General features: G+C 45.5%; 4 protein-coding genes across 5 annotated transcripts; 2 read left to right on the top strand and 2 right to left on the bottom strand.

Annotated features, from left to right (window-relative positions):
- Window positions 1–7,732: 7,732 nt before the first annotated feature.
- Window positions 7,733–65,678, bottom strand: LOC117746458 (adhesion G protein-coupled receptor L2-like). Of its 2 annotated transcripts, XM_034555597.1 has the most exons (22): window positions 65,571–65,678; window positions 51,088–51,301; window positions 47,354–47,463; window positions 44,948–44,962; window positions 42,949–43,749; window positions 34,201–34,497; window positions 32,663–32,763; window positions 30,884–31,069; window positions 29,466–29,504; window positions 26,274–26,457; window positions 24,607–24,729; window positions 23,637–23,842; window positions 22,912–23,085; window positions 21,519–21,728; window positions 20,179–20,399; window positions 19,328–19,394; window positions 16,833–16,924; window positions 15,405–15,573; window positions 14,610–14,738; window positions 13,401–13,497; window positions 12,259–12,384; window positions 7,733–8,610 (listed from the first exon to the last, which is right to left on the bottom strand). In XM_034555597.1, the coding sequence occupies exons 1-22, from the start codon at window positions 65,644–65,646 to the stop codon at window positions 7,733–7,735; spliced, it is 4,515 nt and encodes a 1,504-aa protein (XP_034411488.1). In that variant the 5' UTR covers window positions 65,647–65,678. The 2 variants fall into 2 exon arrangements, with proteins under 2 accessions (XP_034411488.1, XP_034411487.1); XM_034555596.1 differs by lacking the exons at window positions 29,466–29,504; window positions 44,948–44,962.
- A 63,063-nt stretch (window positions 65,679–128,741) lies between these two features.
- efcab14 (EF-hand calcium binding domain 14) lies at window positions 128,742–134,304 on the top strand. The gene is made up of 9 exons (XM_034554767.1): window positions 128,742–129,283; window positions 129,940–130,088; window positions 130,241–130,386; window positions 130,539–130,637; window positions 130,753–130,860; window positions 132,052–132,204; window positions 132,310–132,415; window positions 132,544–132,681; window positions 132,824–134,304. Exons 1-9 carry the CDS (start codon window positions 129,108–129,110, stop codon window positions 133,000–133,002), a joined length of 1,254 nt encoding a protein of 417 aa, XP_034410658.1. The 5' UTR covers window positions 128,742–129,107; the 3' UTR covers window positions 133,003–134,304.
- Window positions 133,932–135,655, bottom strand: znf830 (zinc finger protein 830). Its single transcript, XM_034554768.1, has one exon. It carries the CDS (start codon window positions 135,549–135,551, stop codon window positions 134,514–134,516), a length of 1,038 nt encoding a protein of 345 aa, XP_034410659.1. The 5' UTR covers window positions 135,552–135,655; the 3' UTR covers window positions 133,932–134,513.
- A 49-nt stretch (window positions 135,656–135,704) lies between these two features.
- LOC117746019 (ankyrin repeat domain-containing protein 13C-like) lies at window positions 135,705–144,014 on the top strand. Its single transcript, XM_034554765.1, has 13 exons — window positions 135,705–136,573; window positions 136,704–136,745; window positions 137,583–137,687; window positions 138,949–139,034; window positions 139,194–139,239; window positions 139,406–139,472; window positions 139,651–139,795; window positions 139,879–140,010; window positions 140,439–140,600; window positions 140,684–140,763; window positions 140,892–140,990; window positions 142,285–142,385; window positions 142,820–144,014. The coding sequence occupies exons 1-13, from the start codon at window positions 136,189–136,191 to the stop codon at window positions 142,948–142,950; spliced, it is 1,581 nt and encodes a 526-aa protein (XP_034410656.1). The 5' UTR covers window positions 135,705–136,188; the 3' UTR covers window positions 142,951–144,014.
- The last annotated feature ends 165 nt before the right edge of the window (window positions 144,015–144,179 follow it).

Here is a 144,179-nt window from a genome sequence, read left to right on the forward strand (position 1 = left end):
ATGAAGTGAAATTCTGTGCAGGGTTTCCTCACACGTTTGCATCCACCCTTACAGCACAAGGCTGTACGTGCTTGTCTGTATCTGTTATGCGCCAAAGAGCCTGATTTTTCGACTTGTTTTTTCGCCATTTTTTTCTGCAGCCGGGAATTCTCCTTCACGCGGAGAAGCCGAGTCAGCGGCGTCGTTCAGATGTTTCTTTATCTTCCCGCTGCAGAGTGAAACGTAAGAGGAATGTGAGCTGTACATTTACAGAGGCCCGCGAGGAAACAGAACACTCCGTCCCCATTGTGGCTGTAATAATTTAATTATGCACAGTCCCCCCCCCGTCGCAACAGCCAAAGAAAAGATTGCTGTCCGGGGGAATACAAATATTTTTCTGCAAAGAAGGCCTTTTTTTTTTTCTCTTCTTCTTCTTTCTGATAACTCGTGCAAAAACATACCTGTTCAGAAGGCCGTGGGCTTTCATACGGACGTCACAGTAAACGCGGAGCTTCTCTGGGAGCAGCAAGAAACAGCCGTGAAATACACTCGTGGTTCAGGGGAAAGAAAACGCCACGGTCCTACTTAACCTGCGCCAGCTTTAGAGTTATTATGGTGTTTACATATGAAACAGTGTGACATTTTGACGCTCGCCGTACCACAAAATAACTTACAAAAAGGCCGCCCAGAGCACGTAGAAATATGCAACTTAGCTGTGTACTATATTAACTAAATGTTACAGCTTCAATTGCAGATTCAAGATTTGACACTCAAAATACAAATGATTAAATTATGATGCATTATTATTCATCAAACTTTGCAGCATTACATAAAAAAAGCTCCACTTGAACAGCGTCGAGTCATTTGAAGTACATTGTGCTTCTTTAACGGTTCACTTGAAGTATAAATATAAATGCGGGATTATACTCTGCCGTTTAGTAGTTTGACTTTTTATGGTTAATAGTTTTCATTGAAAATGTTGTATTAGAAAGTGAATAGCTGCCTTCTTCTTCTTCTTCTTCTTCTTCTTCTTCTTCTTCTTCTTCTTCTTCTTCTTCTTCTTCTTCTTCCTACTGCCAATACCAACATTCCCAGTAAGTAAAAAGGGTGAAAAGTAAAGAAAGATGGCGGTTGCCCGGGGGCCCCCGCAAATCACTGATTTCCAAAGGGGGAAACATAAGTCGCATGCTTTGACATAACCGCCGTAAGAAAGCGGCGCATGGAGTTAATTAGCGGAGGTATTCTGCTGGCGGTAACGCTATTTGTGTAATAAGTTCTCAATCCGGTGTCACTCGGCTTCCAGTTGAAGTGAAGAAGAGTTCGCAAAGTGCACCGCGGTCAAAGGAGAGCGGTCAGCCGACATGCTGCAGAGGCCCGAAGCTCCGCCCCCTCCCCGCTCGTTTATTAAGAATGTAATACTATTGAATGTGTCGCATTTCCAAATTGCACAAAATTGACGAGTGACAGATGCTTTTATGTTTAAATATGATTGGGAAAAAACGGATTCAGTAAACAAATCAATATCCATACCAGCTTTGAGCGAAGTTTAGGAAAGAAGAAAACATATCTATACCTCAAGCACACGTACAAATATATAGGCTCCATTTAGTCAGCACACACACACACACACACACACACACACACACACACACACACACACACACACACACACACACACACACACACACACACACACGCACACTGTACGTTTTTGGCTCTCTGATCTGATTTTGAATTGCAGCATCTTGTTTGATGTCTTTTTGATGATGGACATGAAATAATGTCCAAATCACCAGAGGCCGGAAACATCAAACAGATTAAAATGAGAAGAAAAAAAAAACACGCTGACGTCTTCTCGGACTGAACCCTTCATTGGCGCTCGTGGAAGCTGGGATATAAAAGACGAGTTGATAAACGAAGGCGCTTTTCATCTCCAAACAAACTTTTGACAACTTCTCCGCTCGCTGCGTAAAAAACACTAATACGCGCCTCGACAATGTAATGGGACGTAATCTCAGATGAGAACGTCAGCGACTCGGCGGAGAGTCAAAAGGTGGAGGGAGGATCTTTTGAAGAGGATGAAGAGCCGGAAAAATCATCACAGCAGGATGAGGAGAGCCCAGATGGACCGGGTTGTGTGGATCAAACAGGCGGAAACCTCCGGGGGTCTGAAGGGTGAAGCCGCCGCTGATGTGGCACGAACTCGCATTCTTTATGACGGCCACCAGGGGGCGAACAAAAAGTTAGGTTGTATAGAAGTCTACGAGGCAATTAAACTACTTCTCAGTTGGTTTACAACCTCAGTAAACATTGAGAACACGAGTTTATGGTCTCAATTTATCCCCGATGCCACCAACATAACATCTATAACCTCTATTTCTGGAAAGTTATTCTAAAATGTTGGTCATCGGTGGATTATGTGCAAAATCTGAAGAAATCATAAAAGTTAACCAGAAGCTCCTTCAGCCCAGATCCAGCAGAGATCAGTCCACCGTGGACAGACCCAGATCCTGCAGTAGGAGCTCCAGGGGGGAGGAGACGCTCAACGCACCCCCCCCCCCCCCCCCTGCTGGAGGCCCAGGCCGTATTGCTGGGCTCGCTGGAGGGAAGGGAGGCAAAGGAAAACCAGAACCAGGACTGCGTGTAGCAGACTGTCAGAATCTGGGTGCTTTAACAACACCACCACCTCCCTTCCTACGGCCGGCCAACACGTCTACACAAAATGAAAGTTCCTCGTAGTACCGTTAAAGTAAATGACTGTTGATCGAAACACATTTTGGGTCGCATCGACATTGTTTTTTTTTCTTTTCCGTTCAACATTCTCAGCATCCACCCTCTTGCGTCACACTTCTGGTTGGAAGATAAAAAACAAACCAAGATGGCGCCGGGCGACTGGCGACAATGCTAAACTCTAGGTTTCAAAACAGCAGTCCGCAAAGACCTCGAAGACACGCCCGGTAGAGTCGGCGACCGCGTGCGAAAGGACGAGTCCTCGCCGCAAACAAACAACCTTATAAAGATTATCCCATTATTGAGGGAAAGGACAGGATCATCTATATATCGTTCAATTTCAGAATCCAATGTTCTTAAGATAATAGGGTGAGGGAGCGAGTACAGAGCACAGGTGACTTAGTGGTAATGAACCAATATATATGCACCATGCAAAACCGATCCTTATGCTTCACAAAGGGAGCTCAGCACATTCACTCATCACCATTTTGACTGTTATGATAACGCAGACAGGAGGAGGGGGGGGGGAACTTCCCCTTCCTCGCAGTGACATCACACCCCCCCCCCCACCCCGAAGGGGATATTCTCATGTGAAGCCGATTGCGAGCCTCCAAGTCGATTCTCCCTGTGTTTATAATAAAGAAAGAAGCCTTTCACAAGACAACGCCATGGCTCGTTCCCGATGGGGGTCATCGACGTTGCATTAAATCTGATTTATATCTGAACGGAAGCCAAGTTTCCGTGTAATTCACAGAGCCGTGTTTCGTCTCTCTCCGACCTCTTTGGATGGGGGGGGGGGGGGCGGCTTTGTGTAAACCGAGAGGCCGATGTTCAAACAACGAGGCAGGGAGCCACGCCGGATTCAGAGCTTTGCTTTGGCCTCCTCGTTGAGGTTCCTGACAGCGAACTGGCACACCGAGCCTCCGGCTAATAAAGTGCACCACCCAGTGTGTGTGTGTGTGTGTGTGTGTGTGTGGAAAAGTCACGGATAACAGAAACATCGAGCACTAAATCTTCTGAATCCACTCCGGATTTAACAAAATCTTGTTAAACGTCAAAAGTGTATTTCTTACCGTGGCGGGTTAAAAAAAACAAAAATAAAAATCCACACGTATTTGAGCCGACTGTCACAACTTTTCAAAACACACAAGGAAAAAAAAGCCTGGATGTTTTGGGATGTTTCATTGATTTGGCGTTGTCATATTTGATGACAGATGAATCTATAAATTTATTTTATTTATTCTTACTGTGATTCATCACACGCTGTCAAATTTGGTTTTACAGGTGTAACTCAGCTATTATATTTCAAAACACATATTGAGTTCCTCCACAGGGGACGTCCTTATTTATACTAATATATTATATTTTGACATTTTGTCACCTGCTCACAAACTTTGTGATGTCACGAGTTCATCCGTCAGCCGAAGAGACGGTTTGACTTCCCGATCGGGTTAAAATCTCATCAATAAATGACAGGAAGGAAACTCTTATTTTTAGCATCTTGCTTTGACATTTAAAAGCCTCGTTTTTTAAACAACGATAAAGGGCCGTTTTTACTTTGGCAGCAGCGATGAAGCTATTGTTTTATTTATTATTTTGACGCGCAAGTTCAAATGTTTTTGAGTCGATTTTGAAAATGAAGTGTCGTGCTGCTCAGTTTAAAAATGTTGAGGCTACAAAAGCATCCGTGTTACCATTGACGATGTTTTAAGTATCGCATTAGAAAAGTTTTAATGAAAAGGGCACAAACAAAACTTTATTAACCCTCCTGTTACCTTTAAAATGTACTTTTAAACTTCCAGAAAATGATTATAATTCAAATGATTTCCCAAGTTTGTGCCGGGTACTTTATGTGTGTTTGTTGACTACCTAAATACATCAAGAATAATCTTTTAATGGCTTTATATTATTTATTTTATATTTTTATTAAGTACATGTGTTTTGTTATCTATAACATTTGGAATGAAAAACAATTTCTGTTATGAAGAATAGTCACATCTGTCAATTTGACCCCCAATGGGAAAAACCAACACAATTGCAAAAATGTCGAAGGATTTTTTTATAGGTAACTTTAAGTTTCATCTCTGAACCACATCTTACATCCCATAAGAGGGAGAACACATGGACTGTGTTTAGAGACACGGAGGCTGGAATGCAGCGTCTCCGGTGGGCCCGGCCACCATCCTGATGACATTAGCAGCACCGAGTCGACCCCGTCGTTCGAGTTGGGGGGGGTGGGGGGGGGGGGGAGACAGACCATAATAACGGTCCAGTTTTTGGAAGAGTGGTGTGTTTGCTGGTGGTGGAGGGTCAACGCTGAGGGTCTCATCCTCTCTTGTCTCTGTCATGGTCAAAGAGATGTGACGCCACCTGATTGACAGAATAAACCTGAGAGAGAGAGAGAGAGAGAGAGAGAGAGAGAGAGAGAGAGAGACAAAGAGAGAGAGAGAGAGACAGAGAGCTAGAGAGAGAGAGAGAGAGAGAGAGACACATGGTTTAGCTGTGCAAACGTTTACATGTTTGCTCCACCCCTATATGTTGTGTGGATTATCAATATGTTCACGGGAACCATATTTCCCCCTCCCCTATGCCGTGTACCACAGCTATGGTTATGTTATGTTATGTTAGGGCCCTCAAGCTTTTTGAAGATTATAAAACTGCATGTTATAGTGACCTCAATATCATCCAAAACAACCAAAATGTTGATATTTTCTTATATGTTTTAAACGGCTAAAACAGCCCGGGGGTCAATTTGACCCCCAAAGAACATCGATGCGTACAAGTCGTGTACATTGAAAACATATCATCATGCTCATTTTATGTTTACCCAGTTGTCCCCATTAAATTAGGGCAAAGTCATGAAATATGAAGCAAAAAGAATGATGCCGATCATATATTTTGAGTAAAAAAATAAATAAATATATATTCAAAATGTTATACGTAATAAGAGAGTTAATGCTCGAACATTTAACTCCCATGACTGCTGATGAGTTGTTTACGCTGGCGTCTTCTCACATATTCCGTGATATTCCCATAACGTGCAAATTCAGACAGGAAAAACAGTAAAGTTTAAAACACATTCTTAAAAGACCTCCGGCATTCTTCTCTCTTGTAGGTTTCTTCTTGTTCTTCTCTTAATAATAATAATTCTTTATTCAACAATTGCGCATGTCAAATTTCACAAATTGTTAAATAAGAAACGACAACATGCATTTAAATGTAATTTGCAGTTTCTCATTGACGATGTACGTATTTTGTACATGTGCATTTGTTCGAATAAACAATTTGAATTATTTTTAACGTTGGATTCACATGCCGAGTCTCTAGAAACTGTAGTCGAGTTTATTCGCTTCAAACAAACCAGTTTGCTTCAGTTTCTTTTATTTAAATGCGCTGGGCGTGTCCCTCCATTGTGTCCACAGCTGAAAATAATAATCCCCAATAAAAACAACCAATTATTCCCATTTGAATGACGTTTGATGGAAAGTATTGGCCTGGTTTTTAAAGACGAACATCTTCATCAGGGACCGGTTGGTTTTCTACGACTATAAAATCTAGCATCACTCTGGTTCCCTCAGCAACAATATTTTACTTTTTGGATTTTGGATTATTAAACGCTGAGTCATTCCCGTGTTTCAGGGGGAAATCCCCCGGTCGTGAAACCAATCGCAGCCATTTTGTTTCAATGCAAAAAAAAAAAAAAAAAAACGACATGAATAAGCAGCCAAACTTCTGAGAACAAGAAAAGAATTTCACATTTATTTGATATCAAACAGGAGTTGAATTAAATATCAGCTGATGATGGACTCTTACAAAAGAAATAAAATGAACCTAATCAGTGCTGCAGCAACTTTTTCACACTTTCCCAACCATGTTCTTTTTTTCTTCTATTTATTATTTGTTTCTTCTTCCTCTGAATAGTTCAGTTAATAAATTAATTAGTGTCAAAGGAATGAAATATGTCTGCAAAAATCTGCAATATCGCATTAGGTCGTTGAACATAAGTCTTTAAAACTTGACATTTTTCTTTTCAAGTAAAATAAATTACACAAGTTTCCAAATTTACTCCAAATCTGTGTGCATGGCCCCCGGTGTTAAACAAATATACTAAATGGCAAAAACAAACAAACAACCTCATCATTCATGAAAGCAAAAAAGCACTTCACAAGCAGAGACGTGAGCATGATTTCGTATGGATCTCTTGATCTTTTTTTTTTTTTTCATATATATATTTTTTTTTCATATTCAAAACATAATACAACGAGTCAAGTGTGAGAGGAGAAAAAGCACATTTCCACCAAATTTTTTGATTAACCTTGTCTGAAGAATCCTATTAACAATGACACGGAAAAACTACTGAATGGTTGCCGTTGCTGTTTTTTTTCTCTTTTTTCTTCTTCTTCTTTCTGTTTTTATCTTAATTCTTAATTTTTTACACTAGTGGTACAGCAAAATATATTTTCTTTAGCTGTTACTTTGACAACAGTTAAATGTGCAATAGAGAAAATATAAGGCCTGAGTCTGAATTAGTGGTTTCTTAAACTCTACAGTCCCGACTGTGCAGTGGAGCCGCACTAGTTCTACTTCTGGACTTCATGACTAAAAAGACCCTGGTTCTGCAAAGCCCCCCCAAGAATATGTCCAGAGTTTCAAAAGTTCCTTTGCTTAAAGTTTTTTTTAAAAGTTTATTTTATGAATCCCTTATTCTTCCACAGAAAAGCCAGACTTGTCTCCTGTGTGTGTTATTCTCTGCGCCTCCTTCCCTCCAACAGCAGAGCGTTTCACAGTCCACGTTTGGACGTGTTTTTGCGTGTTAATGGGATCTGTGTGTTTTTTTTTTCTTCTCCATGACAACATTTCACTTCCTGTCCTAACAGGAAGTGGGGGCATGTGGAGAGAGAGACAGACGTCGCCGGCCTCTCTCTTGACATCGACCGAAAAAAGCAGCCATCTGTTGAAACCTGTGCAAAACAGAAAAAAAAGGTGTGTGTGTGTGGGGGACGGGGAGGGGGGGGGGGACGGCTCAGAGGCTGGTAATGAGCTGCATTTGTCCGTCGCTCGGCGCCTCCCCTTCCTGCGCGCAGTCTTCGTCGTTGGGCGGGATGATGCAGCCGTCGCTGGTGCCTCGGTTTATGTGGTAGTAGGACAGGGGCTGCGGCGCGTCGCCGAGCTCCGGCATGCTTTTGTGATACGCGTCCTCGCTCTCGCTTCGAGGCGAGGAGGAGAGCTCCTCCTCTTCCTGCTCCTCCTCCTCCTCCGGGGTGTACGGCGAAGCCGAGGGCGAGGGCGAGTCCCTCAAGTTCGGCATGCTCGTGTAAAGGGAGTCTCTGTTGTTGTTGGGCGACTGGGAGCCCGTGTCCTCCGCTGCAGTAACAGTCTCAGAGCCGTGGCCGCCCTGCCCCTCCAGGCGCCTGGGGGCCTTCTGGGCGCTGTAGAGCAGGGAGTGAGTCCTCTGGGGCAGGAGGGGGGCCTCCAGCACCTCCTTGTGGTGGGGGTGCAGGAGCAGCTCCAGGGTGGCGTGGCCTCCTCTTCCGCTCCCTCTCTGGGGGGACGCGGCATCGGCGTGATCCGCCACGATGGCGTCGTCCTCGCTGCCGCTGCCGCCCCCGACCCGGTCCACGGTCACTCTGGTCTGCGGAGGCGCGGCCCGGTCCGGCTCCCTCGGGTGGTCGCGGCCTTTGGGGGCCCCGCGGGGCCGCAGGTTGTTGTGGACGATCTCGGATATGATCATCTTCTCGAAGGCGACGTCGTCCAGGTGGAGGCCCCCCAGGTCGCCCGGGGCTCGGACGCCCACGCTCTCATAGTTGTCGTCTCGCAGGGAGTAGCTGTTGTTGAAATTGCCATTGAGGGGGAGGGTGTCCATGGCACTGATGTCCCTGCTGTTGCTCAGAGAGTGCTGTCCTGCAACAAGAGGCGAGAAGGGCGCGTGAGATATGATTATTTCATTTTTTTTGGAGGGGGGGGCTTTTGTGTAGAACAAAACAGTGTCCACTACACCATCCACATCCAACTTGATACTGCTCAGGACACGGCACTCTTTGATCTCTGGGTTGGTTAATTTCAATTTTATGCAAATATACAAAGTTTTTAAAAATTCAAAAGGAGAACCCAATCTGCTCTCCACCATGTCCATCCTCATTATGGCTGAATATCATTAAAGCCAATCTAAGAGATTATCCTGAACAATATTGGAGAAATGAGAAATGAGAACAAAGGATGACGCACGCACGCACACACGCACACACACACACACACACACATAGCACGGCGACACGCCACGACGTAGCCGATGGACGGACGGACGGACGGACGGGGGGGGGGGGTGGGGGGAACAACACGAGCAGCACACAAATTAATAAATGAATTCAAGCTGATGAGGAAGTGATGCGACGCAAAACAATGAATAAAACATTCCACCTGTTTAAAAAAAGAAAGAAAGGAGGCAAGACAATAAAAAAGAGTAACGTCGAACACAGATGGCTACCGCTCTGCACCGGGGCCCCCCCTCGCCCCCCCACGAGCACAGCAACAAACCCCCACACAGCACGACAGACAGGCACGGTGCAATGACTCACTTTGCCAACACTCACATCAAGTGTGTCTGCTCAGGCTATCTGGCCTAAGAACAGCTGATGTGCAACAAAAAACAAACAAAAACAACAAAAAAAAGTAAAAAATTGCAGCAGAAACAACGTAAATCAGAGAAATAAGAGCGACGTGGAGAAGCTTCGACATCCGGCCCCCACCCCACCGGGATTCAGTCCGTCCGACTCGTCGCGTCCTTGCCGTTAAACTGTAATTTAGCCCCAACCTGACGCAATCGTTTTCAAATTGGATGTTGGAGGAAGTGACGTTCGTGGGCGCCAAAGGACGAACCGAAGGACGACTGAATCCTGGACTCAGCGGGGTGAGAGAGAGGGTTCAGCGGCAAGCACAGAGTCTACAGCAAGAGAAGGAACATTTCCTAATCTGTCGTTCACTTTTGGAACATTGAACACACACACACACACACACACACACACACGCGCGCACTGTGAGTGGAGTACTTGGTTTGAGTAGCAGGATGACAGTGAAGTGGCGTATTTTATTTATTGGGTATACCGAGAGCGTGCGAGGCTGACATTCTACAGAGGGCGGGCGAGGTCGACACGGGCGGAGAAGTAAAAAGAAAAATGAAATGAAAGAAGAAGAAAAAAAGAAGAAAAGAAAACACTCTCTGTGTAGTCTCAGGTTTCAAATGAAGGTGTACAAATAAGAAGAAGAAGCATGACAGCAACTGAGGAAGCAAAAGCTCTGAAACAACATCAAAGAAATTCCCAAAAAAAGAGTGAAAAGAGGGGCATAGGAGGGGGGGGGGGGGGTTATTAGCCACCTCTCTAAATAGACCCCTACTTCCTAATTTGCATTTGTTTATGCGCAGGCGGTGATTATATCGCAGCCAGGTACTGTCTACCGGCAGCAAGAGGGGAGGGGGGGGGGGGGGGGGGGGGGGGTGTGAACAGAATTCAAGTGGACAGCTGCACTCTGGGAAGCGTTCCAGCGGAGATTCATCCAAGATGTCCTCCCCCCCCCCCCCACCCCCACACCCCCACACCCCCACAGCCCCTTTACCCGTTTTCCCTGCATCGGTCCAACATCTGCAGAGCGTTACTCAGTATTAATACACGTATAACAGAGGACGCGCTCATCCTTTTCCAGGAGCTCAATGTAACGACTATAGCAGGCGAGTATTTAGAAGAGGACTTTGACTTTAGAAGACTGCGTTGAGGGACTGTCTCTCGGCTCGCATGTCACACTCGGGTCGGTGATCTTCACGCGGGGTTTTGACATGTTGTGTGTCGTGCCGCGGCCGCCGCTGCCTGGTATCCTCAAAACTACTTTCCATATGTTCAAATCTTTTTTTTTCTCCTCCTCCCATTTCTTTCCTCCTTGTCACTGCTTCCTGTTCCTCCCGTGTAGGAACTCAGCTAATGCAGCGGTTCGCCTCAGGGGACAGATGGCGCGTGTGCGTGTGTGTGTGTGTGTGTGTGTGTGTGTGTGTGTTTATTTACGCCGACGTGCAAAAACGGCGTGCTCATTAAATATCGCCACCAATGCTAACATGTAATTACTACAATGATTAAAGCAGGTAAACATTTTGAGGGCGATGAAGCTCCAGCTGTCGGGAGGGGAAGCGCACGCCGACTTCTGCATCCGAGCTGCTCGACCTGCTGCCGAGAAAGAAAGAAAGAAAGAAAGAAAAAAAAAAAAGAAAAGTCTTTTTGATTTCCCTTCCGCAGACATCGCTCGGTCCCCGAGCCCCGCTTCGTTATCGCCGGGTGTGAAGTGCTCTCATTGCGCCGGGGAGCCGCAAAAACCAGACGGCGGTGGCTGCAGCTGGTTAACGCTCCTCCGTGCGCTCCCGCACATCCTCCGCTCCTCACGCACACTTTTGCCACACTGCTGCTTTTTGTATATTCTCTTTTATCATCAAATAAGCCCGAGAATATCCGAGGGCTATGATTCTGCCCGCATTGCGTCACGAGCTTCTGTTTTTTTTTGGGGGTGTTTTTTTTCTTCTTCTTCCTTCTTCTTTTGATTGGGTTTCTTATGCTCTGCCAGGGAGGAACTAGGTCACCACGAATCTAATTGGAAGTAAACTTAAGAACAATGCGACGAAACGCGTTGTCTAGATGTCACCCCGCGATGAACGGATGTGATATAACCGTACATGATCCGGACCGAGTGGAGCTCATGTGAAGAGATGAGTGAGTTTATCGCCTTACGCAGGAGGCGGAATGAAGAGGAAGAAGAGACGGTAAATCTGTGTGTGGTTATTCTCCACGGTTTTTTTTTTTTTTTTTTTTTGAGGCGTGTTGTTGTGTCAGAGCCCCCTCAAGAGTGTTTGTGTTTTCAATAAATCTAACACGCTTAAAAGGAGCGTGATTAATGAGGTGATTAACATCGCTCTCATTTCTGTTTGTTTTTACTGGGTTAGCTTAGCACAAAGACTGGAAACGGGTAGAAACACCTAGCCTAGCCACGGGGATCGTCCTTTAATCTGGTTTTGTTCAATCACTGACAACAACAAACAACAACAACAAAGAGTGAAAAAACAATATTTTGCTATTTTACATGGCTTTCATGGGCTTGGCCCGGCTTTTCTTTGAGTGGCCGTCGGTTGCCGAGCAACTACTCAGAGCCAAGAAAGAGTCCTTTGCAAACTGGCGAATTCCCCGTTTCTGCATGCATCAAATCCAACGAGACGTAACATGTCAATCGGTCCGCTTTTATTTAATTAATTTTCTTAGATGCAGGTGGTGCAGATCTCGTGACCTTTGGACACCGCCAGGCTAGCTGTATCCCCTTGTTTCCAGTCTTTGTGCTAAGCTACGCTAACTGGCTGCCGGCTGAAGCCTTGAATTGACCAGACAGACATGAGAGTGGCATCTATCGGCTGGTCTTACTCAACCCCAAAAAGAGAATAAGTGTACCACACAGACACACACACACACACACACACACACACACAGATCAATGCAAGAATAAAAGCGGAGGGTGGGTGTGCACCTGGGGAGTGAAAGGCGGGTGGAGAGGGGGTGTTGCACACCACGGTTTCTGCCAGGAGGTTGTTATAAGGGTTAGTGTCGTGGGTTCGGAGGAGGGGGTTAGTTAGGAGGTAGTTGCCAGTCATCCCTGGAATAAAAAAGGAATAGAGAGAGAGAGAGAGAGAAAGGGGAAACAAACAGTTGAGGAAAACAGAGCTTGAGGTACTGTACTTTACGGTCTGCGGCGGTCCTCTTAAACAAACACTGACATTTCGCCGTCCAACGCCCGACACCGCGGAAAAAGATTTACGACCCGACGATCCGTCTGCCTTCTATTACCACAAAGCGGCCATAGAAAACGCGGGTCGAAAGCACGGCGTTATCCAAACAGTCAGCCGACGTGGCTGACAAACAATATTTATCGCGACAAGCGCGGACCGGAGCGCGGCGGCACAATCAAGCTGCAGTGTTTACACGAAACAAACTCCATCCAAACAAAACCCCGTACAGTCGGGACACGAGACATAACATGTCTTAAGTGGCCCTACCATGAATAATACAGCATCCCTATCATCCTGAGCGCGCTTGTGTAAATCCTCGAGAGTGTAATAACAGTCCTCGGTCATTTGGATGGATCGTTGAGAAAAAACGTTGTGCTGGCAAGAAGAAAAATCAGACTAATTCAGAACTCCAGCCAAATCTACGCTGGCAGTCTGCAGCCCGCTGGGGGGGGCTCTTAAAAAAACTTGCTCTGACCTCCGGAGGCCCGACTTTGCTCGTCTCCTCCACCTTTACCTTCCTCCCCGACGATCACGCGGGTGAGTTCGTGGGGGCTGCGATCTGAACTCGAGACCTCCTCCGTAACATGCTGTGTTACGACTAAACATCTCACCTCGATCTGTCTGCTGCTCCTCGCCTTTTAAGACGCGAGCAGGGAAGGAAAGAAACCGCTGTGAACTTTGGCACGCAGGCTGCATTTAACACTGTTTTTTTTTTTTAAACATAAAGAGAAATGCAATATTAAATCGGGCCTTATCTCGCTGGTTTTTTTCTTCTTCCCCGAGCCGCCACAGAGCACATTGAAGTGTTTATTATGAATTCGGAGCGGCATCACAAAGCACGCGTTCTCTCCTGGTGGCGGCACAAAGAAACGGGTTTGCTTACCCTGGTTGAGCGTGGAGGTGCTGTTTATGTCTCCCGAGATGAAGGACGACTCCGACTGCTTCCTCACGGTGTCGTTCCACATGCGCCTGATGCGGCTCTGGGTGGAGAGAAGAGCAGCCGTCGATCAGAGCTCGACGCGGTGTCATTCCAGGCTTCTTCTGGCCTGGATCGAGGAGCTACGTGGGCTTCGTGACGCTACCCCTTTGCAATACGAGATTTAATGAACCTGCACCCTGCTGATGATGACACGGTCCTGCTCCGGTGAAACTAAGGCTTTGCACGGAAACTGCCGAGACTCTCCCGGCTTGTAGTTTGAAGTATCGGCCCACGCAAGCTCTTTTTTTTATTTATTTCTTCTCTTCAGGAGAGTTGGAGCAAGAAGCCGCTAGCAAATTCCCAAAAGTGCTCCTGAGAACGATCTCGTAGCGAGATCATAGAGATCAGAATTCAACATTATGTTTTTCCACAATACTCTCGGGTTTCTTTCTGGAAACAGGTATAAAAAGACTAATTAAAAAAAAAAAAAGGAACATTAAATACGTTAATGCTGTCTGTCTGTACTGTATTGTAAAGTCGGTTGCTAACAAAGCCAAACATCCTAAAGTGGAAGCCTGAAATGTGACACGAAGTACTGCCGTGACATTTCAATTGAAAGGTTTAAGCTGTGTATCTGTATGAAAAGCGTCGAGCGTCTCGGCTTTGGAGTCTTTACAAAAGGATGATACCCTCGGTGTTTCTTATTGTCCACAAATCATGTGCAGAGACCGGAATCATCAATACGGTCCAGCTTCCCCAGCCTCTCTGTGGCTCTCAGCCCCATTTGTGTGTGTGAGGACATAAATCCTTAAAGACGGGTTACCAATAAAAAATCATCCTCATCATTAAAAAAAAAAAAAAAGGCTGAGTAATTTCCTTAAACATCATAGTTTTTAACACACGCTGCATAAACAGTAGTAAATAGTGACTTTTTAATTGGGGGGGGGAGGGGGCTATTTTCAGCCGGTGCTCTCGTGAGTATTTACACAGTTTATCAGGTTTCATCGGATCGGTTCATTTTTTTGGGGTTTAATGAGATTTTTAATTTTAAAAAATGAACAACATCACCGTCGACAGAAGTCAAAGTGATCCCACTGACATGAATGCACTGGAATGCAACACGTTCCTAAACCCACCCCGACCTATCGGATCTCTCCCCCCCGTCCCACGCACCTGGGTCGCAGACGAGTAGCGGGCCGTGGACCGGGACGTGGCCGTCTTGGCGCCGCCGTGCGGTCCCTCCGACGGCAGCGCGCCGCAGCACCGGGACTGGCGGAAACATTTGCTGTACTCCTTGCGGACCTGCAGAGGAACAAAAAGATCAGGGATGGGGCTGAGCCACTCGACGGACCGCCTCGCACATCCATAATCTTTATCAAATGCCATCCGGGCTGACAGCTGTTTAAATGCCGGATCTGTGAGGACGGGGGATAATAAACTCGGATGTTCATGTGCGCGGAGAGATGCTCGTGAAAAAGCAAGAATGTATCCAGAGCTGCAGCGCGGTGATTCGATTTGGAAAGAAATAGGAAGCGCCAGGGTTGAGTTTTATGACGGCAAGGCTTCAAACCGACGAGGATTTCCATGAATGATTATTTTCCTGATTTAAAATCAACTCATTTTCTAAAAGTTTCCTGTTTTGTCAGACTGAACGATATCTGAGACAAAGAAAAGCTAAAAAGTGTCTTTCATGATTAAATGTTTCCTGAATGCCTTTCCGTCAATTGAATATGTGATTAATTTACCCCATTATACTGTAGTTTAATCAGTATAATTAATTAATTATTAACTCATTATTTGATTGGTCAATCAAATTAAAAGCATTTCCAAAGTGATGTATTTTTCACCCCGAAGACTATTTAATTAAACCAAAAAAAAACAACAAAAAAAACGCTTTAGAAGCTTTTAAACCGGTCGTTCGACTAATGGATTAAAAAAAAAAACGAGCCGTCGTTTCAGAACTCGCACCTTCTTCTGGAGGAGGCAGTGGAAGATGAAGATGAACATCCCCTGCAGAGTGTTGAAGATGGTGAAGAGGTACGCCATCACGATGGAGGATTCATTGAGGAAGAACAAGCCGAAGGTCCACGTGAGCGCCAACAGACACAGGAGGGCGAACGCTCCCGACACCCACGACCTGCACGGGAACAAGAGAGATGCAGCCGGTTACAAAAAAAAGAACATTTAAAAAAAAAAAGAAGCTCTTTTGCATATTGCCGTATAAACTTTGCTGATACAAAGACTTGGAATGAATGTGCATTCGGTATTTGACACCGAGTCTAAAAACCCATTTCCCCCGCTGCCTCCTCGGCGTTGTTGGCTTTAACAGCGTTGCAAACGCAGCAGGTTTTTTCTCTCGGCGGCTTCCAGGAAAGCCGAGAGAGAAAAAAATAAGATAACGTCACAGTCGATGGCGAAGGCTATTCCTTTACGGGCTTTGGGGGAGCGAGCGAGGAGCGAGGAGCGAGGAGGGAGGAGACGGGACGAGGAGGGAGGAGGGAGGAGGGAGGAGACGAGCCGCGGGGGAAATAAAGGTGATTGGCCGATTAGACTTGCCGTCCAGTTTTTTGGGTGATTTAAAAAAAAAACTAAAAAAAACAGGAATGCATTTGTTGGGTTCTGAATAATCACACGAAATGCGCCCAATTATTTCGCTTCTTATTCTTCTTTCTTTTTCTTTTTTTTACCACATTTGACACAGAAACTAATTACACAGCTGATTTGAGCTGGACCCTAATTAATGACAGTTAATGAGTTTTTGACTTCTGAATGCGATGCTGTGGATATCCAGCGCCCCCAAAATGTGGGCTTTCTGCGGCCCAAAAACAGACCTGAAAGAGCCGAGTCAACGGCGTCGTCTAAAAAGTCGTGCGCGCCCTCATAACACGTATGTTGGCGTGCTCTCAGACGCATTGTTGAACGGGAACCCGGGCACAGAAATGGACGGGGGACATTTTTATCGAGCGCACGCAGCTCACAAGAAGCGGAAAGATGGTGGAATGGGGGCTTTTCTTTAAATCTATAAATGCATGTGGTGGAATACGTCTTCCCGAGGGATGCCTGTAAAATATGCCAGCGCATAGGAGCGAATAGATACCGAGAGGCCAGGAATGCAGTTATGAAGAAATAATAAAACAATTTTAAAAAAAAAGCAATATAACCCCGTCGTCGTGCAAATAGTGAAATCATAAAAAATCTGGAAAGGAAGAAATATGAATATTGGTTCAGTCGGGTTTAAGAGAAAAGCAAATCAAATAATTGAGTTTGTCCGGAGGGGAAGCAAAAAGCAGTAATGGTGCATATTACCTCCCACGCCCCCCCACACACACACACACACACGCCCCCACACAAACCGCAGATCGGCCACCCGATCCGCCAGAGTTACCCCCCCCTCACCTGATGCCCCCCAGCCTGGACGAGTCGGGTTTCATGGAGGTGGAGTGCTTCACCATCTTGAACATCGTCACCACCAGGAAGATGACGTTGACCTGTCAAAACAGACGCGCATCACGGGGTTAAACAGGCTGCACTTAGCGCGGCATCCGGTTCCTGTTGCCGACAGCAACGCACTCATTTACTTCAGTTGGGAGTACACGGAATTAAATACTCCTGCATGGGAATGTGTGTCATCGTCAACATAGAAAAACATCATGATATTACACATTATAGCAATAGATTTATTAATGAAGTGTTTTTACAGTTTAGGTTGGTTGAGGTGGAACTCATTTTAAATCTTTTTTTAATGTTTTTTTTCTCAAATAATTGATCGTGAGTTAATGATTAATCTTTCGTTTTGTAAAGTGAGAATCACAGTTGCGCAATGTTTATTTTTGTCCAACAAACAGTTCAAACCTTAAATTCTTTTATATATTTCACATATAAAACGGATCAGACTCAGGAACCCGTGAAAGACGACTATTATCATAACGGTTGTTAATTGATTTTGTGTCAAGCATTGATTAATCAACTCCGCCATTTTCCAATCAGTAACAAATTATCATCTGTGAGATCTTCATCTGTTCTTAATTTGTCATCTTTTAAATAACCAGAGTGGAGCACAACATGTAAAATATTAGAGTATAAGTATAATAATAAGTACAATAACATCTGCACTAAAGTAAATGTATTTGGTTATATTCCTCCGCTGGTTGCAGTAGTTATGTTTAATCTACAGCATAGTGGTTTTTGGCTCTATGGTTAGCATGAACACCAGCATTCCTTTACTGGGAGGAATATGATAATTGAACGGCTCGGTGCAGATGATAAAGCGCGACCAGTGAGAGGTCGAACTCCTCCGGTCCACGAGCTGCCTCGTCTTGTTTGACGTTAACGTCAATGCCAAAGAGCGAACGGCTCATCGGATACAAGAATGTATATCTGATGGAGTCCAAACGGAGCCATACAAAAAAAAACACCCAAAAAAACGGAGCTCGGTGCCATATTCCAGAGAGGCTTTCGGGGAGAGGGGGAGGGAGGAGGTAACGACTCCATATTAAAACCTTTGAAAATGCACTTTTGTAAATATAAATGAGAAGCAACTTCATGTCTGGTGTTTTTTTTTTTTTTTTTTTTGAAAGGTGTGCACAATCGACAAAAACAAACAAACGGCGAAAAGGAGTTGGCGAGAAAGCGGTTTATCAAACGGCGACAACGTTTTCTATTCATGAATAAGCAAAGAAAAAAAAAGAAAGAAGATTTGCATTGTTACGTACGACATATGGGACGAGTTTAGAAGCGGGGGAACAAAAGTGTGTGTGGGGGGGTCTTTAAATAGAAACAAAGAGCGGATGGAAACCAACAACATCAGAGGGAAAAGATGGAGAGTACAAAAACCCCAACAACAACAACAACAACAAGGAGTGGCTAAGAAGACAGAAAGAGGCTTTCAGATCACAGCTTAGAAATGCCGACTTTCGTCTCCCGGCCACCGGGCGACTTACGTACGCATGAGTCGAGTGGCTGGAGATGCATTTAACACAGCCGCGAGTGATGACACAGATCCAATGAGACAGACAGACAGGCAGGCAGACAGGCACTCCCCCCCCCCCCCCCCCCCCTCCACATCCCCCCCCATGCCCGGTCTCCAAGGGGCCGTCCTCTACAATATTCAGGTCTCTCACTTCTCTGCCAAAAAAAACTGTGCGGCAAAAAAAAAGAAAGCGCCGACGCAGCACTTATTTACAGCCTATGGACAGATTTACACGTGTGTCACCATAGGCGCCTGTATGGATACGCATGTATGATGTTGTTCAGGGGGGGGGGGGGGTTCTGAGTGCATGCATGAGCGTGTTGTTGTGTGTGCACTGTGAACCCCCCCCCCCCACACACACACACACACACACACACACACACACACTGCACCGCATCAAATATTAAAAGGTGAAGATGGAGACATCCGTGCGCCGGGACGTGTCATGATCCTCAGCGGGGCTATGAGCTGTGATAATGGTTGTCTGGCCCACCCACTCATTACTTCCATGTTCAAACCCCCCCCCCCCCCCCCCTCCCCCCTCCCATGCCCACGACCACAACCAGCACCACCGTCGCCCTTGTTTTTCACCACTGAGCGAATGACCTTCACGCCTGAGCCGAATGCGGGAGGGGGAGTATTCTCTAGATGTACGGCGAGGACCCAAACAGCTTCGAGTTGCTGCTGCTCACCGAGTCTGATTTCAGAGGATTTCATAGCTGAATGGACACTGATGTCCTCGTGTCAGCTGTAATGGGACCACTTTACTTTCATGCAAATTGATCGGAGAAAACAGAGCTAAGAGGCTGCCGGTACGGAGAAAGAGAGAGAGAGAGAGAGAGAGCGAGAGGGGAAAATCTATAGACTCTTCTTTGACAAGGAAAGAAGAGAAGAAGAATTTAAACACAACGTTACACCTTACCACAATTATGAAGGTTACGGGTCCGATGAAGCTCCAGATGAAATGGTTATCAACCCTCAGCCAGCATCTGCACAGTGGGCAAAGAAAAAAGAGTGGTATTCAGTTCATTAAATCATCTGGTTGCCAAAACAAAGTTGTGCCTCATTGATCAGGAGAGAGACTCCGCCGACCACAGAGAAGGGAAAAAAAAAAAAACCCTGCGACCTTGAGGGAAGCGCTGGCCCCGTGCCACGAGGAGCTGCAGTCTAAAAAAAAAGGGGGCTACTGGACTCATGACTTCACGGTCTACGCATGTGGGATGTCAAGACTGTGTATACCCAGGGACCCCTGAACAGTAAACATCGGGGGTTGCAGACGGCCCGGGGAAGGAATTGCACCTCGATCCGTGTTTTATCGCCAGGAAAAAAAAAGAAAAAAAAAAAAGAAAGAGGATTTAAGCCCGAAGACTACAGCGATAAAAAATAATAAGCATTTGCTTGAATTCCGTATATTAAAGAGGATTGCAGGCTTACAAATCACAAAGCTTGCCGCTTGGAAGAAGACCAGCCGGAGAAGAGCATAACTTTTTATCTGACAACGGCGGCAATTATCTACACGCAAAGAATAAAAAGCCAGCAGGCCGGCGCAGCTCGCCGGCGCATTCATTAAAAGCCGCAGCTTTGCTCACCGCCTCCTGAAAATGTACACCCTGGCACCGCTGTGTAAATGTAACATAGGGGGGGGGGGGGGGGGTGTAGAGGTGTACTCCTCTTTGTGATATCATTAGCACATATATGCATGCTGATTGGGAGGAGGGATGACTAATGCGTCTCATTGTTATCCCGCAGAGAGCACAACGACGCGCCACTTACGCCCTCTGCGTGCCGTAGCTCCGGTAGTCGATGGCGGCCGAGATGCCCACCACCACCGCCGGGATGAGGTACCCGGAGACGTAGTAGTACTTCCTGCGCGAGAACTCGCTCTCGAACACCTCGACCAGCATGAGGTAGAGCTGCACGCCCTCCAGACACATCCAGGCGAACGCGGCCAGGAAGCAGAAGTGGAGGACGCCGGCGATGATGGAGCACACCAGCTGACGGGAAGACACACGCACACACACAAAAAAAGGTAAGGGGGCTTCGGAGGGACATTTTGGGGTTAAAATTGGGACTTCCCCACCCCCCCCCCGCCCCGAGCCACGCTTTTGTTTTTGAGTTTAAAGGTTTTAGGTGATCGAGTTCAGTTGGATCACGATGTCTATGGAATCAAACGATGCTCAAATCAATATTTCGTTTCGGTATATTTATGGGGGAAAGGTTTTTTTTCTCTTTTCGCCAGCTCAATATTTTTGCTGCAGCAGCAAGCAGCTAATCCTTTGATAAACCCACTGTGCACGACCCGCATGGAACACAGAGGAACTTAGTTACTAGACGGGGGGAACACTGCGCAGCATTTAGCTGCCAGAGAGCCAAATCCCCCCCCCCCCAGGAATCCTCAGAGACGAAATCTGTGCTAAAACCAGAGCGAACGTTTATCAGGTGGACAGAAATACTGCTCCCGATGAATGCTAATGTCGCTCTGCTGGATGGGGTTCAGAAAACACCTTTATGAGGCGATGAGCAATGTTTTATAATCTAAAATAATAGTACATATTTGAGAATTTGACTGTTTATATTTCTATCCTATATGGCACTGATTCAATAAATGAGCTCAGCGAACATCACCAGCCCCAAAAAAAACCGAATGATGCCATATAAAGACGTCCGTAAGTCATTCTGGGGAAGTGGAAGAGAACAAAATGTACAATTTGCACATTGTGCAACCGAGCTTGGTTCAAAGCCGGAGAGTTTTATTTTCACTTTTTACGGAAGATGCCAAAGATAGAACTGAGGTTGGAGAACGACGTATGAATTCACGCGTGCATGGAATCTTTCGAGCCGATAAAATGGTAAATAAAATAAAACCCCTTCCTCTTGAGTTTGAATATTTCACTCAAGGACGGCATCAAAGATCTTCAAGTGTTGAAACGAGCACATGCAGAATATATATTTGGTATTTTAATAATTCTTTTGGCTAACATTACACCCACTTTACAGCCGATTGAAAGAGAAAAACGTATGAGTTTAAAAGGTTATTCACAGCAGATGAGCTTAATAAATCAGGGCCGTGAACGTTGAAAACCCCTCTGAAGTGTAATTCCCCCGGGGGGTACCTTCGGTTCCGTCAAGTTGATGCCCACGAGGTAGACGAGCTCGCCGATGAAGAGGTTGAGGCAGAGGTTCTTGTGGATGGTGTTGCGGTCGCTTTGCAGACCTCTGAAGAAGCAGAAGGTGAAGAGGCTGATGGCGAGGCAGACGAGGGACACGGCGATGCCCATCCGCGTGATGACGGTGAGGAGGAGCTCGTGGACGCTCCCCGCCCCCTGCAGAGAAGAAACAGAGAAGAAACTTAAAAACTCCACGCTGTGATCAGTCCTCCGGTTCAAACGTTAAAAAAAACGTCCCTTATTAATGCTCGCTCGGCGGAAGAGACAGAGTTTATTTGAGTTAGGCAGATCAAGTAGATATCTTCCAAAGGCTCCGTCTTTTTAGGATTAAAATCCCCCTGCGTTTCCCTTGGAAGATATCCATTTGACCTCTGACCAGCTTCCTTTGACCCGATGGTACCCGATTTAGCGTTATTTTATTAGCACATTATGGCGCCCGTGTTTGCAGAAAGCAACAGTCAGTTCCACACGTGGATTCTCTCGTCTTTGAGGTCAAACATCTAAAACTGAGCGCGTTTCAAGATGGAAACCAGGTAAATGTGGAAAAACAGCAGACTCGACCAATGCAAAAATATCCCCCGGTGCCCCCCCCCCCCCCCCCCCCCCCAGTGAGGCAATTCCTGCTGTGATATTTGTAATTTTCTCGAGGGCATGAGCTGCAGTTGAGGTGATGTGCAGGGGGAATTGGTGTGAGGCTGAGCCCGGCCCCCGGGGCTCTGGTTTCGAGCTGTGGTCGAAGGTTGAGGTTAAGACAGATGACGGGGGACAGAGTTCATGAAACGGGACGTGTTATTAAACAAACCACAAACGTATCCTTCCACATTTATTACTGGCTAGAGGTCCTTCGCTACACATGCTATTTATCATGTAATTGGATTGTAATTGCATTTCGCGACCGAACGGATCGTGCGCCACTTCAAAAGGGAACACAAGTTAAGGCTGAGGATATACTGTTTCCCATGATTCTCAGGGACGTACGCACGGAGGGGTATTAGACACGTTCCATAGGTAAAATATAATTACCTCTGATAACGGTAACGCACCTCCTACCCTGATCCACAATCTCGCTCTTTTAAAGTGACAGCCCACTTCCTTATCTCCTCCCCCCCCCCCTCCCCACCCCTTTACCTTCTCCTCCAGCAATAATCTAATTATCTCCACTGAAATGCCATTCTTGTTCGTGCCGTGTGTGCACAGATCCGTCAGCGAGACGGCATTAAAAAAAAAAAAAAAAAAAAAAAAAAAGGACAACTGAATGAGACGGAGAGAAAGAGGAGAAAGAAAAGAAAACGGAGGCGCGTGCAAACACCCCCCGGCGAGGAGCGCGTCGGGCGCTCACCACGTTTCCCCGGTGAGCCATGAGGATGGCGAAGTTGGTCAAGTGACTGCAGGAGCACGTGGTGTGGCTCTTGTTGGTCTCCAGCAGTTTGCAGCCCTGAGTGGACCAGTATCCCATCATGCTCCGCTCCGAGTAATTCCAGAAGGAACAGTTCGGATTGTAGTAGTGCTCCTTCTGGAAAAGACGAACGCGGAGAGGGAAAAGATTATAAAACATATATGAATATACACTGCAATATGCATGGCTGCACACACACACACACACACACACACACACACACACACACACACACACACACACACACACACACACACACACACACACACACACACACACAGAGACAGACCATCTCTAGCTGTAAGAAACAGGATGTCAGTGCACCCGGTGTGCAGACTGTGCTTTGCCAAACAAGCATTTGGACAATTTAAGTGTTTATGTTATTACAATTGATTGTTTGAAAGAAAAGGGATGAAAGAATAATAACATAAAAAGGTTACTCTGGCAGTTTTCCAAGCTCGTCTCGCTCCTTTAACTCAACTAGTCCCACCACTCATAACACACTGGCAGAAAGAAATGGATGCCTTCTCTTTACTCCATATATATAGATTTTTTTTTTTTCTCTACATTTCGCCTGCACAGCAAAAGCCCGTGCAGCTGCTCCAGTGTCTTGGCAGAGCCCGGCTCTGGCGCGTGTGGTCTGGCCCGAGTCTCAGGAGGAAGCTTACATCCAGGTGCTCCAGCGTGAAGATGACGGGGTCGGCCACGAACACCCGGCTGGACTCCTTGGTGATGGAAGCCGACAGGATGTGGGAGTTGACGGTGAGGGAGAGGTTGCGTCTGTTCGGGTCCCCCATGCCCCTCAGAGTGGCGTTCTCGGTGCTGAGGAACTGACCCAGGTGTTTGTAGAGCACGAACACCAGCTTGGCAACACCTGCGTACGGGCAATAAAGCAATCATGAGACATGCAGAGGGAGCAGAAAACAAGTGGATTACAAACGATCTCTTTGGCGAAAACAGATGTATTCATTCGCTGTATGAATGCGCCCAACCTTAAAGGGACAGTACCACATTTTAGGAACATCGCTCGATACCACTCTCCTCAAACTATTCCTTTGAGGGGGCTCTTTGCTGTCACGTTGGGGGCATTGGGAGCGGCATCGAGCCCATTTTGAGTTAGAACCATGAGAGCTGGTTACACTTCCTGAGAGGGGTATTTACTGACAGATTTGACATCTTAGCACGTTAAAATCTCTTCACCAAAGACCTTTTTTTTCGCCAGGCATCAAGCAATCAGAAACCTATTAAAAAAAAAACAACCTTTTGACTTAGAGACGAAGGAACCGGATGTGCCATGATGCCGACTCACTGCCGGGTTTCAGTACTCCTTCGGCACTCTTTGGGGTGTTTACCGGGTCCGGCTACGATCAGCAGTGATGGAATACATCACAGCCGGGTGGGCTCAAAATTATTTGGATAAATATTACAATACAGTCTTTCCACTGTTCCGACGATCATCAACTCTGGTTATTTTCACTAACTCAACAACCCGGAAGGAAACACAGAAAGCCACACTGGCATAAAGCTCGGTGGGAAAAAAAGGTATTAGCGAAACGGTCAACGCCTGGAGCAAAGAAAAAGAAAAGCAGAAAATGAACCACGATTACAACGTTTCTGCAGCAACTGCATGTTTCTCACCGTTTTTGCTGTTGACTTTGACCGTGTTGGAGGAGAGCTGAAGAGACGCTCCGCCCTTGCTTGTCTGAGGGAACCTGAAGTCTTGCACCTGCCCGTCGGTGCTCAACACGTACACATCCAACACTGGGAGGTGGTACGGGGTGAGGGGAATGAGAGAGAGAGAGAGAGAGAGAGAGAGATGTATTAAACCCTGGCAACACCTCACAAGCAGCACACAGTGTTTAATAGAGCTCTGCCTCTAAGGCCCGGCAGGGTGTGTGTAAAGACTTGAGGTTCATTGTACCAGTAACAGAATCTAATCTTATTGGTAAGACCCTGTAGAATGTCATTTACTTACATTTCTTTTATTAAAAACACGTCACTAAGCTGCTGCTTGGCATTGTGAAAGCCTCGGAGGCAAATAAAAAAATTAAAAAAAACAACAACGAGGGCGGCGATAGAGGATGAGCAAATGCGGAGCGTGCAGCCTACTGCCGCATGAATGTCAAATATTCATAGGATCAAAAATACCATTGAGCTTTTTACTTTTCTACTTTTCTTCCCCTATCCCCTGTGGGTTCAGATAACTCTGGGCTCGACGAGCAAATCTCTGAAAATCCTCCTCTCTCTCTCTCTCTCTCTCTCTCTCTCCATCTCTCCGGCATGCCGGCTGCCGGGTGGTGCTCCCTTTGATGTGTGAAATTACCGAAGGGTCAGGCGGACACACGTATCAGCACACTCCCTCCCATCAGAAACGGCCTCACTTCCTCAGATAGATGGCTTCTGACAGTCAGAGATGAGGAATTGTTCTCTGGTCCCCCCCCCCCCCCCCCCCCCCCCCCCCCCCCCCCCTCTTCTTCTTCTTGCCCTTGTTGCGTACCTAGAGGCGCCGTTATTGCCGTTGACAAACTGCTTATTAGGAGCAATAATCATGTTCACATTTTCTGGTCAGGTAAGCCGTTACTGGGAGGTTGTGTGTTCCTTCACACGGCTGTTTTTATTTTATGTTTCTCTGCTGGAAATATATATATATCTCCGTTGACAGATAATCCCGGATTATTTATTTTTTTTATGAGCTTGACGAGCTCATAAAAAAAAAAAACTGCCTGTATGCCGTGATTAAGTGGCCAAATATACAGCGTATTACTCAATGTATTATTCAGTGCTTTTGGTAGATACACAGCAACTAGTCCTTATCAGCTTAGCTAACTACCACTTAATGGGAAAAGCTCAGAGAGAAGCGATAGAGTGCCGTGTGAATGGAAGAATGCCATTCAACCGGCTTCCCCCCCCCACCCCCAGAGGTCTGCCCAGTTCATCGTGTAGCACACACTCAATGAGGTGACTTTAGTGTGCAAGAAAAAGATTAAAAACCAATGAGGTATGAGACAAAAAGAGGTGAGTAGGAGTTCATAACCATAGCAACAAAGAGCGATGAGAAAATATCTGAGTTTATTGCACAAATTTGACTTAAATGAATGAAACCACGTTGCTAAAAAAACTGCCTGGAGGACACATTTGCCTCTTTTTTCTTCTCCTTCTTCTTCTTTCAGCAAGTTGTGGCCATTTTAAAAAAAACAACAACAAAAAAAACAAACATATTCTCATTTTAAAGCTAAAAAAAGATAGTAATTTGCCGGTTTCTCTAGGTTTTTTTTTTTTTTTTTTTTTTTCGGAGAGGAACTTACTGATGTTCTCCGCGGGCACTTTCACGATCGCCGGCTCGATCAGGTTTTCCGCGAGGACGAACGCCCCTTCCTCCAGGGTGTCCAGCAGCATGGTGGCGGCGTGCGTTTGCTCCGTGGAATTCATGTCTTTCCAGGATTTCAGAGCTTCCGGTCTCAGGAGGTTGTCAACGGTGTCCACAATTGCCTGTATCCATGGAGACAAAGTGAAATGTCAGCTGGTTGTTTCCTCCCATCATAACTTCAGTGTGATGACAAAGAGCGGGGGGTGGCGGGGGGGAGGGGAGGGGGGGGGAGACCGAGCAGCAAATGACTAAAAGAAATAAAACATTTAAATTTAAATAATAATAATTAAAAAAAAGGGGCATGCATGGTCAACAGTGACAGCAGCGACAACGACTGACACTTCAATATCGAGATCGCTCCGACTGGACACACGAGGGTTTTTCGAGAAAGTCAAGGGTAGCTAAAATAATCATGATCATAAAAAATGCAGTATGTATTACTTATTATTCTGTTTACGAAAAGAAGCTTCTATTGGACCAATTTCTTTTTTTGAAAAGTGCTTTAGAGGAAGATGAAATACAAACCAAATGTGTTTTCCCTTTTCCCTTCACTGATGTCTACAATGACGCTTTCTCAATTCCCCGGTTTTTTTAAAGCTGCTATTTTTCCCACAAGAACAATTACCAGCATGAAACAAAAACTATTATTTCCCTGACGGGATCCGCCCATTATGGCCTCCGACTCTACTCTCCTGCAGGAAAGTGGGCATTATCCTGGAAATCCACGTCCAGAGTGGCAGTTTTGAGTCAAGACGGGGGAACATTTCAGCTCGTTTTCAATGGAAATCCTTTCATTTCCTGCTTTCTGATAAGCAGTAAGTAAGCAAAACATTCCACAAAACTCAACGCAAGTATCATATGTCGATAAAAAACAAGTTTCCCTTTCGACCTCGGGGGAAGAGTTCGTGACCCCTGCCCGACACCGGCGTCGACCGGGTTCAGAGATTCCGAATCCAGCTCGAGAACTCGCTGCGCTAAATCAAGAGTGACAATTTAACCATAGGTGCCATTAACCACGGCGAAGGCCCACCACCGCAACGGTAATTAGCGACAACAAGCCCTTGCTCACTGTACCAATTAGTCACAGCTGCGATTATCCAAAACACTAATTGACCACAGACAGGATTATCCGTTTGCCTGGAATAACAAGAGAGGGGATGAACCGAAGTCGGCACCGATGTATGATTGACGGGCCGACGCTTAAAACCGCCGCGCTCACATCGGTGACGACTGTGTTCCAGACGCGGCAGCTCTCGCCGGGTCTTTTGGAGCATCGGCCCTGAGCACAGAAAATCAATCTCCGTTGCCCCGACCTTGCAGGCAGGTGGAAGCTCGTGAGCTGCGACTATGATGGGAGTTAAGTCGCTCCGTGTGTGTGTGTGTGTGTGTGTGTGTGTGTGTGTGTGTGTGTGTGTGTGTGTGAGCAGCAGAGAGAGAGAGAGAGCAGTGGCCATTACAGAGTCCAGAGACATTACAACTAGACAGATACTAAATGTCGCCCCCCCCCCCCCCTTCCCCCTCTAATTTGTGTCTCGCGGAAAAGAAGTCGTGTTCGGGCTGGATCCTGTTTAATTCTCGCCCGGTTGGAGGTCGCTTTACAAATCACCGGGGGGGGGGGGGGTTGCATTTTTACGTCTGCGAGAATCAACCCAAAGATCTGAAAACTATATGATGACGCTGTTAAACACAGCACACAATGATCGCACCGGTGTGACGTCAATATTGATTGTCAGACATCTTTTAAAGCCAAACACACGGCCACTGGAGACAAATTGCAATTAAGTCCCGCCCACAACGGTCTTGTGAGTGGAGCGAGGTCTGATTGGAGTACCTTGACACGACCCCCACCCAAATCTCCGCCTGAACTGTTGCAGGTGAGTTGCATTTTGGGTAAAGTAGTTGCCGGGTTTTGACAAGGAAGAAGAATACAAGGATACATTTTTTTTTAAAAGCACGTTTCTGTTTCCGCTGCATCAATTTTGCTACTTTTCTCAATGTCGGCGCACTCTTCTAAAACCACAAATGTCAACCTCATAGTGGAGTTGCGATAAAAGTCTTTAATATGGGCACCGTGAATGTCTGATGCAGACATATCTCAGCAACTGTAGCATGGACCGCCATGACAGTCTGTGCTTTGAACAAAGTGTTGTGCTGACGGTTATAAAGAAACACAAGACATAAAAAAACATCCTTGGATGCTTTAAGTCAACCCAGAGGTCAGCGCATGAAAGCATAAATGAACCACTCTTTTTAAACCATTACCCAGAAAGCCATGCTTGCGAGCGCGGCCAGAAAGACATCTCGACGTCAGCTGAGGGAACTGTATCGCCTTTTTATCGCTCAGGAAAATGAGACCTCAAGTAAAAACAACTCAAAGGCCCCCCCCACGAGCCACCGAAAAACACTGAATCTGTTCATTGGTATTAAGCCATGCAATACATGACCTCCCCAGTGTTTACACCATGCCCTTGTCTTTCAGCAGAACCTACCCGAGGACACAGCAAAGGAAAAGCAAAATGTCTGGGGGGGGGGGGAGAGAGGAAAGACTGGAAAATCAGAATGGAACACAAACATATTAATGGGCTCAGACATTAATCTCACGGATAAAACACAACTGCAATGGGAGAGGAGACTTTCTTCTTCTTCTTGCCAAGGGGACGAGGGAGACGAGAAATCGTACAATGTAAGCAAGTGAAAATTGAGCGCGCTGCCACTTTGATCACACTTCTGGCTGACAGGGAGGGGCAATTATGACCGTGGGAAGGCAATTATTCACACAGTGTACGAAGAGCCGACAAGAGAGACGGAGAAAAGAGAGAAGGAGTGAGGGGGGGGGGGGGGGAGAGAGAGACGAAAAGATGTACAAGTGATAGCACGCGAAGAAGGAGGAGGAGGAGGAGGAGGAGGAGGAGGAGGGTGGGGAGCAGGACAAAGACGGAGTGATATTGACGGTGGACAGACAGCCGAGTCAGAGGGGGGAAGCAGCCACATCTTGTACAAGCAGCAGGTCACCGGGCGACACGCCGCAACAGGACAGCCAAGGACAGAGGAGACAAGACAGTGCTGCATGCTGCCGGTTAGGAACACGGGGTACAAAAGCAACACAGAAAGCCTACAGTAGGAGTTATACCTTCATGTACGCCCTGCATGTCTTCTCTCGTTTTTGAAGCTTTTCCACACAATAAAGAGGATCAAGCACAAAACAGACAAGATTGTAGAAAGAGGTGGTAAGAACACAGGACGCATTAAATTCATGCCACTTACCATTACAGAATTAATGAAATAGAAAGAAAAAGAAGAAGAAGAAGAAGAAGAAGAAAGGCACCGGACTATAAAGCACAACCTTGAAATGCTTCGACAACTCTTAAGATGCTATTCGGGGGGGGGGGGGGGTCATTCTAAATGTGAATATGGATACACGTTATAGTGAGGGGATGCACAGTGGCGTTGAGGTTGAAAAGATGCTGAGACTAGATTCTGATGCTGCCCATTAGTGATGCTTTAAAATACACCGAGGGGGCTGAACAGTGTGGGATGAGGTCATTTTGTATTTCACGGCACGAAGAGAGAAATCGAGTTAAAGAAGAAGAAAAAAAACTGAACAACGACCTTTGGCGTCTTTGGCATTAACCGCGTGGCCTTCTCCTACCTGATTAAAGTCAAACCGGAGACAAACACACATCGTGGCTTTTCACGCAGAAGGAGAAAACAAAGCGTTAAAATGTTCTTTCTATCCAGATTGCAAAACCCTCTAAATCATAAACACCTCCTGCGTTTTGAAACCCACACGCAGGAAAAAAAATGTTTTTCTCTGCAACCGCGACACGGTTTCCTGCTGTGGACGCTTTGTGGGATGAAACTTAGAAGAACCACACCAGCGTTTTAGGCTCCGTGAATACAAATCACGTGGGTGTGATTTCTAGAAAAGGACGATAAAAGCCACCGGTTTGATCCTTTGAGCTTCCGCCATCGTTGCTTATCGTCAGCCAATCACGCGCAGAAGCTCTTATATTCAATTGCCTCACAGCGAAGTAGCTGTCTTGAGCATAAAAAGCGCGAGCAATGGGCGTCATTTTGGTGCAAATAACCTTTTTACCTTTGTTTGCACAGCAACTGCTGTCTAGGAAATCTGAATAACAATGTTATTCAAGCTGTCACTCATCTCCGCATGGGCCCGCCTCCAGCTGGGAGACGTAGGTAAGTCTCCTGGGCCTACTCTTTTCTTGAGTGCCGGCAGAGGCAGTTCCACACTTGTCAGCAATGAAGTTTTTCTTTGTGCTGGTGAGGGGGGGGGGGGGGGGGGGGGGGGGGCTCGTGGCCATTAGCTCCTTTAAGAACTGCCAGGTGGGCCCGTGTCACCCGGTAATTACCAAGGGTGCCGTGGAGGAATGAGCTTCCCCCCCCTCGGGGCTGGACCCGCCTCCCTAACCCCCTCACCTGAGGCCGTGCGTGCCCATTAATGTGGCCCAGTGCGTATCGGTGTGCGTCCCCGCTAATGAATGTCCCGAGTCGTGCTGACACAGAGTCGAGGCAGGATTTTCACAGTACCTTGTTGAAGCTGCGTCCGGCTGAGTCCTTCTCGCTGGGCCTGAGCTCCTGCAGCTGAGCGTCCAGGATATCCACGAGCTGCTCCATCAGGCGCACCGAGGAGCTCACGTCACCGGCGAACACCGGGCCCTGTGTGTGGCGCGCCAGCTCGTTGGCTAAATTAGCAGCATTTTCGCCACTTCGGATCTAAAAAAAAAATGGGGAGAACGAGGGGTAAATGGGGGGAGGGGGTCAGTGACGCGTCGGTTCCGCGAGCCGAAGCTGAAATAACGTTTATTCCCACACACACCTCCGGAGTCGTCGTCCCTCGCAACATTGCTCGTTGAGAAAGAAAGGAAGTGATTGTGTGCAGAAATGAATACAAACAAAGGCACTGCTTGTTTAGCGGGGAACATAATAACCAGAACCATGAACAATAATAAGCTGTCAGCATTTGTCTTCTCGTCTGTGATCAGTGAATTCCAAAAGTTATTTTGTGATTACAGTGTTTCCCTTTCTCTCACAGCCGTCCTCCCTCAACCAGCCTCAACTGAGCTGTGGCCCTAATTTCATCCTCTTATATATTACATACGTTATACAGTGTATTTATCTAGCATATGCTAATCTTCACGGTGTGAGCCTTTTGGGGGGTACTTGCCCATTTTGCACAAAGAGGAAATGAAGCGACGCATGCACACACATGAATCACAAATGTGACTTTGGAATCGCACTGCCAATTAAACTTCACAGAGGAGAGAGAAAGCCAATGCAGCGTTCATGTCATATCACGCGGGCCGTAATTACGAGTGACTGAGTGGGAACAACATGCATACCATTCAGATTCCGAGGTGCGATTCTGAGTCAGACATATCAGACATTTCTGACAGCTGTGTTATCTACGATGTTGGCAGAAAGAGCTAAAGACATGTCAACAAAATGTGTTGGCGTCGCGGCTGCAAAATAAAAACTCCTCGTCGCTGGCAAAATACATCTAAATGAAATAGAATATCAATGCAATCAACTCTGGTTCCACAAGTTGGTGGGAAAATATGTAGAAATCTCCCTTGGACTCATATTGGTTACGTGAAATTAGAGATATGGGTGTCACCATCTTGGAATCATAAACTCTGCATTCCTGAATTGGAATAACTGGTTTTTTTTCTATTCTTCCCGTTGCGCCAACATGCCACGAACAAAGAATAAACTGTTCTTCATCATCACCGTTCACAATTCATTTTAATAGGGTTTTTTTGGCACACGTGAGTTGCTTCTATATGACAATAGCGTCCAACCATCACGCTCAGACGTCAAGCTGATTAATTGTGGATATTCTTGGGTGTATTTTTAAAAGCCTGCGTACAGTGTGCTAGCGTAGCGGGTCACAGCTCTTCAGTTGGTCCACATTTCCCAAAAAATGCAGCCCAGAGAAAGCCCTCTCTGAACCTGCTGCGTGTGCGTGTTTTTTCAGGTCGGGGAGGAATCCCTTCCCCAGAATGCAACAGGTTGCGCGTTTGTGCCGCATTACGATCCGCTCCGGCTACTGAAAACTGTTATCTGCGCCCGTCTCCATTAAGACTTCTACCTGCATGACTGCAGCTCATCAAAGCACCGAGAGGCAGCGAATGAAAGAAGCTCTGGCTCTTTTGATTCTCGCCGACCGATTACTCGGCGCTTCGTCCTGTAACCCCCCCCCCCCCCCCACACACACGTGTATGATATTTTACCCACGACCACGTCTATGCCCGTTATAAAACAGGCAAAAAGGACCACGGCGTGTTTGTTTGCTGCCATATTTCTCACCTTTTGCGCCACTTGAGTCACCCAGTGGGAGGTGCAGTTGCTGAGGTCCGGGCCTTTGGCGAGCCAGCTCCCGGCCACGGTGCAGAGGAAGGAGGCGATGCCTGCAGTTCCACAGAATAAACACAACAGTTGGAGGGAAGCCAGAACCTTGCTCACATACAGTCGCTTCCCTGCTGATCCCCCATTCACACAGACCCTCCGTGGACAGGAAGCTGAAGGAACGAACCATTTTTGAAAAAGGGCTGCAGGCTTTGGGGAACAAAGGAAACGTAGACGGCACACTCAAAACATCGGGGTGCTAACACAGCTTGGACGAAATGACAGGGAATAACAATGGACTCCGGGTTTTGTTTATTTTCCTGGAAGCATTTTCAGAATCGTAAACATTCGGAGACGCCGGCAGCGCGCGTGGAGTTGACAATGACTCCTAATGAACGACGCTTCACTCACAACGTACGGTATGTAATCCACGACCCCGGCTCCCTTTTTCACCCCCGCAGTCAAAAACATTGTCTCTGTCTCGCTTTTTCATCCTCCCGATAGCCGAGCTTTGTGTATTGTGACAGGTCTTGTCAGTCTCCTTGATGAGGTGTTAAGGTAACCGGTGAGAGACTTCCTGTGCGAGTATCGCTGTCAACTGAAGCGGTGTACCGGCATCGCGTACGCCTCACTGCTGACAACCAAAACACTTCCAAAACAGGTTGATTCTCGAAGTGAGAAACGACTGTGGATGTCGTTAAGACAATAAGTCGGGATCGAGATATTAGATACGAGATATTGTCCGTCGTCTTCATTGCTCTCGATGCTGCGCTGGCATGGAAACGGGCCGCGGCATTTTTTCTCTTAAAGAGAAATGGGTTTCAAAATGACACACAAACAGGAGCAATGTTGCCAATTTTCAAGGGGGGGGGGGGGCGAGGCCACAGGCTCTAATCATGTTGTATTACAGTTTTAAGTTTGACATGCTCCCGAGCTCAAATGTCACAGACTTAGTAGATGGAAACGGCAAATACGCTAAATAAATGAGCACGAATAAAGTGACAGGGCCATTTTTTATTCATTTTTTACCATATTTTTGGTCAGGATCTTTGAAGCTCTGTTGCTATTCATTTGTATGCTGAGCGTGTGACTAGTTTTGAAACCCTTAAATGTTAATTGAAAAAGCGAGAACAAATAAAACACAGAATCCCATTAACCCCGTTTTCCTTCTACAGAGTTCTAGTAGCAGCGAATAATGAAGATAATAAAAAAAAATGTAAAAATTGCTGGACAAGATGGAAAAACAGCCAAAACTAAATGTGAACACTTATACAATCTAATACTATTGACCTTACGCTTTCCCGTTTCCTTGGAAAAGCATGAGCATGCATCTGGAGTGATACGTGAGTAATAGTCGTGTGAGCAGTTCTATATTATGTGAGCATCCTGCAGGCAGAATGATGGCTGGATCAGAAAGGTTTAGAAAATCTAAGATTATGAATAGAATATCCTACATAAAGTCATTAGATGTCATCAGCACACACAGTCGGTGGGCCTACCTCTGGTCCCTTTGGGGCAGGGCCTCTCCACACTGTTCCCAGTGTGGGTCTGGGGCCAGTCGATGGCTCTCCTCCTGGTCTCCTCGCAGAAGCGCCTGGGTGTCGGCGGCAGCTCGGGGGCGGTGGGCTCCACCGTACCCGGGCCCCGGTTCTCCTCAAACGGGTCCCTCCCATCGCGTGGATCTGCGCCCGCCGCGGTGGTCTCCACCTGCCCCTTCGCGGTGGACGCCGCCGTGGTGGCGACGACCGTGGTCCTGGGCGCCGACGGCGAGGCCGAGAAGCCCTCGCCAGTTGGCACTAAGAGGGAGAGAAGAAGAGGGGTGGAGCTGTTAGAGTCATACATGTCCCTGCCTTTAACTCCCATCGTTTCTAGCAACTGTCTGGAGTCCTGTGGCTTGTTGGCATCGCCAGAGAGTTACTGCTGCCCATGATTCTTGGAAATAAAATAAAAAAAAGCTTTGTGCGGCTTTCAAATCGGAACTCCGCCTCTTTGTTGCCCCCTTCGCGAGAAAAACAAAAAATCAAGTCAACGCTGGCGACGTGACACGTCTTTCTCTTGCTATTCTTAGTGTGCTTGAGCCCATAAATAGTGATAGCAGCGGCGGCGGGGCATCCTTTGACAGGTGATTTCAGTACCTAGGGCTGATTAAATGTCAACAATGAAGACAAAGCCTGTCTGCGTTTCACTTTTGTTCTGCCTGGTTCATCTCGCTCACGTTGATAAAGCTGGTGAGCGGAGGGAGAGAACTGCGGCGCTCGGGGGGGAAAAACATACATCAGCAATAATGCGATTCCAATGTATTCCAATCCACGCCAAGCAAATCGGTGTGTGTGTGGGTGTGTGTGAACGCGCCGCACGCACACACACGCTCGTGTTTGCTGCTTAAAACGACGGATCGCTGCTGCAGAGAGCCGCGAGATAACTGGGGAATGAGAGCAGGAATAGGGAATCTATACATCGTCCATACAGTATGAATAGTCAATATGTAAGGGAGGAGAACCCAGTGAATGTTAATGTGCATGTACATATATACTCCTTCCCTGTATGAATGATCATACATCTTTTACCCACGACCACCGGATCATATTTATTTGTCTTCACGTTCCCCGGGTGCTTTTTGGGAAAATGCAATATCATGCTATCCGACACTCCATCATCAGACACATATCTCCATTTCCTGAGCGAGAAGGGTGACAAAGCCCACGTTTCACGTTTCACACTAATCAGCCAGTCGGGGGAAATCTTTGCTTCTTCTTTTCATTGCAGTGAAATATATCAGAGTTTATTACAAAAGCTGATATCCTGGCGACGTGCTCAGGAGGACACAGGAGGTTGAAGACGGTGTTCCTGCGATGCTAACTAGAAGAAAAAATAACCACCCGACGGCGTTGGCCGAGGGCTGACATTTTACTCCGTGACCTTCTTCCCCTGGCAGGAGCCCTCGCTAATGACCTTTTTTTTTTTTTTAACGCTTTCACACATTGTGTGTTTCGTCAGCTGCAAAAAGCAACAGCTGACATGCTCCTATAAAATGATAACGTCTTCCTTTAGCACCCACGGGCTACGAAAGCAACAAAAAAGGACCAACGGTGGGTGGAAATGGGAAAAAAAAATGGATCGCCATATACAGTATATAAAGTTTAGTTTCACCAAAACGGACGAATAACTCAACAAGAAGAGTTTCAAATACATGTACTGCCAGGAAAAGTGAGATGATTCATCGGCTGCCGCTTTTGATTCAATCTACGCATATAATGCAATACAAGGGCAAGTGTAATTGGGTTTGAACATATTAAACCTCCCCATACCTGATCAAACTTCTGCTCTTCCAAAGGCTGATGATACCCGCCCCAATATGCATTTTCCTGTAACTTGCTGTCATCACCTGATTAACCGGTTCCAGCTCGCTCCAAGTCATGGCTCCAAAGCCCCCTCTACCACCCACACTGCATCACACATTAGTATATTATTATACAGGACAAAGACGTATTCGGTTTGGCCTTGGTTTTTTTTTTTTTTTTTAATGTAACTCTGTCATCTCAGGCAAATGCTTTTAGCACATATTATCATTAGGGATTCAATAAATTCAGAGGCGACGCATTCAACGGGGAATACTGAGTGTGCAACCTAAAGAAGCATAATTAATTTGCCCACATCGACATGCGAGGGCTGCGACTCGTTTCTATTTTCATTATTATTTATTCATTTGGTCTACAACATGTCACACGTGGTGGTGGAACACGTTGACCACAGTTTCCATTGACATCGTTGAACCAACAAAAACCTTTGGGTTTTCAGGCCATTTTGAAGATATCACCTTTTTGGGATATTTTTAATGGGGATTTTATTTAATTTGTTCTATTTTCTGTCATTTTACATAGAGATCAAACGACGAATCTATTAAGAGAGCATAATTTGTCAGATTAAACCAAAAATTAAAATAACAGTAAATGGCCGCCCTAATCCCCTTAATCACTCACAGAATCCAGTGGAGATAAAAATCCTAATGAATTATACGTTATATGCTCTATTACCGTGTCGTTTCATGCTGCCAGACAGCGGGTCATTGTCTCTCTCATGTTCAGTCTCTCAGGCAGAATCGTAAAAAAAAACATATCGCATTCATTAATCCGACTGAGTGATTCTTTTTTGATTTTTTGATTCTTTTTTTTAAATCAAAGACAAGATGCGTGGATATTTGTGGCTGTTTACAGTCGGCGTGCCTTCGGGGGTTATCGGAGTGTGATGTCGAAGGACGCTCGACAACACAGAATAAACCACATTATTCATTTAATAGGACATCAAGCGACGCGCTCGTCAGAAGTCTCAGCTTATCTCGATGTCTCTGTACATTTTCTTTTGATTCCCAGAGCCGCGTGTCCTCAGCCAAGAGAGGGCCGCACCAATTAGCTGCCGATTCTCTCAAGAGGCAGTTAAGTCACTCTTTAGGGGCAATCTGACACCAAAAGGCATACCGTTGCCGAATAACACCTCTTGTAAATAATGAAAGAGTTTGAGATCGAAACACTTGAAAAAATGGCTTACGGAGGAGTCTAAACCGGAGTGTGTCAATTAAAACGGAGAGCGGGGAGAAAAGGGGGGAAAACCATTAATGCGAGAGCGTCAGTCGAGACATCAGAGATGAAGCAGAATTAGTTTTTTATCACTTTATGGCCCCCGGGAGTCATTTAAGTATCTGTGGGGAAGATGACACCGCATATAGATGTTAGGAGATGGATAATGCGCGTGTCTTTGCGCTCGCCGCTGCACAAAAAGAGCATTTTTTTATCCCGAGTTACACATATGCAGTCGGAATAATAAAAATGATCTACATGCCCGGGATGAATGGATCACGAGTCGCCTAATACCTGCCATTAGGGAAACGCAATGGCAACTCACGGCCAACTCAAGCTGTTTTCAATTGGTTTACATTCTGAAGAATCCCTCACAAGGCGAATCCTCCCCAGTACAATGACAAACAGACAAAAGGAAAATATCGAACCGGCAGAGCTCAGTTTAGAAATCATCTCTACTTCTAGCGGGCTCTGCTGAAGGCTGAAAAACCAAATCAATGTGTGCTCCGGGTCTCCTTTCTCTCCCTTTGGAAGTTAGCTGTCCTCGAACTGAAAAGCACCAGTTTCACCAGCACACATTGCTAAAGCCTGTAAGAAGGTAAGCAACCCTTCTGGAGGCTGGCGCCGGAAAGAAAGAAACGCCTTGACTGCCTTTTTTGTCGCCTCGAGCGGTTTCACTGATTCCTCAACTGTCCGTCAGGTGAACAAGAAAAACATTTATATTAATGAAGCCACCATTCAAATGTGGATTGTTGTTGTCGTCGTTGTTACATTAAGTTATTTGGGACCGATTAGACATTTATTTGCAGCATTGGGTTTGACTTATTACCAATAAACCGCTCATTATATACTACTCATTGAAAAATAATTGGTACTAAATACCCAACAGCTAAATAACTGAGTTACTCATTACTGCATTTAACGTGTAGAAATAAGAGAACAGCTTCTTCACTGGAAGAGACCAGACTAAAATCATTCTCAAATGAGGGTTCACAAAGTGCAACTGTAATGGAAAAAAAAAAGAATTCACACATCATTATAACACATTACTAAATTACGCAACGCTGCCCAACACTGTTGTTTTATGAGCTTTAGGTTCTGGTTGGTGGATTGTGTTACCTTTCCAGAGCGAGAAGCGAGCTGCCCCCCCCCCCCCCGCCCCCCTTACCCTTCTCTTTCCAGGCGTTATGCTAAGCTAAGCCAAACTTAACCGGCTGCTGTGATATTGATCTCCGAGAAAAGCCCCAAACGTTTGCTTAAAGCCGACCGATCGGCACGTCGAGGCCACAATCAGTAAGACACGGAGCGACCCATGGGTGTGTGCGGGTCTTCATATATCTTTATTCATCTTGCATTCAAGCTTGACTCAATAACAAGACCGCGTCGGAGGATAAGGACTGCGTGAGAGCTACAGTTGGTGTTTTTGCCTCTTTTACCGAGAGCCAGTGCTGGTAATTAATGACAGAGAAACAAGTCCCAGAAGACATGAATTTTACATTAGGCTGTTTATGTGCGCTCATGCTGTTCGGCTTCATCCGACCCTTCTAGACGTGGAGCACACAGCTTGGCGTGGAAGGTGCACGGCCACGAGACAATTAATCTGCAGTTTCTTACTTAACGCCGTTAAAATATGTCTTCATCTTTACTTCCCGGACATTAAAACAACTCAAGTCGTTAAAAAACTGTTGAGTGGCCTTTTATTGACTTTGTTGTTCTTTAAAAATTCTTTGGCACTTACGTATGGTATTTCGTAGTTTGGCTTTCTTGAAGAAATATTACTTTCTTGATTCTTGTTGTTCTGAGTTTGTACGTTTTGGATAAAATGCTTGTTTTTTCTGATCCACTACTATATATATATATATATATATATAATATATAATATATATAATAGTTTGGATACAAAAGCCACCCAATAACACAAACAAAGTAACCAATCGGTGGAGTCTAGTTGCTTTGAAGAGAGCTTCAATTACCCATCAGAAAGGGCATTCTGTTGACAACGTAATGAAACATCTTTCATTGTTTCGGTGACTTGTTTCCGCCCACAGACGCTGTTACAACGTTCTCTTCAACGCCACCGGACTCCTTTGATCTTGCAGCATGTGGGGGGGGGGGGAGTATGTAAACACAACATCCCTTCCAAAGAATCCCTACCGAACCCTTTCAGCCATTTCCAAAAAGTAGCACAGCGACCGTTAACATGACCCACAACATTATCGATCGACTTACTTCGACGTCACCGCAGTCGTCGTTTCCCTTTTTAGAAGAAAAAAAAACCGAACGCAGATGGCGTTGACCTTTAAAGAGCAGCAGACAGAAAAAGCTCTGCCGGGCATATCCCGTGCTCTGCGACGGGGGTAATTTATGAGGCCTGAAACTGAGCCGTGTGGAGCAGCAGACATTGGCACGGTCACAACGAGACGGTCTGAGTCAGACGGATGTGGCCCACAATAAAGACGCATAAAGACAGAAATACACTCGGAGCGCACGTCTCGTACGGCCATCACGTACACTACAAACCGTGAAAAGTGTTGATCCTCGCTCGCCGAAAGGCGGAACAATTAGAGCTCTTGCGAATCTCCCGACTCCGTCGCCTCAGCCTCTATTCCTGTTGCCGAGCATCATGCTTCAGAGGGTGGAACACGGGCTTAGTGCACGATACATCTATAAATGTCCTCTGTCTTGTCGGCTCACCTGGAGGCGTCGTTCAGGGATATAAAAGCAGCGCAAAAGTGCACCAGCTGAGGTTTAGCAACAAAATGGCTGAGCTAAAAAAGAAAGAAAGAAAAAAAGAAGGAGAAGAAGGAGAAACGCCAGCTTTGTGAATATAGATATCTATCATGCAGGATATGAAATAGTGCTTTTGCTTGACATTGCGATTGGGCGGATAGCCCACTTGTGCTCACTGCTTCCAGATTACACCGAGTGGCTAAGCCTTTTGGACAAAGCCATTCATTTAATGGCTCTCGTCTCGTCTTTAAGGCCTCAGATCAATGCTACCTCAAATACTAATTCATTTTCTCCTTTCTCTCCTTGTTAGTTGGAAACGCTCTCAGTAATTGCTTGCTCCTCTTGATTGTTTTTGCTTTTTTAAATTATTTTTTTTTTAATTCTTTGGACGGAAACCAGTTAATTTCTTTGCACATCACATTACCGCCGTCCCTCTAAATGTAACGGCGGGGCGTTTTTGGAGTGCTCTTTATCGGCATGCACCTCTTTCAGAGAGACCCCCGAGGAGGACGACTCTCTCGGTATCGATCATCGCTGGTTTGCAGAATCACAATGCATTAGCGGAGGGAAGGCATTTTCTTTAAATGTGTGCGAATTGTTTGGAACAATAAGCTGAAAGATCAATACGGCGATAGATCTCACCTAATGACTTCAACCATGGCCGCAATTAAGCAAACCTGCAGTGTTAGAAAACCCTCTGCACAAGGTAAAGGGAAATGCAGACGAGTCGCTGAGGTCAATTATTTTTCTGCTTTGATCACTTTTGCTCAAACTCCCTTATTATAAACCTCTAATCCTGCAGACACTTCAGCAGCGCTCTAGGATGAGCACGACAGTCAAGGTTGACGCCTTTGACAGAAAAGGACACGGACGCTTTCATCGCGTTACGCGAGCGCTCTCCGACGAAGAGAAACACACTTGGTTTTTTGGTGTAACTTCACTCCGTGGTCGATGAATCTTAATGGGCACAATTAATTTCCTTTACGCCTCGAGTGCCCCTCAGTTTCAGAGAGAGACAGAGAGAGAGAGAGAGGGCGAGACATTATTTCAGCACCATTAGATTACCCTGCAGAATAGGTTGTTTAATTCAAAGCCATATCATGGGCAGCAATAAATCCTAATAGCTTCGCAGTAAAGAAGTTAAAGGTGTAGATCGGGAAGAAGAATGAAAACCTAATAAACAAGAACCAATTATTTTTCAAGTGCCATTCAGAAAAAGCCCGGCGTGCGGCTGCCGCTGCTGGCCGAGGCATCTTGAGATGCCTCCTCTCTCCTTCTTGAGCTCGCAACATTTTCAAATTTTTTTCCATAAAGCACACTTAATGACCCACGGTGACACGTTTCGCTGGCAGGGACGCACTTTTGATTGGATCCCAATAACGGAAACGGGTGTTTAGAATAATGAGTGAAATCAACAACTGCGTTCCGTCGGGCCATCCCGTGATTAAACGCACTGTTCCCGAAGTAAGTGGCAACGCTGAGCCCGTGTGGCATTTGTGTTTAGCGAGGCATCGCAGTAGCTGAGAGAGCACATTAAACCCTTCGTTGGGAATGCTCTGCGATGGCCACTTTCCTCCTCTCCGAGCCTTATTCGAAACAAGGAGGGTGATTATGATAATTCAGCTGTTAATCACATTTACATGCATCGGGACGTGAACAGTCGAGCAGGCGGTTTGCACGCATGGAGAACTCATTAAAGTTTGGACTATTTTCTCACATGTCCTCCAACATACTCTTAATTGAGGCAGAAAGGACGCTCCCCCCCCCCCCCCCCCCCCCCCCCCCCCCCCCTCGGAGTGTCGAGTTATCATGCCCGGGGGGGATTCAAGGGAATGGCAGGAAAACAAACAGACTTGTTGACAAGAGGCCAGATATCAGGAGCACACAGCCGCCATTGAGACATCAACACTACCCTCCCCCCTTCCTCCCTCCCCCGCTGCATTCAGCAGCTCAGGTCAAGAATCAGATTTCCCCCAGGAAACCCCCTTCCCGAATATCCAGAAGTTAAAAATCATAACTTAATCCAGACCAGTGCTCGGGGGGCAACCTGAGCTTCTAACGTAACTAGAAGTCAGGTCAAGACCCCTTACACCCCCCCCCCCCGCCGCCCCTCCCCCCTTCCCTACTTCACGCAAGAGACTCAGCCCCGCTCTGCAGGATAAGGTGACTACAGCCCATTATCATCTTAATGTAAGGTCCCTGTCTGATGACACGTATGTCACCTCTCAGCACTTCACAGATTAATTTAAGCCCTCGAACCGCCTGACAAGATTCTTCACTGTAATTGATCTCTTTCCATCTCCTCCGCGGGGCTGAATCACCATGTGGTACACAGCTCACACACACTTCAGCCCGGTAAAATATCATGGTACAATAGGACAGCTATTATCTCCTGATCTATTGTAAAAAAAAAAAAAAAAAAAGAAAGGTAGCCATGGCAACACAACCTGAAATCCTAAGGTACGGTGAAGAGGATAACCTCTGTGTTACAGTGCACAATACTTCTAAAATCTATTCCCAGTATATATACTGGGAATATATATATATATATATATATATATATATATATATATATATATATATATATATATATTCATAATGGTTTTGGATAAACCGGAGATTAAAGAATTTGATAGGGTGCAAGATCCTGCTGGAGTGAGTGCCTCAGCTTGCCTCATGGTAATAAAGAAGCAGGTTTCTGAAGAGGCCCCATCCCACCGGGGGGGGGGGGGGGCTCTGCCTCATTCCGAAGTGAATCTGTAATTTCTGTCTGCAAATGAGCTCTTTCCCCAAAGACCAACGCAGCAGCCCTCTTCTCTTTATCACACCTGAGCTGCATCCCCAAATTAAAAGGCTGCCATCTGTGCGATGCCTACGCCGCGAAACAAACAGTGGAGCGCTCAACCCCCAAAAAATAAATAAAAAACCCGGACAGGCGCTCACCTTCAGCGGGATCCGGCGGCCCGAAGTCCAGGTCGTAGCGCAGGATGTAAAAGTTATTCCACACGTACAGCTGGTTGTCTCGGGGGTTGTAATCCACAGCGGTGATGTACTGGTACTGGTTGGGGAAGAGGAAGTCGGTGTACTCGCCCTGGCTCAGCTTGGTGTTGTAGATGTAATCAATCTGGCTCCGGGTGGCCTCGCTCTCGCTCTCCTCGTAGGTGGAGCGCACCACGTGGAGCACGCCGCACACCATGAAGGCGTTGGAGGCCGAGCGCTTGTCGTACGCCGTCTCCCACGTGGCCTCGAAGCGCAGCGTGTACGGGTTGAGCTGGCTCACCACGATGCGCCCGTTGTTCTGCTCCGTGGCGTAGATCACCCACAGGCCCCTCTCGTCCACCGCCAGGTCGATGTCGGTCTTGCCGCCCCAGCGGTACGGCGACGTGTCGTGGTAGTTGGCGTTGTTGACGATGGCCTCGCCGCTCTTGATGCGCGTGCGCAGGTCGAACTTGACGATGTTGCGGGTGCGCTCCTTGTTGAAGAAGATGGCGCCGTCGTAGGCCACGAAGCCCGTGCCGTCGACGCGGTGCGGCAGTTTGTAGGTGGTCGTCTGCCGGACGTTTTTGAAGTCCTCCAGCGAGGCGTACTCGATGAGGGTGTCGGTGCGGTACGGCGTCCAGGGCATGAAGAAGACCTTGTCCCCGGCCTGCAGCGGGTCTCTGCACCACGACCCCGCTTGCTGCTCGGCCTCGAACAGGAAGGTGGCGTCGCCTACGCCCTTCAGAGTCCCGGGACAAATGAAGACTAGTGACAAGAGAAGAGAGTGGAGGAGAAAACACGGTGAGGCGACTCGTTTCCAAAAACAGACGGCAACACATTTGACACGCGCATCAGTCTTGCTGCTGTACAACTGAAGTGCGGGATAAAAGAGATCAGGGATGGGGAATTTGGGAGGAAACTAATGCTTTTGTTCTAGCGCTAATGAAAATAAATGAAGGCGTCGTAGAATGAGAAAGGATCTCAAGGGTCTGCCGCTACATCCTAACAGGGGACCAAAGAAAGTAAAGAACAAAAAAGGGCACAAAATCCTGCAAATGAAAGACATGTGGAGTTGACTTTTTTTGACTTTTTTAAAATACCAGCACGTCTCCGTCGTCAAATGCCACATGAACAGCTGGATACGTGGACACACACTGCACATGCATACTGACATGACTGAGGTCGCCAACCGGAATGAAAAGGGAACGGACTTCACATCTTGTGGTAAGAGTGAACAACAGGTTGCTGATGGAGGGGCAGCAAAGCAAGAGGTAGGATGAGAGTGGAGGTCGGGGGGGGGGGGGGGTAAAGGAGTTCTACTACTTCTGGGGCAGAAGACGGGAGTAACCACTGATGGGTGAGAGAGGCCATGGCAAGGTTCCCATTTGGACGCTTTTTTTAAAAATTCATTGGTTCTGGATTTAAAAGGGGACACACCGTGAAATCTTTTTCTTTCTTTTTTTCTTTGCAAAAGTTTTTTGGGGTTTGTTGTTGTTTTAATTTGTCCGTGCCAATCTCACTCAGCCATCACTGCGAATCCACATCACGTGCAGCAGAAGTTGGTCCAAGCAAACCAAGACTACGCCAAATAAAGACTACACACACACACACACACACACACACACACACACACACGCACACAACTACTCATTCTTCAAGGGTTCACACAGAGCGAGACAAGAGTCCCTGGAACAAATCAACACCCAACAGTTGGCTGTTTTCTTTCACATTGCGAGAGAGAAAAAAAAACTATGTTTCGATGACCGTGGATGTCATTTTTAAATTGTGTTTAGGACTCCATGGGTGCAAACAATCCTCCTATGGGTTTAGCATTTGACAGGAGAGGCAATCAGGAAAGGGAGGACGGGGGACGGGGGGGGGGGAGCTGGACTCAACACCACAGAACAAGGAGCCAGAGGGGAGGGTGTGGGAGGGGGGGGGGGGACCAAGACCACTCATTTACCTTTTTGCTCCACTTCTATTTCAGGCATTGGAAAAGAAAGCAACAAAAAAAAAAAGTGCAAGAGGGAGAGAAAGGTTATCGTGAGTCAACTACCAGGTACAAAAGAGAAGAATTAGCTGGAGGATATGACCATGAGGTGATCTGCAGCGCTGCTTTGGGAAGAAGAGCTCAAGGCGGGGGGGAGGGAGGGGGGGGGGGGGGGGTCAGGGGTTGGAGAAAAGTGTTTGTCAGTGCACAACGTCTTCTCATCCTAGGATATAAAAAACAGACAAGTTATGGCTGGAGACGAGCTACGTGCCAACGCTTTCCAGAGCATTTAAACCTTTCATTCCTTCGCCGTCTTTAACTGCCAACAGAAAAAGAAAACGTGCATTGGCCGACGTATAAGCAAGAATAAATCCCCGTAAAAAAGAAATGTGCCTCCTAAGTGGCAGGAGGAGGGGAAGAAAACTCTGCCGGTCATATTTAGATGGATAGCATTCTTAGAGAAACATCACAGGAGTTATTCTTGGCACGTGTTGACTGAGGGTGTGGAATTTGGTCAAACTTTACAAAAAACACAAATCAAAACTCGACTCGCCCCGCGCGACGTAAAACACGGCGCGGCGCTGGGCGTTACACGGCGAAGCTCCTCCGAGAGCCAAAGACGTGACCGATGAGCAGTCGGCCTAAATATGGAGTTTCTGTAGTGGACTGTTGGAAGTCGCTTGAGATTCTGTGGGTGGAGGAGAAGTGGGCGGGGAAGGGGGGGAGGAAGGGGGGGAGGGGGTGTACAATATGTGAAAGATTAGAAGTTTTTTTTGTTTTTTTTTAAATGAGAGCACAGAGGTTAGTTGGGGAGAGAGAGAGAGAGAAAGAGAGAGCGCACGGGAAAGGAGGTGAAAGGGAGGTCTGTTTGAAAGAAGAGAGAGAAGAAGAAGAAGAAGAAAAAAAAAGGGTGAATATTTTCTGAAGATGTTTACAATTCATCAATTTGAATACTAAGTACTTTCACGGGGAGGGATGAAGCCCGGAGCTGCACTTATAAACTGCTCTACAACACCCCGTTTCAGGTAGATTAACTCAAATCAGATACTATAGACAGAGGTTAGAATGGGGCCCGGATTTAACCAACTCTATGGCACATTTAATTAAATCATGTTCACTCCGAAACACTAAAGCCGATCCGTGACCGACGACAGGAATCTGGTTAAACTTTCTTTTCTTTTTTCTTTTTTTACTTATACTGTTTCTTTATAGTTTGTTTCCACAGGATTTCACATCAGTGAATGTAATGTGCCTAATGTGAGACCTATAATGTGCCCATTTCTGTGTAAATCTCTCCGTTATTATCCCAGCAACACTGTTATTGAAGCTATTTCAAGCCCCAGTTCACCCCTTTTTCCTCAGTCCCCCCCCCCCCCGACTGGTATCCAGTAATGCAGATAGTTTTGGTTGTATTTTTGCCATAGTTTGGAAATATTTTGCCTCCAAAAAAAAAGCAGGTGAATGGAATTTTTGTTTGTGCCGACTCACAGCAACGGAGGGACTATTTCTATTTATTTGAAGTAGAAAGGTGCTCCAATCAAACGTTTTCTGTGGATTATCCAGAGCAACGGGAAACACTGTTTGCGGAAAAAATGAAATATTTGTTATAAATGTCATGTTTCGTTGTCGTGAGCGCAGCTACAAAACCACGACGTCCGTTTACTTGTGTTGCCCTGCGAGACGGAGTTCGACGACATTGCGTTTGAAACCCAAAAATCCAGTGTCCTCGAACCTTTCATAGCGCTTTTCAAAATGTTATAGTTTCATTTAATGAGTTTTCCACATTTGCATGAAAGCAAACTTTGTGCATCGCTAGAGCTGCTTGCTCTTAACACTGGAGGCGGGGCTTAACACGTCGATATGATATGTAAAGACGTTGTCGAACTACAAAAACACAAAAGGTGAGGATTTCTCTCCCTTCGCAAACACTCTTTGGCTGAGTTGAGACTCTGGCTTGCAGCGTGCATATTAACCAGACAACAACCAGCCGTTTCATTGAAGCCATTACAGGGTTAACATTAATTTACATAAACAACAATAAGGTCCAATGAGGGGGTCTTCAGCCTTTGAGCCTAACAAATCTGGGTATTTTGCCCAACCTGAAGATGGATATTAAAAAAAAACTAAAAAAAACTGCACAAATCAAAAACCAAAACTATCTGCATTGGCTGGATACCACTGGAGGAAAATGAGAAAATATAAATTAATTTGAAAATCTCATGAACTGACCCCGTCGAACCACTTAAATTAAATGATCATGATCAAAGCTAGTTCCTCCAGCTGAAGATACCGTCTACAGACACTTTGAAAAAAATAAAAAATAAATAAAAAAAGCACACAGTAAGAGTTCAGTGTGAGATTTTGGATGGCGATACTTACTATAGGGAACACACTCATACTGGACCTCTAAGTACTTGTAGGTGCCAGGGCATGGATCAGGAAAGACATCAGAGCCAGTGACAACCACACACTGCGTACGGTTGTTGCACCTAGAAAAAAAAAAGATTGACCAGAGATTTCATCATGACTGCTCATCAAAAGACACGTTTTTTTTTAAATAACAAGACGGGCGGAGCCGCAAAAGGGAATCGAAGAAATCCCGGGCCTGGGGGGAGGGGGGGGGGGAGGGGCTGTCACATGTGCATTCTAGCTTACACCTTGGCAAACAGAGAGAGAGGGAATGAAGGCATTAAGGAAGTGTGAATGAATGTAAATGAATACGTGATAATGAATGAAGAGAGGGAGAGAGAGAGAGAGAGAGAGAGAGCAGCTAAAGGCCTGTTAGGAGTTTTTGCAAAGGCATTTCCTTTAACCGCGTCTTCATGCCGCTATTGAAAAGGGGAAGACGTTCATTAAAAACACACAGGACAGGTGGTGGCGCTGACGTGCAGGTGGACTGGAATGGTTGCTCCTCTGTCTGCGTGCGACGAAACGACACGGCGACGTCTTTTATCTTTTTCATTTTTTTTTTTAAATTTGCCCCCGAGAATGAAATAATGGAAATGGGGGAGTTTGAAAGTCTGATGAGTGGATTGCAGAGTTAGTGTGTGTGTTTGCAGATGTTTCTGGGTGGTAAAGAAGTTCAAGTATAGAGGGAGAAGGAGGGGGGTGGGGGGGGGGGGGGGGCAGTGTGTGTGTAAATACTGTATCGGGTGGAATTGGCCCCACTTGATAACAACGGTAGCAGATGCAAACGAGAAGAAAATCGGCACCAAAATAGACAATTCATTGCAAGCAAGCCTCCGATTAATATTTCAGAGGAGGGTCAGCGGCAGCCATGCAAGTCGGACATTGTACATTTCAACACTGGACATGACTTTCAAAGAAACATTAGTAATTCAAGAGGCTTTTCTTTCTGTCGCTGCAAAATGGGATTGTGCAGCGCAAACAACCTCACAAACAACCTCACAAACAACCTCACAAACAACCTCACAAACAACCTCACAAACAACCTCACAAACAACCTCACAAAGCCTCGACTCGGCACTTACAGCGATGCGCGGTGTTAGTCATATGTATTTGAATATAAAGGTGCAAAGTCCATTATGAAGTTAACAAATAGCATCGGCTCAAACGTCACCGGTGCCAGCTGCACTTATGAGATTCACTTTTCTGGCTTCACGGCATCAACATGTGAACCGACTGACGATTCAACAAACAGAAAGATAGCATTAGCTCATTTAATATAATGAGTTATTATGTATTATTGTAATTAAATTAACATGCGTAATGCTATTTACTCCACACCCGTTAGCTACAATATTAACATGCTGCTTACGTGTTGACGCATGAATAATAAAATGCATATAATAATATAGAGCCATTCGGCACGATAGCTTCTTTGATACTTCAGTGCATCGTTAATACTTGTGGTGTTTTTTTTCTTTTTTTGCGACATGACACTGACAAATTATGACTTTTTAAGTCAATATGGCAAATGTGTTTGTAAGAAGGACCTTTTCTTAGATACGGTGCAACAATAACGCTCATTTGGAGTCCTGTTTCTGGCCTACTGGTGAATGCACATCCAATATTTTCTCTCTTTTTAGCTCCGTTTTGGCCTCCGCCACCTCCTGGGGAAATGCTGCCCCTGCTGGTGCTGAGCGGGTAGCGCCAGCGTCGCTTTAACAGAGCTTTTTCTTTTGGTTGAGTCCAATGAGAGCCAAAAAAACCCGATGAGCTGACAGATCGCAGCTGCTAATTTCCTTCACACGGTGAGATTTCACTGCGGTGTCTATTTGTTCTGCGGTCGTGAGATGCTTCGGAGCAAAAGGGAGGCGTCGCCGCTCAGCATTTAACCCGCTTACGGAAAGTTGCCGCACGTAATAGCAACGTGTTTGCTTTCCATCTAAGAGCTGCACCTCTGACCAGAGGAAACATTCATTCTGTTGTGCGTGAGGCCGTCGAAATGAGGAAAGGTAAGTCGGCGAAACAGCTTTATTTAGATGATCCTCTTACGAGTGGATAGTTGAAGCTACGCGAGCGGGGAAACCGGAGAGGCGGCGGGAACGAGGTCGGCAGGGAGAGAGAGAGAGAGAGAGAGAGAGAGAGAGAGAGAAAGAGAGAGAGAGAGATGCATCGTCCATCAACAGTATACATCTCTGATGGAGCCGTCTCCTGAATATTAAACAGCACCGGTAACCAGAGTTTCCATCACTTCCTTTGTACATTTTTCACTTTTTTTTAACTCGACCAAAACGCATCGACGTGGATGTCGAGAAAATCGAGCCGTTCGATTTCCCCGTTGAGCCCCCCCCCCACCCCCCCACCCCGCGCTGTTCCCATCACCTCAATCTGGTTTAACATGTTTGTTTATCTAGCTCTCGCCTTTTGTTAATCCTCCCACGACATTGGCAGAGAATTGTGTCGTTTTTTTTAAAAACGTCCCCCAGGTTTTTATCGGTTTGCTCGGGACTGAAGGAGGACTCATTAAGGTCTCCCAAAAGCTTTGCATCCCTGGTTATCTCATCAACCTTAATTACGGTCAGGAGCACATTTTCTCTGAGCTGAAGAATCATTAGAATACTTCAGGCTTGTGGTGCACAAGTCTTCGCTCGCCTCCAGGGAATCTTGAAGTGAGGTGTGTGTGTGTGTGTGTGTGTGTGTGTGTGTGTGTGTGTGTGTGTGTGTGTGTGTGTGTGGGGGGGGGGGGGGGCGCAAACCAAAAAGGGTCAGGTGTGTGTTACCGTATGAGAGCGTCGGGACTCGGCTGTAAACATATGGAGACAGGAGTGAGAGGTCTGTTTCCGAGCTATTCTGCAGTTCTTCATCATGAGGGTAAATACAGGAGTGAGTGAGGGAAGAAAAGAAAAAAACCAGAGGAGTGAGATGGTGGGCGATGATGCTCAGACGTTAGCCTAAGGGGGGGGGGGGGCAGGTTAGGGCAGAGCAGAGCATCAGAAGACGAGCTGCGCTGGTTACCATCTATGAATAGTTCATCCCGGTGCCCTTTAAAAATACACACGCCTCTAGGGGGCGAGCTGAAGTGTTGCCGTGCTGTCGTTTGACAGCGAAGCAGCACCCTGCGAGAGGGTAGCCGGGATAAAAGGCACGCCGACGGGCGCCGCTCGCTACCTGAGGCACCGCCACTTCAATGCGATACAAGTGTTTGAACAAAGCGAGCTCAATGTTCCAGATAGGGAGTTAAGAGGGTGTTTCGCGTGACTCTCTCTCTCCGTCTCACCGAGCTGCACTGATTGTGACTCGAAACAGCAGCAAACGCGCAGCTGGTGTGAAGAGCTCCGCCGCGCCGCGCGGATGTCAATTCCTGCCAGTCAAGAATTAATCTGCGCCCCAGTTTTTCTGATTTCAAAATGCCACCTACATACAATCTAGTTCAATGAGGGAATAAAGACACATAATAAATAAATTTAAAAAAAGGTGCGAGATGTTGATTAATTGTCCCGTACGTAGGCGGCTGCACGAACAGGGTGATAATTTAAACGCTTTCTTTTGTGTGCAGCAAATGTGAGGCGGCAGAAGGAGAGAGAGAGAGAGAGAGAGAGAGAGAGAGAGAGAGAGAGAGAGAGAGAGAGAGAGAGAGAGGTCCGTACGTTGCCAGCTCTGGGTTATGTTTGTGAAATGAGATCCCTCCTTCTCCCCCAGCGTTTTACCTTTGCGATATGATCTTGTAGGCGTCGGGGAGATAGCAGTTGACGTTCTCCATCTGGAACGGGTCGGCGTCACAGATCTTGTCGTCGGTCCGTCCGTAGTTGGCCGTCTCGATCATAATGACATCACTCCCCGGGCAGCGGAGATCAATAGCGTATCCTTCACACGAGAGCTCCCTCCTGACCAGCCCGAAAGGCAGGGCCGCACGGCTGAACCCTGACGGGGAGGAACAAAGACCACACTTTAGGGAGAATATGACGATTAATGAGGATGAGGATCCCCCGTCGCCCCCCCAGCCCGTTTCAGTCGGACCACACACACATCGCGGCGGTGAAAAATCCCCAGGCGCAAAAAATAAATAGGCAACAGCAGTCCAATGTTTACCACGGTTTTTAAACAGTTGGGCCATTACACGCGATACAGGAATGGAGAACGGCGAAACAATTCATCTCTCCATCCCTCTGTGGTCTTGGATGTTGGCTAAGACATCACATCTTAAGTTATTGGAGACCGATGGTAACCTCATAAATTCCTGAGCAAACACAGAGGCTGCGGAGCATCAGCAGGGCCTCCAACTAGAGAACATCCACCGCGGAGCCAATCCTATCTGGACCCGAGAATAGTTTGCTTTGCACCCCCCCACCCACACACCCCTCATTTATTTATTTTTGCTTTACTTGCCCTGCAAAGACAGATAGAGGAAAAGGGCAAAATCCCGGCAGAACGGAGCGTAATATAATCTATTTTACGGTGTCGGGGATCGAAGATACTGGAGTCCACACGGGAGGAAAAATCTATACATGGAACACAGCAGCCAAATAGCTCTACTTTCGGGAACATTTAACTCAAATATGCCCCCCCCCCCCCCTTTCAGCAAGTTCCTCTTTATTTCCTTTTTTTTCTTCTTCTCCAAAGTTAATAGAATGTCATGTCACCAATAGGGTTAAACAAAAAAATGTACAAAGAGAGAGAGTGAGAGAGAGAGAGAGGGGGAGGAAAAAAGCAAAAGGGTGGAGAAAAAAAAACAAAGAAATCCATTATCTGAAGTTAAAATGAAAAAGAAATGGTCTGCAATTATGAGAAAACAATTATGTAAAATCTAAGTAGAACATGCAAATGTGTTCCATTTAAGAAGTGCGCGCGGAGCACTGCATGAACTGTCAATAATCGGCCGTTGTTTGCAGCAATCGTGGTTCCCAGAGGGGGCAGCTACCATTTGTATGCTCTCTCTCCTAATTAGCCCTTCTCTCAGCCCGTTGCCTTCGCCGTGCTCCCACCGGCTCCCCGAGCATTGTCGTGTACTCACACTTACCACCTCGGGTTCACTTTGCACCCTCACTCTAATTATCCTCACACTTCTGACAGTCGGGGCCTGACGCAATTAGCATTGTTTGAACTGCTCAGAGTTGAAGTGGTTCCGGCTTGAAATTCCTGCCCTGAAACCCCTACCCACCCCCACCCCTACCCCGGACCCACATTTCTTGACGGTCCCTCCAGCCGGCAGTTTCCCGGCTCACTTCTAATGATATTCTGTGTCGCAAACACAACATCTGTGAGACGTTGTTGAGAATATAATGTTGGAGTCGTCCCATATTAGGTAGTGGTCTTGGTATAACAAAATATGAAACTAATGGTATAGATTCTCTGGCTTTCGGCCACTAGACATTTCATTACAGCGCCATGATCTGTCTAATGGCCAGTAGATTCTGCTTAGCTAGACTGTTTATCACCTCATTAGGAGACGTCAGTGTAGTCGAACCATAAGTGGAGGGCTATGGGGGGGGGGGATCACTCGATCTATTCCAATAACCACGACAATTACCCAAACCTCTCAGAAAAGCCTGTCTAGGATGGCGGATGATAAAACACGAGAGTGAAGTCGCCGGCTTTCATGGCGAAGACTAATGATCGCCCCCGCCTGCCATTCCTCACGGGGAGGAGTGACGGGTTTATCACGGCAGCCGCAGACGGCGGACAGAAAGAATGCATTTCACGGGGTTTAGAAATTCTGTAGCGGAGGGTGAGTCGTGGTTTGGGCCAAAAAACACCCTCGCGGACACTCGCGTGCACACGCCATCTGCCTGCGTAACTTCCTTCCTTTTTTTTTTCTCGGCTGGCTGTCCGCTGACTCTGTCCATCTATCAGGCCGGCGTTGGCGTAACGGCAGGCTGCTGTCAACGGAGGCCGAGCGATTGATTGGGCTTGTGCCCCGCCGGCCTCCTCCTCCTCCATCCTCCGTCGGCCATACGGATCTCCGTGGTCAGAGGCCTCGCACTGCATCAAATAGGGGGAGTATCTGGACCGGACTGGTGACCCGGAGGACAAATTGCCTCTTCTCCAAACTGCGGATAGTCTCGGTCTCATTGATGACTGTCTTCACGACTTGTCACCGAGCAAGTGATGACAAATCTATGTAAAAAAAGTAAAAAAATATATTGCAGAACGAGAGCTGAATTCAAGCGAATATATTTTTGGTCGACTTCACTGAATGCTGCTTAAGATCTTAGGGATGAAGCTCAGAAAGAAAGAAGAAAAAAAGCCTGAGACAACAAAGGTTTCTGGATGAAGGTAGTCTTTCTGTGTTGATTTTCTGGGTTTAAACTAGTTTTGCAAGATCTTCTTTTCTTTTCTTTTTTCGGAAAGAGAGGCGGATTTGTTTGTGTACACAAATGTCAATGTCTTTGGGAGGTACGAAAAGCTTTTCATCTCTCATTCTCTGCTTTGTTTGACTGCTCAACTCAGTTGAAGACTGCGACAGAAGGGCACCAGCTTCGGGGAAAACGGTGTCGAGAAAACTGCAGGAAAAAATCCATTACACGATCCTCGCTTGTGTGTGTAAAAAAAAAAAAAGAAAAAAAAAAGAAGGACGAGAAAGACCACCTCTCTCCGTGTCGGTACCTTAGATCAACGTTGAATTGCACAATCAGAGAGGGAATTGAATAGTGCTTTCATATGACCACTTAGTCAAATTGCCACGGTAGCCCCTTTGACTTCGCCATAATTGGCTGTAATCCCTGTTCCTGGCCTTGTTGACACGAAGCCTTATCATGCATTCTGGTCAGGGAGTGACTGTGAGGAAAGTAGCTTTTCAGATTCCTCCCCCTGAGCTGCCTGCTAAGCCGTCTATTGAGCTCAGGAGAGCAAAGCAAGGGGCCAAGGACTGCTTCACAATATGTTGGATGCTAGGAGTTTCTCTTCTTCTCCAGCCGACAGCTGATAATTCACTGGCGACACAATCCCCCCCCCCCCCCCCTCCTTCCCTCATAATACATATTTTGTTTTCTATCAACACCCTTGAAATTGGAAGTGGTGCCGTGGCTCAGATGGGTGCATTCTGAAACCATCCACAGAGTTATACTCTGTGGCTTTTAAAAAACCCCGGAGATGAAGCGAAAAGATAATAGCGGTTTTGGTGTCGAGATATTGCCATTTGGCGAACTGCGAGCGCCGGACCGTAACGCACATGTGGAGGTTCATCTTTGCTGCTCTGTGCGTTAGCAGTCCCGATTAACCTCTAACCCTACAAAGTCCACCGCCTCCGGACTTCAGACGGTGGGAGGGAGAGAGAGAGAGAGAGAGAGCTGGAGGATTGTTTGATGAGTCCAAAAGAAGAAAAAGAAAAGAAAATGCGGACCTTTTTTTTGGAGGGTAGACAGAGTGGCGTGGGCTGGCACAGACAGAGAGAGCAAAGGCGTTGGTTGACGCTTGTCATCCTCCATTAAGGTTCCTTTGATTGGCCTTTGTGGTCCTGGAAACGGCAAACAGCTGCATGCAAATGGCCCTGTTTCCCCATGGCTGGCCCCCATTGTTCTGGGCTTGGGTTTGACAGAGACGCTTTCTCTGCAGCATAAAGGAGGGTGTAGCCTATAGTCAAATAAAAGTGCCCCCACCGTGGTCGCAGCAGGAGTACTTCAAGTTTGTTTGTCTTTTTATGTTGTTTTATACCCCATGTTACTGGTAGCCAACATCTTTGGAAGAAAGCGAGGCTCCTAGAGTCAAGCTTTTCCTCCAACAGCGGGGGATGCCTCCGTAATCCAATATCCGGAGTGACTGAGTGGTCTTACAGCATGTTTTGCTCTGGTGGAGATTTTCAATTGTAATTCATAAAGTAGGATAAGGGAGAGAAAAAAATATGTAATTCTTAATAATAGGGAACAAAGCATCATCACAGTTGTGACTCTTCTTTCCAGCTCCTTTGTTCTTTACTGCAGAGTTTCTAATCGGTCCAGTGGAACTTTTTCTTTTTGATTGCTGGCCAAGGAATAAAATTATCTTTGAAAAAAATAAATAATTCCACAAGGCCATTGCAGATGAACCTTTTTACGTATTAAATAACATGTAAGTGCACTTCACTATCCACGCACGTGCCTCTGAACTGACAAACTAAAACTCTCAAACTAATTCAGCTTGCACAGTACAAAAGACAAACTCTCAAAACGTCCATTGCCACATCCCTTAACTCTGTCAGGCCTCCAGCGTCGCTGCTCGAAATGTGTGACACGTCGCACAAATGCAGTACATGACCGCCCATCAGAAGTGAGAGGCTCGAAGGGGCCGAGGTGGGAGATGAGAAGGGAGATTTGGGATTCACAAAATAACACCTGCCTTTCAAATGCAGACAACAAGCCCGAGAACGCGTCTCGCATTTCATTTCAACCCCTTCGCAATGCGGCGAAACACTGACAATCTAGTTGGACATATGGCACCATTTCCCATGACACTTTAGTCCACCTTGCTGGGAATCGTCTCAAAAGACTGTCAGACAAGACCACAAACCCCGGGGCTACTCCCGCCTTTCCCAGACAACTGCTATCAGACACTCCTGATTCCGATATGAGTATTCTAAAATAGAAACTGGCAACATTGGAGTCCATTTGTGGTGAGATGAAGCACTCTGAGTCGTATCTCTTCCCTCCTTCTGGTGATAGCCTCCATGAATCCAGCTAAAGCCACTTCCCATTCCAAAGCCGCCCCCTTTGTATTCATCGCCACGGCCTTTCCTTTGCTAATTCATCTCCTGAACGTTTTACGAAGAAAAAAAAAAAGAAGAAGCAAAAAAAACAAGAAGGAAAAAACCAGCAGGTGGGAAGAGAGAATCACAAGCTCCATGTTGACACATGTCTCGTTGAAAGGATTTGAGAGTTTTTCATATTGCCGAGGATGAGAGTGACAGACCCCGCTGCTTCCTCTTAACTCCTCAGGTGGGACGTATTTAGAGAAAGCTTGATCACAAGCAAGCATTTAGAGATAAAAATCCGGTCTTTACAGCCTGGGTCTAATTGGCATTATTGTGGCCATTTTGATGACTGCGTCATGCTAACGTCAAATATTGTAGAAGTTGCATGAGCCTCCGAAGCTTAAACGTACATTTTACCTAAATCATATGACATGAATACATACAACATTGTTGTCTCTTTCTGAAAGTAAACACATTGCGTAACCTCCTGGAGTAGCTTTGGCAGGTAGCTACAACAGCTGTCAATCTATCAGCACACTGGTTTATCTGCATCGCCGAGCTGGAGACTGTTAACGGGAAGAAGAGAGAAATACGCTGAAGGAACCGACATACTGTTTCCCCTCAAGATATACACTACGATACAATAAGTAATAAACGCAGACAAAAAGGCAAGTTGCCGGCTGGCTAACCAAACAGTTAGCAGGACTAACCTGGCTAATCCAAAAGGCTAAAGTCTGTGTTTTAGCTGGACTGAAGGATAAGCGTCTGAAATGATTCATGTGGTAACTATTATATTTTAGGGAGGCCCGTGCTGCTTGTTCCCCGGCATACATTGTTTTGCCAGAGTCACATTTCCTGAATTTCTACAGCGGCGGTGGGGAGTGTAAAGTTACCGTAAAAAAATTTTTTTTAAAAAGAGCCACAATCGTAAGAACAAGGCCCAGAACGCCCCTTTAAAAACATGCAGACCCCCTTGATGAAGCGTCTAACAGTGTACACAGAATATTTTTTTAAAACGCACACACTGTTCTATTTTGATGTCTGGAATTAAGACAACTCGCAGACATTTTTTTTTTTTTTTTGAAGTTTTGCCACAACCGATGCGCAGTCGACACGGTGGATTACTTTTGGTTCAGACGGCTCAGCTGCCGAGAAGACTGCCGATGAAGAATCCCCCCCCCCCCCCCCCCGAGGGAGAGAGGGAACTAAAGGAGAGGAAGAAGAAAAAAAGCCTGGCTATAATGTTTGTGTCTTAATTTGGTGGCAAGAATCAAGGTTTTCTCCGATTGGTTGCATGTATCGCTGTGAGCGCACATGAAAGAGAAACAGGGGTAGGAAGTAGGGGCGAGTCATTACACGACTAATACATACCGCGTAATCCTTTAAATGTAAAGAGGGTCAGTGCTCGATATAAGTCAGAGTGACAAGACATAAGCAGATAAATAGGCGCGAAGTCTCGGAATGAAGCAAAGTATAATTTGACACCTTGTGTAGTCTACTGAGAAAACAATCCTGTCATAAATAACTGCCACGGAGGCTAAACACTTGGGAGAAGAGAAACGGTTCGACTGGGAAGATGAAAACACCTATATGCTCCTGGGGGAGATCCACTTTGACAGAATTAGTCCATTGCTTGTTACAATATATAACATATTGTTGCATCCCCTTTTTGAAGTTGATGAAACATGCCTGAAAGAGGTGAGTTAAAGAAAAACCCTCCCAAGTGCGGCAGGGGTGTAGATTCACAGGTTTGATCCGCCCTGAGTGATGCTTAACTCCCCTTAAAGCCCACATTTTACCCTGTGCACTTGAACGCCCCCCCCCCCCCCACTGGATTTTCCGCTCAAGAAATTGTCTCAGAATAAGTCAGGTGCTTCCCTCAGGGTGCGGATGAAGTGGATGAAAGAGGAGGAGGAGGAGGATGTGGGTTTGTCTCCATCACATGCTTCGTGTCTCTGTTCTTGTTTGCTGGGGCAGAGTCCTAATCAACCCTCCTCGGCACGGACCTGCCTGATCAGAGCCTGAGGCCCAGGAGGCTTTTTACCCAAAACGTCACGCAGACGGGCCCGTCGGGAGAAGCTACCAGCTGGAACACGGCTCACATGAATAATGAACCGCGGACTACCAGGATGACTAGAAACCTAGATCAGGGGCCTTCGAGACGAGACAGTTCCGATGAGGTTGACTGCGGTCTTTATTCTTTACGCGGAGCCTGAAGTAGCCTTTTTAACGCAGCGGTGCTATCACTTCCACGGCACGGGAGTCCATTTCGGTGAATTTCTCCCGTCTCCAAATTGAACCCACTTGTACCAAAGTGGATGGAGTGGCGTCGTAGAGGTTGTGTTTACGCAGATCAAGTGGGGCACTGCAATTTTGCTATTCATTTCGGGAATACAATGGCGTTTGTGGCTTTAGCTGGTGCACACACACACACACACACAAATTAAATAAAAAGCCTTTTAAAAAAAAAAATCTTTTATCTCAAATGAAACTTTTTAATGAAATGAGGCGTCTGTGCTGGCTGAAATTAATATGGATCCTGAGCACCTGCTAACCAGGCTTATCTTGCTTTGGAAACTTTAACACATTGCATACGCTGCACCAGAATCTGGACTAGTGGGCAACACAATATGAAAAATGTGCTGGTCAAACCCACTTGGGCTCGCTCTCCAGTTTCAGGAAAATAGAGTAGCTACGTGCGTACGACAGGGAGAGAGTCACTCCGACCTGCAAAGAGAGGGTCCACGCAGTGGTAGCGCAGCTAGCATCACCGCTAGCAGGCTGTGGGTGTGTTGACATAGAGGTCGAAGTGAACTCCTCCCAGCAGTGCTCATACAAATATAAATAAGAAGATTATAAGAATGAAAGAATGTAAAATATCATTTGAATCTTAGACAAAAGGACATTATGTGTTTATGGTTGGTTTTGGAGGGGGGTTGCCTTGCTTAAAAACAATTGTTTGCTACTACTGTCATCATCATACGTCTAAATTTAGCATCACAATTTCTCCAAAAAAAAGAATTAAGAAATGCGGGATGTTGCTCAACAAACTTTTGTGCACCGTTTCTTAACTAAATTGTCAAAAAAACAAAAGAAATCAAGCTCGCTTAGACCGCTTAACGGTGACGTCGTAGCGTGACTTCCACGCAGGTGCGCCATTAGCCAAGCTAGCGAGGGCTCCTAAGTATGTTCCTAAATATTTGCCTTGTGTTTTTGGCCGTCTCCATTGAAGCATGTGACTCTTTGCTTTTTTGCCCCTTCGAGAGTCTCCCATGCATACAAAGACGTTGCTAGGCCACTGTGAGTGCATCGTGCACACACTCCCCCATGTGACTGTACATACGGTGCAACGGGGGAAATCTTTTACACGGCTCTTGTTTTGGAAGTCTCTCGCAGATCTACCGGGAGGAGAGAAAAAAATTTAAAAAATCATCCAGGCAACATTCCTTGGCAATAACCCCCGCTGCTATCCCTGGAACACTGACCACTTTGATTGGCTTGAGCGTGGTGACCTTGGCTCCCCCCCACCCCCTCATTCCCTTTTCCAATGCTGATAAGAGATGCCCAGACGGGGAGATCTTGATGACGGACAGCTTCCTGCCCCTCGTTGTGCCTCGCGCACTCAACGGGGGGCTCTGCGCTACAAGGGGGTCAATACCGATAGCACGAGGCAAACAAAAACGCTCTTTGTGCTTTGCTGGGGGGGGGGTTTCTCTCCCTGCTGCGCACTTATTCAATTTCCTGCACGGCAGGAGAGTGCTTTCCTTATCTTTGACTGTTTATACCTGTAAACCCGGCTGGTGGCCTTTTGTTTGCAGGTGACCCACCCTTAGGTGACATTTAATTCCTGGACACAAAAAAAAAACCCCGGTGTGGTCATGCTCTACGGCACCGCCTCTCAGCCTGAGGAGATTACTAATACAGTGAAGGCAACAGAGCTGCATTCATGGCCCGTGAGATGTAGCGCACACACACACACACACACACACACAGAGAGAGAGAGAGAGAGACCCAACCCACACTATTAAACCGGTTTGAAATCATACGCAAAAGTGATCCTCTTATCTTTTTTTTCCCTCCTTCTTGAGAAGGCGCATGTGAGGAGATCTCTGCGCACATTTGAAAACACACACACACACACACACACACACACCTGTGACACAGAAAGCCCATTTACTGAATCCATCATCATTTCCTTCATTGATTGCCATCCTTTTCACTCTGTCAACATTAGTTTTACCACATTGTGGAAATCAGAACCAGAAAAAAACGAATAAGAAAATGTGGGGACCTGAGCCGTTGTGACATTTTTCTGATATGGAACGAGGAAGACAGGTTGAGGCAAATGCATCATTTCTTTTTTTTTAAAACGATTTTCACAGCGAGTGAATATAATTGAGGTGTCCCCCCCCCCCCCCCCCCCCCCCCCCCCCCCCCTGCTCCCTTGCAACAGCAGGGGTCTTTTTTGTTCAAATGGCCTTCATGTTCTTTTGCGCATAAATCTGTCTCCAAAGTCCAGTTTTCTTTAACAAATGAATGCTCAACATGTATGTCACGATTAGGAGGGGGGGGGGGGGGGAATACACATCTGGAGTGGTGCTGTGGTGGAAAAAGAGAATTAGCTGCCGCAGGTATTTAGCGAGAGCAACAATCTGCTTTGATTGCCAGAGCACAATGTCCCTTTGGTGTTAAATGTTATACCGCATCCTTTTGTTTGTGCACGTGTGTGTTTAGCTCTCGTGCTTTTTGTTCAAATGAAATTAGTTCCGACGTGCCTCCCGGCTATTTTCGCGAACGTTGAACCGCACTGAGATCCGACAGGTTCTCGTTGCCTCCGTAAATACTTCTGCGTCTGTTCCCGAACCTGATTTATATTGTTGGCGAACACCTCCCCACGCACACAAAAGGAAAGGGGGGAAAGAAGGAGAAGAAGAAGAAGAAGAAGAAAAAACAATCTACAGCTTTCTATATTGTAGACTTGATTTTATTTATTTTTTTTTAAATCCTTCTGCTTCCACTCAAGATTAACTGCGTGACTTTGTTGTGACAGCTGAAGCCTCCTGTGAAGCAGACGGCCCGCCGAGCAAATCCAAAAAGTTGAGATTCAGAGGGAAAAACTACTTTGTGGCGTGTAAGCGGGACTCATCTATTATTTGAATTAGGCCGCCTGGAGTAAAGAAGAAAAAAAACACACGCAAAAAAAAAACAAGCGCGGACAGCATTTAAGAGAGGAGAGAGTGAGGGAGGCATCTGCTCCAGTGTTTATACAACGTGTTACCATAAGGGGTGTGAATGGAGCCGCTCCGGGACGAGAGATTTAAGGCATGCTTAACAAATGAAATCAAACTGTCAGAAAACGGTTGCCCCGAGCTCATGTAATTAAGTGTTTGTTCATCAGCTGGCTATAAAACAACAACTTTTACAAGCGCGTCTTGAACACACCATAAAACACAATCTTCTCCCCTTAAGGGAAGAAGAGCTTTCGCTCTCACATTCTCATATCGGATGGAACATTTCTTGCTCCTGTTGCTTCGCCCCCCCCCCCCCGCCGGAAAAAATAATATATATATATACAAAAATAACGCACTCAGGAAATCGCTGTTCCAATAAATCCAGGATGACCCTATCGAGGGCGATATTGCATTTCATTTCCTCCGAGTGCAATGCTGATCCTGGAGATTCATGCGACTCGTGCCTCATTTCCATCTCGTGCTTTTTCTCGCGCGATCCAACAAACTTCTCCAGGTGCGCGCCCGTTATTAAAGCGCGCGGGGGGGGGGGGGTATTGTTGCGCAACACAGGGAGGGGAATACACACATCCGGCGCTCTTAAGGGGAGCTGCACGGTGGGGATTGTGGCAAACGCTGACATCCATTCAATCCAGATGATGAACCCCTGCGCTTTTTTCTTGAAACGCTTCCAGTTGGGCAGAACTTTCATGCACGACTGATATATCGCTCTTCTTCTTCTTCTTCTTCTTCTTCTTCTTCTTCTTCTTCTTCTTCTTCTTCTTCTTCTTCTTCTTCTTCTTCTTCTTCTTCTTCTTCTTCTTCTTCTTCTTCTTCTTCTGCTTGCTCTCACCCCACAGATTGGCCAGTCATCTGTGAATCTCCCATGGGGTTTAAGCTGATAATTCATGATCGCCCTGCCACGGAAACCACCACCCCCCCCCCCCCCCCCCGCCCCCCCCCTCCCCGCAGCATTCAATATGAATTATAAAATGATGAGCCAAGCATATCAATGGATGACAGACAGGATGTGTATGGCCCGGAGCCAGAGAGGAGTTAGAGAGCACAATAGCTTCCCCCATTCAGTCCAACCCCCCCCCCCCCCCCCCCCCCACCCCCACCCCCCGGGGCTGGAAATGCCAGTGTGGCACGAGGGAGGGTCCTCCATCAGCACAATGTACGGCACTGCCCGGGACCAAATGTTGCACTGAGACGTATCGTTAACCTCTACGACCTTTTTTTTGTGGGGGGGGGAGAGAAACACAAACACGCTGGTATGTTTAACCAAAGGAATATTTCACAATCCTCCTTCGAGAGAAATGAAGTGTGTTTCTCCAGAGCCTCAAAACTAGCGCAGGAAGAAAAGAAGAAAAAAAATCTTTGTCTGGAAATCTATTAATGGGGGGGGGGGGGCATTATTCTTGTTTATTCTCGATGATTAAAAAAAAAAAGAACTGCATGTAAAGCCTGTCGTTCGGTGGGACCTCGACAAACACTGCCTCTTCCCTCTGATCCCCGTCTCTGCAGATATGACACAATCCACTTTCATCTTCTTCTCTTTTTATTTTATTCATTTTTTTTCTCTCTCTTTTTTTTTTTTTTGCCGCAATATTTAGATACGAAGGCCCGCTCTCAAAGCGTTGACACTAGACTTTACAACATAATCCCCCTCTACATCTGTCTTTCTTTACTTTAAAGACTCCGATAACAGCTCCGGTTCAGATATGCGTCTGTGCACTTGCCCCACCTTTGTGCGCTGCTCCCCTTTGAAACGGGGTCGTCTTCTTTCACATCGGCAGACGGGGCGGGCGGAAAAAAAACAAACATCTGAAACTAATCTTGATACCTGCGTGACCTAGTTTGCCGGCGCGGCGGCGTCATTTCGTAGATACGTTACATGAAACGCCACGAATGATGAAGAAGAAGAAAAAAACTGGCACATATGGAGAATAAAAAAATTAAAAAAAGTCTGTATATATTTATATTCCATTTTACATATTAAAAAGGCAAACCTTTTCCTGCCTTACTACACATTAAAAGCACCGAACTGGCACAGGGGCGACAACAGTGTCATCACGTCTTAAGTTGAAATGACGAACTTGTTCGCAAACAGTTGCATATTTAGACTTCCAGCAGCCACAGAGCCGCATTAGCATTCCTTTGGAGTCGTATGTCTGGCAGCCGGGTGTATTTAAGGCCAATAGTCACTCTTTGTCTTGGTCTCCGCCCACTCCTGAGGGAGATATCTGTCTCTCCGGCTCCTAAACGTTCCCCACGTCGTCTGTCTGCGGGTGCTGTGCAAACCTGCTGCAACAATAAAGTTGCTAAACAATGAGCTGAAACTTGCACACAAAAAAGGCTCCATAAAACCAGGGGGGGGGGGGTGGGGGGGGTACAGATTTAGATAATTCACCATGGAGGTTCATCACTATGACATTATTCAAGTTACTACAAGGAAGTGAACTGAAGTCACTCGGTTTAATGCAGATGCCTCTGTGAGACCTTCACACGTAATCCTTCTATTGAGTTGTTCTTAATGCTTTCGCTGAAAATGAAGATAAAATCATGCAGGTTTAGCCTTCAGCTCAGACTCCAGCAGTTACACTGAGAAAGATGTTAACGTTGTAAGTCGGAAAACACGGAAAACTGGGAGCAACCCGCCAATCACCGTGTAGCCCCGCCCTAAAGCATGCCCTGCTTTATGGTCTGTTTGACTCTAAATGGACCATGATTTACTAAATGAACGTCACGCTGTATTGAAGAAGAAACTAGAGATTGAGACCATAAACTAATGTTTACAATGTGTATACTGAGGGAATAAATCAAGAGGGAAGTAGAGTCATCTTCTCATAGACTTCTATACAACCGGAGGAGTCGCCCCCCTGGTGGACAGTTGAGAGAATGCAAGTTTAAAAGGCATTTACGCACTGGCTCCACTTTTCAGACCCGGGAAGGTCGGCGTCCGAAAGCCCAGCGGAGGGAAGGTGAAAGAAAAGGAGAACCCGAAGTTCAAGTTCAATATTTGTATTTATTTATTATAGCCGCTTTTTTTACGGATTATAACATGAACTGAAAGCCCGATAGCAGTCGATTTCATTTCGATCTCGCACAAATTGTTAAGAGTTTGTCTCAACCGAGGGCTGACTGGTGCTCGTTCAGCCCGGGCCGGGGTGGGAAGTCAATACCAGGAGGAGAAAAACACGCCTTTCCATTCAGCCATGTCAATGAGTTATTTCAAAGCGCCAGGAATGTTTTTGGATGAAAGCGATAACCTGATTATACTCTCTCTCCTGGTGAGGGACAGGAGGTAATTACCGAGTAGAGTTTTTTTTTTTTTTTTTTGTGTGTGTGGCTGGCACTACTACGGTGGAAGCGTAGATCATAAGCGGCGGGGATGCGGGCCCTCAGGGCCGGGACGGGCTGAAGGTGAGTGGCATGTGGATAGAATCAGATATTGTTTTCAGAGGGAAAGACACACACACACACACACACACACACACACACACACACACACACACACACACACATTCCTTTATTGATGTATGGGCAAATATGCATTCTAGGGCCTGAGAGCCCTCGCATCAACTGAAACCCAAAACCTGAACTTTCTGCATACCAAAGCAGGATTCCTCTCTAAAAAAATCCAACAGGGCCATTCAACTCGAGGCCAAAATCATAGGGCAATTGTTCCAATGCCAGAGTAAGACTCTTTTATATGATTGCTAATCCACACCAAAAAAGGCTGCTGGTATAGCCTGCTCCGTGGCAAATGTGTCTTTGTTAACAAATTGCACACCACCGGGCAGACCCCCAAATTAAACTGGAGGCAAGAAGGGAGAAAGGAGAATCCAAATTGAAAAAAGGAAGACCCCCAAAATAATGTGCTTCAACGATCTATCTTGTAATCAATGCTCGGCGGACGAGTGTGTGATTTTGGGTTCCTTTGTTTCCCGGGACAACGGGGAATGAAAAGAGGGGGCTGTAATGATCATCATTAAAGCAGACATACCAACATCGGTGCTTTTGATGAGGCAGACGGGAGTGTTTTGTGACAATACTTGTAATTACAGACAAATGTACTAATCCAAGGAGTGAGGGAAGGAACTCGAGGAGCCTCGCACGACAATTAAAAGCATTGACGCAGATTTCCCCCCCCCCCTCACCCTCCCCCGGTTCCCGAGTCTGACGCTAAAATCACGCTTTTGATGCTTTCAGGGTACAGAATGATCTGTTTGAGGTCAAAAATAAAAATCTCTTCTCATGGGTACAAAATGTGTGAAGCTCCCCGTCGGTCACTCACCTTGAGAACAGTGGAAGCAGAGGAGGAGCAGCGAGAGGCAGCGGAACATCGGACGCCTCCACGGTGCGGACGCCATGTTGGGCGGCGGCGTTGCAGACGATCCGGGGAGCCTTTTTTTTAGGGGTAACGACGGCGGTTCGGCGCGTTGCCGCGGCCGAGCGGGAAGACGGAGTGGCGGCGGTGGCGGCGGCGGTGCTGGGTAGCTCACGGAGAAGTTTCACCGGTCGTCATCTCATCTGGAGGAAGAAGAAAGAGCATAAAAATGGAGGAAACGGACGGTTATCTTCAGCGTCATGGCAACCGCGGGTGCTAATATTATTTTTTATTTTTTTTGTGTGCTTGAATTGAAATTGAATGAAAGGGGAAAGTGAGAATTCCCGCTGTTCGACTGAATAAACAAAAGCATTTTTTTCTTTTTATTCCCCCTTGAACCTTCGAGAGCAATATTCAAACTTTACCCTCAATTGTTTATGCCGGCGTGAAAACAACGCCGGTTCTCGGCACTCATCCGGCATTGCAACACGATGTGTACACGGCCTCGTTCTCCCACTCTTCCCCGTTCCACCGGTCCTCGTTTACTCCCGGGAACCCCCCCCCCCCCCCCCCCCGCCCGCTGGAGGCCCGTCGCCGCGGCAACCCCGTCCTTATCAAGGGGTAGGCGGAAAAAAAACCAGCCCCGTTGTCTGCAGCGTAAAGGTTACAGCCTGAGACGGACTAACACGCCAGAAAGATAAGCTGCTTACCAAAGTCAAACACCGAGGACGGATGTGTTGTGTCACATGTGAAATGCCACACACACACACACACACATATATATAACCAATGGCATGCACACCGCTGACACACATAGCAGAGACGGGATCCACACACCCACGCACGCCAAAATATTGTATCTTGTTTATTCCCATGCGGTTGCCATCCAGCATCTCTCTGATGCACACACACACACACACACACACACACACACACACGAGCATCCACACTGTAAACAAGACCGGCCACTTGACAGCCGCCGCTATGCAGAGGAGAGCGAGCACCCCCCCCCCCCTTCTCTGAAGCCGCTCCTCCAGAGCCACTCGTCTACTAGCCTGATTATTTTATAATGAACTACGTTTCGGGGTCTCACTAATGTTTCACAACACGAGAAAAAGAAACCATGAAACATGAGGGGAGAGCTCTCTCGTCAGCAACACCGGGTAATAGTTCGATCCACCGCGAGATCCGCTCTACACGTGACCGACACCTGGTGCGAAAGGATAAAAGCTGAAGAAAAGAAACAACACAATAAAAAAAGAAAAAAGGGCCCCCGCGGCGTTTATTCCCATTTGAGGTCAGCAGTCTGTGCCAGGAAAACTCACACACAGCTAACCTATGATTTATTAGCTAAACTTGGGTGGTTTTTTATCGCGATTGTTTGTTTTATTTGTCTTCCAGTTGTTTATCTGGCAGTGGCGGCGGACCAGATCAGATAAGACCGAAAAATGCTCTCACCCCCCCCCCAATGCGGGAAGAGTCTCGCTCCACGTCTAACGAGACCGCCACCAGTTCAGCGGTGGGCAGAGCACCAAACTTCTTCCTCCGCCATTTATCTTCTGCGAATATGAGGCCCGGGGGGGGGGGGGGGGGGGGGGGGGGGGGTCACAGGGGTTAACTGTAACGATGGTTGACAGGTGGAGATTGGAAACGGTTGGGGGAGGGACGCCCCCCCCCCCCCCCCGCTGAGCCACTCGGCCCATCCAGACACCAGGGGGCGAGAGCCCCGCCAGGCCTTCGCGGATGCAGACTTTACTCCCTCCACCCGTTGGGGTTCCCTGTTCTCCCTGATCGGGCGTCACCCCCGCTGGGCGACACGTCTCCTTTCTCCCTTAAGCTGCTGGAGGACACGGCCGTGCTCATCTTCCTTTAAAATAAACAAAACACTGTTTTGTTTTGTGGGGGGGTGGGGGGGGGGGGGTTCTGCCACTGAATCGGTCCAGACTTGAGATAAAAGGATTAGGCGATTAACATTAAAATGCTTTACACGAGCACTGACAGACTTATCATAATTTCACATCAGGGGACAGGGAGCTGATGATTGTGTGTGTGGGGGGGGGGGGGGAGGTGGGGGGTGGGTGTTGAGATGTTCTCAAGCAGAAAATGATTTAAAGAGGTAAGTGAGGCGTCGTTAACTCCTCAGAGATTGTGCAACGAAAAATCTGGGAATTGAGGTTACTTGTTTCTTGGCCAACTTTTTATTTCTGCATAATGACCCTCATGTTTCTAAAAAAAAAAGAAAAAAAAGTGCACAGCTATGACTAACTGTCAGCACCACCAACACTACATCTAATTAATACAAACCACCAGATCTAGCTCCACCAGGTTGGAGAGAGGGCAGACTTCTCTACAGCGATGTCTCCACTGGTGCCAGGACCGTCCAGATGGATGAGTCTTCGGGGAGGAGGGGAAATATGTACTCTTGATTTTCTTTTAGGGTGAACTGTCCCTTTAATTGCTTTTCGTGCCAAATTCACAAGAAGCCACGAAAAACAAATCCCATTTATAGTTGATCGTTTCTAAACTATACCTATTAACTTATTAACTTATTCTAATGTATGTTTGTGTTGCTGCCTGAGAAAATATAGTGGAGCGGAGAAAAGAAAAATATGAATATATATATATATATATATATATATATATATATATATATATATATATATATATATATATGCACCGGAAGACTCACTAAATAAAAGTTGTGCACCTTCACCTCCTCCTCCTAAAAAAAAAGACCTATATTCCCTTAGGTCTTTGCTCTATTAACAGTATGTCTTTCTGGAAACGAGCCCCCTCCCCACCCCCCCCAAAAAAAAAAACACCAATGAAATGAAAAATGATACGCAAACATTGGCGACATCTGTTTTTCTTTTGCCGGCCATACATACACAGTGGAAACCCAAGGAGAGAAATCTATCATCAGTTAAGATAATGGAGAGAATCACAGTCCACAGCCAATTTTTCCACATCAGCCTGATAGAAATAATAAGCAAGCATTTAAAAAGAGGACGGCGGGCAATTAAAACGTAATTAAAATAAATGGATGGAAGGAGGCGGCCCGCATGTCTTCACATGAAAATACAAGGCCGTGTGCAACAGCCGGCTGGATGAATGCGAGTCTCCTTTGACAAAGCTTGTGTCTGCCTCACTCAAGCTGGAGAGGCGTCCAGTGAAAGAGCGAGTGGGAGACGGTGGGGAGGGGAGTTTGGGGAGTTTCTAAGCCGGGAGGGACTAAATGGATGGGAGAGGAGGAGAAGAATGGAAGGGGGAGAAAGAAAAGGGGCGGCGGGGTCACCGCAGAGGATTGACAGCCCGCGAGTATACGGCCTGACCTCCCCGGGTTTCGCCTCAAAGTTTTTTTTTTCCTCCGCGGGCTTAGAGGGAAGACAAAAATAAAAAAGCCCAGGAATGTTAATTTATTTTCAATTGTCTGCGGCGAGAAGCGAGAGAGATAAAGAGCGCATACATACATATCAAGTAAGACGGGGGGGGGGGGGGGGGGGGTCGGGGGGGGGGGGGGGGGGGGGGGGGGGGGGGGGGGGGGGGGGGGGGGGGTCAAGTCCAAGTGTAAGCCTGAAAACAACACAAAGAAAACCTGCAGATGAAATAGAGATGTTGAGCTGGATCTCGATTCCAATGGTCTTCCACTCTTTGAATAACTGCTAATTTTGGAGAACTTTTTGTTGCCCCGCCCCCATGCCCTACATTCAGGGCACAAAGAACACACACACACACATGTGGAAGGGGATTTTCAAACGGCAGAAAATAGTTTAGTTGATGGGATAGAAGTGGGAACTAAGAAAACAGCCTCCAGACGCTCTCTCTCTCTTTTTTTTGTTCTTCCTCTCCCAGTCCTCGCCTCTACGTGACGTTCCCAAGGAACTCTTTTGTCATGACGGTCCTGTCAGGGCTGCGCTTTCAACCCCTACAGGGACACGATGTCATTTCCTCGGCTCCACCGGAGACGGAGAGGAACTCGCCATCAACTGCCAGAACCAGAGACGGGCTTGACAGTCTGCAGAGCGTGGTTTTTCCTCTGTTCGGGATAAACAGCTCTCAAGTTGTTGGTCTTACAGCCGCACGACGACGATTCCCCCGAACCGAGCGTCGCAAAGTCATTTTGAGAAGCACGACGACACGTTGTTGATCGACGATGATGCATTGTGGGTCAAATGAATAGCGTACACTGAGAAAAGCAACAGAATATCCTAAATAAACTTTTTTTTTTGGGGTGGGGGGACCAGATGTGATTAGATTACATTAGTTAATTGGAGAAGTCATAATGTGGCTTTGTTATATTTTTATGTAGTTTCTTGCATGGTTTGTTTTAGGCATGTAACAAACTAATTATTGTCATAATTGGTTAATCTACCAATTATTTTCTCAATTAATTGTTAATTGTTTGGACTGTGGAGTTGTGAAAAATGCCCTAAAAATGGCTCCGAACGACATCTTCAAAAGTTGTGTTCTGTCTAATTAACTCCAGTGTTATTAAAGAAAGACTGAGAAATATTCACAATTGGAACCAGAGATTTGATTAAAGAAATGACAGTAAGATGGGTTTATCAAATATATCTATTTTTAATCGGTATTGTGATATGAGTGTTGTCTTTTCCTGCTTTTAAAGGCCGCGTTACAGTGATGTCATCGTCTAAACGTGCTGTTCCAGTTGCTCTATTATTAGTTTTTACCCCCTCTATGTCATCACATCCACACTACTGATGATTATTTATTAAAAAATCCCATTGTGTGCACCAGTGGTCAACCCAGCGATAGCCTCATGGCGTCGAGGTATTTGTTTAATACTGTGATATTTGATGTTCTCCATATCACCCAGCCTTAAGCGGATGGGTTTTTTGGGGCTGTAAATTAATCAGCTTATGGTTTTAGCTCCAGTTTTTGCTTTGATTCATTTTCAGGAAAAATGTATTTTCGGGATTACTTCTCATGAGCCCGAGTGTGTTATTTATTCCATCATAATCAAAGCTCGGTTCAGTGCCTATAAATAATGAACGCGTCAACAGATGTTTAGAAGACGGTTAATAGATCGCAGACGCTCTTCTGTCGAGGTGTGAGGGTCACGGTGATTTCACTGGAACGTCGAAATGTGTAAAAACTCTGACTCCCAGGCACTTAAATGGCATCTTCCTGTTCTCAAGATTAATGACTCGGAAAATTAATGGAAATAAATGAAAGCAGACCTGTGGAAAGCTAAATATGCTTCTGAGTGTAAATGTTCTCCAGTGCATGAAGCTCAAAAAGCACAAACAGAAGCCTCCTGAAGGGGAGGGGGAGGGGGGGGTGGAGGGAGAGGGAGAGAGAGAGAGGGCGAGAGAAGAGGAAGAGAGGGAGAGAGAGAGGGAGGGAGGAGAGAGAGAGGGAGGGAGGAGAGAGAGGGGGAGAGAAGAGGGGGAGAGGGAGAGAGAGAGAGAGGGAGGGAGGAGAGAGAGTGGGAGAGAAGAGGAAGAGAGGGAGAGAGAGAGGGGGAGAGAAGAGGGGGAGAGGGAGAGAGGGCGAGAAGAGGGAGAGAGAGAGGGGGAGAGAGAGGGAGGGAGGAGAGAGAGTGGGAGAGAAGAGGGAAAGAGAAAGGGGGAGAGAAGAGGGGGAGAGGGAGAGAGGGAGGGAGAAGAGAGAGAGGGGGAGAGAGAGGGAGGGAGGAGAGAGTGGGAGAGGGAGGAAGAGAGAGTAGGAGAGGGAGAGGGAGGAGAGAGAGTGGGAGAGGGAGAGAGAGTAGGGGAGGGAGAGGGAGAGGATGAGAGAGTAGGAGAGGGAGAGAGAGATTGAGGAGGAAAGAGAGAGAGAGAGGAAGCGAGGTGGAAAGAGAGAGATGGGGAGAGGGAGAGAGGAGGAAAGAGAGAGGGAGAGACAGAGAGGGAGAGACAGAGAGGGAGAGACAGAGAGACAGAGAGGTAGAGAGGTAGAGAGAGCACAACAGTTGGTTGTTCAGCAGCTCTCGGCCAAACGATTGAAGAGATAAGACGCCAGCGGGCAGATGGACGTCGTGAAACCGAGAGGAGCGAAGGAGGAGCGAAGGAGGAGCGAAGGAGGAGTGAAGGAGGAGCGAAGGAGAAGAGTGAACAGACAGGTTAGTGTCGAGCAACGAGGAGAGAGGAGAGAGGAGAGAGGAGACGCCTTCAAAGGAGCTCGTCAAAGGAAAGGATGAAAGAGAACATTGAAATCCCCCGTCAACCAAATAATGCAACTCTGTTTCATCCAGAAGAAATGGCGACTTATTGTTATTTACATTGTTGTGTAAACCGCCGTCAATGTGTACAATGCATCGTAGAGCTGTACGGTCAATATCAACTACTGGATTGATCATAACAAGCACATACTAACTCAAACCTACAAGAGATATTAGAGAGAAATATCCTATATTGTATTTAAAGTATTTAATTCACACACGAGCATCAGAAAACATGCAATATCGTTATATGTCGATATGAAGCCACAACGCAAGTAATTTCTCAGTGTATAAAATGTCAATAATTGAGAAAAATGCACGTCATGGACCGACATGATGTCTTCAAATCATCCAACACACCAAAATATTCACTTTAGTTACAGTGATTTTCTTAAAAATAATATGTTCACTTCAAAACTGTTGCAGTTGGGTTTTTTCGGGAGGATTAATGGACACATTGTTTCAGCTCCGGGAGACGACCATGAATATAACATTGTTTCTGGTATTCTTAACATACTTTTAACAACTGCTTGCTCTAGAACAGTTTTTATGGTAAAACATTCTCCGCCTCTTTTGCAACGGTTGCTCGAGCTTATTAAGACCATATGTATTCTGCAGAAAAACTGAACTACGTATTTTAAAAATGTATGTAGGTCGCTCTGAGCTCAGTAGCCAATCCTGCTTGGCATCCAAAATGAATGAGCTGACCTCAGAGCAGTTGGTTAAGCAGTGGGGTCACCGGAGAGGGCCAGAGATCAGTAAACACCGGTTTCTCTTCTTCCATAAGTCTGGAAGACTTATAAACTAACATCACACTCGCAACACATTCATTCATCCTTGCAGATGTGTTCAGGTGTGTGTGTGTGTGTGTGGGGGGGGGGGGGGGGGGGGGGGGGGGGGGTTTACACGCCCGTTCACAAGATTTGGATTATCTTGGGGGCAAAATGCACGTGAAGTAGCTGCTAACCCGCAACATGTGTGGCGTTAATGAACAACAGGCGAGAGGGAAAGCGTGCAATCAGTCTCTCTCCCCCGTGTGCGCTGCCATGGCAACAACGACAACAACAACACAAGAAGATGATGTATCGGCGTAAATCAAACACAGTTTACGCAAGAAAAAAAAAGGAGGAGAGGGTGTGGCCTCCGGACCGGAGTGCTGTCACTTTTGGTTCCTCCCCCTCCAAAAAAAACCATTATTTTTGTAGGAATAAATGAAAAATGCTATGTAAATTCCTGCATTGTTAATATAAAAACGTCACCTTTAGTTTCCGCTGAGCTGAAACGATAAATCGATATTAATCAGCAACTATATTAATAATTGATCATTAATCAGTCAGCCGGATTACAGCTCTCAAAATTGAGGATTTACAGTTTTTTCAGAGGTTTAATGGGCCAAGTTATTAAAAAATGAAGACGATGAATCGATAACGATAAAACAGTCTTTAGGTGCAGCCTCTCACTTCTCGAGAGTTAAGTTCATTCCTGGCATTTCTTTTTTTCGAAGAATAACTGGAGGGCTGAATAGAAATATACTGTACACATGTTTTTGTTTCGTTTTTTTTTTTTAAACCCAAATAAAAATGTGCAGAGGAGTTTTGCGGAATCATTTCTTCCAGCCTCGGGGTGCAGATACACCTTCCACCAATCGATATCTAAAAAATGGTAACACTCACGCTATCTTCGTGTAGCAGATGTACGAAGCGTCTCCAATCACACAGCTGACATGCCTCTGACATTTGACATCTTCCTCACATGTTATGTCACAGTTATACGTTTTCCCATTCCGCTGGAAACCATTGAACGCGGCGAACAACTTGCCGTGCGCCGGTTTTCATCGCCTTTCAACTTTTTGTCCAACTTAAAGCACATTCGGGGGTCCTGAATAATGCCGCCTGCTCCGCATTACGTATGCGTGGTCAGCACACGGGCTGCGTCCGAACCGTAGGGACGGTGGCGTCCGTGTGGTCTCTATTCATTCAGTGTGTCCCGGTGACTGACGTGCATTAATTCGCCTTAATTCAAGACCATAATGTGCACTCGAGGAGCCTCGGGACGGGGCATTGAATTGCTGCCTGTGAGTGTTACGCTGATGTCATCAAGTGTGTGTGTGTGTGTGTGGGGGGTGTAAGTGTGATGTATGCAGTTAAAACACACACAGAAATCTCTGTCACAATATTAATACGAATCCTTTTTTTCTGATGTCAAAACACGTCCAACGATCTCACAACAGCCTCGGAAATGGCCACGCAGTTGAATTAGCGTCACAACTGTCACGAAGTTCGGACATAAAGTCGTATCAATTAGCTCAGCGTACCAAACAAACCGGCAACTCAGAGCCGATTACGACAATAAGACAATAAATTAGAATGATTAGAATGGATTAGTCAATCTATAGAGCATTAAATCATCAACCATTGTTGCTATTTCACGTCGTTGTAAACTGCGCGGGAAACGTGGGTACTTTGAACAACATTGGATTCTGGGGAGAAAAAAAAGCATTTAACAGACTCCCACAACACATACCGACCACATTAAGATAGTCAATAAAAAAAAAGGGTTAATTATGCCTGGGAAAAAAAGAAGCAGAAGCCTTAAAAAATGTGGAAAATATTAAGATCTTAACCGGAGGTACTTGTGACTACAGTACCCACAAGCCCTGAAGTGAAGTCCGCTTGTGTGAGAGCCAAAAGGAAATTAACTTCACACTCTGCTCTGCAGGGTTTCCCTTGATGTTAAAGCCTGTTTAGATCGGAGGAAAAAAAACCATACCACGAATTGGATTCTTTCATTCATGAAAACCAAAACCGCAAAACACACGGCGCCGCTCCAGTGGTCCTGTAAAATAGTCGGATACACCTCGGCCATTACGCAACCGTGTGGAGTAATCGTCAGGCCTAATGAGACCCAGGAGACGGCTGCCAACGCCGGCACGCCGGACCCACCGCCGCGCTCAGCGGTCCGCGGCGGACATCTTTTCTGTTTCCTCATAAACCCAGTGCATGTTTGTGTGTGTGTGTGTGTGTGTGTGTGTGTGCGTTTTCTAAAGGGCACCTTCCTCATCAATACGTGCTCTCCGTAATGGCCGCGATATTCAGCTGTATTGTGTTTACCGGTGTGCCCACTAAGTGTCTGTCAGAGTGTAATCCGCAAACCAGTTGCGTAACGGGTAAAAAGATAAATAAACACTAATATATATTTATTCGCGCATGTACAAATTAACTATATGAGGGCATGCAGGGGGCTGAGAACAACTATACGAGTGTATGTACAGTATATGGTGGGAAATGAAAATGATTGGGCAGTATTTTAACGTCTAAATTCATTAATATTATGAGACATTATCAGTCGCCTGGATTGTTTTTAAAGGGAAAACCTTGCACTGATTATGTAGAATGGAGGAAAACACACACAAAAATGTGGCAAAGTATGCAGGAAATAGACTCCAAGTCGTTGCATTAGACATTTCATACAATATTGCCCGGACAGCAGCTGTTTTTTGACTTTTTTTAAACATTTTTTTACAAAGTTGTTAGTTTGGCTGCTTGTGGTTTGACAACATTTCACATTTGTTTGGTACTTTTTAGGCTTTTTCCAATGAAAGACGAAAAAAAGAAGACATTTCTCCAAATTAGCCTCTTTTGAAGCGGAAACATATCTGATAATTCAACTTGATAATAGTGAAACGTTACATTTCAATAACGAACCGAGTAACGTCTCTCCCTCTAAACTCTGATTTGGGACATTCAAATATCTTATGAACGTTTCAGAAGAACAAACGTTCGTATTTGTGCTCCGTGTTCTCGTTCGTTTGGCCTTGACGCAGAACTTCCTTCAAGCTTCTAATTGTAATATTATTTGGTCAAAACATTATTTAAAAGCTTTATAATCTTGAATAAAAACATGTTTGTACTCTATTCTTATCTAATGTCCTTTATTAGAGGCGGATTATTCTGAATCGCAGTATTTCACTGAGGCTTAAAATATCAAGCACATATCTCTGTACTTGAACTCAGCTCGGCCGTATGGAGTTGGAAATTAACTCTTAATAATATGCGCCGTACACCTGGATAGGTTTTCATGCCTGTTTTGAATTTAAAGTAGTTTTTTTTGTGGTTTCTATTCATTTGTCCAACCCACTCCGTCCGCCACCAAGACACGGGCATCAGATCGGACGCCTTTTTTTTCCCAGAGGGAAAACGGGAACTGGATGGACTTGTTTTTCTTGTTTCTTATAATTACTCTCTTGTTCTCCTCCTTTCTTCGCGCTGACAGTCTGGTGGATATTATTTAGGACTCGCTCCTCCCGATTCAGCTGTAAAGCTCTTCGTTTATTCATTTAGAAAAGATGGACCGGTGCTCGTTTTTTCGCCGCCTCTGTTCTTCATCAGTGGGACTCATCCCACTGTTAAAAGAAAAGAAAAAAAGTCTGATTGAACAAAAACACAACGTGATTACACAACGTGATTACACAACGTGATTACACAACGTGATTACACAACTAGATAAGTGTCCGTACAAATGTGTGTTCCAATCTTTCGGAGTGCAAACTTTTGGCCAGACTCCGTGTCTTTAAATGCACCAAATCTGTTCTTTTTGACGAGGTCAAATGTAGCGCTTCGTCAAAGAAAAAGTGTCTTTAAAAAAAAAAAAAAAAAAAAGGACAATACCGCTGAATTAGAGCATGCCAAATTATACGCTTTACCAGCATTTCCACCACGTTTTTTTTTTTTTCCCTTCCTCTGCTCGCCCCCATTGTGATGCAAACCGGAGGGCCATGAGAGTGCAGAGAGACTGAATTGGAACAATGATGAAAGTGTCGTCGCTAAAGGAATCAGGACAGCTGTCAGGGTGTACGGGCGTACACTGACTTGTGAAGGACGCATGTGTGTGTGTGTGTGTGTGTGTGTGTGTTTGTGTGTTACAAAGACAAAGCATGTTCCACCGTTAGTCACTCAGGGTCAAACCTCCATTTCACTGTTTAAGATAAGACTTACCGCTATTCCCATTAGTCATTCAAATTGTTTCCTTGAATCTTTTAACTGTACGAAACTTCAGAAAACGAGAGATTTACGGTGATTCAAAACAAGAAATGAAATGAATCAAAATAGCAGAAATGAATCAACTAATCAACCAACGAGCTCATCTCTAGTGGCGACTCAAACGCCGTCGGAGCAATTCTGTGTTAACAAACGTACCAAACTTTAAACATTTGTCCGCACATAAAGAGAAGCGGGGGCCAGAGAGCGCCGTGTGTACTCCCGATTTAAACCAACAAATATAAGCACACAAACAAACACACAGCCACCATACCACACTCAATGCTTCTGTAGATGCTTCTTTCTCCTGCTGCCAAGTTCCCCTTGTGCTGGCAGGCTTAGCCCAACAGTATAGTGTAAAGGATGCATGCTTCTTTTATTTCATTTCCAGCCCCCCGGCCCTCCGCCTCCGGTTCTTTTCTCCTCCTCCTCCCTCCTCCAGTACATCATTCCTTTGGGTGTTTGCACGGTGTCCCTTAGTTACCGGATAAGAGACCCGGCAGCTCGGAGAGTTAAAAGCCTGCCCCTGTCCCACTCGTACGAAACATGACCATCAATAATTCACCCTCATCGGGAAGCATTATCTAAGAGCCTTATGAAAATTTTAAGTGTACCCCGGTGACAACACGGAAAAGTGCTCCGTAAGAGGACGCTCCAGGTGGCGACGACGTTCGGGCAACAGATATGTGAAAGTGGAGGCCGAGGGGAGACGGCGGTGTCAGCCGGGCCCTCAACAAGAAGACACAGTGTGTGTGTGTGTGTGTGTGTGTGTGTGTGTGTGTGTGTGTGGAAGCATTTGCTGGGCCGTATTAACGCCCAGGCTCATTCTCATTGACAGTGAAATCCCTCTAAGCCTAGATCAATTACATCCAGCTCTGCTGTAATTAAAATGTCCTAACAAAGGTCTTAGGAGCACAGGACAGAAACCTGCCCGTTGGAAATAAGCCGCGTCCAATCCATAGCACCATCTCACCGAGAGAGCAGGCCAAAGATTAGATTCAGGCTTCCACTGGAAGGGGAAGAATTGGCCGCTGTGCTCAAAATAAAGTCTTTTTTTGTGTATCCCTTAATAGGGTCGAGATATGGTTTAAGATAGTGGAAGCACGCAACTTCAAACCATTCCATGAGTCCATAAAATGAGACCGAATTCTCATTGATCTATATAGCGGCGGACGCAAAAACAAAAAAAAAACACACACACACACACAATCCCCTGTCCTTGTTTTTTGTAGCCCTCGCTGGCAATAAAGCTTATTATTTGTTCTCTTAAGTACATCTGATGCTCGGCTGAGAAATGGCATAACGGCTCACGAGCCTCCTAATTAAAACTCAGCAGTGGAGTGATTAGCAATCACAAATCAACTCTTCAAATATCAAGATCTGATCTGCTCGGCTGATCAACAACAAGCCTCCTTCTCTCACGGAGCCGGCAGTCTCTCGGTGTATTAAAGAGGCTTTTTTTTTTTTTTTTTTTTAAATGGAGGAAAATCAGAAGAACTATTCCAGAAAGGGCTTCTTCTTCTTTTTTTTTTTTTTTTTACTTTTTCTTCTTTTCCTCCCGTTGCCCAGGACGCCGTTTACGTGGAATATTTAGCTTCTTTTTTTAATGTCGACTGCCAGCAGATTTCACACCGCTGCTGCCGAAACTTATCTTACATGATAATTCATCACAGTATGAAAATTAAAAAAAAAAAAAAAAACCAAAAGTATCATCAATAAAATGACAGCCACCAAAATTAAACTTGAAAGCTGTTCCCTTCGCTGCGTCGAGGAGGGACGAGACTGCAGACGGAGAGAGAGAGAGAGAGAGAGAGAGAGAGAGAGCAAGATGGCTGACTGCACTGACACGTTGTGAAAGCCATCCGAGGTAATAGATTCTCTTTGCCGCCGCGACTTCCCACCGCTTCTCGTCTTCTGCGGCGGCGGCGGCTGCCAATCAGGGCCCGGGGAACGTTCCAGGTTCCCTGACAATACATCCTCACCTTGATCACACACATCGGTTGTCCCGTCACGAGACGCCAAAGTGACACCAAGTGGGCATCGAGCCGCCATTTAGACACGGAGGGCGAAGACCAGCGGCTGAACACGGGGGGAGGGGGGGGAATGGGTATTAAAAAGCCTTCTCTCTCTCTCTCTCTCTCTCTCTCTCTCTCTCTCTGTCTCGCTCTACCGAAAAGGCAGCCGACACGAATGTGGCGCCGCAGTCGGATGTGACTCTTCAGATGCACTAGAGGAGGCATTTTTATGACCGTTTTGGAGAATCTGCTTTATAAAAAATAAATTAAAAAAAAAACGTTAAACATTATTAAATTTAGCCCACGGGGGAAAAAGAATTTGACTTTTTAATATAATAATTCGAGCCCCCCCCCCCCCTCCGCGTCCACGTGCACGGGACCTGCAGATTACTCATTTTGGTAAATAAAACACCAGGTTTGAGTGCATAGCTGATACCATTTCTCTCTTTTTTCTATTCGAAATGAGGAATAACAATGTTACACCACATCAGCGGGGTCATTTGCATTTTTATATGATTCATGAATACGGCGGAGAGATTTCTTTTTCCCGCAGTGAAGCATGGGGCCTCCAACCCTCAATTTTCTGGGATAATTATATGAGACTATTTAGGAATTTGAGGAAGAGAGGAGCATTTCCTCAGTTGACAGATGACCTGTCAAGATACACCTCACGCCAACACAAAGGCCTCTAATCTGCACACTTCCTGTGACCCCCCCCCCCCCCCCTCCCCTGCTATGGCTGAACCAAATAAAAGCACACTATCTTTGTATCCCCCTGAGACAGAGCAGTGTCCTCCTCGTATGCTAATGCCAGTCAAGTGTTGGGGAAGAAGCTCCGAGGGCGGCCCGGACAACTCGCAGGTCAGTGCTAATCTTCTGATATATGGAGCCTAAAAGGACCCCGGGACCCATCCATCACACGCAGCCAACGGCTCCCAACCGAGAGAGATCCGCGCACACACACCAGAAGGGTTAACGCGCACCCCAAAGAGACCTCCGCTGATCCATCACTCAGGAGTCTCTTTAGAGAGGAGAGCGTCCTTTAACAACGCGGAGAGGGGGGGGGCTGCTAGACCTATAAGCTCTGAGCCCTCTGTTGATCATTAAACATCCATTTTGAACCAGTGGGGGAAAGTTAACTGTCATTTTAAAACACAGGAGGTGGTAGATTCCACTACTCTACCCCTCACCCCCCCCCCCCCCCCCCCGGCCTCCCTCAGATGTATTTTCTCGGTCAAAAGGAGCAAGACCGTAAATCCATCCATCGGGTTAACTACCCGTACGCATAATCATTCGTTCCAGTCATATGTCTCTTTATTTTTGAGGTAAGCCGCAAAAATGGCCACGATGGGGATTTTTTTTGCAGTTGAAATGAGAAATTTAGCCCAAAGCACTTAGTTAAATAAACAAAATGCCCTTAGCCCCCACCCCACCCCACCCAGCTATGTATGTTTCTTCTTTCTCTTTAAAGCCAATGTGAACAGCTTCGATGTCGTTGAAAATATATATTTTTGGAAGGGGAGGAAGAGGGGGGGGGGGGGGGCATCACCAGTAATCACCAGTAAATGTCCGGGTTGGCATCGGCTCCTCAGAATCAGAGACTACTTTCTCAACTCTGGGACCCATTTTTGGAACACTCACCCCAAGAGGAGCCCCCGATGCCAATTTCCCCTCCGATAGCCTCGACCGAGCACAACGCGAGCACCTCTCTCTCCCCTTCTGCAGCTTTGTTTAAATTTATTAATAATTTGAACAACCACAGGGAGTCCTGTTCTCTGGGATTTGTCAAAAGCCGTCGTAGGAGAGAAGTCACTCCCGGGGGGGGGGGGGGGGGAAAGAAGGCTGGTTTACAGTCAGCAGAAATAAAAAAATAAATAAAATAATTACACAATCCCATCAGGTAAAAAAGTGCTGAACGTCGCATACGTTGGCGTGAAGAGAGAAATCCTCCCCGAAGACAATCACAAGCGTCTCCCTCTACACGACCATTTGTTTGTCCAACTTTTCACAGCGAGGAGCCGAACAAGACAGCTGTCAAACCCAACCAGCCGTGAGTGAAGACGGCAGGTGAAGTCCCCCCCCCCCCCCCCACCCCCCCACACCTTCCTGCTCCCTGCATTCAAAACTCCCACCGTCGGCTCTTCTTCTGGGGTTTCTGTGGCGTTACTTGGTCAAAAAGAAGGAGCAAAGCTGCTCTTCTCCAGCCGGTTGGGCAGCAGTTATTACCCAGCAGCCGGGACGACCATGAAGGGGGTTTGGGGGGAGGGAGGGGGCCCCCGAACCCCTACTGCGCTCTCAATGGCATTGGCATTCCCGGTCCCCGCGTAATAACCTCTCACACGCTGCACTTTCTTTCACTATTAACCTACGCTGAACCTCCTCCCAAAGCAAAGGCGTGCACAAAGGGCGCCGCTTTGTGTCTCGTGGGTCAACAAGTGCAGAAGGAACGTCAGCGAGCCGGAGACGACACGTCCATCACAAACCCAAAAAAAAAAAAAAAAAAACACAGAGTCTTGACGCATTCTTTCACCGACAAACAGCAGCTGCACAGAATGGGAAATGAATATTATCTCTGCGACAGAAAAGAAAACAATCAGACGCCGAGTGGCTCACCGAGCTCCAACCGCTAGCTGCCTCTTACGAGCCTACACTCCCCTGAACGTGGAGTTACGCCATTTATTACGCAGCCGAAAACAAATTAATTTTTTGGGAAAAATACCAGTAAAAAAAAAAAATAATAAAAAAAAAGGCTAACCAGTTTTTTTGGAATCGTAAAGCGCCTTCTTTGGATGCAGTGGGTTGAAAATAAAATATAGGGATCTTTTCTTTGTTGGGTGTCTTGTGCTCTTGTGGAGGAATACTGGGGGTTAAATGTTGTAACAGTAGGGGGGGGGGAATCTTCTTCTCAGCGGCGTCCAACGTTTTTCACTAAATACACGACTTCTGGTGTTAAATTATGGCCAACAAATTCTCCCTATCCACACTCAATCTGCTTCCAACACAAACACTTGCTTCTCACACACACACACACACACACACACACACACATGCAGTGTCCAAGCAAGCCTGTCAGAAGCCTCCTCCTCCACCACCTCCACCACCACCACCAGCAGCAGCAGCAGCAGCACTCTATAAGAACAAAACTGCTCAGAGGAAGGGGGCTGGTAGCTCGAGTTCTCCCTATTGAAATGCAGACACTTTGATATGGAAATTGGCAGTTACAAAAACCCGCTAGAATTCACACTAGCATGCATTGAAACCATTTGCGCAATGTGAGATGAGATGGCACTTCCTCCCAAGACAACACAGACAAATGGACCAAACCAGCACGTCTGGGGCGGGGGTGTGAGAGATGGAGGGGTGGAAGTGGGTGGAGGAAGGGAGAACATTTGCTCTCTCTCCCCCCCCCACCCTCTTTCCTATTCCCCTCTTTTGGAATTCCTACCATCTCAGCATTTGTTTCAAGTAATATACTTAGTCTGAGCTGAAATGCAGAGGAGGATTTTCTAAAAGTGCAACATCTCCATTGGCCAGTAAAGCCGGCAGTTCAGATGACCTTTTCCACCGATGGGGGAAATGTCAGCCACATCGTCCCACTCTTTCTGTTTAAAATCGAGGTCCCCCAAAATGGCTGTGCACGAGAGGAAAACTTCTCCGCCGCCCCCCCCCCCCCCAAAAAAAAAGAGCCTGGATTTTGCCTGGTTGGCGGGTCGATTTCTCACGCCGTGCATATACGCCTTATGTAACGTTGCAGCTCTCAGAGAGATCAAAACCCAATCGCCGAATGTGTTTTTTGGGGGTTTGCTTTCATGTACGAAAAACCACTGGATTTGGAAGGAGTCTTCGTATATATATATATATACATATATATATATATACTGTATATATATATATATACACTTCCCCTGCAGGACAGCTGTTATATAAGTATATGCAGAGCTCTCAGTTTCCTAACTTGTCAGTTATATAAGGTTGCACCACGATCCTGATTTGGCATTGACAGTATGGATTATGGGTAAATGTTATTTAACCTTGGTATTCCAGTCTGCCACCTCTGCTCTCTTAGGGGTTTCTTACTGAAGTCTATGCGGCCCTATTTCTAAAAGCTTCTCGTGAGAATGAGATATGGTTCCCTTCGCCTGTGAAAACTCTACGTGTGTGTGTGTGTGTGCCTGTCTGTGTGTGTGTGTGTGTGTGTGTGTATCCCATCATCACACATGGCTGGCTCAGGTCTGTGAATTATACATGCGCTGTGAAATGATCTTATTTTATAGCCGCAAAATGGAGAAGTAAATGGAGACAGTAACTGACATCCAACTACTTAGATCCCGGTGTCCTGGAACTGGGTGGAGATGTTTATGTGAGCTCTTCCTTTCTTTTCTCCTCCTCCTTCATGTTATCACGCTGAATATCTTTATAAATCAACTCCCAATTGGCTTTTGACTCATATCCAGTGCCACTGTTATCTTACATGCAAAATAATCCCATGTGCTCCTTGAATATAAAAGCATTTTCACAAATTGTCATGAATCACTACATATGCATCCTCCAGTGGGTTATTACTGTAAATTATATTAATATATGTATATGCATACACGTTGGGTTGACCCTAATAGCCAAGCTAAACTTCATAATAATACACACACTACAGAATAGCATCACACGCTCTGTATGGACCACGTATTGATCTCATCACAACAGTTTTTTAAACTGCTGGAGGAGCCCGTGGGCCCGTGACTGACATGTGATTGATAAATGGGAGCGTAAATAAACGGTATCGATTGGGCAGATGCATAACCCCGGCATCATAACCCCGGCATCATAACCCCGACATCTCCCTTGAAAGACATCAAAACAATCCGCTTTAAAAAAAAAAATGTTTTTGAAAAAGGCTACTTACTGTGGGGTCGCACCGCCGACATATGGATCCCGGCATGGGGTGTGAATTTCGGATAAACACCAGGAGCAACCCTCCCTCCTCTCTTTTCTGCCTCTTTTTTTTTTCTTCTTCTTCTTCTTCTTGTTTTTTTGTGTTCCCTCCACGAGAGGGCCCCCAGAAAACTATCGGCGGCGGCGGGGTCTCACAAAGACGGCCGGGGCTCGGCTGCGTGCTTCACGGCGCTTCCTGCGGCAGGTATCGGCTCCTCTTCGAGCCGACGCGTCCGCGGCCGGACGAATAGCTCCATGACGAGGGGGGGCTCTGTTCAAAAGTAATGCTCGTTACCACCACCACCGACACCCCCCACACACACGCACTTCAAGGAGACGAGATGCGCCGCGCTCTCGCTGTGCAAAAAAAAAAAAGCACCACCAAAAAAAAAAAAAAAAAAACGCAAACTCCCGAGTCTGTCTGGAGGTCTCCACCGGGCACACACCCCCCCTCCCCGGGTTCACGGTTACAGCCCGAGCAGCGAGAATGTGACCTGTTCCGTCTCCCGGTGGTTCCCACTGCGCCTCATCCAACACGCCGCGCAGACGGTCGGAGCTTCAGCCGGACTGGAGGCAGACGAGGCGAGGAGAAAGAGAGAAGAGAAGCGGCGCACCGGTCCCCCACACACACACACACACACCCCCCCCTACCCTCTCCGCTCTGCAGCAGCTGGCTGCGGAGGGCGGAGCGCAAAACCCGGAGCGGAGTCCGCGCGGCGGGGGCCCCCGGGAGCGGATCCCCCCCCCCCCCCTCTTTCAACGCTCACCGTGACACGATGACACGATTAAGGGCGAATGTTTTTTTAACCCTTATCTCGCGTGCTCAGATATGTTCAGATATGTTCGTCCACGAGCTTAAAAAACACACACACAAATAAACACCTTACTGATAATTTAAATGATATAAAAACGCAAAAAATAATGAGGCCGAAAAGCTTGTTTTTAATGGCGAAGCAGAAGGTAAAGCAGAATGCATCAAGAAATCGCTTTTTTCCATCTGTCACGAGGAACTCCTGCTCCAGGGGTCACGTTATCACAGAAGGTCAAATCCTTCTATACGAGCTTATAAGCATCAAATCGGACGTGGCGCGCAGCAGAGAGGTGTATAAAGTTATGTAAAGATGAGTGAATACGGAGCCGAGTGAGTAAGTCGGGCTGATAAGTAGAAACAAAACGACAGAATATGAATCCGCGACTGTTCCGATTCTGATTAATCCCTTAAATCAAACATTCTGTTGTTGCAGCTTTTCCGCTGTTGGATCAGACAAAGCGAACTATTTGGAGATGTCAACGGGGGCTTTAGGGGGGTTTTAATAGACCCGTTTCATTATTTTTCTGTGATTCCATTGATCAAACGACAGCTCGGGAAATATTGGCAGATTGAGAGAAAATGAAAGCGTTCGTTTTTTTTGCAACCGGCCTGTGATGTACGACGTAAACAATCAACCAAAGAAGGATTGTGACTTGTGCACAGGTCACAATATGAACAATAACCGACATACAAAGTGTTTGTCAGTGCGATGTGTATACATATGGCATAGCAAGTAAGGAAGAATCCAGCTTTGTTATGTGTGACATAACCAGCAGGCAAGTATTACAAAAGAGGTGAATATAAAAAATGTTTTTTTTAAAAACCTTGAATATGCCTTCTGAAGGACAACGGCAATAAACAACTTTGCAGACTTCACCCTGAACCTTCACCTCGCGCAACATAAATCAAAACGTACGCATCTGAACTATTAAATCACGCCGGCATTTTGGACCCAGAAAAAGCTTTCGATAGAGACTTTGTATTTCTGCATCAAATTCAAAGTGCATTAGGGATTTATGCATATCATTTTCCTTACTACACCCTTCCCCTCCATTATGTGGCGCTTGTACACTGCCACTAAAAGGTTTTGAATCGCCTGGTACAAAAAAAAAAATTTGGGAACAGTGAGAAAGCTGAAAGGACTACTCTCTTTCTTGATTTTAGTTTGTTCACAGTCCTCTTTACAAATAGATGTTATTGTCTGTGATGGAAATGAGCCTTTCCAATCTCCCTTAGAGGAAACAAGTGTAATGTCGAAACACTTAAATATCTTTTAAGTATTTATTCAAACAGAAACTTGGAATAATTAAATTGAATGACCAGAGCTCAACCCCACAAATGGTTAGGAGATCTGACACAGAAAATATAGTGCGACATAGTCTCATACAGTCATAATTATTGATGGTCTTTCATGATTTTAGTTCCTTCAAAGTCCTCTTTACAAATAGATGTTATCGTCTATGACGTTTTTTTTGCCAAGCAGTCATGTTTTTCACACGGAGAACAAAATACTGAATAAAGGTTCAGTCAGACTCACAATTTAAAGGGCAGAAAGAGACAAAGATCCGTCCGGCCAACAGTTAAAGGTGGACGGGATGAGGGGAGGATTTTTTTTTTTATTGCCTCTAACGGCTCTCAACATGGCCGCCGGCTCACAGCTAACGGCGCTATCGGCAAAAGTGCTGACAGAGCTATATTCATGCACGAGGCGGACCTGAAGGTTGGTGCGCTATGCGCTTCCATAAAGACGCCATCGGGTCAGCCGTAAACCGCCGTACGAGCGCGGTGCAAAGTGGCGGTGGCGCGCTCACGTGCACATGCACATGCACGCAGTAAAAACATGCGCGGCCGGCCAAGGCTCATGTCAGAACCGCGAGGCGAGGAGGCCTTCAGATGACAACATTCCAGGAGGGAGCGCTCCTTCTTTCTCTGCTCAGGTTGACGTATATATATATATATACTCTTCTATATCTTTACGTGGCAAACAGCTGTTTGCTGATACGTCAACATTATGAATCCTGTGTGTTGAACCTTTAAATAAGAACAGAAGAAGTCATTAGTAGAAGGAGCTGGAGGCGTTGCAACCGTGCAGATTTAAATAGGAACAGGTTCCCGTTTCAGTGTCAAGTGCACAACAATGCCCATAGCTGGAATTAACAGGTGTGTTGTGTGAGCAAAAGCTATTCTGGAAACTTCACAATAGAAATAGAAGGTCGGCATCGCTGAAACTGGACCACGGAGGATCAGCTGGACTGGAAAACGATTACAAATCGAAAGTATTTGGGCAGTTTTCCTGTTTGTCGTGCGACACATGGGGACGTTGACTAAATGGAAGTTTAAATCATTTCATTCTTTTTCTTTTGGGGCCAAACTATTTCAAGTGTAAATAACATATTTGGGGTCTGAAATATGCAGTTTTTTATTCCTGTTGAAATAGAAATATTGAAGGAAATAAAAAAACACAAATTTAACAGAATATAACAATATAGGAGACCGCTGTTGAACGGCAGTGTGTATATCACAAGTGGACATGTAAACCTGTTCATGTACATGTACCTGGGTGTGTTATCACCTGAAGTATGCCTCAATGTGTGGAAGAGATTGATATCATTATTTTATGCGTCACAAGGCTTGACCTAAACGTTGCTCTCTTAACTTTGTTCAACTAAATACAACAAATGAGTACATAAATATAAATGTATTGAGTTGTTATTGTTGTTGCACGCCAGCAACTCGGTGAAAAATCCACCAAATCAACGGGAATTGCAATTCAAGTGTAAACTTTTTTTACGGCAGCGACAAATTGGTCAAGGATTTAAATAAATAATGTATTAAATACTCAATAGAATAGATCGGCCCCATTGATATCCAGCTATTTGAGCAAGTAAAATATATATATATATATATATATATATATATATATATATATATATATATGTAGTGGATCAGAAAACAAACATCTCTCTAAACTGCATAATGTCCTGTTGGAATATTCTAACGGTATTATTTTAATAGGAGAGAAAAAAAAAACACAAAGGGCCAAAAGGCCAATATCTTGTCCTGCGGGCACATTGCAAGTCTTGTAAGTTTTTTTTCAGATTATGGGTCCGTATTTTTGGTCATTGTGTTTCTCATCAAATGGAAGAATACCATGGGAGGTATTTATCTGCAACAGTTTCCACAGATGCTTGTCTTTAACTGATGAAATCATCCGTGATGCAAATAGGAATTTTGTTGCGTTGACTCATATTAAAAAGGCACACCATGGCTCCTTTGTTGGTTACAATAAAAAAAAAAAGGGGCAAATTGAATCCTGATATTACGGTCAATGAACGGAGACCAGAATTGTAACCCACTTTGTCACCCCCCAAGAAAACATAAAAACTATAACTGAGTTGACTGGAAATGATTTTGGCTTTTTGTCGCTGAAATTACACTTCAAAGCTGAAAGCCCATTCCCATTTTTACAGTAAGCTGCAAAACATTAGCATCAAATTGCCATTTGCGAAAACGAATGTGATACAAACCCGTCGACAAACTGGACAAGAGCGTGTTGGGGTAACGACGGATGCCCAATTATTTAGTCGTGATTTGTTGACTGCTTTCGCATGCGCCAGCTGCAGGCACCATATTAGTTTTGTTCTGTCTCGCAAAAAAACACACCAAGAAATAAATGTATTTCATAATGTTCTGATTTATTCAGTCAGCACATTAAGGCTACCATTAGAAACCATTAGGCCCCCGTGATAAGCCAACGCAGCACACTCATGGTTCATGAAATGTGCAACGTCTACCTGCGCTGTACTGCCAGCTGTCTCCTCATTGTCAGAGCTGTCATGCAAATATATAATATGCCGTCTTGAGCTCTATCACTTCACCTCTAAATATAAAAAGGCGCCGTTGTAATTTCGCGACAATCGACACACTGGAAGGAAAATGATCTGCCCAGCTGGATGCGGGGTTTATGGAAACATTTTTCCTCAGGTTTCTAAAGTTCAGCCTCACGCAGCTTTCTTTTGAACGTGATATTGTACTGCGAGTAGGAGCTTTCATTCCCCCCCCCCCACCCCCCAAACACCGGGACTATTTTTAGAGCCTTACTTTTTTTTCAGGCTACCTCGGTGGTTCAAGCGAATTCAGGCGAAGGAGATATTTGCTTGAGAAACGTCTGTCCAAGAACAAACACTATTACTTCCCTGAATACAACTTCTCCTCTCTTCCTCTCGAGTGCATAGCCGAGTCAGTGGTCTCCGTTACACATGGCTTCAATAACACCCCCCCCCACCCCCACCCCCCTCCTCCTCCTAGCCCGCATGGGGGGGGGGGGGGGAAATGTGAATTTGGGTCAAATTTACCAGGTGGAAAGTGAGAGGATTAGTGCAGAGCTCGCATGTTTTCCCGAAAGGTGTAGTTCGACATAATGAAGAATAGAAGAGTGAAAAAAAGAAAACAGATGTATAACGACGCTGATCCGCCGGCACATATTCGTATTTAGAGAGACAATGTTTATGTACGGCCTACGAACTGGAAGTGTAAACTCTCCATTTCATATCGACTGACCCCAGGAGAGCTCGGCATGGCTCGCTGGTGTTTTATTCATTGTGGTCAATGCAGTATATATATATATATATATATATATATATATATATATATATATATATATGTAAATACACACAGCCGGTTCTCGTCTCTGTTTTTTTTTTCTTTCTTTGAGGACCGATGAAGTTGTCAGAAAATGCTTGGCTTTGCATTTTTTGCCGCAGAACGTCATTCTTGTCTGCGTTTGGTTTGCAATCAACCCCCCCCCCCCCCCCCCCACACACACACACACACACACACTCCCCCCCCCCCCCCAGTAATAGCACAAAAGAACTACAACCTTTTTTTTTTTTTTTTTTTTTTTGCTGCTGACTCATGAAAAAAAGAGTGTAAATAAATTTCACTGTGAGAGGTCAGACTTTATCATAAGAAACGACTCCGTGCTGTAAATTATAGGTCTTTACGAGTCCAGTTTAAGCCACATTGAAATTATAGCGGCACCGAAAAACAACATGCTCCCCGTATACTTCCCTCGGTGTTTGCCGTAGCTTAACTTCCACTTTTGACTCCAGCTTTCGCTGACTCCAATTCTGTTAATTAACACTGGGGAGAATAATTGCCTTCCAAACACACACACATTAATTCACCTAGGGTTTCTCATGATCGCTACTGCTTTTCTCTGCATTTTAGATTAAAGGGACAGTTCACCCCAAACTCAACATTACATATTTTTAGCTCTTTTCCGTAGCGCTATTAATTAATGTGCATTGTTTTATAGATATCGTCCCTCGCTCGATTCTATTGGGACTATATGGCGCTCGGCTTGTAACCCCATAAATAAAATACACTTGGAAAAACTCAACAGCGGTTCCACGTGGGAACTCCTGTGGATCTGTGGATCATTTTTGAGTTACCGGATGTCTTTTACCATACGCTCTGTGACTGAATAGGCAGGTTGATCTTTACCACCTTAACACTGAGGACTGGACTAAACTCTCGCATTGGAGTTTCAGGGTAAGAGCGCCCGTTGCTTTGAAATTGCCCTCCTGTTGATGATTAGCTGGAGAAACGCAAGAAAAACAGCGGCTCGCATGCCTTCAAATGCAAAAGTCGACTCCCCCTTCTTGTGAATCCAAACGTCAGATGATACATTGGATTACCGGAGTGATAATTACATTATTGTTGGGTGGTAGCGTGTTTCTTTTTGGCGGTGTTTTCGCAGCCACAGAGACCCCTCGGAGAGAGACGGTGTCAGAGTTCTTCACCTCTACATGTTGTTTTGTTTTATTTCGTCCCTCTCGTGCATTGTGTGTGTTCCCCCTCCAAATGTGCCGTTCACATTATGGGCAAGAAATGTGGTAATGTGGGGCAAAACATCCATGCGGTAAATAAGAGGGTATAGCTGAGCATGCTGCGGTGAATATGTCTCGAAGTCATTATTAGGTGGTTTTACTCATTAAGATCAAAAGCCACGAATTTAAAAGCAACGTTGGAAGCTTGAAGAGAAAAATAAAAAATAAAAAAGGAGTTTTTTGAGGATTTTCTGTGGGATTTGATGAACGCTCTTGTTCCACGCACTCTTTTCTTTCTGCACGGAGAGGAAGCTAATTCTTTCGCGGCATCCATTTCCCAGCTTATTGTGTGGAGTAGCTTTCTATAGTTTTGTAATCACAGGGCAGCATGAAAAAGGGTGGGAATTATCATGATCTTGATGGGCTTGTAATGACAGTTCCCGTGATGGAACGGGCTCGATTATAAGGCTCAACCACAAGTGAACTCTACCACATTCACGGGAAGACAATGATTGAGTTAAATGAGGACGAGGAGACTCGTCTTGCACCCTGCCATTCATGAATCCATTACTCAGATTGTGTGTATAGTTCTTCTTAGTAACTACCAGTTTCTAATTCACTAAAAATAATCAGGTTAGCGCCAATAACCGTAGGACTTAAGAGCGTGGAAAGGTATGCTAAAGGTATGTTAGCCTGACGAAATTAGCTTAACATTTTGTCATTTGAAGCAAACTATTGTGTTCTTTTTGAGAATAGTCATATAACATTTCCCAGTCGCCATTGTTCCTAAAATACATGTTAATGGAGTGAAGTCAGGGATGTTGTTGACCATATTTTTATTTTTTTATTGCTAGCACTCTCGCCTCACAGCAAAGGGGGGTCGGGGTTCGATCCCGGGCAGTGCCGTAACGGAAACACATGAGGCCCCCCTGCAGAATAACCCTGAGAGCCCCCCCCCCCAATATGTAAGGGATAATGTATTGTCCGGCGGTCATTATCCAAAAATAAACGAACAGGATCCAATCAGAAAAAACAGCTCAAACAAATGTATTCCAACAGAAACAAAACATATGCTAGGTGCCTATCAAACAGCTCAAACAGAACATATGTTACAACAACATAACAAATATGCCTACATATAGTCGATACACCGGTAGGCTACTTTCTACAGGTTTGCATTTGAATACACATGTGCGCGTCTTTTAGCAAATCTGTGTGCAAAGTCTTTAACCACGCTCTTTACATCTAAACTGACGTTTATTCTCTATGCTAAGGATGGCCAGACCTGACCGCCTCTCTTGTGACATGGAGCTTCTGAGATATGTTTTGATCAGTTTTAGCTTGGAAAATGACCTTTCAGCGCTTGCGACAGTCACGGGTATTGTCAGAAATAATTTGATGGCCGTGGCTACATCGGGCACACTTGATAGTATGGAGTTGTTTTTTTTGCTAAATCATAAATTGAGCCATTTTTTTATTTCCCTGATGGCGAACTCTAACGCCTGTCTTAAGGCAAGCACCTGGTCTGGGAAGTCCGCAGATAAATCATCAGAGTATTGCTCAGCAAGGGCACTCGCTGACTGGTACGTATCATTGTCTGACTTTGACAGGAGTTCTCGTGGGCATAGGAACCCAAACCTCCTTGCCACCTCTTGCATTCCACTGAACCTACGGGTCACCTGTGTAATGGCTATGTCTACAGTCTGGTAAAACACTGACACTTTAAAGTGTTCCTCGGGATCCAGCAGCCTCTCATCCTCGCATAACTCATCGAAATGCCTCTCGGTGCGCCTGGCGCGTTTTTGAAGAAATGTGGGAGAAATGCCCCAAGACTGGGCAAGATCTTGGGCACTTTCTTTAAGGCTTTGAAACTCCCCTCTGAGTGCAGCAAGGCTCTGCGATACACCGGCTAGATTATTCGCTTGCCTGCAAAATATCCACATTCTGTTTCTGTAGGCTCTGTGAAACAACATTTACAGTTTCGAGAAGTTTACCCCGTATAACTGTTTGGAGGACAAACTCGAAAATTCTCCATGCTGTGTTTGAGTCCCTCGGCCTCAGCACACTCTTCCTTTTTGTTGGACAACAGACATATTTTCGTCAGTGCTTTCATCACGTCTTTAAAGCGAAAGCGGAGAGAGCGCACAGCATCATGCCGGGGATGCCCAACGCGTCGGGCATAGCCGTTTAAGTGTAGGCCCTGCTTTGAACTCTGTCTCCAGGAGTTCCCATCTTTTGATGCTACCACTGAAAAAAACATATAGTTTTTTGTACAGAATCGTAGAATTCTTTTACCTTCGTTACATTTTGGCATGCATCGTTCAGGACAAGGTTTAAATTGTGAGAAGCGCAGTGAATATAGATGGCGTTACGTTCTCTGTCTGAGATGCGTTTTTTGTAGCCCGGAGTACGCCCCACTCATTGTGGCTGCACCATCATATCCCTGTCCTCGACATTTATTGACAGAAATACCCTTCTTCTCTAAAAGGCCAACTATGTCTTTCTCCAAACCAGATGCGCTTTGATCATATACTGCATGGAAACCCATAGAGCTTTCATGTATTTTGACCTCTAACGGAGTGTCATTTTCATCTTTTGAAATTGTTACATAGCGCAGCACCTGGCTGAGTTGATCTACTTTGGAAATGTCTTGAGTTGTGTCTATTATTACCGAATAAAATTCTGCGTCGTGGACCTCTTTCACTATCTTGTTTTGAACCTTCTGTGCATTTCGCTGGAAATTAACCTCTGTAATATAGGGTCATATCTGCCGAGAAGTTCTATAACGGATAAAAAGTTTCCGTTATTGATTTCTCCTAGTTTCTCACGATCTGCACGGAATGCAACATTGCATGATGCAAGTGTCAACGTAACATCAACAATTCTTGTTAATACCCCTGACCAAAAGTTGACTTTCTTTTTATATTCAGCGGAAATCTGCTCATCAATACTTTGATGTCCTTGCCACGTGTCATACACGACACAAGCTGCCATATGTGAGCGAGTGTGTTCGTGCTCTTTTATTTTTCGAGACAGTCCTTGCCAATCATTTATTCCCGTAGTCCAGGCACTGTTATGGCACGCAGATCTTCTCTCACCAAAAAGCCAACAGGGCTCACAATATACTCTGTCAATTTTGGGGGGAGTAACACAGCCATTTGCGTTGTATCTTGGTTCCTTTTTTTGACACTCTATGATAAAAATCTTTAGAAAAACATCTCCCCTTTTTATCTTTAGGATAAGGACCTTCAAATTTACATGGTCCCTGCCTTAAAATGAACTTTTTCATGTCAGCATCAGCAATATCCACCGGGAAATGTGCCCGGTCACCAGGGTAAAGTGTAGTATTAGAAGTTTCATCTGACTCTGTCGCACGGCTACTCGAGGCCTCCTCACGGCTACCCGAGGCCTCCTCACGGCTACCCGAGGCCTCCTCACGGCTACCCGAGGCCTCCTCACGGCTACCCGAGGCCTCCTCACGGCTGCCTGACTTCGCTGGACTTGCAGAACCTTGGCGCACGCCTGGCTCTCCCTTATCCAGAATATGATTTTAAGTGTCAACGGTGAATGGGACTTTTATTTTGACGGCCATAGGTTTAATAAGTTTCATGTATTTTCAAGCACAACACATAGACAGAGCAGTACAGCTGTCAAAGTATAACGTTAGCTACGTGGTAATGTTAGCTATAGCAAACAGTACAATACCTGTCTCTTCTGGCAGATGAGTGCATCCTTCACCAGCTGGTCGAAAAAGACTTGTAATTTTGGGAAGTTTGGCATTTAATTAAAAAATGTTCTGTTTTGAATGCCGCTTTTGGGCACCACTTTTAAATGTGCGTTTCATTTTTCCTCAAGAGAAATTTCCTCGTAGTTCTCCCAGAATACACCGCGGCCCAACTGGGTTCACACCAAACGCGCAAATTTTTCGCGCGTCTGGATCACATGTAAAGTCAACTACAGACTCGTTTGACGCAAATTTGCGTCGGGTGGCGCGATAGACGCGAATCGGGCGGCGCGAATTGGCTATCAACGCTGATTGGCGATCACTGTCCTGCCGTTGTTAGATCAGAAAACAATGGGAGGACATCGTAGCGGTTTGCGGACCCCCCGAGCTCTTTAATACAGCTACAGGTTCATGCATTGACTTTGGGATCTGGTCGCGCGTTTGGTGTGAACACAGTTTTAAATACTTTTTTTTATTGTGTAGCTTTATATGAGAGAGACAACTTTGAGGGATATCTTAATGTTATTATGTAATGTAATATTATTTATTTATTACATTATTCGGCCCAGATTCGGCTGCCGATAAACCGGTTGCCATGTCTCAGACAGAATCTGCCCATGTCCGTAACAGCTACACCTGGGCCAGACATGGCAACAGTGAAATGTGCCAAAGGCGGCTCACATTTGGCCGCATCGAGCCGGAACACAGCCGAGTCAGCTGCCACGCGAGGCCCCCTGTCCCTGCGAGGCCCCCCCGCGGTGCGGGGGCTGCGGGGGTGATCTCTACAGGCCTGATCCCGGGCTAGACTTCACATGTTCAGGTGGCAGTGTGAGTTTTCTCCAGCTTCCTCCCAGAGTCCAAAGACGTGCGGCGGAGGTCAATTGAGGACTTTAAATTGCTTGTAGGTGTGAATATGAGCATGAATGGTTGTCTCTCTATGTGCCTTTCGATGGTCTGGCTAACTTCTCGCTAGCTAGTGTCTAGCTAGCCATTAGCTCAGTGGACTCAGCTAGCTAGCTCAGTGTAAGACGTTTAAAACAGACAATCGCGGTTATGGAAAGCTGGAGTTGAGGGGAGAGTTCGCTTCACACAATTCTCAACTTTTCAGAAAAAAAATGTACATTTCCCAATTTTGCAATCTCTAAATCTCCAGTAAAGACTTAAATTGAGTTTAAACTTTTCAAAGAACTGATTAAAGAGACTCTATACCTTAAAAGGCAAAAAAAAATTAAAAAAATTACATGTATTGTGTACAGAAAATCACTCACACTTGCAAACATGCATCCAAACCAATACACATAGGGGAGCTAAAAGCCAGCTAATTTGAAATATATCTATTTATCGACAGCACATGGTACTCAATTGTTAATTTTGGGCCTTTAAAGTTGCTTTGGAGGTGGATCCGAATTTAAGAACGGTACAGTATATTCTGCTTTCTGGAAGTTCCAGTATATAGTTCTTCATCCCCCCCCCATGAGACTGTCGACTGCAGACTCTGCCGACAGAAGTTAGATCAAGCATAGAAAGCGAATCCACCTCTCTACAATAGATACAATCTGACAAGCAACATGGATCCAGACTTGTCTCCTCTCTGGATCTTTTTTGGCTCACAGGACTTTGCCTCGCCCGTCTTTTGGACGTCTGTTAAAAAAAAAAAAATGCTCTTACATTGGGGAAAAAAAAGAAAAGAAAAACACAGAGCAAATAAAAGTAATGTACCAGAGTGACTGCTTTCCAGCTGTGTGATTTGCTCCAAAAATATCAGCCCGTCTCCGCCCCGAAAAAACAGTCTTATCGCAAGAAAGCATCTCAATCTAAACTTGAGCGTTTTAAAGCACTTGGTAAAGCACTTGGGAACATTTGTTTTAATTTACTTTTCCAATGGCGAATGTTTATCTTAGCGCGTAGTCATGTTGTTGCTCTGTTGTTATGCAGCGAGCTCTACCCTCTTCCACATATGGAGCAGAAACGCTGAAACATTGGAAACAGATGCTCATTGTTCCAGCGTGAAAAGTTCGAGGAGGGAGGGGGGGGGGGGGGGAGAAAAAAAGAAAAGATTTACAGCATCTAATGACTCCATTCAACGGTAGCTGATGGTTCTGTTGAATAAAGTAGTACATGTATACCATAACATCATGCTGTAGGTGGTGGTTAACTTTTTAGGAAAAAAGGAAGTGGGTCATCGTTGCGTGCCAAACGAAAAGGAATCCTGTCACTCAAGTAGGAGTTCTGGGACCGCCTCTATTTATAGCGCCCGGAGCTCGGATGCATACCACACAGTTTAACCCTGACACACAAACACAGACGCAGTCAAATAGTGAATCCACCAAACGGGAAGGTATCGCCCCTTTGAAAGGTCGGTTGGAAGTCGTTCATTTTGCGAGGCAGCTCACGAGGGAAAAATGGAGTGAAATAAGTCCCGGAGGCCTCGACCGGGACTCAGGCGATCTTTAAGGTGGTCTGGGACTTTGAGCGTGGTCCTTGACCCCCTTTTTTATTATTCAAGCTAGCTTCTGTTCCTCTGACCATAACGGTTTCTCAGAAAGAGCGTCTTTAATTGGTCTAAAGAGCGGGGTTTGATACATTTTCTCAGGGTTTTGTTGGAGTGTACGGAATGCGTTTGATTGACATCTCCCTCACTCTCCTGTCTGGTATCTGTCGGGGGGCGGAACAAAAACCGCAGCGTCTCCACGTCTCCTTGTCCTTGGTCGCTCAGTGATTCCCAGCATCGCTTCAGCCAATCTTCAGCCCGAGCGCCTGCCAAACACTCCCACACCTGCGTGGGAGTGTTCTGCGTTTGGCAGGGACTTTAAAATAACAAAAATAATGTTATGAGTCATATGCTGCAGCGTGGGAGTTTTTCAAGGCAATGCTATTTCTGTTTGCGTAAACACACACGTATGTGCATGACGCTAAATCATGTGTTGGAAAAGCAAACAAACAACATGGATGCCTTCAGTTCAGCCAATGGCCGCAGCTCAATGATAGTGATTACATTAAAATAATATCCAACATTGACTGTAACTCAGTCAATATAGCTAATTAGAGTTATACGCAAGTGGTTTGCATCTGATTTCACATCCAAGCGCTGCTAATATGTAACATAGCCGGAGGGCGTGAGTGTGTGTGTGTGTGTGTGTGGGGGGTGGGGTGGGGGCACCATCTTGGAGTCAAGCCTGAACACTAAGTCAGAATAACATGAGGTTTTCCGGTTCTTCCAGTTGACTTCCAAAGCTTCGCGGGAGCTGTAGTTCCTGAATGTTAACACGACAGTCTTTCATCTCCGTTAAAAAAAAGTCCTTTGTGCGTAAACGTGTGACAGAAAACCTCAGTAGTTTGGTTCTCCGAGCCGCTGAGGCACCAAAGCTTCTTCACGTGGCCGGAAAACCAGATCCCCCACCCCCAAAAAAAACAAACAAATAAACACGGCAAACATGGTATTTACCACACACACACACACACACACACAACAACAACTGTTAAATCAATAAACAGAATGAAAAACATGAACATCGCCGCCGTCTATGACTCGTGTGAAACTTACTTTCATGCCCGGGCGAATGTGTTCAGAAGGCACGACTCATTCCTCGACTGTCACTCACCTGTGTCAGAAAGCAATACATCTCTGCAGAGCTCCTCTCGGCACCGCGTTGCATCAAATGATAATCACAGCGTTTCGCAGCCACAGGTATGTCGGCGTGCGGGAGAGAGAGACGCCAGAAAGAGGGCGGCGTGGCACAGGCTTCCAGGCGCTGGGTGTGCGCCCTAAGTGCTGCCTCTTGTTATCTGAAATGCTACAAATTGATGGAAAACACAGGTGGAGTGTAACCTGTCGGGGAGTAGACGGCAGACCGAGTGTGGTGTGATGCTCTAAATTACATATGTGTGCTGCGAAGAAAACCACGGGGAGAGAAACAAAAGTGGTCTGATGTGGAATGTTATTTATTCATTTTTACTGGTGTAAGACGTGCTATTTCTTTCCTTGAAATTGATGCTTGGACACTTGCAATTGGATGTAAGGTTCTTCATGCAGCTGTGACAATAATAAACAATTAATAAGATCCCCAGATCCACATCCATGGAGGAGGGGGGGGGGGGGGGGGGGGTGTTACTTAAGCTATTGTCACGTCCAATATGTTTGACACGATTCAAGAGCACATTTCACCGCCGCTACGTTCGTCTTGGGGACTGAAGTCAAGACGAGAAACTAAATATGCCAATCACGACGACTGTCAAAATCCCATTGTTCGGGGGAATCATTTGATGATTGATGCACGTGCACGCGCAGAGGGCCGTGGACACGCTGCTGCGGTAGTGTTCAGGCGCACGGCTTCACGACAGATACTTTACACGCGCCAGACTGTTAGACGATGGAGGACTGCGAGACAACGATAAAATGTTCATATTAAAAGCATTTACTCCTCTCCGGGCGCCAGGCTGTCTGACACTGGCTTCAAATTGATTCCTAATTGGGTTTGTATGGACCCCGGGATCCACTGTCGATGAGCCCAGTGAAAAGTGGACATCCACGGCTTCTCTGCGGAAACGCGATAGCAAGGATGACCCCGGCCCGGAGGGGGAGAAAAAAAAAAGGAAAAAGAAAGACTTCTTCTTCTTTTTAAACAATAATAATTACGGGATGGATAATCTGCACATCTTGAAAACGGATTGAAAAAGAATGATCCATCATCCAGACGCGGCAGAACAAAGCGACGGACTCAAAGGGATGTCATTACTCATCACAACCAGTTGGTATTAACCAGCTGTGTAGTTAGGTGTCTTTTTTTTGGGGGTGGGGGGGGGGGGACTTGTTTTATTTTCTTTGTGGGGGTGTAGTAATAAATCACTCACAGTTACCGTGGAATGCAATCCGGTCCTCTGGAACAGCTTGGTCTTGGTAGAGGTGATTTTCTCCTTTCTAGGCTGACATTCCTCATTATCTATTTTGGCTTGCCGGGGTTGTGGAAAAGGCCGGTTAAAAAACCTGAGCGGTGAGGGGGTGGGGGGGGGGGGGACGACGACAGGGGCTTGACTGCTCCCCTGCCCCCCCCCACCCCCCACCCGACCTCCACGCTCTCCAGTGGAGCTCAGCATGCCTCCATTTGAAGAGGAAGCAAGGGAGGTTATATCCCTACCTTTTGTCTTGCTTATGAATTTCTCCTCTCCCCGCTCACAGAAGAGGTCTTGTTTCCAGACACAGCGGAGAGCCCACGCTGCAAAGCCTCATTCAAGCTGAGGGGAGAATCTGCTGTGGATTAAGCCTTCGTCCACAGTCTGGTCTTAATTTCACTCCTTTTGTGCAGTCAGACTGGGGGGGGTAGTGCTTCTGATTTGTCTAAAGCTTTGAAGGCTCACTCACAATTTATGAATTTCAGGAGTCAATAATAATTAAATACGCTTATAAATATAAGGGGAGTAAACGGGGGTCTCCATTATATAACTCATACTCCTAAACTGTAAATGTCATTACAGGGTTTATCAGCACTTGATGACTATGAATAAGAAATGCATCTCTACAGGAGGAGACACTTTAAAGACGTCTTTTTTTTTTGGTGCACATTTGAGGTAAATGCAAAAAAGTCATTCAGATGTCAACATGAGAATGAATGCTATTTCGATGCGTAAACGGTTACAAGACAGAAGCGGCCAAAGGAAAAGGCGCGTAACAATAACATAAACAAGAATACGTATACGCAAGACAAGTAGCAAGGGATAGCAATCATGCTAAAATTGGCGACAAAATAAACCCTTGAATGGAAAGCAGGAAGCAAATGAGCGCGGCTGCGACCGAGACACTTGCCTTCTAAAGTGTTTACAGTGCAATCTCCACCATGTAGGTGTCATAAATTGGCCCGAGGGCCCCCCCCGGTTCTTAACAGCCTGCTGGGGTGGTCCTCCACCAGCCACACAGCCCAGGGTGGGCTAACGCGAGCCCTGCAGGCCCCGACGAAACTCGTCAATGTCGCTGTTGCTGCTTCTATTCCGGTCGCGGAGAGGAGCGAGAAGTGGGCGAGTGTTCGAGTGGGAAGAACCTGTCGCGAGCTCAAAGGTATGTTCCAAGCCACATGGTGGTCTCTTCCTTTTCAAAGCACTACAATGCAGTTAAAGCAGACGAAGGGGAGAGAGGGGGGGGGGGATTTACAAGGTGCCGCTGGAAAAGAGGGGTGAGATTCACAAAGCGATATTGCGAGAGCGTCAGGCGAGATCCGCCGAAGGCCCTCGGCGAGGGGCGTTCATCTGGCAGCAGGAAGTGGAAACGAGAGAGTCAGAGCTTCTAACTCTGATCTCCCTCCTAAATCAAGAGTTACCATTCACCGTGCGATTGTTCCGCCTTTGTCTCCGTTTTAAAACGCCTCTTCAAAACAGACATATCCGTGATTATATAGCCAATAAAGCAAGATGTGGTTTTTCCCGGCAATGGTTTATATATATATATATTAATCTGCAATGCATTTAGCCAATTTTTTTTCATCAGACATGACGCCGGAGCATATGTCCAAATGTTTCTGTTTAAAGACCTCCATTTATGATTCTCCCAGCTTGCAATGCAACGCATTTTCAAAGAGGAGGGCGTTAGAATTATAACCTATTAATTAATATGCAGATGATAAATACAACTGCCAACCTATTACGGTTTCCATGATCAGGTCCAAATTAGGATGAACAAATTAAATGATTTTATGTGCAGCAGTTTTTTTCTTTCTACTCGGCAGACGGAACATTCCAGTGTGATGCGATAACCCCTAAAAAACATTGCAGGATGTGACCGCCCCTTTTCTTTATAAAAAAAAAAAAAAAAAAAAGAAAAAGATTGTGATCTATTTGTTCCCTTTTTATATGCCTCGTTTGGGTCTGCGACGTTCTCAGATCCTTTGTGTAAAGCCCAATTTGGCTTTCTTTTTTTTATTTTTTATACACTTTATTGCATTCCTTCCCTAACCAAAATTCCTCTTGCGCTTTAATGGGTAGATGTTTCACTGTATTTTCACTGAGAAAAAAAGATTTGTGGCCTGTTGTGGTCCAAAAGAACAGCACCACAGGGAGCGTCAGAAAAAGTCGCTCAAGTTTCAGTTTTTTTTTTTTTTTTTGAAATACAGTCGTGCCTTGAGTGCAAGAGAATCTCCCAGCACAATATTTCAAATGGGAGATGGAGTGGCACTCTGTTCTGTAAAGAAGGGCAAACGGCCTCCCACAGAATAAAATATATCACGTGAAACTCAATGTGTGATAGGCTGGCTGCGCGCTTCTAGGTGCACGTGGTCACAGGCTGACACGTAAGTAACCCCTTGACAGGTGCTGAAGTTTTATGTGTCTGAAGGGCAGCTTAAGAGTTTTCTACTTCTTTTTCTTCTTTTTTCTTTTACAAGCCCGACCACAGGGTTTGTTTTACAGCGCTCGGGCAAATGGCGCGACACAACTGCGATCCACAATGCTCCAGTGTCCAAGACTGAAGAGAGCTTTTGTGCATTTATGGAAAAATACATAAATATTTACAGTATGTAATGCAGTATACTATATTGTGTAGTAATACATTGGTTTTTATGTTACGCCAGGGTCTAGCCCAAAGGAGACTGGGGGGGAAAAAAGCTCAATTTTGACGCAAACGTGGCTAAAATAGTGTGTCTGTGTGTGTATGTGTGTGGGTGGAGGGAGTTATGCTCATGTTTGCAGGGAGTTAGAGGAGAAGATCATCAACTCTCTCGTGTCTGTACGATAAATATGTAGGTGGGGCCTGCAGCAGGTTAGCTTAGTTTAGCATAAAGGACGTAAAGAGGGAGAATAAGCTACCGTTGCTCCGTCTGAAGGTAAAAAGAGGAATCTACCGAGCAGCAACTCTAAAGCTCACTGATTAACACGTTGTGCGTTTAATCCGTACAAAAAGAACACAGTGGCAACCAACAGAGGCGCCATGAAGTTACTTACACTTTGCTTTTTAGTGCGGATTCTACAAATATAATATAAAAAGTGTTAAAGAGCTTTTAGAGGTGCTGGTGAGAGGATTTTCTTTTTTTTTCCACCTTTGGACAGAGGCAGGATATCTCTTTCCTCACGTCTCTAATCGTTATGCAAAGCTCCGTGCCTCCTGCCTCTAGCTTCATGTTTAACAAACAGACATGGGTGGTATACACAGATCCTCACATCTCTCGGCAAAGAGAAAAAGGCACATTTCCCCAAAATGTTTATCTGTTCCCTCAACGAGTGATTTCTGTGTGCAAAGTGCGCAAACTTTTTAAAGTTTTAATTTCCTTTCTCGACGCTGGAATTACACAAAGCTACGAAAACCTGAAAAGATGTCGTCGTCGTCGTCGTTGTTGTTTTTACACAACGTGCGTGTAGCAAATGCAAACGTTTTTTTACCGTTCCAGAAACACACAATGGCTCTATTCAATCTCCCGAAACTATTCAAATACATAAACATAAATCTTTGTGACTTACTCTACACCAAATGTGATTAAACAAAACAAAAAAAAGCTTTGACTCCAGAATATTTTCATTTATGCAACTTATTTGTTTGAAACCACGCCCAACCGACGGCGGGATAAATAAATATTAGTACACTCAGTAAACAGTGAATGAAGTAAGTGATGCCTGCAGTATCGTATACACAGGCAGCATACATTGATTAGTTCCTGCATGGGATAACCCCCCCCCCCTCCAACTCCTCCAGCTTCTAATGTTGCTCATTGGAAATATGCTAATGAGATCAGTCACGATCGCTGATTCCCTTTGAACTTTTATTTTGTCACGGGCTGACTGGAATCACAGAGGTAGAGAGCAGGAGGCTTTCTGCTGTATGCCCACGGCCCCTCTTCCACCATCTGCCGGACCTCATTTCATTTGAATAATAAATGATTGCCTTTTCTTCTTTTTTTTCCTTCTCCTCTGCAAAAACAGAAGCGCTTCGATCTCCTCGTATGTTTTTCGCAGTTCGAGAGAGAAATGACGGAGGGGTCGCCCTTTCCCGGAGTCCACGGGCCGCGGCGGTAGCCTGCAGCAGGCTGAACATACACCGATTCAAAGCTGCAATATGTTCTTCTGAGCCTCGCACTGAAGGGATTGCATTCTTCCTATATTTTGAGTAACGGCACATGAATAGGCATCCTGTTTTTCTTCAAGAACAAAAAGACTGCCGACAAAATATTTTCATGCCGGGTTGATTCCCCTCAAATGAAAAAAGAAAAAAAGGTTCAGTCCCAAAAAGAACAAACCAGAAATAGATTTTATCAGCAGGATACGCTCATACGGTTACGTTCTCGCTGTTGATGGCTGCCAGATAACAAGAGGAGCTCCATTCAATCATCGGAACGTGATCATTTATAGCTACTCGGCGTAGAGGATATAAAACGGTGGTGCCCGTGGCTGTAACTTTTCTCGCACGGATACGTTTCCTTACTGTCAATTTACATAGTTCCCGTCTGGAGATGTGCTGAGGCAAATCTAATTCAAACTTTTTCAAAAACCTCAAAGACACACAGCGGTGCTCCGAATAGCAATACAGCGACTGGCCTCTGCCCTCTGGTGTTCTTCCCATCGCCACACTTTATAACCCCAGCTCACAGTGTTGAGATTGGAACATGTGCTCACCAATGGATTCAAATAGAGTCAATAGGCGCCTCTTTCCCCCTCAGCAGTCAGCATGCGGATCTCGAACAGCAGAGCGGTGTGATTAGCATGCACATACTTGGTAAGAATCCATTATAATTTCCACTTCATACGGAGCAAAATCAGAACATAAATGTTAACAGCATGCTAAGCCCCCTTTCATCAAAAAGCAAAACAAATGATGCGTGAACCTTACAGTGTGCATTGTCTTTGAAGAGAATATTTGTTACAGGATTGTAAAAAGCTGTGGTATTTATTAAGAACAAACGTCCCGGACAGTCTGTCGAGGGGAATATGGAAGGAGTACGTAAATCTGGTCTCCTGCTGTGTGCCTCCACCAGCTCTTACAATGATTGTCCTCTGCAGGTTTCCAGAAGCCTGGAAACAGGGAATGCCCTTGACACATGAGGTATGATAGAAAAGGAAAAAAAAGAGCTGAAACCCAAGGGATCAGCGGGGGCAGTGAAGCAGGTTGTTCCATTTCCCCTTCGTTTAAAAACCCACTGCCAAGCTCTGCTTAGACTTGGACCCATGTGCCTGGCCAGGAACAATGGGAGCCAGAGAGAACTAATGAAACAATTATCGACAAGCCTCGCAATTAACCAGCTCTCCAAATTCTACTCTGCATGAGTAGCTGACAGAATATCTGTCGGGAGAAAATAATAGTAGGTGCAATAATAGGAAAACACAAACTCAAAACAGCCTTGGAGGGTCTCTGGGGCTCCTGGGACACGGAGACGGGGGGAAGGCTCTCCCCTTTTCTCTTCCTGTTTCCCTTTCCGATCGAAACTATTAGCAGTGATAATAGCAAAGCGCGCATCCCAGCTGCTGCCTTGCACCAACATTTCAATTAGCAGGGTGTTCAAAATCTTTCATTATCGTAGCTAAAGTGAGATCACCGGGGAATGGTCGAGCGAGTGCAGCCGATGCTCCTCTAAGACGGTGCTAATCACTGGGACCGACGCGAGCCCGACTGCGAAAAACATTCTGCATGGTCACCTTTGATCAAGTACACACCAGATGCACGAGAGGTAACGCAGCTAACATGGAACAGCAGGAGGGGTTGCAGCACGTTGCATCATTTGCTCGTGTTTTTGAATCTGTCCCGACTCCTGAAATGTTCTTGTGTTTCTTTATTTAATGTGACATTGTGGTGCAGCACCTTTGGGTGCCTATTTACCCTGTAATTCCACGGTGAGTGTGGCTTGTTAGACGTACTGAGCGACCCTAGCTGCAAATCTATTCAGTCTGACAAAGGCTAAATGCAGCCTCAATATTGTGGGTCAATATTTAGTTTAAGACCAGATTTTTTTTTTTACATCATCTAAAAAACACACATTATACTGTAGGAGTGTGTAATAAATGTGAAGACATCTTTTTTATATTTGCAGTAACTATAAGACAGAGCTCAACAGCAGAAACTTAAAGCTAAAGCAAGAGCACTATATCAAGCTAATGCTAGCTGGCGAGATAGCTAAAGCTAGCCTTAACTTAAACTGAAGCTACATTTATTGATTCCATTTTCCCTTGTTTGTTACCTGTAATTGAGAAAAAATGAATTCTAATGAACTGACATCTTGGTTAATCGGTTAGTTATTCCTGAGAACGAAAAGGTGGCTAACGTATCGTAGCAGTGACTCTGCAGTTTGTGATTAGCAGTTGACAAACTTTCACCTGGCATACAGAGATACATTTTATTCATTAGAGGAGTTCAAGAGCAGATATCTGCTGCCTCCACACGACTGTCAGCGGCGCACAGCGCGAACAACGGAAACAGTGCCGGTGGGTCGGGATAGTGTCATCAGCGTTAGCCGTCGGATATCTCGGCCATTAACTAGCCAACGGAAAGTCGTACTACATAAACAAAGCACAGAGATTTACAACACACAAAAGGGAGAGTGACTTCATTCTCCGCTCTGGGATACATTACAAGTAGCCAGTGGATGTTTGCTGCTATATTAATGCTCTGAATCCCTTTTATAGATCCTTTAAGCTCTTGTATGTAAATAACAAACACAACTAAAGTGTATATTCGGAAAGAACACATTACGTTTGTAGTTCTTGCATTTTCCACCTGTACTCTGTGGTGATTATCCAAAAGGCAGTATCTGCATTATTCAGGTGCTACGTAGGTTTTTATGGCAATAATTAAAATATTAAAATAATCCAGCCAAGAAAAACTAAAATGAAGGCATTAAAAGGCTTTCTATACATTATGTGGTTTGCCAGCAAGTATAAAAAATAAATCTGAACATATGGATTTTTATCAATCGAGTGGCAAATAAGCATATGGGATGGTACATTTTAGGAAAACAAACAGAAATAAAATGTTTTATGCACAATTTACTATCCCCTGGACAAAGCAGCTGCAGCAGTGGTTCCACTGAACAATAAACAAACATAAGGACATTATGTTTCATGCCATGCACTCAAACAACTGTTCAGGTGATTGTGCTTTAACTATCCTCTTGAGGCGAACCTTTAGTTTTGCTTCATTATTTTCATACACGTTTGAAATTGTCTGCGGCGCAGCCAGGTCCACGATCTTTGTGTACAAATGCAAATAGACTTGTGGCGCATTGACGCACATTCGTCTGACAGTCCAGAATTATGGCAGGCGGACCGGATCCGGCCGTGAGCGGGAGGAGAGCGAGAGAGAGAGAGAGAGAGAGAGAGGGCCCCCAGGCAAGCTGCCCTGGCTTTGTTTACAACAAAAAGCTATTGTTTGATGTGGTCTCGCAGCCGGCTCCAAAGCTCCCGCTCCCACAGGATGTGCTCAGGGTAAAATGCCAGACGGAGGCCACTGCTGGATGACTTCGACCTAGCCACACTGGGACTCTGAGCACAGTCCTCCCGAGGGCCTCCGGAGACTTAAAGAAGTACATAAGACAACAGCAGTTTGATGCGGTTTTGTTTCGTGTCTTTTATCTGAGGACTATTCTGTCTCTCGACTCTCTAGTTCAGGTGGCTTCGACAGAGAAAGGTGCAGGTAACAGCTGTGATACAACTAATTGTGTAGATCTTTTGACAGCTTGAGTTTCTTTTAATCTAAAATCCCTTTATTTACATTGTGTCACTTTAACTGTGTTCTTCAAATGGCAGGATTGGTGACGTTTTAAGTAGCGAGACTCCTATTAATTTCTAGCCCACATATCTTCTATTCAAAGTCCTTCACTCTCCACAACACATAATTATTTTCTAATTCCTTTCACTCACAGGGAGATTGTCTCTTTCAGACGCTCCCTTTCTCTGCCAAATCGTCAGTACAATCAAGCCACACACTACCAGTTTAGAGAGCACTGCAAACCCTCTTTGTCTTTACGATACAACTATTCAACCGAAACAAATGTAGGCCGAGTAAAGGACGTGTCGTCAACACAGACAGCAAGCACACCCAACGCTTAATTCATCTTTTATCAATCGCCCTTAAAAGGGGCGGTTGAATGCTCGGCTGGAAATTATAACAATAAATAGTGAGAAAAGGGTATCGTGTATCGATTTTTTGATGATTTTTTTGTTGTTAATTGCTGAAGCAGCACATAAATTAGAAGTAAACATGGGAACGTGTATTTCCAGCTGAAGCTCCGTAAATGGCTTCTAGCTCTCGCTCTGTTGATGTATATTTTGACAGGAAATCATTTAAGAGGCTCTTTAGCTCTTTCTGATGTTTTTCTGATGCTTGTGCTTGTTTTTTTTTTGTTTTTTTGTGAAGCAAAGCGAAGAAAGGGCTTTCGTTGCATGAATACCGGGGGGGGGGGGGGGGGGGAGGGGGTGAAGGAAGAGCCTCCTGACACGCCAATCAGGATCTGGCGTAGCACACAAGCCACAAAAAGGTAGACGGTAACAGTAGCCGGTATACGGGGATAACGCGCCTGGAGCAAGACTGGGCCAGCAAAGAAACATGTGCTGGTGAGCCAAGCTCAAATCCCCTCTGACCTTAGCCGCTTTTTCCTGCAGCCAGGAGGAAGATGAAAGGAAGTGTTGATGCCTCTACTGCCCCCCAGAGGTGCTGACTTCACTGGCAGGAAGGGGAATCGTCTTCAAGGCTGCTCTTCATGTGCAGCACTAATAGCCGGCGTGTTACATAAACTCCACGTTGGCGGATGAGGCCTGAGTTCATATTTTTGAGTCCCAGACTTCAGCAGTTTAACATTATGATGTATACTGCTCTTGGAGAAACGGGTCAGGCAGACAAGGGGTTCAAGGTACCGTGAGTCCCACGCAGGATCTATTGAATTGTGTGAGTACAGAGCAAGCACTAAACCTCTGAAAAATAGAGGCTACCTGTAAAGTCCTTGAGGAATCCTAAGAAACAGGCCTAAGTGAACTGTTGGGAAATTAAATATGCTCTCTGTCCTTCCTCTTAACAAGTGATGGTTCTGCCAGAGTTGCGGGAAACATAGCACAAACGATGAGAGAGAGAAATCATTTTTCTTTTAAATCACCGACACAGAGACTGTCTAAGTATGCGTATCCTATCCTTTTTTTCTTCTTCTTCTCTCAGCACAAGTTTGTCAAGATAGTTTATAGCCAGCTGTTTCATCTTTCAGCAGTCATGGCTGGAATTAATAGACCCTTAAACACAGGCAGCTGTGAATTCTCTCTGTACTGTGCCTTGTGGCATCAGGAATAATAGTATTTATTCTGATATGATGAAACATCCCTCATCAGTATGGCTTCATCTTACTGGCGGACGGAGAGAGAACGACATGCAAACTCAATCGAACAATCAGATTGTTCTGAAGTGGCTCTGATGAAAGAATACATATTGCATAAATATGAGGCCTACTGCTGACATCTGATTGCCGTTTTGCACCGGCGCTCTTGGGGGAAGAAAAAAAAAAATGAGATTAATAAAAATCTAAGCAATGTGTGAAGCCGCTACGCAAAACACAAAAAGGTTTCTGTTTCACAAGCCGACTGTCACACGTAAATGATTGATTCGCCCTTTTTGTTGTTGATTTGATATTGCGGACAGAAAGCGCGAGCCCTTTTCTTTCTTCCAGTGATATGCAGCGAGCACTCTTAATACTTCTTCCTGCACCATGATGAGTCAGGATTAAATCCATACACTGAATATAAATAAGATTGCGCCCGTAGAGCTCCGCAGTGGACCTATCTGCACCTCCTGTCTCAGCAGCAGCTCCTCACTCCGCGGGACCAGAAATCTGGGAGTCTGAACTGTCAGTGACCTCTGCACCTGCTGAATCTCCTCCGTGCGCGAGTGTGTACGTCTGCGAGCCTCACCGGGAGCCCGTCTCGCTCCCTGCTTTCAGGACAGCTGGTTCGGGGGAAACTTGAGAATAACTACCATCACGAGCTTTTCCAACGCCCCGATCAATAAACTATTGGATGCTGCAGAGACATGAGCGCACACGCCGCATGAGCAACCAAGCCTCTGTCAACACCTAACTGCTCAACCGCAAACCCCGCCCCCCTTTCACTGCATCTCTCATCATTCAGTTTAATCCAAAATTAAACATCTCAAATCATACCCGGATGAGGGTTCTCTTCCAGCTATTCCTTATTTAAACACTCACTTGTGCGGCGTCATGTTTTGTGGAAATTATCCACTTTTCTTTCCCAATTTCTGTCATTTTTTTCCCATTGTATACATTACCCAAACAATGTAAAATAATTGCTCTTTCCCCGGGAGATCCCAATTTTCTTGTTGAACTAGAATCGTGCTTTTCTGAAGATAGACGACGACGACGACGACGACGGGGGGGGGGGGGGGGAATCGAACCGGGACGTAAACACGTTCCTGTGCGGTTCCGTGCAACTGCGCTGCATACAAGAACGTATCCGAGGGCGAGTTCGCCTCGAGAAAAAAAGAACCAGGTTCCAGCTTTATTTATCATTTCGTTGATTGGATGTCGCCACCCTGACGTCACCCATTTGGTTGTCGACTGCCGCTTTGAAGCCTCGAGCTCAACAATGTGTCCGTCGCCATCTTGTTGGGTTTTTTTTCCAAGAAGAAATGACTAGAGAGGGGGAGATAAGTACAACTGAATAAGACATGTATAACTTAACTTACCTTAACATTTGCATTGTTAACTCATTACAAAATCAAGAGTGAAGTGGGGTCATTTTCTCATAGACTTCTATAATAGCCATCAGAAAGAATATACCCGCACTGGCTTCACTTTTTTGTAACCGTAAATTGCTGCCTGATACCAGCACCATTTGATATATCCATCTATCTCTCCTCAGTATTCCTTATACATCAAACCTCAGTGGTTTGTAGTGGCGCAGCTCGTAATTTTCTGATTGGATAGACATCGTCCCAGAAGGACTTCAAATCAGACTCCAGAAGTATTGTTGACATGCAGGTTGTCGCCTGCCGTTGTGTTTATTCGCGTTGGTTGTTTTTCTCCTCTGTATGCAATTAAGTGTTAATTTTGTTGCATTTATAACAATGACAATAAGAATGTCAGGACAACAAGCAAGTTACACAGACAACCACCAATGTGCAACAACAATAATAATAGATAAATACATTTAAAATATATTTAAAAAAAAAGAATGTTCCCCAACTACATATTTCTTTGAGCACTTAATTATAGCTTGTCTGCTCTGTAAAAAAAAGGTAGCCACAGGTGAGACAGAACAACAATGGAGGTCATTTTCTTCAGCTATAGTGACATTTCTGACACATTATTGCGCTTGTCCGACCAGCTCACTTCGAGGCAATGTGGGTATTATCCTGCATGAGAGTATTTGACAGCTCCATTGCTTTTAAAACTGCGATTAAGATAATTACACAGGACCGCTTTTTTGACCGTGGCACTGGAATTTCAATCAAGGCTCATATACAGGATATCACCTCTCTGTATCGGAGAGGTACAAACTTTTGAAATATATCTGAAGTTAAGCATAACCTTGCAGTCAGAGAAACCCAATGTCAAGCAGCCGAGAAGTGCAACATACAAAATAATGAATGAAACACAAATCTCAAAGGATCTGCATCCATATCAAAGCCAATGATTATGCGGCAAAGCCCCCCCCCCCGCCCCCCCGGCTGATTGCAATAGCAAGCGAGTGAGAAGATGAAAGAATAGTTCATGTGATGTCAACCTAGATGCCTTTGAAACAGCACCACATGTGGGGTGGATTGATTTAACCTATAAGTGGTGTCAAAAAAGATGTGAGAGGCAAACCGGGAGTCAAATGGAAAGTGTGGCGTCGTTCAGGTGGCAACAATATCTCGTGTTTGACTCCCACTGGGCTGCAAACCGTCAGCCATAGGAGAGCGAGAGAGTCAGGTGGATGCGTTGATAGATGGCGTGACGGACTAAAAGGAATAAATGTTGCCAGAGGCCTCTTAAACTTGTCCTATTTCTTCTCAAATTGGGTTTGTTGACTTTGGATGGACGGATTGTGAATGGATGGTGAATAGATGGATGGATGGATGATAGAGGGATAGTCAGATGGATGATGGCCGGATGGTAGATAGATTGATAGATCTATCAATGGCCGACTGTGGCTCAGTGGTGTGCAGGGTCGTCCTTCAATCAGAGGATCGGCGGTTCGATCCCCGGCTCCGCTAGCTCACGTCTGTGTGTCCTTGGGCAAGACACTTGACTCCAAATTGCTCCCATAGCTGTGCTTACTGTGTATGAACGTTAGCTACTCCTGATGGACAGGTGTGTGAATGGGTGTGAACGGGTGAATGATGAGAAGTGGTGTGAAAGCACTTTGAGTGGTCGGAAGACTAGAAAAGCGCTAGATAACAGGTCCATTTACCATATAGAGGGATGATAGAGGGATTGTCAGATGGATGGATGGATGGATGAATAGACGGCTAAATAGATGGATGGATTGATGAATAGACGGCTAAATAGATGGATGGACGGATATATAATAGAGGGATAGTCAGATGGATGGGTGGATAGATGGATGGATGGATGAATAGACAGATGGATGGACGGACAGATATATAATAGAGGGATAGATGGATGGATGAATAGACAGATCGATGGACGGACGGATATATAATAGAGGGATATTCAGATGGATGGATGGACGGATAGATGGATGGATGAATAGACAGATAGATGGATGGACGGGCGGATATATAATAGAGGGATATTCAGATGGATAGATGGATGGATGAATAGACAGATAGATGGATGAAGATGGATGGACGGGCGGATATATAATAGAGGGATATTCAGATTGATAGACAGACAGATGGATGGACGGACAGATATATAATAGAGGGATAGATGGATGGATGAATAGACAGATGGATGGACGGACGGATATATAATAGAGGGATAGATGGATGGATAGATGGATGGATGAATAGACAGATAGATGGACGGACGGATATATAATAGAGGGATAGTCAGATGGATGGATGGATGAATAGACAGATGGATGGACGGACAGATATATAATAGAGGGATAGATGGATGGATGAATAGACAGATCGATGGACGGACGGATATATAATAGAGGAATGGACGGATAGATAGATGGATGGATGAATAGACAGATAGATGGATGAAGATGGATGGACGGACGGATATATAATAGAGGGATATTCAGATGGATAGATGGATGGATGAATAGACAGATAGATGGATGGACGGGCGGATATATAATAGAGGAATATTCAGATGGATAGATGGATGGATGAATAGACAGATAGATGGATGAAGATGGATGGACGGGCGGATGTATAATAGAGGGATATTCAGATTGATAGACAGACAGATGGATGGACGGACAGATATATAATAGAGGGATAGTCAGAGGGATGGACGGATAGATGGATGGATGAATAGACAGATAGATGGATGGACGGACGGATATATAATAGAGGGATAGTCAGAGGGATGGACGGATAGATAGATGGATGGACGGACGGATATATAATAGAGGGATATTCAGATGAAAAGACGGATAGATGGATGATGATGGATGGACGGACGGATATATAGCTCAAAAATGTGGCGGTTTTCTTGGTTTTGGCAATTCCTCCACACAAAGCCAGGTCCATTTAAAAAAAATAACATAAGAAATACGACTTTGGAGTCTCGTGTCGAAATATTTGAGTTGGTTTGCACTGAGCCCCATTCGACACCTTTTCGTGAAGAACTGAAACGCCGACTGCGTGCCAGGCCGGCGTCAGCGCCCTCGCCTCACTAATGCCTCTGTGGCTGAACGGAAACAAATCCCCGCGGCCGGCGTCCAGAAAAATGAAAACTGGTGGAAAGCCTTTTCGCTGAAGGGCGCAGGCTGATATGGCAACAGATCAATGGCTCACGCTTGGAAGATGGATAGATGGATGGATGACATTCAAGTCGACCCCAAAACAACATCATCTTTGGCCCACCAGCATTATACGTATAGCAAAACACAAAGCAGTACTTCACTGTTTAACAAAAACACCAGATGTTGTGTCACGAAAAAGAGAAGTGATCTCATCTAAACAACCCCGCTCGGCTTTGTTCCAGAGATTTTTGAACAAAAAACGCGTGGTGAATTGTTCAGAGCACCGTATGCACTGAAAAAAATCCAATATAATGAAACGTATTGCTGTGCCACTTATAGACAGACAGAATAATATCAGTAGTAGAGGTAAATAGTGGGAGTAAATGTGCCAGTGCCGTAGTAGAGCGGTTCTCTCCCAGCATACAAAGGGGAAGTTGTTAGTGTTCATTGGCCCGGCAGCTCTGCAGAGGCCTCGGGATAAGCCTTAAGCCAGAGCACAGCAGATAGCCAGGGGTGAGGTGAAGGCTCAGACAACACGGTTAGGAGGCGAGCATCCTGCCGCAATGGCAGACGACACTAGATAATGTGTCACACGGCAGTCTGTTGGTGTCGGCAAACAACAAGACCCCTTATTCACACTGTCAGGGGGTTGTGGGGGGTGGGGGGGTTGAAGCTTCGTGGAAAGAATGAGAAGCGGCGGAGGGGGAAGAGTTAGAGCGCCACGGAGAAAAGCAGAGCGAGGAACTGGAATCTCTTGAGTGGGATCTTAAGGACACGGTTAGCGAAGGTGCGACGCGGAGAATAGATCTCGATTTCTTTCCGTCCTCTGTAGGAATTGAAAGGGGCGTCCGGATAATATAATTGGTTCCAGGAGCGGTGAGTGACGCGGGGAGGGACTTAAAACCTGACAAGTACATGCCGGAGAAAAGAAAAGAGAAAAAAGGAAAACAAAATAAATGCAAGTTGACAGGCAAAAATGGGAGGTGGGGGGGGACAGTTAGGCTTAGTGTTATTACCATGACAAAGAGGAAAAAAAGAGCACAGCGTCTACACCCCGCGTGGTGGGTGAAGAGGTTTAAGGATGGGAGCAGCAGGAGATGAGGAAGTGGCACACTGAGCGGTGCGTGTGTGCTTGTATCAGCCCGAGGGTGCATGTGCGTGTGTGTGCGCGTGTGTGTGTGTGTGTGTGTGCGTGTGCGTGTGAATCTGAAGCGTCGCCCCACTGTCATGCGGATGCGTGTAATCGTGCCTCTCGCAAAAGGCCTAGCGCCGCCACGTCTGCTCTGATATTAACAGTCGGCAACTAGAACATAACTAGGAAGGACTTCCTCCTCTTCTAACGGCGGAGATGATGATTAAGCATGTTTGTTACACGCTCACGCGGGACTTAGAGTGTTTCGGATTGAATCAGCCACGAGAGAGAGAGAGGGAGAGAGAGACAACTATCAAAGACTGATAACTCCTGCGGGGGCCCTTCAGGCATGCAGGAGACTGATTGCTCCTCTGCAGGGCAAGAAGTGACATCATCCTTGACTGGAAGCTGTTAGGAAGAAGGGCTAGCAGGGAAGCATGTATTTGTGTAGCATCTTCGCATGCCTCACACACACACACGCACACGCACACGCACACGCACACACACACACACGCACACACAACTGTTAAGCTTCCAGAGCGGTTTTTGCGTCTCTCCGCAGTTGAATGTGGCGCTTTGCATCAGCCGACCACATCAAAGGGCCGAGGACAGGGTTAATCTCACCCCATGGTAGCGCCCAATCCTCACTGCCAGATCTAATGACACGAGCAGACGAAGCCCTGTTTTACATTCTCTCTGTTCAATATGGAGGAGAGTTTTTTTGTTTTTTTTAAAACACTATAATTGGATCAATCTGGGAAGAGTTTCATTCCAAAGAAATGTGTATTTACACGCAGCATTAAAACATTAGTAACTCAACGAGAGGATGCAAACTTTCTTTTCCTTTTCAATGTGAGCGTTGAAGCGTTGTGTGCAATAGAAAGTGGGAACGTGGAAATGTAAAAATAATATTCTGTTAAACTTAATTTCATACATACATATGGAGCCCTGCAACCGCAGTAAAAGCTCATCAGGCAAAGTAAAAAAATACTCAGTGGAAGAACTTATCATGAGTTCACATAATAACTTTATTATAACATAAGTTGCAAGTTAGCTTCAGCTAGCTGGATTAGCCTCCAGGGTTTTCAGTTGAGCTAGCTAGCCACAGGCTCCACTGATGTAACACACAGACACACATAAACACACACACACACAGGAAATCGGGAAAATGGGGAATTTTTGCATGGGGAAAATAGAGAACATATAAATTATTAAATATTTGATAAGAGCCTCCAAAACTATCAATTGTATGCGCGAGTTTAAGGAACAGTATAAAGCTTTATATTTCACAATTATTCTTGTGCTGTACTGTATATACGAACAATATTATCTGTTGCTGTATTCAGTTTTATATATATATATATATACATATTTAAATATATATATATATATATATTGCTACAATTGTTTAATTAAATCCAAATTCACAAAATACATGTGTTCCATAATTGCAGCGGAGAGTGGCCACATTGCACAGAACGGTTATCTATTGTGTTATTTATTATTACGTAAAGACGGCTACCTTCCCCATCCGTTAGCCTTGACAGACCCTCATCAAAATATTGATGTTTTTAAAAAATACAAAAGAACCGAATTGTTCCCCCAAGCTGTGACACAAACCCCCGTAACAGTTAAGTCAGTCTGGACCCAATTATCTGATCAGCCATTATGTTTTCCGGTCGGACTCTATAGCATCAGACCCGACAACATGTGTTATTTTTCTCTCCCTGGCACATATTTCTTCCGCTGATATTTTCTCCTCGTGTAGATATTCTTGCTCTGGGAATTAACAGAAACAGCAGGCCCTTCCACACCATATTGCCTCAGACAGGCAGGTTATGTTTTCCTAACCTCTTGTTTTTAAGCACCATACAGTGTGACAAAAAATGTACTCTCCAGGTCTAGAAACCCAGTAAGTGATCCGCAGAAAGTAACAAGCGGCCGCGGCTCTATACAGTTTCTACTTTCTGGAGCCTGAATTTCATTGTATACAAAAAAACTGAGCACCTGGGGCATTTCTCTGCACTGATTATACAGTTAACACCGAGAGTTACCAGGCACCTATTATAGGAATTATGTTACTGTGAAAAAGACATGCAGTGACAACACGCCTCGCGATATGGATTTTTTTTTTTTATACATACGGTCTGCACACTGCAGCGGGTTAAATAGACCCACCACGGTGGTGTTCAGCGAGAGAGCTGACGCTAATATAAGTCAAGTGGGCGCTGTTGTTGTGTTTGTAGTGATCATGTTCCGGCTCCTATTACGGCCCAAGTGGGCTAAATGATGCTAAAGGAGGTGCGTAGCGCCAGCCGGCGCCCAACCAGAAGGTGTGAAGTGACGCGAATGCGTTTCGTCGTTATCGACGCGACACGTGGCGGCGAATAAATACGTCAGCGAGAAATTTGGTGGAAAACGTAGGCAGCCCGCCGAGGTCCCCGGGTTCGCCCCGAAAACATCCGACCGTGTCAGAAGATATTTCAGTCACAATTATCGTGTTTTTTTTCTTTCTTTTTCCGTTACCGAAAAAACACCCCCAGGTTTGCATCAACTTTTGTGGACATGTGAGTGACAAATGACAGAGGAGGCGTTTGCAGAGGAGACGCGACGTGACGGCGGTAACGTTGACCTTTGACCTTGAGGTCAATAATAACAATAATGTCAGAATTTGGGGTATGGCTAATTGTAATAAATATAGTATTTACATTTAAAGTACACTAAAGAGCACTCTAATTGATTTTACCTCCCCCCAAAAATAGGTACAAAATACACAAAAATCACGTCCATCTCTCATATTATAATATCAATAAAACTCTCAGTCGCAATGCAACACAGTTCAACAGCGCCGCAAACTCCAGCCTCCAAGACAGCCGTGAAGTTGCATCTCTCTAACGTTCATGATGGAGGATTTATTGAAGGGTTCACTAGACTGCAGCTGTAAATGAGCACAATTGAAGTTTGACTTTTCATCAAAAAGCACTTTTTTTAAGTTCTTTAAGTTCAGTTATGAGTTGTTGTTTTTTCATTTTCCATGTCACTGTTCTAACTAACAGACGAGCGGATTCATTTTCACCTAATTTAAGTTCAACTGCTATTTATACCGCAGCTCTATTTTTTTAGCGGCTTTGCAACAGTAGACGTTGAACTCTTAAACTATCATAAGGGCTTGAAGTGTCTGAACTCTTGCGAGAGAACAAAAGGTTACATCGTCTATTTCTGGAAGGTTTTATTTCTAATATAAATGTTAACCAGGACACAAAAGGTGTGTGTGTGTGTGTGGGGGGGTGCGAGTAAAAAAACCAAAAAAACAGTAATTAAGCGTCTTCTCAATTTTTCTTTCTCGTCAAGCACGGGTCAACACTTTCATCTGCGGCTAAAAAAGGAGGTCGGGGGCAGACGTACGTATACGCTCGCTGCTTATTGAAGAAGAGACAATTAGATTTTTTACGAGAAAAATTACAAAACCGTAAAAAAAAAAAAATTTTAAAGTGACGTTGCGAAGAGAGAGAGAGAGAGAGAGAGAGAGAGAGAGAGAGAGAAAAGGGCACATGATTTGTGGCTTCCCCGTCAGTTTGCGTTAGCTGTGATCCGAGCTCTGACCCCGACTTCTTTGAACACGAGTATAAAAGCAGCTGGCAACCCTGAGCGACAGGGAGCACTGCACGGCGGAGGAGAAGGAGAACGTCTCAGATCTCAGCCATCCCACATCTACAAGGTCTAGCGGCCATCTTTCACCCCGTCATCGAGCGCACGTCGAGAAAAAAAAAGAAAAAAAACCTTCTGACCCGACACCTGAATGGTCGACGCTTTTCTGGGCTCAAATGCAATTTGGAGGAGAAACAATTCGATTTTTTTTTTTTTTTTTTTGCAGCCGCATGACAAACAGTCCCAGCGTCGGTAGCAGCAGTGGTCGTATTTATTAAACACACAAATGAATGCTTAACGCTGCACCCGCTGCGTATTGGGTAATATCATTACACTCCTGGTAGCGGTGTTAAATTGAAACAGCATGACTGTACAATGAATGATTTCTTTCTCTATTTTTTTTTTCTTCTCCCTCCTGAGAAGAAAAAAAAAAGCTCTCTCACTCTCTACTTGGTTTCTCTCTATTGTTGGCAATAAATGGAATTTCCATGGAGTCCAAGGTTTCTTGTATTAAAGGAGGAGGAGAAAAAATTAAAGAAATGCACACATGTCAGAGCCTTTAGTTCACGCCACAAAAGATTGGAGGTGTGAGGATAAAAAACACACACTGCCGCTGCAAAGCGACATCGCATTGCCTCGCAGCATTTTAATACGGAATTATTGCCTTGAGTGAAGCGCTTCATAATTAAATAAGAAGAAATATCTTAAATAACAAGATATATATATCGAACATGTATTGTGGGAGCGGGGGCGAATACGGTTCTTACTTTTATTGTATGAAATAAATAAAGCAATTTTAAAAAAAAATTAATTTATCTTCAGCAAGTCCACGCTCCACTTTTCAAACTGGTGCACACATTCAAACCAAGTACAACCGCAGCCATCGACACTGTGCTGCTGATCAGGTTTTAGGATAATTAATCATTCATATTATATCATTTAATTTTAAAATGCACCCCACCACCATTTTGCCATTTTGTATATAAAAATGTAATCAGTAGATTGTCCATCGTGGTAGAAGCACAAATGTGTTTTTCTATCTACATCTCCTGTACAAACTAAACTATTAATTGAACACTTAACCCACATTTGATATCCGGAAAAAACAATCTTTCCAGTGCGTGACTTGTTTTGGGTTTTTTTACGGCCGAGATTGGCAGAGTTTTGCAATCCCGGCAACAGGAAGTCAGACAAAGGGAAGAAGTTGCGATGCTGCCTGGCAGGAGATTCTCTATTTCTGCTGGTGTTATAGACAAATTAGATACGCTGCAGGCCTCCCACCCCCCTATGGAAATGACCGGCACAGTGTAATTTAGGAAACATGCAGCGGACGGCACAAACACTCCACCTCCATCTCGTAATCCCTCCCGCTGAAGCCTTCTTCAGTGGAGGCTGAGGGAGGCGGCTGCACTCTCAGCAGCAGAGGTTTTCCACTGGTGGCCGACCGTGTTGTTGTGCATCGTTTCCTGGAGGCTTCCCTTTGATCCACCGGAGACATTCCCGCAGCCCACTTGTAATAAGGCCGGCTCAAGTGAAATTTTCAAAGCGTGTACGAGTCTCTTTTTAGCTCTGCATTAGCTCTCATATTAACTACCGTTCGACCCGCCCCGGCGTAATTCTTCTTCTTGTCTTTTTTTAAAAGTACCGTCGAAGGAAGGGAGAGACGTCGCAGTCAGCAGAAGTCATTATTGTTCGGGCCTCGAGGAGGAGAAATCCAGCGGAGTGGGTGCTCGGGCTAATAACAATTTCAATCCCCATAAAGCCCAAACATCTGATGTGATTTAGGAGGCTGATGGCGGCTCGGCAAAGGGAGCTCCCAACAAAAAGTGTTGGAACCCTTTTTTAATGTCAAAAGGCATCCGGCTTCCAAAAAAAGAAAAAATCCCTACAGACGTAAACGCGATCACCTTTTTTTCCCCCCCCCCGGCTTTATTTATTTATGTCTTATTAATGTTTGCAGATGGCACAAATGTCAAATTACTCTGCAGGCAGTGATTTACCGCATGTAAATATGGCTAGAGAGCGATTTTCCCTGCTCCGCCGACGCCTCCATCAATCAAACCTTTTATTACCGGCATGTGATAATAGGGCAATGTGGGAATAGTTTGGTTTTTTTTTGTTTGGGGGGGGGCATGTTTTCTCTACGTTGGGTTACTCTGTCTGCAAATAAAAGGGCTCCATCCAGTTTACACATTACAGACAGAGTAAACCTCTTTTGTTGTTGTTGTTGTTGACTGCAACTGAACCCTTTCGCATACGGCGAACAACGCACGCACCTGTGAACGGCACGAAGGCTATTCATCAATGTCCTTACGTTCCCCGTCGAATATGTTCATTTGCTTTTTATGAATCTGCTCCCAGGGCGTTCGGCAACATTGAATTGCAATTTCCAATAAATAACAACAAACAAGGTGGTAATAGAGACCTTTCGGGGAGACGTGCGGCATAACGTGCCGTTTTACCAAAAAAAAGAAGGCGCCGTTGACGACCTTCATCTCTGCCACTAACACGACCTCCGCCCGACCAATCGGAAGGCTCCTCCTTGGTCTCGTGACGGCCCGTTGTAAACAGCCCTCACGAGAGCCACAGGTATTCTGCAACGAGGCACACTTGTCTCAGCGGGTGGTTGCACACACATTACCAGCCCTAATCCTCTTATTTCCTTTTCTCCTCTCTCCATCTCGACCTCATCGGAGGAGGTAGTATTTCTATACATATTTCTGGCAGCTGCTTGCGAGCTCTCACCTTTTTATTTTGCGGGGAGCTCCGTGGAACCTCGAGGTCCAGAGGAAAAAAGACACAAAATAACAACACGCCGCCTGAAAAAATATACACAGTGTCGTCTGCACTATAAAGGCTGAATCGCTACAGAAGATCGGGCCGACGGAGAAGGCTTTGAAGGTGTTAGTCATACCCCAAATGTGCTGGTTTTTTTCCTCCTCTCATGCGCCTCGTCAAGGTTTCTCCCTCGCGCGTCTGGATCGGAGATGCTGGGAGAGGATCGGCTACAAAGAGAATCGCAGATCAACTTCGGGCTTTGACAGTAGATGAATGCAGCCCGAGCACAAAGAGCCTAAACAGCGTTGCCTGCGCCTCAACACAAGTTAGAAGCACATTTCCATTTAAGGAGGAACGACGCTCGTGCGTACAACAACATTTTTGCAAATATTTCCCCTTTTTTGGGGGGGGGGGGGGGGGGGGTTTCTTCACATTACAAAAAACAATAGCGCCTTAAAAAAAAAAATGGGGCACATCTTTGTTACAATGATCTGGAAGAGTTAGGAGAACATTATTATACATTCGTGCACATGAATGTCTTCTGCAGACGGCCAATCGGGGGGTGCTGCTGGGACCGTCCTAGCCAGGCGCGATGGTTTCCAGTCGCTCGTGAACGTGACAAACCCTCCCGCGCTTTTCATGCGTTGGACATCCCGCATCCGGTCAGCAATAGCTCGGAGGGCAAAAGAAAAGAAGAAGAAGAAGAAGAAGAAAGCTCATTAACGGACGGGATGGAGGGGGTCGACCACAAACAGGCCCGGTGCGGCGTTGAGATGGAGGAACCGCAGACAAGCCTCAAAATGCCTGTGTGATGTTGTTTTCTTCCGCCCACCACACACACACACACACACGCGCGCGCGCACAGCTGTGTCAGTTTTCTGCGACTAAAATATGACATCTAAAAAAAAAAAAAAATATCTGCCACTTCATGTTTGTTTACTAGGAAAGGAAACGGGTACCGGGCTTGTTTTTCTCTCCGGAATAAAAAAAACAATCCGCTAAAGAAAAAAAACAACAACAAAGACTGTCACCAATTGTTATTGACTCATCTTTTTTTTTTTTTAATCGTCATTAATATCAATTAAAAATATCATTAAAATGCTTGGGTTTACACCCGATATTGAGATGTTTTTCTCAGGCTAAATGGGCAGTAAATGAAACGTGAACGCTGTAACAGGACGTGCGCTAGCTCGTGACCACGTGCATGGTTGTGATTAGGCCGTTAAGCGCGGTAACTCTCCCATCAGGTGCATTAACACTGAGCAGATGTTTTCCGCGGGTTCAAACCCCACATGTGGAAACGTCTTTGTGAATGAAACAGACGTTTACGAACGATGAGTGTAATATTTGGAATTCTCACGCGCGGAGTTTGTGGAATTATTGGTTGGATTTGGGGGTAATTGGACTTTAAAAGGAGGGGGGGGGGGGCGGTAATGGGATTAGGTGATACTGACGCTGCAGTGCAGTCAATAAATACAAAGGTCGTATTTTCATTTGCTTGTTAACGTTTAACGCTCACAGATCTGTTAAAAGGTGGTAATGGGGCCATAATGCACAACAAATATATGACTCATTCTTTAAAGAGAATGGTTTAAAGTGCAGCGGTGGAAGGTACATTTACTCTAGTAGTGGACTTAAGTTCGACTGTGAGGTACTTGTACTTGAGTATTTATGTTAAATGCAACTTTATACTTCTACTATTTATATTGCACTTTTACTGCACGTATTTTTAGGTGCTATTGAGGTTCAGATTACTAATGCAATCTATAACTAAGAAATGAACTATGATACGTTATTATAGGTTAATTTATGCAGCAGTATGTAAAGTCGAAATGAACCCCACCTGCAACGTTAAAGTACACTTTAAAAGAACCAATAATTTGCATTGCAATTATATAATCTATGAATTCAGAAAAGGGGGGCATTCTGCATAATGAGTCATTTTGCTACCCTCAGCATATTTTGGTATCGATGCTTCTGTACTTTTACTGAAGTAGCATGTTGAATGCAGGACTCTTTACTTCACAAAGTAACAGAGTGTACACTGTGGAAAAGATCAGAGTACTTCTCAAAAAACTCAAAAAAAGACTGCACACACACACACACACACACACATACACTCACTCACACACACACACACAAATACACTCACTCACACACACACACACACAAATACACACACACACACACACAAATACACTCACTCACACACACACACACACAAATACACACACACACACACACAAATACACTCACTCACACACACACCGGTTTATGCAACTGCCAATACGACTTACAAATTGCAGTGTGCAGGATAGGATGTCACTCCCCCCCCCCCCCCCCCGTCACTTTTGAGGAAAAACACAACTCTCTGTAGACGTCGCTCGGCGTGTAATGGATAGAAAGACGTGTGCCGATAATGGTTTAGATCTGGAGGAAAACTCTAGAAAAGAGGGTTTTAAATAGAAGCAAGGAGATGCGAAGAAGAGTGAAACAAGCGCCTCATGTCTGTCAATAAGCATAAAAGCTATACGGGAAGAACAAACCGCATCGTTTCCATCTCCATGATGCTATTGCATAGCTGAATGTCACGGCACAAAAAAAACATCAGCTCCGGCAAAGGGAGCCCGGGCTGCTGCAAGCTGGATGTACTTAATGAAATAACCGCTGCGTGAGAGAAATCTAGGCCAGAGCAGTATTTCTGTTTACCCCCCCCACCCCACGAGCACTCAAGGGTGGCTTCCTTTGAAAAAAACAAACAGGTAACATATCAGCAAAAACCTTATTGAAACAGTCGTGGAAAAATAAGCATCGATCTCGTCTTCTCTGATTCAATCTGTGGACTATCGATACAAATCGATTCCCTCTCCGTCATGCTTAAATTACTCACATAAGCAAATCTGCACAAATTAATTTCCCTCCTCCTCCTCCTCCTCCTTTGTCTGTTGCCTGATTTCCTTATAACACCGTCAACATGTCGTCCTCCTCCTCCGCCTCCTCCTGTTTCCTCTCCTGTTTTATTATTCCGCTGCCCTCTCTCGACTCCATGCTTGCAAATCAGTGAACTGGCTCGAAGAAAAACGTGAACGATGTGGATTTTAATTGTCTCTCTCTCTCTCTCTCTCTCTCTCTCTGGAAATAACTGAAACAGTAGAAGACACCTAGTGCAGTGAAGACATCACCAAGGAAAAAATGAAGGCCCCATTTCCCAGACATTGGATTAAACTAATCCCGCTCTAATATACTCAAAAAAAAAAAGAAACGAGAACTCGTCTGTGAAAAGCAATCCTTAAATCTCAAGGAATTTAAAAAAAGGTCTGATAGTTCTGTCTTACAATATGGGAGACCTTTCAGCACGAGTGCTTTATTTATAGCAAAGAGATGGACCTCATAAACTCCCGTGTTGATTCACATGAACACACGTTCCAGTGATTTTGGAGGAAAAACACAAACAGATTCACGATATAAACAACGAACTCCAACGGAGTTTCACTTCATTGCGCACAGCGAGAGAGAGGGTTTGAACTTTTCAACAGGATTCATTCAAAGAGCTCTCTCTCTCTCTCTCACTCCCCCTCCCTGCTTCTCTCGCCCCTTTAATTTGCTTAATATATTAATCTATTCCCTTTTATCTATTTTAGATTATATCAGACCGTTGCTGTACCACTGCGGTGGCGGCCTATGCGAGTTAAGAGTGCTTTCTACCAGACGATGGAGGATTAATCCCTAAATCTCGATGTCACCTTCTGACTTTTATACTCTTAAAAAGGTGTTTAACTGACACCTCCAGACAGACGGGAGCTACAACCAAAGCTGCAAACCGTCGTTTAACATTGTAAAGATTTGCCAAGGGCAACACAACACAATGGATGTTGCAATTGGGTTAATTATTAATGGTTACATGATCTCAAATGCATTATTTGTTGTTGTTTTTTTTTTTTTTAGCCCTGCTGTGTACGTATACGTGGCTAATGTTCGAGCCTGGGCAGCGTGTAAAATATTTAGGTGGACAAGCCCTTTACGTATCTCGAGAGCGCCGCACCGGATGCTGCAGTCGATATCACAGCACGGGGAATTATCAATGATGACCGCCGGAGCTGCGTATGAAAGATACCGGCATCGCAGCCATTAGACCGAGCCGAGCCAGAGACTCTTGAGCTCATCTGCAATTCGACTCGAGCGTGGGTTTACGCCGCGTGCCTCGGATTATTTGATGAGAGAACATTGCCCCCTGCTGATTCCCTTTTGTACTCGATCAGAGGCCTCCAGCAGCCCGCCGTGACTGACAGAAGACATGGAGGTCACTGAGATGCTACGGAGCGATCGCTCTGTGGCATCTGACAACTCTTTTTGTCTCACTCGACTCTCGTGTCACTACTCCGCTGTCATTTGTTCGTGCGAGTTTTACTGTGTCGTGTCCTGGATGTGCATGCGCACCAAAAGCGTTTTGGAGAAAATCACAGAGTTTTGAGAGGTCGAGAATATCCACTGACGTGCCACGTGATTTAGTGCATTCTTATTCTCACTGCAGTATAAAAAAAAAAAAAAAAAAAGGCCCTGGAAACATATTATGTAATATATAATAATTCTCTCTCTCGCGTTAAAGGTGCAGCAGCGCGTGGTACGTGGCGGCCTCTAGCTGTGAGGCGGCAGATTGCAACACGTTTAAATTCCTCCCGCGGAGGAGAAATACGGCAGGCGAGAGTCGGCGTTCGGTTTGACCCTTCTGGGACTCCTTAGAAACAAGACAACCGGGTATAAACTCACCCTAAAGTAATGAAAACACTTGATGTCATGTTGGTTTTCTGACAGTTTGATCCCCCTAAATGTTTTTTTCTTTAAATATTCATGACGAAATAAGCAACAATCACAGCCGACGTTTTGGGGAAATCCATCAATGTATGAAGAGAAACGAACACGGAAACACTCCGATCTTCCGGCATCACTTCGCCGCAGACTCGTTCTCATTCAACACGATCAAAAGAAAGAAAGAAAAAATAACTCTGGATTCGGCAACGAGTGCTTTTTACGACTTTGAGCACATAAGGATTTAAATACTCGCACTTCAAGTGTTTGCGCAAGGAAATTGATTGACCTAAAAAAAAAAAGAAACAATCATTTTTACATCGTTTTTCCAGCTGTTTTTTTATTCCCGAGGGATCGACTAACATGTGGGAAGTCTTACCTGAATCTTCAGGTATAAGATGTGCTTTTCAGCGTCATTTAACAAACAACATTCCCCCCCCCCCCCCCAAAAAAAAGCCCTTCGACGTTTGTCACGGCTCGACGAAGAGGAGGCGAGCTCACGAGGCCGTGGCGAGCTCAGGCTGTGATAACAGACGAGAAAGTTGGAAAATGAGCCGAGAAGAGATTGTTGATGGGTTCTATAAACACAGAAGAACACCTGCACGTGCCGCCGCGCTCGTAGTTTTCTTTTCTCTCGTGGGAGCTGTCGTTTCTCCTGCGATCGCGAAAAGGAACATTTCAAGTTTTTATCGCAACCGCTTTAGTTGATGTCAATCTGTCGCAGGATATGGAAATTCAGTTTATTGTACGACCTTGCATCGAGTTGCAGAAGCTAGAGGAACACATGCGCTCGTAGCAGAGAAAGGGATTACCAAAAAGAAATGTGTTTTAATAACAACAACAAAAAGCAATCAAGGACAAACAATCGAAGCTAAGCTAAGCACCGCCGCTGTCAGACAGGAAGTTCACAAGTTCACCCACGTGTTTTTTTTTTTTAAAAACACCTGAACATCCCGTTCCATCCGCCGGCTGGCGTGTATTTTTCACGAGGAAACGTATCGTGCGCTAATCGTCGAGTCATCCGACGTAATCGTTGAGAGTATTTTTAAACAAGCGCTATTAAAACAAAAAGAAAGAAAGGAATTGTTATTATTGTTACCCCCCACACCCCCCGCCTCCAACTGATGATAATCTGTATTCACACAGCCTGCCATGTCAGATGAAAGCCTTCAATTAGCAGTCAATTCTATTCAGTATTTCCTATCGTGCCGACGCTATTTACATTCTCTGACAGCGCCCGAGGCGGCGGCCTGACCGACAGGCTACGAGAAATCACCCCCGGTGAGAATGTGAGGAAGCTTCCCCCCCCCCCCCGCTGTGAACAAACTGTGAAAACAAGTGGGTTTTTTTTGGTGTTTTTTTTTTTTTTGTGTGTGTGTCGAAATCAGCGGTCGGCTAATAATGCCTGATGCTCCCTACCTCGAAGGCTGCAGATGTGAGGAGGCAGGAGTTGAAGGGTCGTCCTTTCAGTCTTAACCCCGGATGAAAAACACAGAGACTCCAGCGGAGAGAGAAGAAACACCTCCGATGCTTTGATTTGGGGCCTCGTGCCTGGCGGGGGGTGTCTTCACAGGACCCCCCCCCCCCCCACCACCACAGCGTGAGGCTTGTCCAGCCACCAGGTGTTCCAAGTGCAGACCGGGCAGCTGATTGAATTTCGCTCGGCTGCGCAGGTGAATGCATTCAAAGCAATACAGTAGCTGCCTCGCAGTTTAATGCATGCACACACGTGCGACGATTACAATATGTGCTCGGTGGTTGTGTGGGTGGCCTCGTGCTTTTATTGTCCACTTGACAAGCGTTGCCTTGTGAAACTCCTTTCTTTCTGAAGATGATAAAACATCAGCGGTGGGCCTCGCCTCCTGCAACTCAATAACCAAATTTCCTACTGAGATGCTGAGGAGCATCCCGGTTCCCTTTTGTGAGTTAGCAGACTGCTCCAGTGTGGAGATTTCCATTCAGTTTGATTATTATTAGTATTGTGGTGCAGTAGTAAGGAGGGGGGGGGGGGGGGGGGGGGGAGGGGCTGGCTCATAAAGGAACATATTTTCAAAGCCAGAAGCCGGGCCAGTGGGAGTCCGTTTTCAATGAAAAAGAGCTAAAGGCCAGTCTGCAGAGACCCTGCAGAGACTCAGTCCATGTGTCTTGCTCCGGGTCTGTCGGAGCCCCCGCCGGAGGCGCAGAATGAGAAATAGATGTGACAATACGCGAGCTACAAATGTGCAAATTAGAGCTGCTGCAATCTGTCAAAAATCCTCAGTTTGTCAACGTGCAAATAAATTACAGCAATGTCGGTCGTCGATTCCTCGTTTAGTTTTCTTCATCGGGGAAAAAAAAACCACAAACATTTTGAGGTTTTTTTTTTTCTCTCTCCAAATGGTATCACTTTTCTCTGATTCATATCATTGTCTGGGGAACGGGTTTTGGATGAAACGGGCATTATGAAGACATCCCTCTGGGTTCTGGCACAAATTCAGATCAGAATAATAATCCACAGATTGATTGATAATGAAGATAAATCGTCTCCTCCCGAGCACAAATACGCTCTAATCAGCGCTGGCATTGTGTTTGAGGTTGTTATCATTACATCAATAAGGACATTTTCTCATATTGTATATCACAATAAGCCAAACAAACATATGCTAAATCCCATGAAATAATCAAAGTGATGTTCCAATTACCAACGATGTTGTGTATAACGTCCTTGCTCAGAATAATAATATAATATAAATAATGTGGGCAACGGAAATGTTTAAAACAAACTTTTCTTTTGGACCTTGAAATGTGCCTCATGACTTACCTTGTTATTATAATTAGCAGGATAAAGGCTTAGTGCAACACATACACCCAAATAAGGGTAATGACAGTAAATGGAATTACTGACATGAGATCAAATGGACATGGGTACTGACTACGGCTTGGAACGAGTAGGCACCAGACTGTGTTTGTAGCATTGGCACCTGTAGCTCCCACAGTATATCCATGTTGTTCCTATTGTCATTATAATGAGATACTATCTCAAAAATAATGACGTAGCATCTCATAATTATGACTTAATAAGTATGAGATAATCTTATAAATCATAATTTTGAGATAGTAAGTCATAATTATGAGATAGTATCTCATTACAGGGAGATGTCATAGTGTCACAAATGGGCTTCCATACCTTTGTCATTAATTTGTAACAAGTTGCACAACCCTTCCCATTGTCTTTAGCTAAATAAGAACACTTATATCCAATTTTTAGTTTTTGCTAATTCGACTCACTTATGTTGTTCTTGACTTTCTGCATCGTCGATGTGAACTGGTTGTTTTTTTGGGAGTGGGGGGGGGGGCGGTGTCGCGCTCTGTGTCGCTACCTTGACAGCACAGAGAACCGGAAGTTGTAGCCACTCGTTCGCCCAATCAGCTGAGAGGTTACACGGACGCCCCGCCCACACAATACAGGCAAGCAGGACAGATTGCTGGAAACACAGAAACACAGAGCGGCGTATTCCCGATTGTATTTTATTTCCCAAAAGCTTTTTTTTTTTTTTTTTTTTGGCCAGAGTGACGTAACGCCAGCGAGCCGTTGGACATTTCTATGTGTTCGTTGTTCACCGACCGGCGAAGGACGACGTGTTCGCGTCCGTTAGCGACGTTGCGCGGTTGACATCCCAGCTAGCAAAGAGGTTAGCTTTAGCCGCTACGGTTTCGCAACGACAACATCCACCAAACTGGACAAAACTTTGGATTTTGTGGGGTTTAACTCGGGCTCGGCGGGTTCGCTGACCCCTCAGAAGAAGATGAAGAAGCGGAAGGAGCTGAACGCCCTGATCGGACTCGGGGACAGCAAGAGGAAGAAGACCAAGAAGGGGACGGGTCACCGGCTGCTCCGCACCGAGCCGCCGGACTCCGAGTCCGACTCCAGCTCGGACGACGACGAGTTCAACGGCATGAGCGGCGGAGCCAACGTCGGGAAGTGAGTGTTCACCGGCTCAGTAACGTGTTGCGGTGCTTTGGGAGGTACAATGAGTGTGTCAACGCCATTAACGTACTGCATTAAACTGTCGTTACATATCCAAAGAAAATGTAAAGTTAAAAGTAAGATGGTCGCAGTTTAAAAAACATCACGAGCAGCTTGCACAGGAACTTAGTGTATTCAGGTTTTTTCTATTTCTCTTTTATGTCTTTTTTTAAATTATTGTGTGATTTGTTTCTTTTTAGATTAATTGAACCCAACTTTAACTGATGATTAGGTTGCCAGACTCTTTAAAAAAAAAAAAACTAGATCACGTGCCATTGCATTCTTCTTCACTTGCATGAAGAACTACAATGAAAAGTCTTACATCATATATTTGCCCAGAAACACATTTTGCACACTAAGAACTTGTTCAGACCTTTTATTTATTTATTTTTTAAGTTTGATATCAGCCAAATTGAAAATCACCAATACTACCATCGGCAGGATTATTGATACAGCGATTCCATATTTCGAAGTGCCATTATTTTACCAGTAACCCTCATAACTCCAAATGACACAGAACGCAGTCTTCTGTAAATACCTCACTTCGTTAATAATGAAAAGGGCTGCTTAGTTGTCACGTAATAACGTTTCCACGTTGCTTCTCTTTACAGGAGAAGCTACACGCAGTGCTGCACCGTGTGCTACCCCTTGTTTCTGTTCATCATACTCGCTGCCTGCGTCATGGCCTGCTCCGGACTCATATGGATGCAGATTGCGCTGAAGGAAGATCTCGACTCGCTGAAAGAAAAGCTGCACAGCAGTAAGACTCACCGTGTCACACACACACACACACACACATGCGCAGGGTTACCTTGTGATGGGTCGTTAAAAAGCCAACCACCCCAACACTTAAACATTTTATATCCCGGTCTTTATCACTGCTTTTAACTTACTGTAATGCTTTTATAACAGTGGAATCCAGCCAGAAGGTGTCGTCAAGCGAAATACCAAAACTAAGCGAGGACCTGAAAAACAAGGACAGGAAGCTCGACGACATTGAAAACGGGGACAAGGGGTTGAGCAAGCTCTGGTCTAACCTCACAGAAATGAACAGAAAGGTCAGTCATTTTTTTATTTATTTCTATTGTCATATTGTCACACGCTAACCAGAGCTTGTGACAAAGTGGTGGAGACTATCTAGACTTGCAGCATCGGCCATACACGTTTTCTAAATATAAATAAATAATATTCTGTCATTTAACTCCTGCAGATCAGTTTGCTGGACTCTGCAGTAAACCATTTAAAGGTCAACTTGAAGTCAGCCGCCGACTTGGTCAGCCTTCCCGCTACAGTTGAAGAGCTTCAAAAGGTAGAGACGCAGCGAAATGGAACAAAAGGAGGAACTCGGGGGAGAATCTTTTGATGTTGTACTTGTTGTTGTACATTAAAAAAACGGACCTCGCAGAGTAATCTTTCTCTTCCAGAGTGTTGCTACAATTGGCAGCACGCTCACAAGTGTGCAGCATGACGTGAAGACGATGCAGGCTGCGCTTGAAAGTCAGAAGAAAGAGGAAGAGTTGAAGAAGACGATGGTAAATTCATCACTCGTTTATACATCGAACGGCTGATTTGGTATGATAACATGGTCAAGATGAAATAAGTCTATCTAGGTCTTTCATGGCCATGAGTACATGCTTGCTTTGGTATTATTGAGGCGGCTTTCACTCGCACAAGTTCCACGTTTGTTTGTTTATGTATTGACTTGGTTTTAATCTTTTTATTTTCTCGTTTTTTCAAGTTTGAGTACATTCAATCATCTATTTTTATCTCGGAATGATTCAACACTTTTGACGATGGATGAATGCGGAGCAGAATAGTCAAAGAGGATCGCCTGTCGGATGGATTTTCCAAACTGACATCTCTAAACAGCTGACATGTCAATTCAGTGTTCTGGGCAGATGATAATCATCACAGGCGAAGCTGAAGCTACGGTCCTTCTTACGTAGTATACAGGGCAGCGATTTCACTTATTATGTTTGACGACTGGTCTTTTTTGATTAACATCTCTTTGCATGCTGCAAATATAGCTGCAGGCTGCTTTTCTCATTTATTATTTATGCGAGCGGTGGTTATAACACGAGTTCACAGTACATTTTGTCTAAGTGGCATAACTTGGCGGGCTCGTGTCTAATGCACCGCTTCTCAGTTCCGAGCTGTGAGTGTTGCTCCTGCACATTTGTTACACTCGGAAATTGAGGCAAATATCCTTTTTAAATATGGCCGTGATGATCCTGAGGATGGCATGTTGGGGGATCCGCTCCACTGCGAACCTTTGCCACTGCCCGATTCATTTGTTTATTTGTTTACCCTCGCGTTCGTGAATGTCCCCCCTCCCCCCCCCGCCCGTTCTTGCCAGTCTTGCATTGAAGGTCCTGTCATTTCTTTTTATCCATGCGTCGGTTTTTTCATTCATAATTCATGAAACAAGTGCCAATCTATTTTGGGAGCCTGAACGCTTTAGTTTGCTGTGTGAAACTAGGTCAAATATCTGAGACGCCTCCAGAATGTGTTCTTCTTTTTTATATAAAAGCAAAATAGGATGCCAAAAAGGATCGGCAAATAAGCATACACTATTCTATATTCTTTACACAGACCTTAATAATTATGGGGTCAGTCATGAATTGCTAGCTGGCTGAGATTTCCAGTCTTGTAACTTTGGATTGACTGGATGCCTACAAGTCAAATCTTATTTATATATATACATATTTATTTTGTTGTCATAGGACATCACAGACCTGAGAAAAGCAGTGAGTGAGGCGAACAAGACAGAGGAGCTGCATCACACGCAGACCGACGAGCACATCCACGTCCTCCTCTCTACGGTCGCAGAGCTCCAGCAGAGAATGTCGTCATTAGAGAACGGCTCAAAGCAAAGCGTGAGTAATGTGAAGCGTCTCATCCCTATTGACCACCAGCCTCGGCCGTAAAAGACCACGCAACGCATTTTGACATTTCGCCTCTTTTTTCCATCTGCTTTGCAGTCGAAGAACAACGACGACGCGGCAAAAACCACCAGCGGAGGTCCAGCGACCGACGCGGCGAAAAAAGAAGCCGCGGCAACCAAAGCGACGCCCGGGGGCGTGCAAGGTATAACTAGGAAGACAACCTGTACGACCTGTACGACGACGCGGTTCACGGCGGCGTGTTTCTTCGTCACCGATTGTTACATTTTAAATGTGTTTCTTTTTTTCCCCCTCTCCTTTTTGTTTTCACAGAGGCGTCCACGCCACTGACGGAGCCTCAGACGGAGCCTCAGACGAGCAGACGCCCGCGCTCCTCAAACCGCTCCAAGAGGAATGCTGAGGCAACGTGCCCAAAGAGGTTGTTCTTGCCTGGAGTCAGTTCTCTGAAAGGTGCACACTACCCATCCCCTTTTTTTTATTAATTTTTTTTACTTGTCGGCATTCATTAAAGGAATAGCTTTTGGAAGATGCACGCATTTGCTTTCTGGCCTTTTTGTGTGTGCACGTTTCTGAATAAATCGATTCTTTTCAGACTTGGAAGACATCTTCCAGCAGGAGGGCGTTGGACGCGGCTCCCTCGGATTGAACTACCACGGCCTGAGGAAAGTGTTTCGAGCGGCGACTCCCGATGCTCGCACCATGGAGTGTTTCGACGACGACGGGAACCGGAGGTTCTCCCTGACGGAGCTGAGAGCTGCTGTAGGTTTGTGAGCACATCATCACCGACGGCAGTGAACAGTATTGGAACACCCGGCGAGGTCCTGGAGTCTGAAGTTCCCGACCCCCCCCCCCCCCCTTTTTTTTTCCGTGCCTGCTGCACTTTTTGTGAACAGAATATTTATCGTACCGATTGTGGAACAGTTGGCGCTGGCATGCCCCATACTCACCCCCCTCCTCCTCAGTCTATTTCAACACAACCTTATCCACTAAACATGCGCTTACATTTTTTTAATTCATCCACGAGTTCCCTTACGCAGAATATTCCGGCTCTTATTTTAGCTAATTCCGTAGTTTACATGAAATAAACTGTGGGAAGTGTAAATTATTTTTGAATCCTGTTTTCCACCCTCAATTCTCAAGACTCTCTTTAACGCCACCTTTTGTTTTTTCTTTTTTTTCTTCATCTCGATGACACTTTTGTGTATTTCGCTTGACATTGTCAGTCTACTCCCCCACCCATCAACACCTGAACTGTATTTTAAGAAAGGTTACAAATTATTATTATTAGAAACCTTTTTTTTTTTTTTTGTGAGTGGTTTGTTTGGTTTTTAGTCAAGATTCCTAATTTAACTGAAACACACAATTGAGTATGAGACTGATGATTTATATATGCTCCTTTCTAGGTTTAAAGTTTCAGATTTCTTTCTGTTCAGTGTTTTTCTCTCATTTATTTTCAGTTAGTTGCTACATTCTGATTGTTTAATTTTCTTTACATTTTAGTTTTTTGCAGCTTTCAGTTCTACACGTTTTGAAGGGCTATGAACACTTTGAATCATTGACCGTTTTGAAGTGGTAACTCACGAGGCATATGTAGCAATAACAAAAGGACAGATATTGCTTGTTTAAAACTGCAGTAGACGGAAGGCAAAAACTAGCTCCCAATGTGTAACAGGTAGTAAAAGAAGCACTGACCATCAATCTTTACTTGATTAATTTTATTCCATTTTTATGGGCTTAATAATGATGTATTTACATAATAAATTGCATACTCAACATTGTTGTACTCTGTAAAAATGGTTTAAATGTACTCAGAAATTATTGTGAAGGGGATGGGGGTTGTTGAAATGTATCTTGTACATTTTTTTAAATGTTTGCGTTGTAATTTGCATGTTGCCGATAATGTAACATGAACACTATTTATAAACTTAGGCGACTACTTGTTTTTGCAGGACAATGTAACAGCTTTGGCCATCATGACATAGGGTCCATGCTGCTGCTGTACTTGGGGACATTTTATGAATGTTTTTTTTCTTTTTTTGTGAGCAACAATGAATAAAGTTTAAAAGGTCTTGATTTGTGGTCCATCTGGTTTCTTTAAGTCATGAACTGAGAAACCGGTTTACAATAACGCTGCATCACATTTAATACAGTCGGAAATATACCTAAATATGTGGCAAAGAGGCGTTAAACATATTTACAATTGCTGAAAGACACACGAGAGAGAAAGAGATAGATAGATATATAGATATATATATATCTATATATATATGAGCTTTAGCGACTTAAGCCAGTGCCCCTTTAGCCCTCCAGTCCCGGGCCAGGAGCCCCAGCAGCTCCTCTTCGTCCTCCTCTTCCTCGTCGCTGCCATCGACCTCCATGCTCTCCTCGCTGGGCAGAACGTGGCTCTTCGCCACGTCCCGCTTGTCTCTCAGCACCTCCACTCGCTTGTAGCACTCGATCTGCTCGTCGATCTCGTCGATCTGCCGTTCGAGGCGGCCCTCCTCGTCGTCCTCCGCCACGATGGCTTCCGACTTGGTGTTGACCTGTCGGATCTCCTTCTGAAACTCGTCCCACTCCTTGTCCATGTGGTCTTTGGGCGCGTCGACTTTGCGCACCTTGGCGTCCCTCACCGGGTCGTCGAAGAAGCCCTCCGGCAGCGCCTCGGCGGTGTTCTCCTTCTTTTCGGGGCTCTTCTCCTGCACGTCCGCTTTCAGGATGGAGCCCGAGTGGGAGATGGCAGGTGCGGACGGGAGGGAGCTGTCGAAGAAATCATCGGGGAGTCCTGCGGCGTCGGTCTCTTTGGGAGCGGGATCTGTGGTCCCTGCCGGACCCGCCTCTTCGGCACGTCCTTCACCCTCATCCTCGTCATCATAAACTCCAGCCAGCAGACTTGGACCAGCAGCTTTATCAGAACCGGTTCCCCTTTTGCCGGGTTTCTCAAAGAAATCTCCCGGCAGCCCCGACGACGCGGACTGACCCGCACCCGCCGAGGGTTTCACCTTCTTTCCGCTCGCGTCCTCGCTGTCCGGTGCCTTCCTCTTCGCCGGTTGCATCTGCGGTGCCACCACCGGTAGACTCTTTCCTCCCTTCAGCTCGGCAACTTTCTCTTTATGCTGTTTGCCGAGTACGTGCGCCGGCCACAGCAGTTCGGACTTAACGTGCACATTGCACAGGACACAGCTGAGGTGCTCGAGACTGTTGTATTTAGCAAAAGGAGACTCGACGCGCTTCTTGTCCGTTGTCTGCCTTTGTTTTTGCCTCATCAAGCGTCGGAGTTCCTCTTGATTCACCACTTTCTTCCCCTTCTTTGAGGACGCCATTCTCGCAAAAAAAACAAAACAGACGCAGCCTTGCTAGCTAGCTAGCTAACTTTGCGACGAAGTTTTACACCACAAAAAAAAGAAGGAAAACCGCGTCTCGCGAAGATGACGTAAACGGCACGAACTCGCGTTCGAGCTGCGCGTCGCTGATAACATCGCGAGACTTGCCGCTAGCAGAGATGTTAGCTAAGGAGGGTTTATTGTGACCGTCCAGTCGTCTCGCCTGACATTTTGCCGCAAAGCAAACTGAACCGAAATACGACGTAAATCAAAGGAACGGTAACGACAACGATGTAGTCGTTCACCATTCGTTTTTAATTATTATCCGTCTGTCGAGTCGGCGTGTGTCCTGCTAACGTTTAGCATTATTTTCTGTTTTTTCCCTCGCCGCACCCTCCATACTCGTTTATTTAATTGTGGTGCTCGCTAGCGACGGTTTGCTCGCAGCAGCAGGTGTAACGCTGTTTTTTTTGTGGGGGGGGGGGGAGAAGCGACCAGCGAGAAGGCTTTAGAAGGCGTCGCCATTGTCACTAAATTCCTGAGAAGCTTAATTATTTATTTATTTTAAATCAAAGTTGAATTAATTAATGCAAGAAGTAACCGTAAGTTAGCGCAATACGGTTTATTTGGCGTCACCATGACGGGGGAGAAGATACGCGCCGTCCGGAAGGACCACAACAAACCGAACAAGAACGAGGAGATCACGGACGCGTACGACGAGACCTCCAACGGGACCATCCCGAACGGGACCGGCAACCACTGCAAGTCCAACAAGGTTTTTCAGAAAGCTGCCAAAACCTCGACTCTGCTACTACAACAACAACAACAACAACACAACGCGAACAACATCAACGGAAACCCCTCCTCGGTCGACACCGTCGCCACCGACAGCAACCAGAACCCGATCATCCTGACGAGCGAGGACTTGGCGTTCCCCGTCCACGAGTGCGTGTTCAAGGGGGATGTGCGTCTGCTGTCCTCTCTCATCAGGACCCACAGCATCACTCAGAAAGATGTGCACGGTGAGTTTGAGTAAATTAGTCTAAATGTAGTATGTCAGCAGGCCTTTCTTATCAATACGTATTGATTGGTGATTATATTATAATATTTAGATGTTGATGGCGAGATCATCTTTACGTGTTTCTCTTTCAGGGAACACACCTCTTCACCTGGCTGTGATGATGGGCCACAAAGGTAAAACTGATTTATTTATATATTGTATTTGTTTTTCCATTGCATTATCCAAACCGCTTATCCTATTTAGGGTCGCCAGTTTATTTTTTATGTATGTATGTATATATATGTATGTGTGTGTGTGTGTGTGTGTGTGTATATATATATATATATATATATATATATATATATATATATATATATATATATACACAGACATTCACATCCACACCTACGCACAATTTAGAGTCTCCAATTAACCTAAGCTGCGTGTCTTTCGACTGTGGGATGTACCATACCGTATGCCAAATATATATATTCACTGCAGCCCACTGCTCCTTAATAACTAAGGATGGTTTCAAATGCAGAGAAGAATTGGATAAATAAACGTGTACATTTCTTTTACCCCAAAAAGTGACAGTGAATCTGCTGTGCGTGGCCTTTCATCTGCGATAATGAGGCTCCATTATTGAAAGAGCACTTCAGTTCTCCTTCCCTTTTTTTTTTTTGGAGTAGCTCCTCCATACTCATCGTGTCTTCTCTAACCTTTGCAATGCCCGGTAACCAGCATACCACTCTCCGTCCTGATCGGTTAACATCCTACGACACTGTTAGTAGAACGTAGGAAAAATCCACATAGATTACGGATTTCATGCAACGCAGCCCCAACGTGTAAGGAAATGGCTACTTAATTTGGCCAGTCATTTATGACACCTCCTGTACATGTGTAGTATCTGGTGGTGTTGCTGCTGACCCTCAATATTAAAATCTTAACGTTTTATCTTTTGGCTTCTCAAAACAACTTGGGAAGAAATCCCATTTTTATTCTGATAAGTGTTTTTTGTGTTTCTCTTTCAGAATGCGCCCTCCTCCTGCTGGCTCACAACGCTCCCGTAAAGATAAAGAATGCCCAGGGGTGGAGCCCTCTGGCAGAAGCCATCAGCTATGGCGACCGGCAAATGAGTGAGTTACGTTAACGGTGCTCTGAATGAGCCGTCTGCCGCCTCGTGGGGGGGGGGGGGGGGGGGGGGGTTGTGGTTGTGGTCACACTCCCTGTTCTAACAGTCGGGTTCAGTGTGGCCAGTCGGAAGGGTCGACGTATTTATGATGGCTTCATGCCGGTGTCCGCTTTAGTCTCTATGCGTAATATAGTAAACGCTCTCTGTGTGAATGATCATATTGGTAGTGGTGTGTTCAGGAAGTATCATATGGCTGAATTGTTGCGTTGCCAACTCAATGATGGCATGTTATTTTTCATAATGATGAGGGGAATAGTGAGGTCACGACCGTGTGGCCGAGCGCTCAGAGGAGCGTCGTTTCTAATTGTTTAAAGACGGCCACCCGGTCGCTCCAGCTAAAAAGCTAAAAGTGGGGATTTTCTCTGAGCACTCTCCATCCAGATGGGCCGGAGCGCAGCCGGCGTGACGGCTTAGTGTTAGAGAGCGCTTAGCGTCCAGCCCGGTCACTCCCCTGCTTAATGACGCTGCTGCTCTTAGAGCCCACGTCCACTGAGAGTCAAATGACATGTGAAAGGCACCGGCTAATGCCTTGGGATGAGTCCACTGCTCTTTTCTGCTTTTTAAAAGAACAAAAAAAATTATGTTAATTTTGTACACTTGACTAAAGATAATAGCAAATATAAAAAGCCAGACTAGTGTCTAAGAAAAAAACCCAAAAAGGACACAATAATAAATCTTTAATCCTCTTGTTTTATTTTTTGGGGGCTGTAACGATAACCTAACTGAGTTCTCAGCATCCCAGTGTGTCTGTGATGGAGGCACTTTGAGAAATCACCCTCCGCCTTGTTAGTATGCGGCGAGGCTCTCCGTCTCCGCTGTGGCCGGCTGGCGTGGGACTGCGACCGTGAGATCTGCCGTGAGAAGGTCGCAGCACTCACAGGGGTGAAGGGGAGGCGGGTTTTAGATCTGTGGACCAATGAAAAAGCACCTCACAGCTGGCTGTCGGGTAGCGTGAAGGACGAACCATCGGTTTCACTGTGTGTGTGTGTGTGTGTGTGTGTGTGTGTGTACTTCTCGAGATGACCAGGCTACATCTCAGTTTGTAATAGAGAGCTGTCATGTGATCATCGACCAATCAATATTCCAGTCAGACGAGTGGGAGATGCAAGTTGTGTACCTCCGTTTAGCTTTATTCAAAGGTGACGTAAAGACATTGAAATATTTCTAATTATGATTATTTGTCCTTTCTCTACCTTGTTCCTCAGTCACAGCAATCCTGAGGAAGTTGAAGCAGCAGTCCAGGGAGAGCGTGGAGGACAAGAGGCCGAAGTTACTGAACGCTCTGAAGGAGGTGACGTTTCACTCTGTTGTGTTTTTACAAATGCCTTTTGTGCGTCCCGGAGTTCTGCAAAGTAACTTCTGAAATGCATCATGTGAACACTTCTCTGTGCTGGACCCATGAGGTTTTAATAAGTTGAATCAGTTCCACGTGTTTGTGTCTCTTCTGTAGCTCGGCGACTTCTATCTGGAGCTGCACTGGGACTTTCAGAGCTGGGGTGAGTTTTCAGATTTCTCACACACACACGAAAAGAAAAAAAGTTGTTTACACACCCGACTCAGCAATTATTACAACATTGATAATTGATGACACCATTTTTCTCCCTCAAATGCAAAATCTAGAGTGTGAAATAGCAGTTTGTTCACACTCTCTTCTGTATTTAGTGCCTCTGCTGTCCCGGATGCTTCCATCTGATGCCTGTAAGATCTACAAGCAGGGGCTTAACATCAGGTAAAAGGGTCGAGAGAGAGAGAGAGACTCTAATTCTGGGTTTTTGCAGCCGCAAATGGTCGACATCCAGGTCGAGGACTTCTTTTAGATCTAAAAAGTAGGACGAAACCATCGTCACACACTCCTTCTCTTTCTCCTCTCCTCTCCTCCCCTCCTCTCTCTCTCTCTCTCTCTTTAGGCTCGACACCACTCTCATAGACTTCACTGACATGAAGTGTCAGCGCGGGGACCTCAGCTTCATTTTCAACGGCGAGGCCGAGCCCTCCCAGTCCTTTGTGGTTCTGGACAACGAAGCAAAAGTGTACCAAAGAATACACCACGAGGTGAGTGGGTGAGTGAGTGAGTGGGTGACTGAGTGGTACAAGCAGCTGTTTACCACGAACCTGCCATTGTCTCGTCCCCCAAGGAGTCGGAGATGGAGACCGAGGAGGAGGTGGACATCCTGATGAGCAGTGACGTCTACTCCGCGACGCTGTCCACCAAGTCCATCTCCTTCTCCCGCAGTCAGATGGGCTGGCTGTTCAGGGAGGACAAGACGGTGGGTTTTATGGGAGAAAAGCATTCGCTAAAACGCGCCAGGAGACAGAGAAAAGACAGAGTAGGTCCTTCACAGTGAGGCGTAGTTGAAATGCATGAATGAATAGCTGGATCGGGTATCGAAGCCGAATAAAATATCCATCTTATACGTATCCATACGCAGCAACTTCACAAATCTTTTGGTTCGAACAGAATATGAATCTAAAGGTGTACCTCATGTCTGCATTCATGCATTCAGTGGTGTTGGAAACTGGTCTTCCTATGGGGGGGGGGGAGGGGTGCTGCGAGCGTTTTAAAATGTAAACCTTTTTGTCAGTACATTCCTGCCCTCCGGCTGCACCGCCGGCACGTAAAAAGAAGAAAAATCAGCAGTCGCGTTGGATCATTTCCGAGGCTGAAACACCAACAGCTGCTCGTTGTTCTGCGCAGGAGAGGATCGGGAACTTCCTGGCCGACTTCTACGCCGTGAACGGCCTGGTGCTGGAGTCCCGGAAGCGGCGGGAGCACCTGAGCGAGGAGGACATCTCGAGGAACAAAGCCATCATGGAGAGCTTGAGCAAAGGCGGCAGCATCAGCGAGCAGAACTTTGAGGTGAGAGAACCGAACAAAGGTAAACCGCAGTGGTCGCCTGATGACTGTGAATGTGCCGCTCACCGATGCTTGCGTGTCCTCAGCCCGTGAGACGGCAGTCCCTCACAGCGCCCGCCCCCAACACCATTTCTTGGGAGGAGTACATCACCGCGGAGCAAGGGAAGTGAGTGTCTCGTATTTCTCGTCGCGATTTTTAGAAAATGAAATCGAGGCCGTATTCCACGTCAAACGCGCCCGGGACTAAAAGTCTTCTGCTGTGTGTTGTCTCCGCGTGTCTTTTCCGCCCTCCAGGCCGCCTCATCTCGGCAGAGAGCTCGTGTGTAAAGAAAGCAAGAAGAACTTCAAAGCCAACGTAGCCATGAGCCAGGACTTCCCTCTGGGCATCGAGTCGTAAGTACACGCCTCCCTCCTTCAGACTTTGGGTTTTGGAGGAAAAGAGAGCGATGCAGATGAGATGATGATGTCAGCGTTATTAATGTGCTAAGGGCGAGAAACAAAACCCCCACTTATCTCTGATGCCTTCCTTCACGTGGCATTTGTTTCAGCTTCCATTTGTTAATGTAGATATTAGAGCCTGACCTTTTTTACAGGGTCGTAAGGCTGCTCAACTAATATTTATAGCACTATGTTGCTTGGCGTTTTGAAACTGGAATCCATTTAATGCATTAAAGATGGCCAGGATGTGGACTTTGCAGGACTTCTTCTGGATTAAAGAAGAAACAATCGGTGCTCTCTAGTGGACAAACCGTGTAATGGTGCCACTGTTTTCTGGATGACCTCATTTCTTTTTATCTTTTTCATTTAAACTGTAATCGTTTCCCTCTGCCGGTTATCCATTGACACAAGCTTTTAGTCTGAAGGGTCAGTCACAACTACGTTTAATGACTCTGAGAGAGAAAAAAGGTTATTGCTGCAAGAACTTGTATTTATGGTTCATGGAGGGGAGGGGAGGGAGGGGGGATGTGGGTTGGTGTTCGACTGTAACGGGTCACAGGCGGTGCTGTAAAATATTACCATGACATTATGTGGTCAATCTCCTGTACTGAATGAACCTTAATGGAGCCTTTATGATTGCTCATGGCTCATGCGTTTGTGTTAAAAAGATGATGTACTTACTTCTATTAAAATGTTCAGTTTTAAGGTAACGCCAACGAGTTGCAGCCCCTCCCGGTTTCATTCTAACCGTTTATGTAGAAACGTCTCCGAGGGATCGGATGTAGATATCGTTGCTCCATAAACGGGATGGAAAGCATCATTTTTATTACATGCTCCTTTTCTTCATAAATGTTGAACTTTAGGGACTAAAGCTTGTACCAAGAGTCTTTATTCATTCAAGATTCAGACGGCAGCTAACATTTATTTTTCATTGGCATTTTTGATTTGATTTTTTCCCAAAAACTGAGACGACGTCCTCAAATGTCTCGTTTTGTCCACAGCTCAAAGATATTCAGTTGGAGGAGTTAAGAAACCAGAAAATATTCACATTTAAGAAGCTGGAATGGAGAGAACTTTGACTTTTCTTTGTCTTAAATGACTCAAACTGTTTAACAGTTAGTTGGCAACTAATCGATTTTAAATGGTCGCAGCTCTCCTCAAGATCTCACATTGCAGTTTGACCTAATCCCCTTAACGTTGGCAAACCGCTGACTCCCTTTGCCCCCCCCCCCCCACCCCACCCCACCAGGTTACTCAACGTGCTGGAGGTCATCGCCCCGTTCAAGCACTTCAACAAACTCCGGGAGTTCGTGCAGATGAAGCTTCCTCCGGGGTTCCCCGTCAAACTGGGTGAGTGAGCCGACAACGATCTCAGACTAGTAGATCACAGACTAGATCACAGACTAGACCTCAGACTAGTAGATCACAGACTAGATCACAGACTAGATCACAGACTAGACCTCAGACTAGTAGATCACAGACTAGATCTCAGACTAGTAGATCACAGACTAGACCACAGACTAGATCTCAGACTAGTAGATCACAGACTAGACAGCAGACTAGACCACAGACTAGTAGATCACAGACTAGACCGCAGACTAGACCACAGATTAGTAGATCACAGACTAGACCACAGACTAGATCTCAGACTAGTAGATCACAGACTAGATCTCAGACTAGTAGATCACAGACTAGACCGCAGACTAGACCACAGACTAGTAGATCACAGACTAGACCACAGACTAGTAGATCACAGACTAACGGGGTTTCCTTCTCCCTCGCAGACATCCCCGTCTTCCCCACGATCACGGCCACCGTCACTTTTCAGGAATTCCGCTACGATAAATTCGAAGAGTCTACTTTCGTCATCCCGGCCGAATACAAAGAAGATCCCAGTCGCTTCCCCGACCTCTGACCTGGAAACGCAGCCGACACAGACAGCTTATCTGTTTGAGGGGCGGAAGAGGAGGAATCCTGCATTGTTTTATTACTATATATATATTATCCGTTTTAAGGGAACTGGTTTTATTGATCGGTTAATTTTTGCTGGTGGATCCAAAGCGAATCGATGCAAACGGATTGTTACAGAGCAGCCATCTCTCATATAGAAATGCATATCGGCAGTTCCTTGTGAAATGAGCGACAGCTTCCATCACTGAGCGGTACGACGAGCTGCCAGAAGACTCTTCATCACTATTTTAATATCTACTCTTATCTTCTCATCTCCAAGGACCGATGACCGAACTCTCATTCTGCACTGACACCGGCATCTGTAAAAAAAAAAAATATTCACATCTCATCTAACACAATATAGCTATATCCTCAAACTGAGCTTAATATTCATTTATAATTATGTACTATATATAGATATCTATGTGTGTGTATATATACAAACTGAAAAGGAGTGAAACACTGTAGCAATACATTTCCAGTACACAAGAATGTTTTTATTCAGCATAAAAACCCCAAACGGTTGGCTATCCCGGCCGTTTGGGCGACATCCTGCGTCTTCAGGTCCGCTCTCGTCGCCTCTCGGCCGCCACGTGTTCCTCGTGAAGGTATGAAACCTGCTCGGTGCGAGGGATCACTGTACCGAGGGTTTGTTCTATGGGATATCAGGTAAAGTGTTCATACTGCACTGATATTTAAGTATATTTAAGGCATGCTATGGCTGCGTTGGCGACTGGTTCACGTGCATCTTTCAGCTCTGTTGGTTTAAGGTTAAAAAGGAGAGATGCTGAAACTGTTAAAACTCCCTTTTTGTGCTTAAAGATCTCTCCTCGATGGTAGTCTGCGCATATTTCTCTTGTTTTTCTTTTTAAGTAAACTAAACTGTGATGTTGATATTGCTGGATGTCCTCAAAATGTCCGGATGGGATCTAATGTGATGCATCGAGTTGCCTCTCGCTTCAGTTTACATGTACTGCAACCATACCTACTTCACTTCCCTTTAAATAAAGCACCAGCATCATGTTTAAACCGACTGTGTGCAGTTTATTAAGAAAGGGCCGTGTTCCATGTTGTACTGGGCGATATGAATGTTACTACACGGGGGGGGGCTGTGTCACTTTAATATGCATTTCATTGCTTTATGGCAATTTCATTACTATTTTTGCATGTACTTTTTCCACTAAAAAAGGGCCA

This window comes from Cyclopterus lumpus, chromosome 17, assembly GCF_009769545.1.
Source record: "Cyclopterus lumpus isolate fCycLum1 chromosome 17, fCycLum1.pri, whole genome shotgun sequence".
Taxonomy (NCBI): domain Eukaryota; kingdom Metazoa; phylum Chordata; class Actinopteri; order Perciformes; family Cyclopteridae; genus Cyclopterus; species Cyclopterus lumpus.

Coding starts and splice junctions, on each gene's coding strand:
- LOC117746458 (XM_034555597.1), bottom strand. CDS start 65,646: ATGGCGTCCGCACCGTGGAGGCGTCCGATGTTCCGCTGCCTCTCGCTG. Junction 29,505..30,883: donor CCGGACGCAGCTTCAACAAG/GTACTGTGAAAA, acceptor TGTGTGGAAAAG/CTTCAAAAACGAGAGAAGAC. Junction 26,458..29,465: donor CATGCAGGGCGTACATGAAG/GTATAACTCCTA, acceptor CCATGGATACAG/GCAATTGTGGACACCGTTGA.
- efcab14 (XM_034554767.1), top strand. CDS start 129,108: ATGAAGAAGCGGAAGGAGCTGAACGCCCTGATCGGACTCGGGGACAGC. Junction 130,638..130,752: donor CAGTTGAAGAGCTTCAAAAG/GTAGAGACGCAG, acceptor TTTCTCTTCCAG/AGTGTTGCTACAATTGGCAG. Junction 130,861..132,051: donor AAGAGTTGAAGAAGACGATG/GTAAATTCATCA, acceptor TTGTTGTCATAG/GACATCACAGACCTGAGAAA.
- znf830 (XM_034554768.1), bottom strand. CDS start 135,551: ATGGCGTCCTCAAAGAAGGGGAAGAAAGTGGTGAATCAAGAGGAACTC.
- LOC117746019 (XM_034554765.1), top strand. CDS start 136,189: ATGACGGGGGAGAAGATACGCGCCGTCCGGAAGGACCACAACAAACCG. Junction 137,688..138,948: donor CTATGGCGACCGGCAAATGA/GTGAGTTACGTT, acceptor CTTGTTCCTCAG/TCACAGCAATCCTGAGGAAG. Junction 140,991..142,284: donor TTCCCTCTGGGCATCGAGTC/GTAAGTACACGC, acceptor CCACCCCACCAG/GTTACTCAACGTGCTGGAGG.